Here is a 144,179-nt window from a genome sequence, read left to right as displayed (position 1 = left end):
AAACCAGTAATGAGTGGTGTTCCTCAAGGGTCCATACTGGGCCGAGTACTGTTTAATGTTTTCATCAATGACATAGATAGATGTTATAGATGGGATTGAGCATATCCTCAGCAAGTTTGTGGATGACACCAAGCTCAGTGGTGCAGTGGATTCATTAGAGGGATGGGATGCCATCTACAGGGACCTTGACAGGGTTGAGAAATGGGCCCATGTGAATCTCATTAAATTTAACAAGGTAAAGTATAAGGTCCTACACCTGGGTCAGGACAATTCTCAGTGTCTATACAGACTGGAGGATGAATAGGGTAGTCCTGGAGAGGACTTGAGGATACTGTGAATGAAAAATTGGACATTAGTCAGCAATGTGTGTTTGTATTCTGGGCTGCATAAAATGAAGCGTGGCCAACAGATCAAGGGAGGTCTTATGGAGGACTCCACGGTCATAAGACCCTGTCTGAATATAAAATATAAAAGGGACTTGTAAGAAAGATGAAAAGAGATCTTTCACCACAGTCTGTAGTGAAAGGAGAAGGAGCAATGGATTGAAAATGAAAGAAGGTAGGTTTAGATTGGACATAAGGAATAAATTTTATATGACAAGGGTGGTGAAACACTGGAAAAGGTTTTCCAGAGAAGTTGTTGATGCTCCATCCCTGGAAGTGTTCAAGGCCAGGTTGGGTGGGGTTTTGAGCAACCTGGCCTAGTTCAAGATGTTCCTGCCTATGGCAGGGGTGTAGGAACTAGATGATCTTTAAGGTGCCTTCCAACCCAAACCATTTTATGATTCTATGGTATAATAATAATAATAGTTATGGACTCTAAAATTAAAAGGTTGAGGGCAGTTTTTCTTCAGTAATTGGGGGAAAAGACCCTTAAAAATGTGTCAAAAGATATTTAGAAATGGAAGCATTGTTGTTTTGCTGGGGTTTTTTTGGCAACATATTTTCAATCCCTATAAGAAGGTGGGATCCCCTCTGTTAAAGAAATTTCTTTGCACTAGGTTTCCTGAAGCAGAGTCTCAGACATCTGATTCCAGAAAATAAAACTTAATATTTGAGTGGTGCAGAAATAGGAACAGCTTGAACTGGGTGCCTTCAGAGAGGGACTGGGAACAAGGAAATCCCTGGACCTTTATACCCTCACCAGCTGATCCTCACACACTCTTCCTGCACCTTACATGTGATTCTTGGTCCAGTGGTGAGTGTTGGGCTGTGGTCTTCTTTGTTCCTTAGTGGATTCTTTCTGTGTCCTGGCAGATGTGTTTCTTATCCGGACAGGTTGAGGTTCTGCTCACAGTCATGGCTTCTTTATCTCCTTGTTTATATTAGACTCAGGACTTCCCTTTATGTAACATCTCAAGATAAACTGGTGGGAGTTGGGAGCTTCCTGCCTAAGCCTTCAGTGACTTTACCATCACGTGCCAAGTAAACCTACTCAGACAAAAGGATACAGTGAAAAGAATTTAGTTAGCTAAAATAAATTTACAGGTCCTCTGTGCACATCCTTCCTGTGTGAGTTAGGGGTGCTCTGTTTTTAAGTGCACCCCTGCTGCTCTCACCACCTTGCTGATGCATACACTGGCTGAGAAATCACCCCATGGGCTCATGTTTCCACACTCGAAGTGTGGTCCCTGCAGTGTCACCCTGAGTACTGCTCCCTGCAGTGCTGCTACACCCCTTGCCAGAGCACAGCTGCTCCCACTGCCCCATGTCTGCTCTGTCCTGTATGGGGGAGGGTTGAGGCACTGTGGGGTGACTTCCAGCATGCTCAAGACAGGTTTGACTGCTGCTGCTTCCCTTATAGTGTCTCTGACCTTGGATTTCTCTTCAAGTTTCCTCCTTCTTTGTTTGAAAATCTCTTAGTAATTCCCTGGTTACGGTTTAATCCAGTGGATTGGTCACCTTTCTTTTTCACATGTAAAAACCTGTCTTTGGGCAGACACTCTCAAGAGAGTTTTGGTTGTTTAATTCACACCCTATTCTGTTACCCTTTTTCTACCTCAAGAACTTTGCCAGTTATGGGCTGTCTGAGCTTCCCTAGAAATGCTGTTCTATACTGCAGTGATGCCAAGGGGATTGTATAAAAAAATATTTTTCAGCCTTGTTAAAAGGTCATTTAACATTTTGGAAAGTCTTTTTCATAAGATGACCAGAACATGGATAGGCTTAATTTGAAGCAATATTTTTCAGAAGCAATATTTCAGTAATGTCTGTAAGAAATACTTTTTGGAAATTATTTGAACTTCATTTTCACTGAAGGTTGAATATAAAAAATACCTTTAATAAAGAAAATATTGTCTGTAGTGGTTGTACTTCATACAGACAATTCTTCATACCTGAAAAAGTAAATTAAAAAAAGTTTCTTATTTCACTTCTTTATAATACCAGAAGATTCAGCAATCTAGCAGTCCTAGAAATCTTCTTCAGTGATCATGAGATTTTCTGGTATGAAGAAAATCCTAATCTTTTGAGGAACTCTGAGAGCTTTTATCAATTCATTTCTGAGTTATAGGACTAATACTGAAATGTATATTCAAACCATTCAACAAGTGAAACATGTGTTGAATGATAATTCCTTCCAAGGTTGCTCTCAGTGCTGGAAAGGGATGCAATCATACTTTATTTGCCAGCATAAAGTTAATATCTTCCTCCCCTCTGAGTGATGAACCTAAAATGAGAGGGAAAGTGCTGCCATTTCTTATCCCACAGTTCTGTTGTAGAAGGGGATAAGCACCCAGAAATCCTGTATATTTCAATACAGTATAATATATTAAGTTTAATTACTGTTTAATATTATATGATTTTTCTTAGGCAGTGTTTCCTCCGGAGGTAGTTTCCCTGATTTCCTCTTTCTTCAGCAAAAGCAAATGTGCAACAGCTGTAGGGCTTTGGCTAGCATTACTAAATGAAAAATCACCTGCATTACTCTCACTCCAAATCATTTTCTAACTCTCCCTTGAATATACCAGTGCAACAGACATCAGTATTTTCAGTTCAAATTAATACCTCTTCTCATTATTCACACCTCTTTTACTCCTCCCTTTTGCATAAGCAGTCACTATTAAGTCTGTTTTGCAAATGAAAGTATCTTTTTAATGAAGTACCACTAATAGAATATGACTCGTATTTTAAAGTTAGTAGAAAATCTTTTGTTTTACACTTACTTTAGAAGTTAGTGCCTGTCACTGACTTGTGTTAGAGATTATAAGGTTCATACCATCTAATTTTTAATCATGCAGTTGTAACATACTGACACTTCTGTTGCTAATTCTCTTTCACTCTATTAGCTACATAGGGAATTAAGAACTAATTTCCAAGTCTCAATCACATCTCAGTCACACGTTTTAAGTACCCAAAGCAGATAGTGTGAATAACCCCTTCAGTTACCTGTTTCTGCTGCCACTCAAAATATCAGCTATCATAGGCTGACATTTGGCTTTAGTAGAGGGGGGGCTATGGAGGAGGCTTCTGTGAGACGTCTGACAGAGCCAATGCCAGCTGGTTCCAAGACAGACCTGCCACTGGCCAAGGCCAAGCCTATCAGCAACGGAGGTAGCACTTCTGGGATAATGTATTCAAGAGCATGGAAAAACAATATGCAATTGCAGCCAGAGGGAGGAATGAAAATATACAAGAGAAGCAGCCCTGCAGGCACCAAGGTCAGTAAAGAAGGAGAGGGAGGAGGTGCTCCAGGCACCAGAGGTTCCCCTGCAGCCCATGGAGGGGGGAGACCATGGTTAGGCAGGTTATCCCCCTGCTGCACATGGAGGTGCATGATGGAGCAGAGATCCACCTGCTGCCTATGATGAACTCCAACTCAGAGAGAGTTGATACCTGGGTGAGGCTGTCCTTATCTCGAACCACAAATGTTTAATTGTATTTTTTCTCCCCTGTCCAGATGAGGAGGGGAGGGACTTTAGTGGTACCCCGTCATTCAGCCAAGGAGAACCCACCACGATGATGATATAATACTGGTACTGTGGGAGACATAATGTAATCAGATAACTAACAGAAATCAGTTATGGATTCTGCTTTCAAAGGGCTAATCCCAAATAGACAATAATCCTTTTATTTGAAGAAAAATATTCTTTCACCTATTTTGCCCTCCATGTAAGTGCCATTGAACAAACTTTTACAAGTTGCTACATGCTAGCATCCAAGTAACTGGGCTCTGGTCATTGCCATGTCCCAAGCAAGCAAACAAACACTGTTCACTCAGGCTTAGATCTTCTGCATTAGTACACTGACAGACCACGGGAACATTTCAGGGAAATGTAATTTAGTCATATATATTTTGGGTGAAAGTGGAACAAACCTTAGATGGTTTTGGATTGGAACAACTAACACTCTCCCTGACAATTACTTGGTATATCTTAGGAGCTGCTATGGGCCAGGATCATCTTCTATATTCAGTTTGGATTTGCCAATTTGTTCCTGAGATGAAGATAGTTTAATAGAACAGACATGGGCTGTTGGCCCCAGTGCTAGAAAAAATCTGGGCATATTTAACTTACTGACAGACGAAGTACTAATTTAGATGGACTAAATCACCCTCTGGAGGTCTTATCTCTCTCATAACCTCATTATAAATGTATATGTGGAACACAGCTAAATAATATGATATTTTATGATTCTATGAATATCATAAAACCAAATAAAGAATCACATAGTAATAAGCAGAAAGATTGTGTGAAAGAAAAGAGAGAGAAAAGCTTGGTGGAAGGTCAAAGATGCAGAAGCCAGAAATGATAGAAAGGTTAGTATAGGCCACCTATAATTGTCCAATTTAGTTCAGGACTAGCCTGTATCGATATAATAAACTTACCAAAGATTGGCAACCTATATTTGCAGAAACAATTGGAGCTTGAAGTTGCATTATACTCAACACAGAGTATAATGTCTATGCCTCACCCAGGCATTCCAGAGTGAGGAATCATGAGATAAGTAGCACTCTGAAATTTAGAATTATAGAATCTTTTGGATTGGAAAAACCCTCTAAGATCATTGAGATGGACCGTTAACCTAGCACTACCATGTTCGCCACTAAATCATGTTGCCACGTTTGACATCCACACATGTTCTGAATACTTCCCAGGATGATGATTCCAGTAGCTAGCCTTGGCCCATCAATCCAGCCTGTCCAGATCCCTCTGTAGAGTTTTCATACCTTCCAGCAGATCAATACTCCTGCCCAACTTGGTGTCATCTGCAAACTTACTAAGAGTGCACTTGGTCCAGGTCATCAATAAAGATATTAAACAGGACAGGCCCCAATACTGAGCCCTGGGGAAAACCACTAGTGACTGGCTGCCAACTGGATGTGTCTCCAGTCACCACCACTCTGCATCCAGCCATCCAGCCAGTTTTTTACCCATCGAACAGTACATCCCTCTACACCATAGTAAGCCAGTTTCTCCAGGAGAATGCTGTTGGAAACAGTATCAACTGCCTTGATAAAGTCTAGTTGGACACTGAAGTCACTAACTCTTTAACATTAGTAACATTAAGGAATATTTATGGAGAACTAGCTTAACAGAAACACTTAAAAGTAGAGATTTGTTTATTTTTTTCTAGTTTTCAGATGATAAGTAATAATATAAAACCCTGTGTAGGATTTAGACTATGTCACAGAAATGTCATCACTTCCTGTATTTTTCATTTTAGTGAATGTAGGTTCCATATATAAGTCATTTTAGGTTCAGTGCTCTTCAACATCTTCATAAATGTCTTGGATGCAGAACTTGAAGGTATACTAAGTACGTTTGCCGATAGCTGCTTGGGGAGGGCTGAGCATCAATCAGCAGGCGGTGAACAACTGTATTGTACATCGTTTGTCTTCCTCAGGTTTTATTCCTCTCCTGTTCCTTTTCATTACTATTATTATTGTTGCTGTTGTTGTTATTTTTATTATCATCATTAGTGTTGTTATTATTTTTGTTTGTTTGTTTCAATTATTGAACTGTTCTTATCTCAACCCAAGACCTACCTTTTATCTGATTCTCCACCCCGACCATGGAGGGGGTGGGAAGTGAGTGAGGGGCTGCACGGTACTTATTTGCCAGCTGGGGTTAAATCACCACACATATATCCTTGTAGTCCTTTTGATAATTATTCTTTTTCCTTAGCTAACGAAAAAGATGAAAACGAAATGTTCTCAACTGTTCTGGACTGGAACATTTATGACCGAAAAGGGAAGTGAAGAACGATATCAAACTTCTGAAGTTTAATTTTAGCTTTTATGAAATTCCATCTAACACCTCTTTCCCCAGACAACAGCAATTTTGCAGGAACAAGTTCAGATATTGCTTTCTTCTTAGTGGAACAACATTCTTATGAGAACTGCTGTGCATATGAAATTTGATGTGAAGTGTTATCTTGGTTGACATTCTTAAACAGAAAAATGAAAGGGGTTTAAGGATGATGGCAAACTGTATCTTCAAACAAAAAAGATGATCTGCCTAGAACATCAGTGAAGCTTATTAGAAGAGCTTTTTGGAAAACAACACTGTCAGAAGAAGTGGATGCCAGCTGTTTTGTAAGTTAGATATTTGATAACTCCAAAGTGTGATGCCTTTAAATCCATCAGTTGTAAGTAGACTTGAACAGAGAATGGTTTTCCATGCTGAGAGAATTTTTTGCAGTTTGGAAAAAAAAGTATTTTTATTGAAAAAATGAATATGTTTCAAAGTATTGTCATGTAGCAGAAATAATAGACTTGGTATTTCGACCCATGTTTGAATCATGGCTCTTAGCGAGGCAAACTGTGTTTTTAAAGGCGAGTTTACTATATCATATACAGCATAGCTGTGTGTTACTGGTTATTCCAGTTTCTCTGTATGGTTGGTTTTAAACAGCAACAATGTCATATGTTTAGTAATGTTTTACCTGAAAAAGCTTAAGTACAGCTGATATGTTTGGGAAAAGCAGGGATGATTTATTCAAAATTTAAGAAACAATCCAACAAAGAAAATAACCCAAAACCAGAAAAACAAATCTTTTCTCCCTGAAAAAGGGCTTTTGAATGAAGTAGTTTGCTTAAGTAATAAGTGTTAGATTTTACACAAATTAACCACTTTTTGGAGTAATCTACTGATATTAGAACCGTTTTTTGTCATGTGGCTTTACCTCGTACAACGTTTAAATGAACTTTGTCTCTAAAGGCTAAATAATAATTATGAATTGAGAGCTACATCTCAGAAATGTTTACTGACTATGCACATGCTCAAACTCCTTTTGAATGCAAAGTCAAAGATCATATCAGTACCGAAACCTGTTTAAACTAACTTTATTCTAAAGAGGATATTCAAATTATTTTATGCAGCTGACAGGCAATTTAAACAATAGTTCCTTTCTGTTTTCAGCTGCTTATCTACAATATGTTAGACATCATGTTATTTCCAGCTCATTTGCCTGGCCAAACTACACAGAGAATCTTAAGGTTAATTAAGGTCACTTGTCCTTAAATGGTTTTTAAGCAGGATCAAAAATTTGTAATAGAAGGGCCAAAAAGCCTAGGAGTTGTAATCATCTGAAAGAGGAAAGTATTTGAAACAAGAAGAATTGTATACTGAAAGGGAAGGATATAACACAAAAAGATAAAAGTATTTCCAGAGGCAGAAAGAGATGGCATATGAATGTGAACTATATGGATTAAAATTATTTCACTGTGTGGAAGTCCTACAAGCAACTCTAGATACCCAGGTGATACTGTGAGCGGGTATTAGTGCTTCCATAAGTCACAATAATAAGGCATGTTAAGTTATTGAGTAGGTACCACTTGTGTAACAAGGCTGACATAAGAGGTTCACAGTGTGGCCTTCGGTATGTTGCTATATAGTTGTTGAAGATATAACTTTTATTAGATAAAGCAAAACTAGGCAGTGTTATGGAAAAAAAATAGAAAAAAAATTTAGTTGGTAGATGAAACGTACTTGAAAAGTCAAAGTGTACATCAGAAATTACCTCATAAATTACATACTTTTTTATTTATCTGAGGCCAGTTCTGTTAAATGGTTTTATCAATGATCTGGACAAGGTGATTGAGCACACCCTTAGTAAGTTATTTTGCAGTTGACACCAAGCTGGGTGGGAGTGTTGATCTGCTGGAGGGTAGGAAGGCTCTGCAGAGGGATTTGGACAGACTGGATCAATAGGCTGAGACCAACTGTATGAGGTTCAATAAGACAAAGTGCCGGGTCCTGAACTTGAGTCACAACAACCCCAAGCAACAGTACAGGCGGGGGAAAGAGTGGCTGGAAAGCTGCCCAGAGGAAAAGAACCTGGGGGTTCTGGTCAAGAAGGCCAATGGCATCCTGGCCTTTATCAGCAATAATATGACAAGCAGGACAAGGGCAATGATAGTTCCTCTGTATTTGGCACTGGTGAGGCCACAGCCTGAATTCTGTGTTCAATTTTTGAGCCCCTCACTACAAAGAAAGACACTGAGTCACTGAAGTGTGCCCAGAGAAGGGTAACAGAGCTGATGAAGTGATTGGAGTACAAGTTTTATGAAGAGCAGCTGAGGGAGCTGGGGTTGTTTAGCCTGGAGAAAAAGAGGCTCAGGAGGAACCTTATTGCTCTATATAACTCCCTGAAAGGAGGTTGAAGAAAATTTGGGTTCCGTCTCTTCCCCCAAATGATACGAAAAAAGGAAATAGCCTCAAGTTATACCAAGAAAGATTTAGATTGGATTTTAGGAAAACTCTCTTCACTGAAAGGGTTGTCAAAAATTGGAACAGGTTGCCCAGGGAGGGTGTGGAGTCACCATCCTTGGAGTATTTCAAAGATGTGTAGATGTGGCACTTAGGGACATGGTTAGTGGTGGACTTGCACTGGGTTAATGGTTGGACTCAATGATCTTGGAGATGTTTTTCAACCTAAATCCTTCTATGATTATATAATTCTTTATTGGAGAACCAAAGTTGTTGCCTAGCAACTTGCAGCAAGAACTAGGAGTGATCCACCAGCTAGCAAAGATTAACCTCTCTGGAAGATGCTGTCTACTTCACAAAACCCATCAGTCCCAGCCCAAAGTGGAGCATCGTGACTCTAACATTGAGGACATGACTGTGGAGGACCTCTAAGACCTAGTTCCCAGGATCAAATTCTCATGGCTGAAGCTGCCTGATGTACTCATGTTCTCTGATTCTGCAAGGAAAGGAGAATTGCAGCAAAGCCTTCATGCTGCAAGATCACAGAATATTCTGAGTTTGAAGGTAGAAGGATCATCAAGTCCAGCTCTTGAGTAAATGGCCTGTAGGATGATTGAACCCACAATCTCAGCATTACTGGCACTATGCTCTAACCAACTGAGCTAATCTCAGGGTTAACTAGAGACAGCCACTTTTCTGAAAGTTTGTAGTGTTATTTACATTATTAATCACCTGTCACAGTGGTAATAAGTAGGCAAAGTCCTTCACATAGATCCAGTTATTGCATAGCAGTGTGTTTAGTTTGTTCTGACCTGAAGTACAAGCACAGAGGTAGAGTATATAATTTGAATTATTACTGAGAGATAATCATATTATTATAGTATGGCCATACCTTCGAACTGTTACAGTTCAGTATGTATTGCCTCCATATTTTATTTTTTTCCTAAATAACACATTACACATAACAAAAAGGTGGTAAATATTTAGTCATTTGGTTTATTTATATTTATTCCCACTCCTCAGGAAAAAAAGTATCTTTGAAGCAATTTTTTTATGTGGATACTGTAAAAAATGTTGAAAAATAATATCTAGATTGTGGGCTATGACTATACTATCTAATGTTTGAACTTTGATGTTTGTACAAGCCTAAAGTACTTTGCATAAAACTTCCTTAATTTACGCTCTTTGTCTGATTTATAAAGTTTTGTCTTAAAGAGTATGAAATTAGGCCAGTGCTACTTATCAAATATATAATCGAATATGAATATTCTAATTGCATTTATAAGTGGATGAACTGATTATTCACAATAAGATGGCAATTATAATCAAACATTGGTTTTTACTACACAAGGGAAAGGTCTTCATAATGTTAAGTATCAATTCAAATAGAAATAATGTAATATCAAATAAATTATACTTCATGGACACTTGATGATTCACCTTTAGAAGATAATAGAAAATTCAATTATACCTGGAGAGCACTCAGAGTATATTAACTTTGAATTTTTTCAACAGTCAAGAGGAAAAATTACTTAGGCAAAGATGGGGTTTCACTCATCTAAATGTATTTAGCAAAAAAAAAAAAAAAAAAAGAGTTCTGTCTCTGAATAGGAAAAAAGAACTACTAAAAATTCCTGTCCCTGATTAAACAGTCCTTGCATTTGTAGGTTTGAAGTAGGCAACTAACCTTTAAAGGGTGTCTAAATTAATTCCTTTTTGAGGATATGCAAGAAACTTCCAAAGTTTTGGTAATACACCAGGACTTCTTCAAAGAGAAGCAGCCAGTAAACAACAAGACCATGACTAGAGAATTCTTTCTGCATTACCCACCTGGTGTTCTTATCTTAGGAAAAATGACATCACCCACTAAAGATGGTGGAAAGGGAGAGCATATGTGTCCGTGCAAGAATGCACATGAAGACCCGATTATCTTTCAGCGCTGTCACAAAGACTAAACATAAAATTTGCCAGGGTGACACTGTATGGCAACCTTTCTTGGAGAGTGATGTCCAAGGTGACCTCCTCAGGACCCTTCAGCCCTCTTGTACAACCCCCAGTGCTGAGAGCACCAGCCATAAGGAAACCAACTCTAAGGAAAAGTACTTGGAATGCTCATGTGCAAACTGGTTTCCATATAACTAAAGTATTTAAAAGCATCATTTTTGGAATCTTCATCTGTAGGTCCAGAAAAAAGGACTAATCTATCAGCAGTCTAGAGCAAGATCCTCAGACCCATACCCAAAGCTGAGCTAAAGAACTGGGCATTGATTTAATGATTGTGTGTTACATGCTACGTTTCTTTTCTGTGAATCTGTTACTGTTACCATTTCTCTACCTTTGAGAGAAAAAACCTGTTCTACCCTGGCAAGCAGAAAATTCAACAACAGATTAAAATATAATAAGAAATGAGGATACTGAAGAAACCTCTAGGTTAAGCAGGTTAAGTAGTTTGTGCTGAAGTCATTGCAACATCCCTTCTGCCTCTTTAAACTGCCTCAAGTGAGCATTTCTCTGGGCATTTTATTAACAGATTCTTCTGTCCCTTTGGGTACAATAAGGTCTTGAACAAAATATTCACCATCCATGCCATGAAGGAGCATCAGTGAATCCTCAGTCATGGAAAAACTAGAAAATGCACTGAATGGGGGAAAAAGCAGTACAATGATAAATCTACAAGATCTTACAAGGCAGTCCCCATTCCACAACCAGCCTAAAAACTCCAATATATTTGATTTCAGGAATGCAACGTAATGAAAAGATCACATTAAAACAAGAACACACTCATTTTCAGGTTTTTTGCTTGGTTTTTTGCTTGGAATACAAAATCATACTAAAAGTATTACCCTGTATTTCCATTCAGGATGCCCCAGATCCACCTTCACAGAGAATGTCTGCTGGAAAGAAGCTCTTGCCTGTGCACACATATTTTGCAGTCAGAAAAGCAGGATATTGTGCAAAGAGGGAATTTTCTGCAAAATACTGAGAAAATAAAGTACTAAAGCATACAGAGCATAGTGTGAAGAGAACTTAACATTTAAGCCCACAAGGAAGGGGAAGCCCAAGAAGTCATGAAGAATCAGACATGATAAAAGCTGTGTTAAAACAAAATTAATACACAAGGGGCAAATTAAGAAAAAAAATGTCGCGTATCTAATTCTTTATTTTTTTAGCTGTTATTGACTGATACACGAATTGATGAACTGTTGTGAGATATGCCCTTTCCTTTTTAATTGAAAAAAAGTTAGTAGACTTACCTAGTAGAAAGCAAAAAAAAGTGACATAACTTTCTCATAGTGTAAGGTAGATAGTAATTTTATAATCAAATACAATTTACTTTTAAGGATAAAATAAATATTTTTAAAACTTAGCCATTAGGTCTGTTTTACTATGGCCCTTTCATCATTTAAGATATCTCCTTCTTTTTCCAGTAAATAATAAGTATTCTTAAACAAAAGTTGAGCAAATTTTTAAGCATTTTTTGTGATTATTCCCTGATCATAGAGTAATTTGTATGAGCATGTCCTAAAATTCAGAATGGAACTCTGCTTTTATGAAAAGTTCACTGCAAGTAAGAAGACTTACTGTTTTATCCATCTATCTGTTCATCTATGTTCATGACAGGTGAATGGCATAGGAGTCTTTAATCTAGCCTAGGTCATCAGGTAAACTGTTCTTCATCACATAACAATCTGTTTATTTTCATGGACATTCAACATATTCTATGAAAAGAAAGTCTTTCTGCAGTTCAGGGAACATTTTGGGCCAAATGACCTCAACAGTTCTCATTAGTGAGAATAGAGATCAATTATCCTACAGCACAGACACAACACTTTTAAAAAGATACCTAACAGAAGGTGAAATTGTGCCCTTTTGAAGCATAATATAAAAGAGAGGCAGAGGTCTGACTTATTTTTCTCTTTTCCTTCATTAATATGTTTTTCTAATTTTTCAACTTCTTTGTTAAGTGTAGCTATTTCTGCATTTGTTTCTATGTGCATTTACCCAATAACTCCCAATGTGTTATGCCTCTGGATCTTTAAGAAGGCTATGGTACACACAGGCTACAATTTAAAATAAGTCTAGATAGACAACAGTTTGATCAGTAGAGTCTTTCTATTCCAAATTGTGTTAAATTACAGTTGTCTTAACAGTTTGAAGAATTCCCTATAGTGCTTATTTCACTGAAGAGCTTTTGGAAATAACTTTAGCCTCCTTTTATAAAATGTGCAGGTCGCTGTCTTTTCCAGCTGAATTGCCACAGCTCATGGCTTTTCTTTCACTCATACCTTTCTAGGATAATATTAACCTATTTTGAAGACTTTTGAAAAGTAGTGACAAACTGTCAAAATCACAGAAACATCTTTAGTAGATTCAAATCTGTACACAAATTTCATTAAAACAAACAGGACAAATGTCTATTTTAACTTCGATGAATTATGAGTAAAAAAAAATACATTAAAAGAAAATACTGCATATGCATACCAATCCAATTGTTTCTCCCAGGAGGAAACTAGCACTTACTATACGGCTTCCACTATGGCATCACACAAATCATAGAATCAGCCAGGTTGGAAAGAACCTCTGAGATCATCAAGTCCAACCCTTGATCCACTACCACTGTGGTTACTAGACCATGGCACTAAGTGTCATATCCAGTCTCATCTTAAAAACCTCCAGGGACAGAGAATCTACCACTTCCCTGGGCAGCCCATTCCAATACCTGATTACCCTCTCTGTAAAAAATTTCTTTGTAATATCTAACCTAAACCTTCCCGGGCACAGCTTAGAGACCATGCCCTCTTGTCTTATTGATAGTTGCTGGGAGAAGAGACCAATCCCCACCTGGCTGCAACCTCCTTTCAGGGAGTTGTAAGAGAGTGATGAGGTCTCCCCTGAGCCTCCTCTTCTCCAGGCTGAACAACACCAGCTCCCTCAGCCTCTCCTCATAGGACTTGTGCTCCAGTCCCTTCATCAGCCTTGTTACTCTTCTCTGGACCTGCTCCAGCACCTCAATATCCTTCCTGAACTGAGGGGCCCAGTTGAAGCATTTAAGTCTTGATCCAGTGCCTCATGTAGTTAAACGTTAGTAATTCAATTAATTCCATTTCTGTTATAAGAATCCATTTCACTTGACCCTAACTGTCTAACCTAGGATACAAAATTAAAATAAGTAAGAATTAAATAGGAAGGTAAGTTCTTACAACAAAAGCCATCAAAAACACGTGCTTCTTCCCTTTGACTATATTGGCAAGTTAAGCATTTTTTAAAACTTTTTTAACTTTTTCTAAAGATCTGTACTTAAATTAGTCCTACTGTATTCCACCCAACTTTTGGAGGACATTTCATGGATTTTCTAATCTTTTCTTGTATTTCTATTCTCACGTAAAAGTGTCAGATAAGTATGAAAAAAACTTCAGTTTTGTGGGACTAGGTAAGTTCCCTTTTTGCAGTTAAAGTTGAAAATGTAACATGAACAGAAGGTATAAACATTTACCATCTTCTGTAAACAAACTTGAAAACTACCTGAGTCATATGCATGTCTCCAAAAGAATTTTCAGATCATATTCATAGCTAATGGATAAACAAGAAATGGGCTAAATCCCCAAATAAAGCTCTTATGTTTCTGCAAATAATGTCAAAACTCTCATTGCCATTAACAGAATCAGGAATTCAATTCCAACTAAGAACATTGTTTATGACATCTTTATGTGAATTATCTGTGCTACATAATAATGTTGTATTAGAAAAGGAGTCAATGCCTTGTAATGTAAATTCCATTAATCCGCTGGAATAGCACAATAATTCATCTAAATAGTCTGACTAAAATTGCACTCCTCTAAAAAAATAAAATTACTTCATGGTGACATTTTACTCCTTTTAAAGTTTAATATAGTATTTTGGACTAGACAGGGATAGATTTACAATACACAAATAACAATTTTTAATACTATGAATACATATATATATAAATAAAAATCCTCCATTTTTGCTTTTAAAAACTCATAGAAATAAGTGTAATGTAATGCCTATGTAATTAATCTTTGGGGTTGGATTCTGAAATATGAAACATTTGACTTTTCTTCCTTTCTCTTCACACATAACTAAAAATATTGCTAAATTATCATTTATGTATATATCAGCAAAAGTAGTTAGTATGGACTAAATCATGCATGCAAACTTGCGCATGCATATGTAAGAAAGTAACTAATAAATCATTACATAAAAGCTCATATTGAGATTAGTAAACAAAATAGCGTGTATATGTAAGCTTTCTTCAGAAGATGCTGATGCTATTCTATGTCAAGAGAGAATAAAGTCAATAGAATAAATGTGCTGTCACTGGTTCTAAAGAGACATTCTAGAGAGTGGAAAAGGAAACAAACAAACAAAAATCTAACCAAAACAAACCAAAAAAACAAACAAAGAAAAAAAAAAAGTTGAGATTTTCCTGATTTAAAACTGAACACAAGCTTATAGTTTTGAGCTCTATCTAACAAAAACACACATGAATGTCACTGATAACAAAATAAAAAGAATGCTCGCAAATTATTAACTTCAATTTCCATTACAGTGAACATTTTCCATATAAAATAGGCTGTTTTCCAGAGAATGGCAGCTAAGGTGCATAACAGTCCTTTAAACTCTGTATATATACATCCCACATGCATCATAGATTCAATGAAAAGGTAGTTGTTTTTTATATATGACAATGTAGTTGCTTTTTATATTCTTCACTTTTCTTATTTCTACTGACACAGAAGAAGAAGAAAAGTAAGTTTTAAAAGAACTATTTTAAAAACCTATTACCAAAAAAAAAAAAAAAGGTGAAAATCAATGGTTCCCTCCATAAAAGTCATGCAGGCAAACAGAAAACTAGAATACTTTGTGAGTGACTGTACATTAGATGGCAAAAATCAATAGTTTCTGTAAAGAAGGTATCCTTAGGGATAGAAAGCTTCAAGGTATGAATAGAATAGTAGCTTCAGTGCTTGGCATCTGCAGAAGTGATAATACGGTTTCTAATCCCTGCCCAAGAGTGGGTAAAAGAATACAGTGTTTCAAAGTTTTAATGATCCAGGGTGAATTTATTATGCTATCTTTCCTGTTGAGCTGCTTGAGCCCTAGTTTACCTGAGGGATATGTTGAAAGACCAATCAAATAATTCAGAAAACCTAGCAGCTCAGCCAGCAATGTTGGAACAATGTTGGAATGATGTTTACCCTTCCTTTTGGGTCCCTTAATGTCTGCTGAAATCTCAAATACTTACCTCAGACAGCAGCTTAATATTTAGTAGTAAAGTTTTTGTAAACAGTTTTTGTAAATCTGTTTTGTGCATTAAGTTCACTTTGAGGCACAAAAAATACCAAACAAACACAGGGCTTCAGGTGGCTGGGAATAAGTGTTGACACTGCCTGATAGTGTCCTGACTCCACATCTTCATTATCCATTTCTCTTTTCCATGTTCCAGATTCCATAAAAGAAAAACTAGAATTGCAAAGTAATGGTGTGCCCCAGCTAATAATATCATATCTGCTTACAGGGAACTAGGGGGTGATAACTTTAAATATATATTCACCATCAAATTACTTGTTTGCAATTGTCTTTCATGTTGATGTCAATCCAGCATCCATACTGCATCCATGCTAGTTTGCTGTCAGACAAAATGAATCTCCAGATGACTTTGAAGACATTTCACACCAAAAATTATTCTCTAAAAATAAGCAGAAAGAAGTTCAACCTGGTGTAGGCTCTTTCTCCTCTACAATGTTATCCATTATTTCCTAAAAATACATTAATAACAGTCATTAAGAAAAGAAATGGACTTACATTAAGAAACTGCCCCAGAATATTAAATATATTCTTTGCCCCTCAAGCAATAGTGCTGTGCAGAAAGAAGGTAAGGAAGAACAGAAGGGAAGAGTAAGAAGGGAAGAAAGAGTAACAAGCAGTCAGATGAAAAAAGAAAAAAAGACAAGAAAGATTGAAAGAAAAACAGATGGAGAGCAAGAAAGATGGAAAGAAAAATGGATGGATAGAAAGACAGGCAGATGAGCAAACGGAGAGGAAGTAGGAAGGCAGGGAGGGAGGGAAGAAATGTGTTGTGTTATTTCAGACATTTTAAACTGAGGAAGTTATGCCTTTGAGTCCCAGGAATGCCATGAGGCTGAAAGGACTCCAGACCAAATGTTTGGGAGTTTGATCTTCTGACTTTAGAGATTAAACCTGAGAAATGTGTCTGGAAACCATTCTGATCTGCCAGGGATGTGTCTGTGAGGAGAGAGTGTGCCCCTTGGGTTCATTTAATTTATCAGTACAGATGTAGCTATAGTGAATATTGCATAGGGATACTTTTTAATATCCAAAACCATTTAAAGAGATTATTTCAACAAATTAACTTAAGCAAGGTTTCCCTTAGAGATGTACAGATTGCTACTCCTTATCCATAAAAGTAGCAAAGACAGAGATGACAGTCTTTGAGGGGAGTAAGTTATCTGTCCTTCAGATGTTCTAACCCCAGTGTGGGGAGACAATCTTCTACCACCAAACGTAAAGTAAACTTCTGTCAAGTCCATTAGATACACAGAGGTGATATCTGTTCAACCTGACTCTTTCATCACAATAAAATGAGAACTATTGAAGAAGATCCTTACATCTCCGAGAGGCTCCCTGCCGAGGAGGAGCTGCAGGTGTCAAGCAGCATGGTTAAGAGTTCCAAAGCTTTTTATGTTTCAACTGGTTTTTTTCTTCCATCACTGTAAGTCATTTCATACTATCCATTTCATTATGATGTTTAGCAAAAAACTCCCAGATTTGACACACTGCAAGTAAATAAATTATATATAATCTAACCATATAATAAGAAAATCCAGAAAGATCTCAGGGTTGCACTGTAAAGGTTGAATGAGTCAGATTTGTCATGTATTTGACATTTTCCTTTTTGATTTAATTCGTATAAACTTAGTGCTACAATCTAACATTTTCATATAATTTAGCATACACGATAACTCTCAGTCCTTATCTAGTGTTCTTGTCATGTCAAAAAATGTACACAAAAGAACCAGATAAGCAAATATTGATGTATACCTTCCAATTATTCTGAGGGCTGTATTGGGTGCTTCTTATGTGCAGTGCTATTTTGCAGGGGTTATCTACAACAAGCAGGCTGATCTAAAATTTAAAAAAAGAAAAAAAAGGAATTATAATTTTCACATTTATCAGGTTGAGGTATGGTTTTCATTTGGAAAGAAAATCTGACTATGTTTAAACACTACATTTACTGCCATGTCTTTCTGAGGTGCTTATTTCTCTATTTTCAAAATACATTTGGCAATATTACTGGCACTGTAATTGATTAAGTGACTGCAAGGCATGGTGAATGTTTATCATTCTTTTAGGGAGAGCTTTCAGAAGTTTTCCTGCTGTACTCCTCCCGCTGTGCTGAATAATAATTTGACTTTGCAAAATGAAGGTGATAATGATGAATCTTTTTTAAATTCCTCATGGCTGTTTATTTAAGCAAACCCCATGGTTATTTAAAATTTTAATATTGTATTGCCAGAAGAAATAGTGACATAATTAAAACACTAAATTATGTCTAACCTTGCAATGTAAAAGTTGCTAAAATTCTCACAACATGTTCAAAAAGCAAATGTTATTTCATAATATAAGGAAGCATTTTTTGTTGCATTTTCTTAACACAATTCATAAATTAGCAGTTTTGCTTTTTGTAATCATGAGTTTTAATCTCAGAAATGCAACTGTTTTCAAACATAAATTATGATACATACCAGTCAGGATACTTTAATACCATACTTTCATATGGTGAAACTTAAAGATTGGAAAAGTACAGGAAAACATAACATAGTGTGCTGGTTTAAAAGTTAACCAGCAGGGGAAATGAACTCAACTCAAAAGAGAGATTATAAATCAGAATAACAATTTAATAAAATAATACAATAAGTACAATTATACAGACAAACAATTGGTCTTAACCCACAAAACCCAAATGTATAACCCAGCACCCTGGGGCATGAACAAAATGGTGTTCCTTGGGCCCACCCCTGAGTCCAAAGTAAAGGGAGAGGGGAAAAACCTGCTGGTGGGAGAGCTGTTGCAGTCTGGTCCAAAGTGGTGATTGCAGTCCAGTTGAGGGTGGTGGTCTCAGGCTGGTTGAGAGCGGTGAGCTGCAGTCTTCCTCTGGATCCCACGAGTGGTAAAAAGGTTCCAAAACTCCAAGTTTATATATTCTCCAGTTCAGGCAGGAATGCTCAGTCCTTCCCTCAGAGCGGGAAATTCCATAAAAGGGTATGAGGATGCAAATTGGGATTAAGGGATTAAGAGGGAGGGAGTAAGGGAGAGAGGGAGAAAAGGGGGAGGGAGGGTGGGATTAAGGCACGAACAAAGGAAAGAAGGAGGGAGGGTGGGATTATGAGATTAAGGGAGGGAGGGGGAGGAAAGGGAGGGGAGGAGAGAGTGAGGGAGGGAGCGAGGGAAGGGACGGAAAGAGGGAAAGTGGGATTAAGGGTGGGATTAAGGGAGGTGGGGAGGGTGGGATTAAGATGGAGCACAACATTAATTGTTTATTCCAAAGATTTAAACACTCAGTGCAAGGGTCCATGTTTGCAGAGTCCAAGTGGAAATGACTCAGTATGCTAAAAATGAAAAGAGCATGCTGGATTGTTGTAATTCACCTAATTAAAATATTCTTTCTAAATGCATTGCATCTCCTCACACATATCAAAAGCTTCTGTTTTCTCAAACTCTCCATTTACATTTAGGAAAGCCAGAGTTCTTAAACTCTTGTGAGAGAGAAAATATGATGTGGTCTGGGCATCTCTGCCTTGGTGTGGATAACAAATTGCAACATTGTGTAAAATATCAGGTCCCATGCAAAGATGCCTTATATTTAATATATACTGCACCACCACTGCTCTATTACCCTTTGCTGCATTAAGGGCTGTATGTCTAATTCAGTTTGTACATCAGCCTGTACTGATGTGTGCCTGCATTAGGGCATCTAGGGCCTCTAATGATCCACCAGCAGCCCAGCTGTGTAGGAAAACTGGGTTGCAGGTGTTAAAGAATCGGCAGGAATTTATGTCCTAGTTGGTATATTTTCAAAAGTTTTCTGGGGATGAGTGATTTTTGGTTTACTTGCTTTCTGAAGGTTTTGTGGAGAAGTTCTGGGAAGTATAGGATTGTCTGGAAGGGTGGCACTTCCAGGCGTAAATGGGGCAAGGGCCTGCTGTGCTATGTATTTCAATTGGCATTTGGATGGGCTGCCCTTTTCCTCTGTGGCTTTAGATAAAACTGATGAAGACTTTTTTCATCAGCTTGTGTGAGGTATTTGCTGTCTTGCCTGGCAGCCTCCAGGTGATGGACAATGCAGGTTGAGAGGCTGCAGTTTACGGAAATAAGGTCTCAGAGATACTGATGTGGGAAGGGCAGCAGCAGCAGCAGCTGTGTGCTTTGGGCCAGTAATAAGAGTGACAGCAATTGCAGAGCTCTACTGAAAGCAATGAGGAGCCAGAAGTAATTCTTGTCTGGGCTGCTTGTACTGTGAATAACCAGTACTGGGGCGGGTGCAGCCTTGTGGAGGTTTGCTGGGAAGAGAGGTGGACAGGGAAGATGAGGGACAGGCACTTAGTGTTTGTTGTACTCTCTTGTATCCCATCCAGGAGGCCAAATCATATGAGCAAGAATGATCAAAAGCTTTAGAAGAAAAGGCAAATGCTATTTTCCCTTCATAGCCCAGCTGGGCCTACAGGCGGGATGGTATCAAGTCAAGGATGTTAAGAACATGAAAATAGAGAGGGTAGGGGCCAGGATGTGGTGGTATCCCCCCCCGCCCTCCTTGTCCCATCTCTAGATGTCAGGTTGAATCTTTGCCTTGGGTTATGGGGCTGTGTTCTGGCTGACTATGAGATGGACAGTGTCAGGACTCTGCTGGTGGGGGCAGCCACTCCAAAAGCTGGAGTCCATCACCTAGCTCATATTCTTCTTGGCTGAAGCAACTTCTCCCTTCAAGTTTCTTTAAGGTAATTTGGTACTTCCAGTGGGCTGGTGCCACTTACTGGGGTACTTTACTGTGCATCTTGTGAAGACAAGACTTAAGACTGAGTACTATAAACAACTACCACATAATTTGAGGGATGAAGAAATGAGACCATGGACTGAGCGTATTTCAGAAAAATTTCCTTGTTCAGTATTTTCCCATGATATTTCCAATCTAGTTTGCTCTAGTAGATGTAATCATTCTATTGCTTTTAGTCTTATGCTACAAAACATCCCAATTAATTATGTCTTAATGAAGAGTTGGGGAATAGATCTCATTTCCACAACATGGCTGTATAATTCCTTTTTGGTAAAGTTTTGATGACAGTTATAGCATTTTCCCTGCCGGCCTTAGTCCCTCAGTTGAAAGTTGTTGAGCGTAAAAGACAATACTTGGTTGCAGTGGGGTGATTCTCACAGTGGAAGACAGGTGGTCGGGCTCTTTGTGATGGACAAGGCTGGATGCTCCCACAGGAGGGTGAGTGCACTGTGTGTGTGGCTCCATGGTGGTCTCCAGCTGAAGAATGCAGGACTGGTCTCAGTAGGGACCAATCCACCTTCCCTTGGCTGTGGCTTCTTGTCTCTTCTCTTGCACAGGCATTTGTAATTGAGTCTCCATCTGAGGACTTTGATGGGTAAAAGGTCCAGCTGAAAATGAAGCATGCTTCAAATGGACAACTGGGCAATGTGCTGATGTAGGTGTGGTTGTGCAGTAGTGACATGAAGGAAGAGATGAGGATGACAAACAAGATCAAGACACCACCTTATAGCAGTACGGGAACCTTATGTAGGTTATTTCTTCATGGTGTGGGGGCTCCTTATGCCTGTGCATGGCAATTTCTGCGTTTCTTTTAATATGTGTAGGAGCAAAGCCATTTGGAGTCTGCTCGTAGAAAACACACAATACACTTGAAATATGTGCCTCAAGAGGCAGTTGACTCAGGGCTTCACAAGGGACTTGCACCTCTTTGTGGGAGAGTGAACACCAGACCATCTTCTGAGGAAGGTAGGAAGTAGGGACTATGTTATCACAACATAATTGTTACAGCAAAATGGAGCAGAGGGGTTCTGAGTCCTGCTTAGCTTAAAGGAATTTAATCTGTGGAACCTCCTTTCTGAAATAGCCACTGAGCTATGGAAAGGTCTACCATGAAGCAACTGAACTCTATTCGAAATTGGGCCACTGTTCAGCAAGGAGTGCAAGACTCTTCAGGACGAAGACTAAGAGGAGAGGTACACACCCTCCTTTTTAACAGAGGAATGTGTCTCAGAATGGAAAGTCTTGGTTCTTGTCCATGTGCTGGAAAGTGCTTCACAACACTTGCCTGAGAAGCCATTGAATAAAATGTCTCTGCAGCACTGGAAACAAGACAGAGGACTCCTTTCCCAAGAGGATATTTAAACTTTTCATTGGAAAAGATTTAAACTTGTCATTGGATATATTTTGTCAGCAATGATTTTATTACTCAGTGGCTATTAATCATGTGCCTTACTGTGGGCATTCCTATTTCAAGTCATTATCCTTGTATTTTCTGGTAAAAATGTAGTAGATCTGTAAGAGTGACTGTTCCCTGATGTTTAGAAAGCCATGGTATAATAACACTTGAAAAGCCTTGCACTAATGTAATCAATCTACTACCTGACAGCCATATTTGAAATATTGTGGGCATGTATAATGCCTCACAATAGAAAACAAAATACTGGTAGCACTACTGTGTTCTGGATCTAATCCAGTATTTGGTGAGTTTTTTGTGTGAAACTACTTAATGCTGCAAACCTTTCTTCTACTTGAAGGTCTCTTCCTTCAGACTTAGTGGCGCTTATGTGTTGCCACATAACATTTTGATGTCAGGTTTGCATCTTAGCAAAATGACAACTACATCTTTTTTTTTTTTTTTAATTATCTCTTTGATATGAAAGATAATGTTTGCCACCAATTTTACATCCAGTTTCCCATAAACTTTTTTGCTGTGTTAAGCAAAGCCCTGGGAAATGTGAGCCCATTTATTTTGAAGTTCTTTAGTGTGATACTGACTACAAAGCCAACAGCCATCTTAAGTGCATTGCTCACTTTGATCTATCATCTTCGAGAATGAAGAATTTATCTCTAAAAGACACAGTCCCATCTAGAAGGACTGTATGGGATTCAACCCTGAGTGGATATAAATGCAGACTAAATTGGGAGCAAAATGTTGACAAGTTTGCAGGAGAAACATGGAAAGAACGAACCTTTTGCAGAGGTAGGAATGTGAGTTTCCTAAGAAACTTTTAAGATCCTTGTAAATTATTATCTAGACACAGCTGAGAATAGCAGTTCCTGATGAAGTCTCCTAGTTCTTAAATATCTGAAGTGAGTGCAGTAGAGGCTTTGCAAATGACCATTCTGCAAATGGTTTCCCAAACATTTTGCTTGATGGGAAAATAAAAGCTCTTCTACATTGGTCAAACTTGTACAGTGATATCATGCATTACATTTGTACTTAGTAGCAAAGATGGTATTCTCCCCTACGTAAGCACTGTGCATAATAAAGCTTCTTTAAAGCAGGGAACGTAATTGCTTGGTGTTGACTGCACACCTACAGAACTATATGCCTAGTGCTTACATTAATAGGGAACATCTTAGGAAGAGAGAAACTAAAGCTAAACCCCAGGATTTCTAGTGCAGCCTGCAGACAGAGTAATTGAGGTCCCAGCTAATCAACAGAATTATGTCATATCCCCTGTGAATGTTTCCTGTTCATAGCAAGGAGCTTCTATTCTAACATACTAAAATCTTTTGTCCTACCACTGGAAAATTCAGTAGGGGTTTCTTGAGGGTAAATAAATTATCATGGCCTTCTTCCAGATTAGGGCTAGGCTGATGTACTGTATAATGTTGAGTAAATCAGGAGTAGCCAGGAATAGAAAGAATGCTTCATTATTTTACAACCCAGAGAAATCATTGTTGGAGGAGACAAGGAGGAGTGGGAGCGCTACGAAGCGTGGAGAAAAATCTATAACCCTTAAATGGACTTAAAAATACCGGACTTGACATGCAATATTGATTATGACACTCATCGATTACGTCTGTTGTACCCCAGTTACTCCCCAGTTTGTTGTTGTGATGTTACACTGTTCTATGTACCCCAGTTGTTGTTTTAAAATTTTGTCCACCATGTTGTCCCTTTCTTCTTCCCTCAGGTTTTCCCGCCTTTCCCCTGTTTTCCCGCTCCTCTGCCTGCCATTGGTTAAGTTTTGGTGCAGTGCAGAGGTAGCTCCTATTGGTCCTTACCCCCGGAGACATCCAAACCCCTCCTATCCTGACCTAGCTGCCCAATCACCTTACCTCCCTCGCTGCCAATCCCATGCTCCTCCCTAGCCCAAGTTCCACCCCTTATCCTACCCTATATAAGTTGTAACCCTTCTAATAAACGTTGGCATTGCTTCCCTCACCTTCAATCGTGTAAGAACCCTTATTGCAGTGCTCAACCCTTTCCTTTATCCCTGCGGGTTGCGGCAAGTGGCGCCCAACGTGGGGCACGGTTGAAGGTCCCTTGCATCAAGGGAACTCCCGTGCTTTCACCTGGGCTCAGACAGCGTCAAGAGGGACAACTGTTCCGCCAACCCTCCCTCGAGAAGCAGACGGCTACAGACCTCTTCGACGGTCGTGTGGGTCGCACACCAGACAGGTGAGCCTCGAGGGACATCCCTGACACCCACCCTTCACTTCATACCCCATATTTTATTTTTAAGAGAGGAATAACATCGGAGAGTGTCCCCGCATTACATCATGGGTCTGACACTCTCTACCTCTCAAAAGTTTGTGTATAGACGCCTCAAGGACTTTGTCATTGAACATGGCCACCCGCTCGATAAAAAATCAGCAAAGGCGTTAGCGAGGTGGCTGGACCGCCAGGGCTTTGCCATCCATGACAACATCTCCTTAGAAAAATGGCAAGCCCTAGGTTACAATCTATGGCGGGACTCTGACAGAGGCGGAAAATTAGCCAAAGAAGCGTTAATCGCTTGGAGGCTCATTCTGATGGTGCTACAGCACCAAATGATGAATGCGAACACCAGCCTCGCAAAGGACACTGTCAAGGACATGGACATTAAAACCGATTCTAACGACACACAAAATGGCGGGGAGGACACACACACGGACACCACCTTAGAAGATGGCGGGAGGGAGCGCGGAAGAAGAAAGCGTCGATCTCAAAATGGCGGCGAGGAGGGACCCCAGCGTCACCAAGAGAGAAGGGGGGAGGGTGAAGAGCGCGGGAAACCAGCGCGGGAAAAGAAGAGGCGGGCCCCCATAGCTCCACCCCGTGGCCCACCTCCCTCTCCTCCCACTCGTGGCGCGAGAAGTCCCTCCCCCGACGCGTCTTCCGACACGCCCACTTCCGCCACCCCAGTCTCCTCCCCGGACGCGTCCCCTGCACGTCACCGGCAGGAAGTAGTGGGCGGGGCCAGGGCAAAGGCCAAACCGGCCTTCCGGAAAGATGGCCGCGCCCGTAGGCCCCATGACACCAAGGCCTACCCCGCTCACCGCGACTCAGATTATGACGATGGGTGGGCGCCGCGTTCCCCGGAAAGGCAGTCCTCCGTTCCGGATATTTGGGAGGCCTTCCGGGAGGAAGCGGCGCGAGCCCAAGACGTTGAATTCCTAAGGGCATTTCCGGTCTATTACGAGGAGGGGAAACCCCCCGAGTGGAGACCGGTGTCCTATCCCATGTTAAAGGACATCAAAAAGGCAATCGTGGAATATGGGTTGGGGGCCCCATTCACTATAGGCCTCTTGGAATCCTTCTTCCTCGCATACACATTAATCCCCTATGATATTCGGGCCGTCATAGGAGGTCTTTTTACTACCGTTCAAGCCTCGGTTTTCGAGGCTGAATGGAAAAAAAGAATCGTTGCCTTTGTCAACGAAAAAATGGAGAGAAGGGGGATTCCAACCAGGCAGGCCATTGACATGCTCTATGGCGAGGGAAATTATTCCAACAGGGGGGATCAGACTCGATTAGACCCCAAATTATTGAACACCACCAAAGAATTGGCTTTAGAAGCGGTTAAGAGAGTGGCGGATGCCTATGTGCAAGCGCCCTCTTTTACCCTGATTAATCAAGGAACTAAAGAGCCTTTTGTTGATTTTATTACAAGGCTCAAAGAGGCAATTGCTCGGCAGGTCCAACAGAAAGAATCCCAAGAAATTCTATTTAATCGGCTGGTGATTGAAAAAGCAAATGAGGACTGCCAGAGAGTTTTAAAAATGCTTAAAGATCCCACCCTGTTGGAAATGATAGAGGCGTGTAAGAACGTCTATTCCAACGCCAATAAAGCAAGGGTAATGGCTGCTGCATTTTCGGGGCCCCAACACTGCTTTGAATGCGGGGAAAAAGGGCACTTTAGAAAACATTGCCCAAAATTTCGGTCGGAGCCAAACCTGCCAAATACCTTATGTCGCAGGTGTGGGAAGGGGCGCCATTGGACCGCCAATTGCAGGTCCAAAACCAACCTTAATGGTGAACCCCTTTCCCCAAAACCGTCTCCCAAGCTCCGTAAAAAAGTGACTTTTTCATCCATGCCCAATCTAAGTCACTGTCCCTGCGAGCAGTCGGGAAACGGGGAGCTGAGCGCCCGGGGGGGCGCGATGACACAAGTTGCCCCCCATTCCATCTTGCGCCAGCCACGCCCAGTTACCCCGTAACCCGACTGCCCCCAGCAGACCCTGTTCCCACCCGGGAACAGTGCAAGACCCTACCATGGATTGTCCTACATGCCATACATCCTTCAACACATTTAAGTTCCTATGAACAACTTGCAAGGGTCATACCATCTGGCCCTGTTGACCCCGATCTAACTTATTTAATAACATCGCACTTTTCAGCAGTCAGCAAGGGAATTGTAGTTGTTCCCACTCTCCTGACGGGCTTGGCAAATAACAACATTGCCGTTTGTCTAACTGTGCATCTTCCCCCCGTACAGCTGGAGGACCGCTTCCCCGTGGCGAAGATGGTCTCCACTGAAGACTTACTGTGTGTCTTGTCGGCGGATGAGGAGAAGAGGCAGGAAGCAGAAAGGGAGGTCCTATGGACCACCACTGTTAAGTCATCTCGCCCACTCCTAACATGTTTTATTTATTATCCGCAGCCCAAAAGACCACAGCGAGTCAAGGTGGAGGGCCTCCTCGACACGGGGGCGGACGTGACTATCATTGCCTCCAGAGACTGGCCACATGCGTGGCCAGCACAGACAGCCTACGTCCGTGTGAGCGGTGTGGGGGGAACGCAGCACCCCGTCAGGAGTCGGGAAGTCTTAACCATCTACGGGCCGGAGGGTAGACCAGCGTCCCTCCAACCGTATGTATTAAATATCCCAGTCACTTTGTGGGGACGGGACGCCATGGAGCAGTGGGAGCTCAAATTGGGCACCCTGACTCCAGAACCAAATTTTTAGAGGGGGTCACTGAAGTAAAGCAGCTCCCCAGACTGAGCTGGAAGACCGACACGCCAGTCTGGGTTGATCAGTGGCCCCTACAGTCAAAAAAGCTGCAAATTCTAAATGATCTGGTCAATCAGGAATTGGAAAAAGGACACTTGGAGTCTTCCACCAGTCCCTGGAACACTCCAGTGTTCGTAATTCAAAAATCCTCAGGTTCCTGGAGATTTCTCCAGGACCTGCGCAAAGTAAATGAAGTCCTGGAACCAATGGGAGCCCTCCAGCAGGGAATGCCTTCACCATCTATGCTCCCTGCTGAATGGCCCCTAGTGGTGATTGATATAAAGGACTGCTTTTTTCATATATTCCTCAATCCGGCTGATTCGGTCCGATTCGCTTTTTCAGTCCCTGCAATCAACTCTTGCGAACCTCACCGCAGGTTCCAGTGGCGAGTGCTTCCCCAGGGGATGAAAAATTCCCCAACTCTCTGCCAAATGTTCGTGGCAGAGGTGTTGAGGCCAATTCGGTCCCAATATCCGCAATCAATCATTTTCCATTACATGGATGATGTATTGATCTGCGCCAAAAATCAATTAGCGGTCGATGAAACGCTAAATTCCATAATCTCGGCACTAAAAAATAATGGATTAGAGATCTCCCCTGAAAAGGTGCAAAGGGAAGCGCCATGGAGGTATCTCGGACTCCAAATTAATGCTAAAAATATTAGACCTCAATCAGTGACGATTGACAAGAATGTCCGAACTTTAAACGACCTCCAGAAGCTACTGGGTGCGATCAATTGGATCCGACCCGTGCTGGGGATCACAACAGGAGATCTGCACCCCCTTTTCGAGCTGCTACGAGGTGACGCTGATCTGTCCTCCCCCCGTAATTTAACATCTGAAGCTCTTAACTCCCTCGCTACTGTTGAAAAGAAAATTTCCGAAAGACAATCATGCAGGAGGATGGAGGGACTGCCATCCTCCTTAGTAGTTATAAAAGAACAAAGGCAACCGTTGGCCCTTCTGGGCCAGTTCACCGGCGACTACCGAGACTTTTGCTTGTGGGAGTGGATGTTCCTCCCTCATCAATTCGGTAAGACCATCACCACTTTAATTGAAATGATTGGGAAAATAATATCAAAAGGTCGCACTAGGTGCTTAGAACTTAGTGGAGAAGAACCAAATTTCATCTACCTCCCACTAACTTCTGAACATCTAGATCAACTGCTGCAGACCTCCACTGATTTTCAAATAGCCATCGGGGGCTACCCGGGAGAGATTCGGCTACATCTCCCGGCGTGCCCATTTATACAGAGGTTAGTCCATCTTCCAATTCGACTCAAAATTATGCAATCCGAAAATCCAATTCCAAATGCAAAGACTATTTTTACCGATGGCTCGGGGAGAACCGGGAACGCCGTAATAGTGTGGAGAGAAAACAGTGATTGGCATCAAGACATCCACAAAGTTCAAGGTTCTCCTCAGATAGTGGAACTCTCAGCAGTTGTACGCGCCTTTCAAATTTTCAGTGGTGAGCCAATAAACATAGTTTCTGATTCGGCGTATGTAGTGGGTGTGGTGAAAAGAATTGAAAATTCCTATTTAAAAGACGTTACCAATCAGAGTTTATTTCAATTGCTAACCAAATTATTGTTTTTAATAGAAAATCGCGAATTCGGCTATTACATTGTCCACACCCGCTCGCACACCACTCTACCCGGTCCTGTGGCGGAGGGGAATCAACTTGCTGACCATCTAGCAGGTATGGTTGTAACCCCTAATTTATATCAACAGGCGAAACTCTCACACGAATTTTTCCACCAGAATGCGCGATCGCTGCAAAAACAATTCGGACTCAAATTGTCTCAAGCTAAAGAAATTTTGAAGGCTTGCGCTGACTGCCAAACACTTACACCGGTCGTCCCAGAGGGGACAAACCCAAGGGGTCTGTCGCCCTTGGAGATCTGGCAGTCAGACGTAACCCATGTGGCTGAATTTGGCAAACTAAAATATGTGCATGTGTCTATTGACACATTCTCCAAAATGATTGTAGCCACCGCACATCCTGGAGAGAGGAGTAGTCACGTCAAGAAACACTTCCTGTCTGCATTCGCAAGGATGGGAGTCCCAAAGCAGATTAAGACCGATAATGGGCCCTCCTATGTGTCTGCAGACACGAAGAGGTTTTTTGAACAGTGGGGGATACAACATACCACCGGGATTCCCCACAACCCCACAGGTCAGGGTATTGTGGAACGTGCGCACCAAAACGTTAAGAACATGCTCAAAAAACAGAAAGGGGGGAGTATTGGCCTCTCCCCCCAAGAAAAATTAGAGAAAGTAATGTATGTTCTTAACTTTCTCAACATGATGGAGGACACGGAAACTCGCGCAAGCAAAAGTCCTGTGGATCGCCATTTCAGAGCCACAACATCGGCTCCGACAGATCAGAAAGCCAAAGTGTTATTTCGGGACCCACTAACAGAAAAATGGACGGGCCCTTTCCCCTTAATCACCTGGGGGAAGGGCTACGCTTGCGTTGCAGGTCCTGACGGGCCAAAGTGGGTCCCCGCCCGACGAATAAAGATCTTCAGAGAACCAGCGACAGCCACCATTTAAGAAGAGACAGTTTACGACATGATGCTTCGAACACCACCTCTCCTGTGGATCCTCCTTGTGGCTGCGATCATCCATCCCGCGATTACCATCCCGCTTCAAGGATGGATGAATCAACCCCAACAAAATCTCTGGGTAACGCTGGCCAAGGCTACAGGCACCGACACCTTATGCCTAGCCTTGACCAGCGCGGGCAGCCCTTTCAAGACATGTCTGATTGGGATCCCTGTCACTCCATCCGAATGGCCCGCGTTTGTGTCACAAACGCGGGCCCAGGGATCCCTCCAACTAAACTCCCCTAACATGGCACAAGCTATATCCTCACTTACCTTCGCAGACGTCCCCTTTCAAGAAATCGATCTTTTAGGTTCACTCCCTTCCACTGCATGCATTATTTTCCATCGGTACACCCAACCTGTTCTGTTTACCCCTCTTAACGTCACTGCATATAAGCCCATCTATAAAGGGACACATTCCCCGTGGTGCAATGGCTCGGTGGCCACCACCATACCCACCGAGCACATCCCACGAAATATGAGGCTCCCCAAGGGATTTTTCCTACTGTGCGGGGATCGGGCATGGCCCGGAATTAGGGCCTACCCGGAGGGAGGTCCTTGCACAGTAGGAAAACTCGCCCTGTTTAATCCGGCTAAATTCTATTTTGAGAATCAATTGGTACACCCAAAACAAAGAGCCAAAAGGTCCCTTTCATTTTCCATGGGCGCCCCTCTTCGCTTTCCTAAACCCGCTGCTTCCAAGCCAGTCGTTGTTTCAAAGACCCTCCCTGAACCAGAACCAATTCGGATGCAAAATTCTCTCCCTGCACCACATGTGAATCTTGGAAGGCCACAGTATTGGCCAACTCCTCTGCCCTTCCCCGAGGATTGTGACTCCAATCTTCACATCTGGTCCAGAGTGAGGAACTTCTGGGCGTCTTTCCCTATCCCTGGGATAGGGACAGCGCATGCCCTCTCTCTCCTCACGCACCTTGGCTGCTGGTTGACCAAGGAGGCGAACGCTACCACCCAAGCGATAGAGGGCCTGCTCAAAGACACCCAGAAGCTGAAAGAGGTATCTTTACAAAATCGAGCCGCCATTGATTTCCTTCTCCTGGCACACGGTCACGGGTGCCAGGAATTTGAAGGCATGTGCTGCATGAATTTCTCGGACCACTCCGAATCTATACATCAAAGCATCAACCAGCTCAAAGGATTGGTCCAGGAAATTCATCAGGACAGAGGGGGCGGTCTCGATAGCCTCTTTGATTGGATTCAGTTGCCAAATTTTCCCCCCTGGACAAAGAAACTCGTTATGCTAGCTGTTCTGTTTCTTTTTGGTTCGGTGTCTGTTTGTGTTCTCTTACCCTGTTTAGTCGTGTGTCTGCGGAGAATGTTAATGAAAACCATCGAAGCCAACCTAACAACTGCCCAAAGAAATAAAGAAGGGGGAGATGTTGGAGGAGACAAGGAGGAGTGGGAGCGCTACGAAGCGTGGAGAAAAATCTATAACCCTTAAATGGACTTAAAAATACCGGACTTGACATGCAATATTGATTATGACACTCATCGATTACGTCTGTTGTACCCCAGTTACTCCCCAGTTTGTTGTTGTGATGTTACACTGTTCTATGTACCCCAGTTGTTGTTTTAAAATTTTGTCCACCATGTTGTCCCTTTCTTCTTCCCTCAGGTTTTCCCGCCTTTCCCCTGTTTTCCCGCTCCTCTGCCTGCCATTGGTTAAGTTTTGGTGCAGTGCAGAGGTAGCTCCTATTGGTTCTTACCCCCGGAGACATCCAAACCCCTCCTATCCTGACCTAGCTGCCCAATCACCTTACCTCCCTCGCTGCCAATCCCATGCTCCTCCCTAGCCCAAGTTCCACCCCTTATCCTACCCTATATAAGTTGTAACCCTTCTAATAAACGTTGGCATTGCTTCCCTCACCTTCAATCGTGTAAGAACCCTTATTGCAGTGCTCAACCCTTTCCTTTATCCCTGCGGGTTGCGGCAAATCATTACATGTGAAACTAAGATTCCTGTAACCATGCAGGTCTGTTCAAGCCACTCCTGAAATTCCTTCATGAAGGTGGAGGGGGTACCCAGCAAGAAAATTTTCCCTTGCTACTTTCTCCAAAACCTTTCTGTTTGGGAGGAAGACCATCTATGGTTTCAGGGAATGGAGTGGGCCTTACACTGAATTTTTCTTCCTTCCTTCATCTTCTCAGCATAAGATGAAACCACATTCTCTCTCCTTTGAATGACTGTTCAGGTGTAACTAATTTCCAGGGTACCTTAGTGATTCTGTATTTGGGATTTTACGATGATTCTCTTCTATTTTCTAGGGAAGGTAATGTCCAGGATATGAAGTTAGCTCTTCCTTAGTTATCACGAAGGTTAGGAAGGCACTGTCAAGGATGTGAAAGACAAATATCATACATGTAGACAAACTGGCAAGTAACATCTCCACTATGCAGTAGGATCTGAAAAATCACAGCATTCTTTATACTTTGTTTAATAGTTAAAAATGAATGAGTCTATTAAGTTGTCTAGCTGTATTTATTCATTTCAGTAAACAGACTTTTTCAGTAATTAATTCATTTTATAAGTGAACTGAAAAGGTCCAGATTTCTGCTGCCATGGGGCAGATATGAGTGTGGGTGTAAGAATTTCGGAGGCATCACGGAAGTTGAGGCAATGTATGAGAACATGAATAATGAATGCAGCAGTTGCTTAAAACTAATATTGTGCAGTCAACCACTCTTTTTTTTTCTAGCTTTCTAGCAAATACAGGAATAAAATTGTTTGCTGTCTCCTTTATGAGAATAATTGGTCCTTCCTGTAGTCCCATTGCAGTACTCATGCAGAAAACCGGTTTTTTTCTTCTGTTACTGTTCTTATGGAGCTTTTTATTGAGAAAATAAACTGTCAAGAATAGTAAAATTAGACATAACATCAGAAAACATTTTTGCAAGACCAGAATTTTACTGTGATGGAAAAAACAGTAAAGGTTGTTCTAACCTCATCTGCGCTTAAGCAAGCGGGACTGGAAAAATTCTTTCTTAAATCAGGGAAATACCTCATTATGCAGCTTGGGAATTGAACAGCTCGATGAACAGTATAAAGAAAAGTAGATTAAAAAATACTCAGGAAAATGGAGGCTAGTTAGCTCTTTCTTTTCTAGCACACCCCTCTCAGCTATGATCTCGCAACTGTTACTTAAGCTTGGTCATAGGAAAATGCCATTTCTTTTCCCAGTAAGAAACTAAAGTTTGTTTATAGCTTCTCCCCTGAGGGCTTGTGTGCTCAAGATTCCCCTATGTGCCGTTGGCTAATGAAACAAGCAGGTCGTAGGAGCATCCGATTCTTAACCTCTAAATCCCTATCCCACAGAGGTAGATAACTTATGGTTCAACTGGCAGGGTGCAGCCTTCAACAATGTTGGAACACTACTTTAATTCATGTCCCTTGAGCTATTACAGACATGCCACTACAGCCCTAAGAAACATACATGTATTATAAATAAGGTTAAATGTTATTTTAAGTAATAAACACTGAGATACAGAAGCTTCATTGCAGCTTTCTGTCTTCGCCTGTCTCTTCATATCAACTATTTTTAGTTTACAGTCATCATTATGACTGTGAACTCAAGGAACACTTGGACAATAGGTACATAAATAATTATGGATAGGTCTCCAGAGCCTTAAACATTAGCAGAGAATTCAAGTTAAATACTGTCTGGGACTATTCAATGGCTTGGAAATGTTGCTCGTGCTTATATATATTGATATAATTTAATTTCCCATGGTGAAAACCTAACCTGGACATTGGCAGTGGTGGACTGGTCTGCACAGAAACTATGAGAGTTGTAAATCAGTGTATAACCGAACACAATTCTGCAGAATGAGCTGGAGCCATCTTCTACGTTTGACTGCTTACACTTCACAACAGTGACTTCTGAGAACTTTATATAGGTTAAAATTGATTAAAGCTGTGTTATCACTCATTTAAGAGTTACCCTGCCTTGTAATAATGCTGCAGTGTTGCTGAAACCTGTTCGAGATATTAACTGCTAGAGTTGTCACAGAGAACATACTGCATATCTGCAGACATACCTGAGAGTAAAAAGAGATTTTTACTGTTTTTCCAATAGATATTTAAAATATGAGTTAAAAAAATAGCTTGTAAGGATAAAAGCTAAATGTGTATCAAGGGATACTGCGTTGCTATTGTTTGTGATAAAAAAATGGTAACAGTGAAGAAAACTTGTGTAAACTGAACCTTTTTCAGTAACTTGCTTTTTCTGCATGTGTTTTTCAAAGACAACTCTTTTATATCAAGTTGCCTCTTGAAAAAGTCTCTTAGGAAGTATTAGTCAAAGGGTGCAGAAAAGTAAGGCTTTTATGCAGAGATACAAAAATATGTTTTTAAAAAATTGAAATCTGTATTTTTGAAAGCACTAACTATGCAGACATTGATGCTGGTAAGAATGTTGCAAAATTACCATGTAGATTTTCTCTATTTGTTTTTATTTCCTTTTCAAAGTCTTTGGGAATACTTTGTTTTGATGTGTCTTTGAAGGGCTGGGTCATGCAGGACGGTGAGTAACATAGAATACTTTCACCTCCCTGGGTCACCCCTGCAAATGCAAGGGTAGGAAGAAATAGTAAAGGTTAAGAGTTCACTGAAATACAAGTGTATTGCTGCAAATCTATAAAGAGAAGAGTGAGGACAAGTTAGGCAGAGCGCTGATTTGAATGACAAGCTTTGGTGATCAGGGAAGTTGTCTGCATAGCCTTCCGTTCCATGTTGTGACACTCTGTAAAATTAAGTGGGGGCTCTGGAATACATCAAGAGCCAGAGCCAGGACTTTCTTGCTTAGTAATTAAAGATCTCATTTTAAGAGGGCAGCAAGATCTCAGGTCTTATCTAGGCTTAAAAAGGGGGAATTTAAATTCACACTAGAGACGGTGACTCCACCACCTCCCCGGGCAGGAGGAATACGCGGCACTGCGGACAGGCAGCAGAATTCCGCCTTCCAGGGTGTCCAACTTCTGCAACTTGCCGGGTATTTCAGCCACGCAGAGACGCAGTGACCTCCCAAATGGTTACCGCGAACGGGCGTTACCAGGACACTTCCCAAGGGGTCTTTATCCCCTCCGCAGGTCCCCGGACGCCTTTCCCGCACCAACCCCCGCACCAGCGCAGCCCCGCCGGCTGCTGCCCGCACGGCTCTCGGTGCCACCCGCGCTGCCCCCAGCCTGGGCCAGCCCTGCCTGGGCCCGCCGCAGCCCCCCGGGACACCCCGGGAGGGCCAGGACCGCCGGGCAGCGCCCCCGCTCCGCACCGCGGGTGCGGGCAAGGGGCAGCTCCGCGCATCGCCCCCGCCACGGAGTCCCCCGGGCCCGCCATGTCCGCGGTGCGCGGCTCTCACCAGGACGAGGAGGAGGGCGGCGAGGGCCGCGGGCAGGGACGGGGCAGGGACAGGGGCAGGGACAGGGACAGGGGCAGGGACGGGGACGGCGGCAGCGCCGGCGTTATCGCCCGCGGCGGCGCGCGGGACCCGGTCGCGCGGCGGCAGCAAGGCGGAAGCGGCCGCCTCGCCGGGATCCGCTGGCGCCCCCCCGCGGCCGGGCCCCGCCAGCGCCGCCGCCCCGAGCGCCGCCGCCAAGGCCGGTCCTCCCGCAGAGCCCGCCGGGCGGGCCGGCCGCCAGGGGGCGCCACATGCGGGGCGGCGGCGGTGCCGCCATGGCGGCCGCCTTCAAGTAAGTGCCGGGTCTGGCGGCCGCGGTCCCGCCCGCCCCGCTCCGGGGGTCCCGCCCGCGGGCGAGGATCGCGGCAGAGCCGCCTGGGTCCCGCGGCGCCGCCGGGCCCCCCCCTGTGCTACTGCGCGCGCGAGGGGAGCGGGCTCGGCGCGGCCCCCGGGATGGGGTCGGTACTGAGGGGGCTGCGGGGCCCCGACGTGTGCGGGGGGCTGCTGAGCGAGCAGGGCACCCCCTTTCTTGCCGGGAAAGTGCCCGACAAAGCGCGGAACTCGGTGTGGCCCGGAGCTACCTGGTGTCACAGAATTGCAGAGTATCCCGAGTTGGATCCACAAGGACCACCGAGTCCAAGTCTTGGACCTGCGCAGGATACCCAGGTCACACCACATGTGACTTCTCACATCTGAGAGCGTTGTTCAAATCTTCTTGGACTCTCTCAGGCTTGATGCTGTGACCACTTCCCCGGGGAAGCCTCTTCCAGAACCCATCCACCCACTGCGTGAAGAACCTTTTCCTGACATCCACCCTAAACCTCCCCTGACACAGCTGATAGAATTACAAGGAAGTTAAAACTGTAGGGAATTCAGTGGCTTCCCATTTATAACTACTAGTTTTAGAATAGTAAAATGGTTTGGGTCAGAGGGGATCTTCAAAGATCATCTGATTCCAACCTCCCTGCCGTTGGCAGAACACCTTCCACTAGAGCAGATTACTCAGAGCCTCATCCAACCTGGCCTTGTTGAACACTTCCAGGGATGGGACATCCACAGCTTCTCTGGGCAGCCTATTCTAGTGTTCTTGCTTCTGTATTTATGTCTTAAATGCACAAAACACTGTTTAGTAAGTGCTTTTACATGAATTGGAAGAGAACAGGCCTTGTGTTGGGCTTCAGAAAACCAGTAGTACAGGACCAACATATGTGGAGCCAACAGGAACTAATTCATGCTTGCCATTTGTGTGTGATATCTCTATATGTTAGTTTGCATTTGGAAAACTTGCTTTTCCCTTTTATCTTTTTTTTTTGTTTTTTTTTTCCCTCCAGAAGTACTATTTTAACAAAACTGTGAATGCTTTGTTTAAGTGTTAACACTTTTATAAAAAAAAGGTGAGGGTTTTTTTCCATTAATCATCCCTGCTTAAAATACTAATACACGAAGACTGTTAGTAGTATGTAATTAATAAGGAGCATTAATTATTTCTCACCTGAAGCCTTGCACGAAGCATATTTTGTAATTTTATATTTTCTCAAAGATTCTAAGAAAAACTGTAGCATTTAAAATTGCTTTATACCATTTTGTACATCTGAATGTGGTCCTTGAACTAACATATTTCAGACACAGTTATAACATTATGCTTTCTGCATTTCTTGAAAACCATTCTATACCCTTCTGTCAGTAAACACTTCTTTTGATTTATAACTAATATTACTGAGGTGAAAACTTAGTAGTTTTTGTTAGGTATATGTACAGGCAGGTTCCTTGTAAGGAGGAGGCATTTTGGAACTGAATGTAGGAAAACATCTTAGACAGTTCAGAGTTTCCTCCTCTTTTTGTAACCATATTGCTAAGCAGCTTTGCCAGGCATCTTGCTTCTCAAATTATATGTTGTTGTGGGTTAGTGCTTGCTTATCTTTTTTTTTTGCTATCAGTTGCCTACTCAAGAGCTTGCATGTGAACTTCTCTTTCTTTTAGAACTGTGGAACCATTGGAATATTACAAAAGATTTTTGGTGAGTAAAATGTGAGATGCTTGTATAAATAGCTTATAATGAATTTTTTTTTTCTTGCGGTTCTTCAGATCTAACATGATGGAATATTATTTTAATTTCTGACTTAAGAGTCCAGTATTGTACAGCTTCTGCCTGATGGTATTTGAATGTTGCGGTTTTTTGGGGGTTGTTTTTTGTTCACTCTCTTTAGAGCTCCACTAGGTGGGGATGGAGGAGGGGAATTGCCTACGAAACCTGAACAATGCAGACAGGTGGAAACTCTCATTTTAAGTTACCAATGGGTCCTCATTCTTGGATGATATTCTGAATCTAGCCTGTAGTACTTACCTTTGAGACAATAAATCTATTGTTACATTTTCTAAATAAATTATAATAAAGGATATAATAAATTATAATAAGGGATTTTTTTTTTGCAGGCCTACAACCACAAACTACATATCAGTTGATGAAAAACCAGCTAGAGTGTGACCAAGTTTTCCCTAGCATTTTTGAGGCTGCATATTTCTGCTAAAAAGAATATTATTTTATATCAACTCCTATAGCATAAATATTACTGTATTATTTAATAAAATATGTTTTCTAATTTGAACTTTGTAATTTTTGTTTAGAAAGAGAACTGTCGACCTGATGGAAGGGAGTTAGGTGAATTCTGGGCAACCACTGTCAACATAGGCAAGTGCTTATTTGGGATAATAATAATAATAATGGGGGAGGTATTATTAATATCAGGTTATAATAGTGACCTTAATGACTTGCTTGATTTTCTTGGTGCTTGCTTTGAAACAAGGAAGAGAAAGGATTTTTATTTACTGTTTCAGCAAGCGTGAAAGAGAATGCATGGTACAGCAATATACTTTAACATCGTTTTCAGTCCTGATCCTAGGTTGATGTGCACAGTGTAATTACTCGGGTCTGCTCCTGTCCAGGTGTATGCAGCACAAATTAGGTGGTTGTGGAATCTTGTCTCTGTCTCAGGTCAGCAGCATATGTTATAGATGTGGAAGGCAGTGTCAAGGCATATGCTGACCAGCACAAAATTGATGCCTGAGCATCTTGGGAGGGACACTGAGTCGCGGCTTCTGCTGTGTTCTAAGCTTGGTAGGCAACTGACTCAAGCAGAGGCAAAATGAGCCAGTAAAGTGCCCTTGCTGCAAAGAAGCCAGTGCTATCCTGGGCTGCATTAGGCACAGCATTGCCAGCAGGTCAAGGGAGGTGATCTTGCTCTCTGCTCAGCACTGGTGAGGCCACACCTCGAGTGTTGTGTCCAATGCGGGGCAATGTATATAAGGGGGGGTGCGGAGAAGACAAAACCGGGTTCTGTTCATTAGTGCCCAGGGACAGAACTTAAGTCAATGGGCACAAGCTATAGCACAGGATGTTCCCTCTGAATATGATGAAACACTTTTTTACTGATGGAGGGATGGAGCGCTGGCACAGGTTGGCCAGAGAAGTTGTGGAGTTTCCTTCCTTGGAGATAATCAAAAGCCATCTGGGTACAGTTCTGGGCAACCAGCTCTAGGTGGCCCTCCTTCAGTAGGGGTGTTGGACCAGATGAGGTCCGGCTGTCTCAGCCTCAGCCATTCTATGTGATTGTCCCACTCTGGATTTGAGATGTTGCTTAGACTCTGTTTAGTATAAAATGATGGGACGTTAACAGTTTGTGAAGGCAGATGTTAATAATGCTCTTTGAATGAAAAATAGATTCTATTGAACAGTACTTTTTCTCTTCAGGTTCAATTACAACTAAGATGGTTCTGCCCTGGTGAAGTTAGGAAGTACCACGGTGATTTGTGGAGTGAAAGCAGTATGGTTGGCTTTTATTTTAATTTATCTGTTAGCTTAATCTGTGCATTGGTGTTTAGAATGAATCGCCCACAGAGTTACAATAATGTGCCAGTCAGACGCAATTACAGTTTTTCACCTGAGTTACTTTCAGACATGAAACTTAATATAGGAATTTAATTACCTAATCCTACCTGTATAGTCTGAGGACATGTATTTTTATGGTGCCCATCATGTAGGGGGAAAGATGTATACAAATACAAACTCTTTGTTATTTCTAGATAAAAGATATATAATTGAGAAGTTACTGAATATGGATCAATAAGTGCACTGGGGATTAGATGGCTAGACTGGTACATGCTTTGTAGCCTCAACTTTACTGTTGGCCCTCCATGAACTATGAGCCAAGTCACTGCATGCCCCTGTACTGAATTTTTCCATAGAAAATCTAAGACAAGGACTGATTAAAAATGGCTTTTGTAAATATCATTGTAATGATAACTGGTAAGAAAATGGCTATTTATGTATAGAATAACTGGAAAATCTCGTCTTTTTTGTTTCTTCAGGAACTTGCTGCACCTACAGCAGATTCTGCTAATAAGGGATGTATTGGTGAGTGTTTCAGCATGGATCTTGCTCAGGTCTTGTACTGCTTCAACTAAGACGCTGTAATGACAGATTGTGTTGTGAAGATTTCTTAAGAGAATGGATTTGGTAAAATTATATTTTCAAATTGACATCTAGGCAGTGATACTTCGAAAATTTTAGAATTCCCTCTGCTCTGCTTGTGAGTTTTTCATGTAAAAGTACTCTTTTATGCCTGATTCCAGGCCAGGTTGGAAACAGATCTGCAGCAGGGGCAAGTGTGTATATTAAGAGGGGGAAAGTAGTTAATCTATAAGAGATTGTGGCATGAAAGGTTGGGCAAAGGCACGTTAACTCCAGTTTTGAAGTCCCAGTAGGCAAAAAATGCAACTCTTAAAAAAATAAACCCTGTTTATTTCTCAGAAAACTGTAAAAGTCGCGGGAGTACCTCCCTGCTCCTGTTCGGAGTTTCTTTGGAAATAAAATAGTTCTGTGGAACTGAGAGGTTAGACCAAATCCCTTTTTTGCAAGGCATCTCCAAAGTATGTTGTTTTCAGTGAGCTTGGGTTTTTTTCCCAAATGTTTATGCATGTTTTTGCTTCAAGTTTAAAGCATCAGTTTTTAATGGATGATGAAAAACAGATAGCATACTGGTCAAGTCAGGCAGTGGGATGAAAATATTGCTGCTTCCTGATCTACTGAAGAGTGCCTAACACTTCAAGAAGAGTTTGTGTGGGGTTGTGATAGTCATAGCAGGATTATAAATAGAATATGGTAGTTAGGATTATATGTTTTTCCATGAAATATATATTTTCTATATACAGAGTACTACAAGTTCTTTAATATCGACTCATGCATAACTTTAGTTTTGAAGGGAGTAGGGAGGCTTGATTGAAAAATGTTTGGTCTTGCCTTGCATTTGAAGTACATAAAATGGTATTAAGAGTGACTGTTGTCATATCTGTTTTTGATATCCAGTTGCCTGCTTTTTTGATACCTAGTACCAAATGTAGAGCTGCCATCCCTCTGTTCAGAGAGGTTTCGCTCTGGACCACCTGGTAAAGAGGCTCAAGCAGTGAGCCAGTTCATTGCAGATGTGATTGAAAAGTAAGAACCATCTTAGTGCATTTAAAACACAGACAACAACAGTTTTCTGTTTCCTGGCTTATTCTCTGATCTTATTTAGTTCACAGATGATAGTGAAAGAAGATCTGTGTATTGCAAATGGCAAGGTAAGTTGTATATAGAAGTGAAGAGGGGGATACTAACAAGATCTCAGTAATGAGATGTAAAAGAAGGTATCTGGGGTTATAGGTTGTTCTGTTGTTCTGCTTTTCAGTCTTCATAGCTTGGTTTGCATCTGAAGTGTAAAAATTGCAAGATAGAAATCAGTATCTGTATTAAATGTGGCCAGAATTTTCTTGCATATTGCACCATTTGCTTAGCTGCTGTGATATCTCACATGCGCAAACCTTTTTTGATAGCTTGCTTGGGTGTTATACTGTGATATCATATGTCTGGACTATGATGGAAACCTTTTGGATGCCAGTGTCTTTGCTTTGTTAGCAGCATTAAAAAATGGTAAGTCTTCCTTAGAGCAAGAAACATGTTCTGATTATTGTTGCTTGGAGAAATGCGTTAGTTTTGAACCATGATTAATAGGTAACTGGTTCACAGTCTGTTAGGACTGTTTGTTTCCTGTCATTTGAATGCTTAATTACTAAAACACAAAGTGGAAATGATGGTATGGGTGCCATAGGTGTGTAACACCTGGAGAGACTATATTCCTGGTTTTTATATGTCCAGTAGGCTTTTTGGGGAAAAAATACTTTTTGTTAAATATGACTCCAAACTATTTTAATTGCATGGTATTTTGGAAGTAGAAAATGCTTCTGTGCAAGGAGAAATGCTTCTGTTACTTTGAGGAGAAAAATCAAATACTTCCTTGAACAGGTAGTCCTAAGCTAAATACTTTGCTTGAAATCAAGAGTACCATTAACATAGCCGAAACTCTGATTGATTTTTGGTGGGTTAAAAGAACAGCTTAAATATTTCCAAGTAGTCTTGCACATCTTTAGGCCTGCTAAACCTAGCAATGTTTAATATTAGACCACTGTAATTTTTTTATCTCTTCAGTACAACTGCCATCGGTTATTATAAATGAAGAAACTGGTTTATCAGAAGTGAATTTAAAACAGAAGACTCCTTTGATTATCAGAAAGCATCCAGTTGCCACATCATTTGCTGTATTTGATGAGTAAGTTCATAACTGTTTTGTACTTACGGAAACAACTGTGTCTGTAAAAGTTTGAGTGAAAGACAGAGGATGCTACCAGTGATGCTTCTGCACTTCTAGTGATGAGTGTGCAGCCTCAGGCAGTGCTGTTTAACTTGTCTTAAATCCATGCCTCTCTTGTTGAACTGACCTGTAGTTCTGTGATATGAATGAGTATGCAGAACAAAACATATATAGCGTCTTCCTCTTACTTGAAGCAGAACTGTTCCCCAACCTAAAAGATATGCTTAAAAGTACGAGGTAGGTATTGTTTTAGGTTTTTGTAGTATCCATGAAATGAAACAATGTTACCAATGCAATTAATGTTTTAGAAGCCTATGTAAATAACTGATATAAAAGATGGTAGTTTTTGAACAGCTTATACTAATGATGTCTCCCTGAAACAACATCTCAGCCTTGGCCATATTGATCACCATAACTGGTCTACTCTGGCCTCCAATCGGGAGGCCTGGAGACACACCATCTATAACGCAGCTGTCTCCTTTGAGAACACACACAGGATCACTCTCGAGGAGAAAAGGCAACGCAGAAAGAACCGTGTCTTGCAGAATACACCACCTAAGGAGTCTTTCTATTGTGCCTTTTGCAGTCGGATATGTCTGTCACATATTGGCCTCATAAGCCACCAGCGTGCCTGCAACAAATGTGGATAGAGCCTTCCCAAATCCTTGTTCGCGAAGCCTAGACATGACTGACTGACTGACTGACTAATGATGTAGTCAACAGAGCAGGTAAGAAGTAAGTCCAGTTAGAACATAACCTCTGGATAACTGAAAATATAATTACCCAAGATGAATTATGACCAGCATTCTTAAGTCATTGTTCGTATAGGAAAATAATTGAATTATGAGATTTCAAAATAATCACATCTGATAATTTACTCCTCACCTGAAATTGTTTAGTGGGTCTTCATTAGTCCAAGTATGTTAAGGATATTTTCTGCTGCTGTTTAGAAGAAATGCAGTCATTTCTGGTGGCATCCATTTGAAAGCAGAAAATGACAAGAAGGACAGTGCTCACTGCACTATGTAAGATTTAGCTCTATTTAGAGATATCCGTGATTTATGGCACATTAATCTGTATTCACAGAAGTGATTAGCAGGGCCTTTCACTCAAATAAGCGATAGGGTGGGGAAAGCAATTAACTCAGATGTTGACCAAGTGATTACCAAAATGAACCAGAACACCATTTTATCAGTACTTTAGAGTGCCTGTGTTAATTGCTTTAATACCAGTTCTGATGGGTGTGAAGTTTGATGTAGACTGAAAGTGAGAGAGGTTGGGTAACATACCAGACAGACACACAAATCACACTTACCTACACACAGATGAAAAAATTGCCTTTGTAAGAAAGCTTTCCATGCATGTCTTGGGCTTTGTTTCCTTCACCGAAATCAACTGTTGCATCAAACAAGCTACTTAAGTCTCCCTTGAGCTCCTAAAACTAAATATCGAGGGGGTGTGTGCCTATGTTGTGTGGTTTGTTTAATTCTCATTTATTAGTTCTACAGCTGTTGACACAGCCCTCTAAATAAAATGCTTTACATACTCTGGCATTCAGAGGCATTTTTATTCTGTATAAAAGCCCTCCTTAAATAAATAAAACTTGTAGGTTACTGGATAGTGCAGCCATGGGTGAGGAGCACTGGTGCAGAATGTGGTGCAGCTCCACAGCTGGCTCCAGCTGGGGTGTTGACTTGTACATAAAAAATAAATGATGCATTGAACTCTTCACATCTCCCTGCATCACACAAAGGGCTGATGTGTCACAGTGCATGCGGTTAGACTTCAAAAAGCAGCATTTTTGAACAGCGTAGCTAAGGACTTATGTTTTTGTTACTACTGCTATTAAATGGCAATCTGAAATATTGGTGAGGTTTTAAAGTTCAGCTTTAAGTTCAAGTTTTATTTGTTGAACAAAGTTGGCTTATAGTTAGATCCTCTTTTCTTTCCATTGATTTTGCTCTATTTTTAACTTAAATGGCTCAAAAATAAGAGTAATCTCTCAAAGATATGCATCATGTGATGTATGACAAGTTTATTTTGGATGCCTTAAGGACAGTCAAACACCCTGTAAATCTGTTTTTTTAACCATTCCCAGGCTGAGTGATATTAGAGTTCTCTGACAAGAAACTGAGAACTACTTTGGTGAACTTACCATTGGAAATGAGTTTTGCATTAAGGTGGAGATTAGTGCAGCCCACACCCCGTATCAGCCTTCGTGTAACTACAAAATAAGTGACTGCAACCTTCAAATGGCAGTTTAGTGGCATTTTCCTGCAAGACACGGATGTCACAAATCTAGGAAACTTTAGGCATAAAGCTGCATTTTCAATAGACATATGCACTTGATTATGTGGAATTTCCCATATTTTTTGACTTTTTAATTTTTTTAAAATTGGTGCACTTTCCTAAGAAAACAGGTAAGCCTGGGCACTAAATCCAGCTGCAAGTATTTTGTAAGACTACAGTAAAAATTAGTGTTACGTGTATTTTGCAATAATGTTAATGAAGCAATATGTACAAACATGTCTGCATGCGTTTTGCTTTCACAAGCACAGTACTCGTTGATCCAACTGCTGAAGAAGAAGATTTAGCAACTGGAACAGTAACCATTGTCACTGATGAGGACGGCAGATTATGTTCTGTCCATAAACCAGCTACTTCCAAACTTATTACAAAGAAATCTATGGAGATGATAATGTTTAGGTCAAGAAAAGACTATGTATCTGCTTTGTTTTGTAAGATTTGGGTGCTTTATAGTAATGGAGTGCCTGTTCAAGTACTCATTAAATTACTTGCTCTTGAAAATAGTTTTTAAGATGGTGGCATGACTGAAGTTCAAAAAGAAGTCACAGCTTGACCTACATACAGTAGAGGACAGATATTGAGCATGTCTCCTGTTACAGCTCCAGTTTGTTTCCGTTATCTTTGCCTGAGGCTAGAGCTGGGAAAGCTGCATGTTCCCTATGAAAGGTGTTGCTCATGAGAATTACTGTATTAATACTCTTATTTGGAAATCACATTTAGAGATACATAACTGAAGTATAAGTAGAAAATCAAATTGTTCCCTTTAATTTTTAGGTGGAAGTCTTCTTACAGGAGCCAAGCTTCAGGACTGTATCACCAGAGCAATTACAAGACACAAAGAAGTAAAGAAGTTGATAGACAAAGTAATAAAAAGTATAATGCCCAAGTGAACAAAAGGAGAGAGCTTTTCAAAAATGGATTTGTAAAAATTGTATTTGTTACAGTGTTCACAAACCTTTTATACTAAATAAACAAATACCAATACTAGCTTTACAAAGTTCATTTTTTCTAAAATGTTTTTCACCCTATGTACAGAGCTGTTGAGTGGTAAAAAATACAAGATAAAACATTCTGTTAAAAAATTGACTTAAGGAAACCAGATCCTAGCTGCTTTATAGATGAAATTTCTAGGTTCTGTAGGGCTGGCTTCCAAAATCAGTTCATTTTTTTTAGTGTAATGTCAAAAGTTAATTTTCCCACCAGTAATAAAAAACACTGATTTAACTTTAAGCTTTCTCCTTATTAATCTGAAAAAAATCCCCTTTGAACCAATTTTTTGGGGAGGAGGCAAGTCTCATGATTTTGGAGGGGCCGGTGTGCCTCTTTTCCTTTTACTTTTTGAGTGGCTGCCTGAATGCTGTTGATGATGCAGGTGAGCTGCTTGTGCTGCTGCCGTTGCCATAGCCATTTGATGCTGCAAGAATCGCAACTGCTGCCATGAAGGAGAAGGAGGAGAAAAAGCTTGTTAGTGTTGACTATAAAGCTTTCATGTCAGGAAGAATGAGAGGAAGGTGGGGGGGAGAGGGGAAGGTAGAAAAATGAGGAAGCACCAGGTTGACCAAAGGAATACACCATGTACTGGGGCAGTGGGTACAGTCAAGCAGCACCAGTGGCACAGAAACCTGCTGAGGGCACAGCTATCATTTTATATGTGTATGTGCCCAGCCTTGTTTCTTTGCCTTCTCTCCATTGCAGTAACTTCAGTAACTCAGCAACTTCTGTGAATATTTGGGTCACATAGTACATTTTTAACATATTACCTTCTCAGTGTATGCATCGTATGTATTTTCTGTATATATTACAAAGAGGGGACCATGTGCTGAAAAAATATTAAAATATTTTCATAAAGCATCTGGATGACAGAATGGTAAAAGGAATGCTTCGTAGAGCTGTTGCTTCCACATGCTGATTGTAGCAGTGCTGCATTTGAACTTGCAGGTGCTTACATTCATGCCATTTTAAAATCTATTGGCACCTGGCAAAGCTGATTTAGATATGTGCCACAAGCACCCCTTGAATGTTTTTGTATCAGGAAGGTGGATGGCTTAAATGAATAAAAATAAATTCAGTGCTCCAAGCTGAGATAACCACAGATTATAAATCTTGCATGATGGTTTGCCAAATTCATGTTTGTTTGTTTTTTGTAATTTGTGAGACCATAGTGACATTAGTTAAAGAAGTCAAAAGGGCAAGATTTTTGATTTTGGAGCCAAGAATTGTATTTTTAGTTTTTTGGTTTGTTTGTTTGTTTTTTAAACACAGAGTGAAGTTGCTGGATTACTTGTATCTGTTGCTGCTGCTGCTGCAAGGCTTGTTGTTGCTGTTGCAAGCCAGAAGAGAGCTGGAGTCTCTGCTGAGGAAGGCTTTGCCCAGGTCTGTTCATGGCAGAGCCAAGCTGAGACAACACTGAGAAAGGAGAATGGGAAAGCAGGCAGGTCAAAGAGGTCAGGTTGAGTTTGTCAGGGTTGGGGAAGGAAGACATAGGAATACAGTGTAACACAGGAATACAGGAAAGGGGGATCCATAGAATTAGTTTCAGAGTCAAACTGGAAACAGTGCAGAATAAGGTACACATGCTATACATACTCTGTTAGAACATAGTTAGATTATGAAGTGCTTGTGGAGGCACAAAGAGGTTTCTCACAGTGGATGTTAAGCACAGAGTTAAAGAATTATTCCTCAATGAAGTCTGGCATGGAAGTTCCCTGCATTTTCTTTTTGTATTAAGTGTAGCTTATTTTCATGTGATACAATCAATTGACTGCATCTAACTGCCGAATAAAATAGAGAAGTGCATGCGTTAAAAGTCCAGTATTTCTTGTGTAATTCACATGCTGATAATCATTAAATTGTGCTGATCTAACACATGACTTCTTTAAGACCAAACTTCATTTCAGTGTGAATTTATCAATATACACATTTAACTACAAAAGGAGGCTCAGCAAGCACATACCTGTGGCTTGAGGTTGCATAAAATTCCCTACTCCAGTCAGGTTAATTACAGCAGCTTGTTGGGCAGATAATGCCTGATCTTGATTGGATGGACCTTGGTCAGACCCCTAGCAAAAATGAAAAGCTTGATCCTTATTACCAAACTTTGGTATCAATGAATAAGCAAACAAAGCCAGTGTGAAGGCAAACTTTTGAAGTGCCATTTAAAAACATTTAATGCTATGTCATCCAGTGCATGTAGATGTAGCAGTCACTACAAGTAGAACAGATGCTGATTGCCCCAAAACAGCTTTATTTTGGCAGAAATGGTACTGCACCTGTTACCCTGCAGAAGTCCCATGTAGTTGTCAACTTCCTTCCCTGCAGTTTAGCAGAGACTGCACTTTATGGTTGTAATCTTAGGACTATTTCCTATCCTACTCCCAGCCCCAGAGTCTTCAGGTGACCCTGAAACCATCCATGTGCAAAGGTCCTAATCAATCAAAGTGTGCAAAGCCTGACACTATACTTTCCCATGCTCATATTGTGCCACACACCTTAATTTCATAAAAAATACAAACCCTGCTTTTAAAATTATATTTTCAGAACAGAGTAGTTCTCAAGTAATCACTCAAATGGAGTAAGTGGAGTCTGACAGTATCTCCTGAAACCAAAGGGTGCTGAATAATGACCTCTTCTAGAACTTAAATTATGCATTGATTTAGAACATAGGGAAATAGAGCATTATATTCACAATCCAAGCAAGCTGCATGGCTTATCAGTCAGATAAAGAGCTGGTGCATTCCAGGATTTGTGATGCTTCTTTAGCATAACCATATGGTATAATGCCACTAAGATCTAAGTAAACCAGACCAAAAGATTGCACATTAAGAAGACATCATCACCTCAGTGATGACTAAGACTTATAGAATCATAGAACCACCATGTGGGGAAAACCCTAAGAATGACATGAGAATACATATATTCTGTTGGTAGCCAAGAAAATTCTTGGTCTTTTTGGGCTTAGTTTGTTTCCACTAAGCACTATACACCATAAAACATCTGAGACAGGCATCTTGTTTATGAACAGTCTACAGGAACACAAGTGAAATTATTATGACAAACTTCAGTATCCAGTAGAGACAATTTGGTAAGCAGAAGTCTTGCATGTCTGGGAAGACGAACACAAAAGCAGAGCAGCTAGTTTTCCCAAATTGCTGCATCAGTGTTGATAGATTTTTTAGTGCAGGTAGAACTAACCACTCAAAATTTGTCATTTTGATAACAGGTCTCGAGAACAAGACTTTAGACGTTTTCAATGCTTAAAGCCTTTAACACCAATTACAAGCAGCAGTAGAGCAAATGCCTTAAGATTAAAGCCAACTGATACTTCCTTTGGTGCAAAGAAAATTCTGTTGAACTACAGCAGTGAGGATTGTAAGCCAACTCACAGCAATGTAAGTAGGAAGTTTTAGTTAACTCTGCAAAAATCCTGACAGCGTTTTTTTCTCTGTTCATCTGATGTATCTACTAGTTATGATAAACGTTAACACTAAGCTGATTTTACACCACTCATACAGTAGGCTGGCTCTCTTCATGATAAGAGTTAGACAATGCTCAGCCAGTTGTTTTGTTACAGCTCTTCTATACAGAATACAAATAAAGGAGTATAACCCAGTTAGCAACAGAGCCACTGCAGTCTTTGCTGTTTGAGAAGATTTAGGAGGAAGACTTTCCTCCCCCTCTGCTACAGATCTGTTGGGTAAAGGCTCATTTACTTGTGAAGATGGGGAGAATAGGAGAAACAGTTTCATCCATGCACCCCAGACTGAGGGAGGTTCTCCCTGTTGCTGAGGACTACAGGTTGTGGGCTGCTGAGATTGCTGCTGTGGAGAAAACTCTGATAGCTGCTGCTGGAGTGGGTTAAAAATAAGTGAACCACCTGGAAGCTGCTGAAGATTAAAAACAAAAGGCATAATTCAAACTGCTGAGTTTCCCACTGTTCTAGGATGAACATAATATTGATAATGACATACTCCCTGGAGGTTTGTTTTTTGTTTTGTTTTTTAATTCCTTTAAAATCAATAAGTTTACAATTGCTGCTGTTTGTGAAAAAGTCTTATGTTCTGAAAACAAACCTGTGTGCAATTATAGAGATATGTCCACAAAAAGATATATTTTAATTATTCTAATTAAAACAGTATTGTACTGATACTGAAAATGTAAATGTTAGCCTTCAAAAGCCCTGCATATTGTTTCCACTTTCAGAACATTCCACTGGATTTTAATAGATAGTGAGATGGCCTTGATTCCTCTCCCTTACCCCAGCTTTAATTGCACTGATTTCAGCCAAATATTCTTGGTGTATACAGGTGGCAGAGCTAGCTTGAAAGGATGTACTTCAATGTGGAATCACACAAATACAAGCATTTAGATCTATAGAAGAGCTCTACTCTGGCATAATTGCTTCCTGTGCTTCCCTTTTCCATGTTTCTGGAGTATGTTACAGGAGTGGGAGAAGGAAGTGGCAAAGCTACAGCTGTTCTTTCACTGGTAATAATTTTTTGAAGCATGGTGCAACACACATGGAACACCGTAGCTGCAATTCTGCACCTGTAACTGGCAGCTGGCTTCAAGATTTGGGAACGCCAGCGAGTTCCACAAACAGTCCCCGTTCTGCTTTTAAATGCAACTCTGACATAATAAGCAATATTCTGTTCATGTTTATATTTGTATGTATGCTTAGTGGAAAGAAAGCATTTACAGACATTCTAAACTCCCTATCCCACATGAGCTTCTATTTCCATTACCAGAAGCTCTTTAAACCTATTACTGTACTTACCTGGGCATGCTGAGCTCAGCTTTTAGGCATTCTATGTGTAACCCCCGAGTGATTCTACTGTACTGTTTTGTACAGTATAATCATAATTTCAGTATAGAGAATGATTTGCAATAAGAGCTTAGGCAAATCCTGAAAATAGAACATCGTATTTTAGCATTAATCTTTTGAATCCAAATGTCAGCATTTTTAGATCATTACTGAAAATTAACTGCTTTGTTCTGAGCTAGGAATATAATTTCCACCTGGTATCTATGGATGTAGCTTTTTCACTTATTCTAAGCATTTTAAATAAGCAATTAAAATTTACAGTAAATGGTCTGACCAACTGGCTCCAAAGATCTGTGTGGGGCAGTGCAGTAAACAGGTCTCTATAGAAAGATAGGAAATTATCATTCTTATTGTGTCCAAGTATATCAATTACCTGTAGAAGATTTAAGGGCCGAAGATTTGATGTATTTTTCAAACCAAAGGGGCTGCCTGTTAAAGAGAACATCTTTTCATTAGTAGGGAGGCTTTACTCAGTTATATTTGTGAATTGCAATATACCTTTCCACTGGGACTATTTCTAAACATTTAGAAGTTGGAAAACTGGCAAGTGTAAATTTTATACTTAATACAATGCTGCATTTTCCATAATGTAAAATTCATAGTTATTCAGACTCAAAGTACAAGAGAGCTATATTGCCACTAAACACTGCACCTTGTAACCTGTAACTTGCTAATGCATTTACACAAAGGTGAATGGAGAACCCTAGCAGTTACTCTTCAGTGATTCTTATTCTGCCTTTAAAAACTTCTACTGTTTGTGCAGTAAATGTAAAAAACTCCATGGTCTCAATGAAGTAAGACACTCTCAGTTTATCAATCTTTAACAGAAAACAACCCCACACAAAATCTGAGCAGCTCTCCAGTAAGCCAGCAGCTATCAAGCAGAACCCCTGGAGGTCTCACACAGACCCATCTCAGTTCACTACTCCCATCTGTTGTGTGGGCGACAGCACAGCATGGAAAAATCTGTGACACCAAAGTGGTAAAGGTTGGTAGTGCTTGAAAGGGCAGAGTTAGACTAAAAGTGATCCTAGTGAATTGAACAAATGGTCCAAAATTCAATAACACTGAATTTAAAAGAGACAAATGAACAAGTACAAACTTGTAACTAGCTTTGTGTCTATACAGCAAGAAAGGACATGAGAAGTTACAATAAGTCACAAACATATCCAAATCATCCATATCACAAACTACAGAGCACACAAAAGAAAAGAACCTCTTCAGAGAGTTTACATTTATAAAATTCACTGTCACAAGATGCTGTAGGTTCCAGAAATATAAATGGGTTCAGAAACCAATTAGATAAATCCACAGACTAGAAATCTAGCATGGGATATTAAGCACAAAGATTCATGTGGATATTCTTCAGCTTAGAAAGTCTCAAAGCTGTAGATTGCCAGAAGAGGTACAGTTGTAGAGAAGGGATGTTTTACTTCACACTTTTGCCTCATCTTAAACTCTTTCCTCAGTATCCTCTAATGGCAACTGTCAGAGACAGAATATAAACTGGAAGGATTTTTGGCCTAAACCAGTAAAGCCATTCTTATGTTAATGTAATGCTGTTGCAAAAAAATACAGATAAAAAACAGGCAGACCTCATTTGGGGAAATGTTAACAGGAATGTTGTAAAAGAGATGAGATGCATTTATTCTGCTGTGCTCCACAGTGGTAAATCAGCCAAGCTCAGGCTTGTGTCCAGTTTTGGTTATCACATTTTAAGAAGGATGTAAGCAAATTGGACAGTCTAGAAGAGAGTGACAGGATTATGAAAGGTTTGAAAAATACGACCTATCAGAAAGAGAAGACAAATGTGGGACACGACAGCATGTTTGATATTTAGAAGGTAAAGAGAAAGGGTGAACGATCATTTTACATGCCTGAAAGGTATAGGAGAAAAAAAATAATTTGCAATTAAGGAGATGCACTGTAATTAAAAGGAAACAATTTACACAGATAATAAACTACTCCAAACAGCTACTGAGGAAGATTGGAATCTTCTTTAGTGAAGGTAAAGACAATTTAGATAAACATTGGTTCCATATGGTTTAGACAGATTTGACCGTCTTAGCATAAGGGATGGATATCTTGAAGTCTCCTATCATTCTCATTCTGTAATCATACATTAGGGTTTTTTTCTTTATTATATGTTCAGAAAAAATAAACTGAGAATTTAGATTGGGCTTTTAATATTTATACAGTCACATTTGAAGGCAATAAGGAATTATTTAATTGTTGTACTAGAAGAAAGTAGTACCAGGGACAGAATAAAATGCCTCACACATTTAAAAAGTGAGGCCTCTTTCTAGGTTCAGTCATGTCCTTTTTCTGGCAGTCATCATTATCAAAGTTGCATTTGAATTTGGAATTTCTCTCAAATTTCCTACTGAGCATACCGAACAATCCGGGTTTCGAGTGTTCCCCCAGTCTAGCTTACCAAAAATCAACTTCAAACAATCTCCAACACAGTCTATACTTTGAATGCAAAAACACATACGTTATTCCTGAGCTCCAGCCATCAAATCCACAGTCTATTCCCACAACGGCCACTTTCGTCCATCTTTCTCACAAAATGTTCCCACACTGTCCCTATCTGAAGGGTGGCTTTTCAACTGAGTCACACTGACCTGCTTGAGAGGCAGACTGCATTGCAGCGGGCAGCGCACTTGGTACCAGACCTCCTGATGGTAAAATGCCACTCAGATTTATACCCGCAGGGGCAATGGCACCAGTGTTGCACCCCAGCATAGGGTTTGAACCACTCATCAGTGACTGTGCTCCACTGTAGAAGAGGAAAGACAACACATGAAACCCAAGTGGCACGAGTGAATCTGAGTAACTACATTTTTTCCCTCTGTCTCATGGCAAGTGAATCAATTGTTTGTTGTGAATGGGATTATGGATAAAGCATCAATGCAGTTTAAAAAAAATTGTTTTGCCTAGAGCATAACATATTCTCAGCATATACAGGTTTTTTAATTCTATGGTATCAGCTAAAGAAAGTAAACCACAAGCGGTTCTTTTATTCTAGAAATACTAAAAGATCAACAGTCTTCAAAATGGTTGTACTACCATAAAAGGAACAGGTCTGCATTTTCTTTTTGCCCTATAGAAAATATCCCCAATTTACCAACAGTGATCAACTGCTAAACACCTTAGATGAATAATTCAAGTGTCTGATACTTGCACTGGCGCACACTATGTGTCTTACACTGACTATCTTAATTGCAGAATTTCATTTAGTCTAAAAAGCAGTTCATGTTATACCACACAAATTATTCTTGACAGCATTTATTATTTTCTTTAAACCACAAAGTGAGTTTTAAGGCCTGAAGAATGTTTAACCTCAGTGTTTGTTTAAATTGATCAAAACAAATCTGTTTCCATTTTTCATTTAAATTGGCCTGCATATGGTATTCTACCTCCTCTCTGATTAATAAAAGCTTTCAAAACCTCTGAGCAAAACCTCAGAAATCAACCGAGATTAAGCCTTAAGAAATATGACTCCAAAAAGATTAATGTAATAAATGTCTTTCTTAATAGATCTTTTCAATATTCCAATAGTAAGTGCCTTCTATTTGAGAAATAAAAATAGTTTCTAGTGGCTCTTCACTTTATAATTAAAAAAAGTGAGTGAACTTCTTGTATTGCAGATCCTGAAATATACCTACCCTAATGGATGGTGGACAGTCCTGGACTACTCTCCCCCTCCCACCAACCAACCCATGGCAAATTAAGAAACCATCATAATAAAAGACTTACCACACAGAGCCCACTACATTGATGAAGTTAAGTCCTGCAGGGTTTGCCATGACCTGGGTGGAGGCTGTTCCTGTAGTAATGGATGTTACCATGGTGGAAAGAGGAATGGTCATTACAGGCAGTGCCTGGCTCAGAGACATTTGCTGCTGAGCAAACGGGGTTAACAAAGTGGGCTGAGGGGTGAAGCCTGAATCTTGGGGAGTAGGGGTGGCAGAAGGGGTAATAGGAGTTGAGCTCTGAGCATCAGGAGGGTGTGGGGTCGATGAAGGGGTGTTGGTTGGAGTAGGAGTAGATGGTTTAGGAGTTCCAGACCCTGCTCATTGAGAAAAATAAAAAGTGCTAGTTTGTTATAAAAGGCCAATCCTTTTTGTATAATATGGTTAATGGAATCTTACTTAGCAGTGACAATTTGTTCTGTTTTTTAGACTGCAAGTATTCTACATGGCACGAGTGTTGCATCACACACTCATTGTTAAGGATGCAGTATAATCACAAAGAAAACCCGTTCTCCATGCTTCATTCCTTATGGCATACACTGATTTGTATCCTCCTTTAAGGCTTCCATAATTTATCATACATTAAGTCATAACTCCATTCAGGAATACTTACAAGTTCTTAGTGCCACTTTAACCTAATTAATATTTTTGTCCTAGACTGTTAAATAAATACTATATATGCACTGTCTGCACAATAGCATAGTGTTAAAAACATATGGAAAATGACAGAGCCAACAAAGAACACGTACTATTTCCATCATCACGGGGCTGATCTAAATTTCATCAGATAGTTAAACTGCCATTTGCCAAATATGGACCAACTAAAAAGCAATTATTTAAGAACCAGAGGATAATACTGCATCTTTAAAAGCTACTGTGTAATTCCTTCTGCTTGAATGTAGCATGTACAGCTGTATTTCTTGTGGATGCAGTAGCCAAAGTTTATCATTAGAAAAACATAACCCCCCAAAAGCCTGAGCTGGTTTTTTTTGTTTTCTTTTTTTTTTTTTTAAGCTTTCATGTCCTGCAGAAAGAAAGGAAATAAATGTGAATGGTGACCAGAGCCTTAACGTAACAACTGTGTGCAGCAGATTTACGCAATTCATAGCACTAACATAAAACCAGAGTCAATATATTAGAAGAAAACTTTTTATAAGTTTTCTTTTTTTTCTTTGTGCAAAACAAAAAGTTACACCTTTTGAGCTACCCAGTTTTTAAATTATTTAATGCAAAAAGCATATTATAATACTGTGCAGGATACTGAAACGTGCAGTGTACAATTATTAGTAAGAAAACTGAGAAACTGCAGATATGGTTTCCTCTTTGTATAAATCTGTTCATGAAATGGCTCAAGACACATAAGTATTTTAAAATTTTTTTATGATCTATAGCTATGATTACAATGAACCTGACAATGTTAATGAAAATACTTAAACTGGGACATCACTTTTGATTGAAATTTGCATTTTAACACCTCAGGATATGGTGCTATTATCATCAGCATCACCACCACACTTGTAATCAGCAATGATTTGTAAAACAGTGTAGGAGTGTTTTTAAAAAATCATCTTATCGTTTATTGTATTATCACCTTGGGACTGATCAGATTATATACATACATAGATACACAACTGCACCAGCTCCTATAACATTTAATAAACTAGATGCTTAAATTATGTAAAGGCAAACTGATCTAACATACTGTTTTTACATTGGAGGAAAAAAATCTACACTTTGGAATTTTATCTCATCACATCATCTACCAGCCTTTCATATATGAGGAGATCACACTAATTGCATAAAATGTATTAAAACGTATACACAGAGGGTGCATACATATATATATACAGAAAACAAACACAGTTACAATAAACAGAAATTACATACAGTGAACAAGAGACCTGCCTAAAGCTGCACAACTTATACAATTTAGGGTACACTGTACACTTAAGTTTCATCATTCCACAGGTTAAGAAGTTTATCTCAGGAAGCATTTATACAAAAGCCTAAGATTTAATGGAGAATTTAGGTCGTGACTCACTTTGTGAAGAGCTCGCAGGAGACATGGCAGCTGGAGAGAGCATGTTAACTTGATTAAGATCCATAGATTGTTTCCGAGAAAGACCAGGAGGCTTAGAAGGAGGAGGAGGAGTTGGGGATTTTAGATGGCCACTTGACTGTTGTGAACTAAAAATATTACCTGAAAAAGCATAATTGAAATATATTGTTGTTCTGTGAGTACAGATTAACTCAAATATTTGTTAGGGTACAATTTTGTAACCAATATAATCAGAAATCAAAAAAAATATGCTCTTCTCACAGATAAGACACTGGTATTTTTTTATTAAATCTTTACTAAAGGGATATCCTGTAATTTTACAACAGGCAGAACATGTAAAAAGGAGAGGCTTGAGTCAATAAATAATTACCTGAAGAACTACTTCCTGAACTTGAAGGTAATTTGATAGGAGGAGGTCGGTGTTTTACACCTTTCCCCAGCACTGAAGACTGAACAGAACCTGATATGCTTTCTGGCTGCTGGGAGGAAAGAGAAATTAACACTACCACAGCAATGATGTGAGCTTCCACACAGTTGGCAGAAAAGACAATTTCAGTTAATGTGTATTAAGATACCTCAAAACTATGACAAAATTCCCGTCATACATTTCAGATTTTTATGTATTTATTTAAAAAGCATAACCTATGACCAACTCCCTTTATCTAAAGTGTTTACGATCAAGAAGCAGCATGAAAGTGCTGGCAAAAATTTAAACTGAGCAAATTAAAGTAATTAAGGAGTTTCACTTTTATCCATAATTCTGAAATCCTTCTTAGTAATTTTCACAAATGCAAGAGTGACAAATGCACTTGAAGTAAATGAATACTTTGGTTTTACTTGAAAAATTGCATAATGTCATTCATTCTCTCTGTATATACCTGCCATTTCCAACCAAGATAGATTTAAAGAAAGGCATCAGAATTCCTGATTCTAGTAGTAGGATTTTAAACACATTCAGCAAAATCCTGAATGCACAGAAATCAAGACACATTTCCCCATTGGCTTCAGTGGGATCAAAACTTCATTAATGTTTTTAGAGGGAAAATGCTCCCTTTTTATTTGTTCTTAAAATCTACTTATCAGGCTATCTGAACATAAATTAACTTCAGCTACTTGAGTCGGTAGTTTGCAGTCACTCACAACAGACCAAAATCCATAATTCCAATAGCTGACACTGTCAAAAGACTCAAGAATGAAACATATTTACAGTTATATATAGTCTATGTATTTTTACCTATAAATTTTTACCTATAAAATTTTTACCTATGTGTATTTTTCCATAAATGAAAGTAATGTCTAAACAAACGCAAGGCCCACAAACTGCTGAAACTAGAAAACGAGGCTGTTGACATGGTGAAGGGAATATTTCAATGCTGGAGCCTAAATTAGATGTGCATGGGTTAAGAAATCAGATCATTCTGCATTGTGCAGAATCACCCTTTCTGGTAAGCTTAGCTTCCACTGATTCTCAGTAATGAGAGTCCCTCTATGTGTTTCTAATTGCTTGCTTATAAAAAAGAATCTTATGAGGAAAATTTTAAGGACTACCTTTCTCTTCTTCTACTAAAATCTGCTTTCTTGGTTTTGAAAATAAAGACTAATGCCCCATTTCAAAGGTAACAAGATCATTGAATACAGTAAACCTGAGTAACTTTGGTCCAGATTTTGGTGGGGGCTTGTACAGGCAGACAAGATGACTTCTGCAAGTACCCTCCCACCCCAAGTTATTATATGATTTTAATGCACATATACATGTGCATGTACATGCCTGTATGTGTATACACATAAACATTCATATCCCTTTCTGCAACTGCTGGCCTTGGAATGCTGCTGGTCTGGCTGACACCAAGAACTACCTCTTTCACAGCAATGTTGTAGGAGTTTAAAACTAGGTGTTTAGGGGAGGATGTCACTAAGGAAATAGCCCAACAGATACAACTCTCATTTACTACTTGAAGCCTAAATACAGCTCACTGCTAAAGTACTGAATCTGACCAACAAAGCCAGAAGCAGAATGTAAAACAAGGCAATGCCAACAGGCAGGAAAATTTGGGAATGCAAGAATTTATACTGGAAAGGTAGAAATGTGTGTGCATGCAAATATACACATTTTAAAGTTCTTGGGGGGCTTTTGTTTGCTAGTTTTTGTTTTGGGGGTTTTTGGTTTTTTTTCTTGTTTTGTTTTACGTTTTCCTCTTCAAAGTAAAGAGAAAATAATTTTAATTTCTACAGGTAAAAGAAGTTTAGCTACTCCATCTCCTTCTGTGTTTACTGACCTGCAAAATAAAACACAGAGCTGCATTTTACTATACTGTTCTGTGAAAGGTTCATCTGAACAGGGAAAAATGCTAAAACAAAACCTTGGAGCTAACTACACTATACACAGCCAAAAAACCCCCGAAACATCTAGAAGACAGCATTTGAACACTGAAAACATAAATGCTTTCCTTTAACTTTTCCAATGAATGATTGTGACCACAACACATTTAAAAATTCGTTCGCGATGACATTTTTAGGTTATTTTACTTTTAAATGTCGATAGCAAAGAGAACCCTGAGATTAGCTCAGTTGGTTAGAGCACATGCTAATAACGCCAACATCATGGGTTTGATCCTTGTATGGGCCACTCACCTAACAGCTGATGATTCTTGTGGGTCCCTTTCAAATATTCTTTGAAACAAACAAAGCAATCTATGAAATTCTAACAATTCAATAATCAAAGGCAAATAAAAAAATGTATGGCTTAATAAACTCACTTCCATTTCCTTCCCTGGAGAAAGATGACTAAGATTGACTGATCCACTTGAATTATGAAATATTTTCACAGGACATTTAGCTTCACTTTGTACTAACTCCTGATACTGATTCACTACCCTGAAACAAACAATGAAGACATAAAAAGATTAATAACTTTTAACTTCTAAAGTAGATACATATATAAAAACACATAATTGCATATATTACGGTCATATATTTTATCTATTATGTAAGCATATCTCTCTATAAAATAGATATGCACATATATAAAAAATATTTATATCTCTATGTATCTTTCTACATTATGTTCCTGGGCTCTTAGGTTTATTCCATTTTAACTTTTAATCCCGGTCTTTTTTTTTTCTAATGCAAAATACAGTGTAAGAAACACTCTTTTGGAGGAATATGGAAAACAGTAGATAGAGCAGTTCCCTTCCTGAAAGCAACTGCAGGTCTTTGGGCTGTCAGTCAATGGGGATCCCATTCCCTTCACACAGGCCCAGAATCTTTTATAAAGGTGTCTCTTCTGCTTATGCTCCCTGTGGAACAGTCAACCTCTCCTTTAACTTGAGGGCTATGTCAGATGAGGAATCTAAATGCAAGGGATGAAAAATCACTCCTCTTTGAGCATCACGACAGACATTTAATAAAGCACCAATAGCATCAGGCAAACAAATTTAAAATACCGTTCTATCGAATGAAATACTACATCTCTACTAATCTAAGACAACCAAGGTGAGGGAAAACTCTTTCACAAACATGAGCAGAATATACAAAGTGACCTTGCTGACTTGAAAAATCAAGCTGAAGTGCTGTTGTCACTTACAGGCAATCTCAATGAAAAACTGCTGGAATATTTCTATTACCTTACACCTAAACGTGATGAACTACACTTTATTTTGGTATAGCACTGATTCTGTAATATGCTGTTACTTGACTAATGCAGACCTAAGCAAGGGCCCTGAGATACACAACAGAGGAAAGGGTGCAGTGTACTTTTTTTCAGCAATTAGATTTCAGACTGACTTAAAATTACAGTGGAATTAAGAGCAGTAAAATGCCGTGTACTCAAAAAGGTGGTCCTGACCTCTTATATTGTTGCATCTTGTCCTAGTCCCTGAAACCCAGTTGCTATTCTGACAGAAGGACTTGTGCAACCAAGTGACAAGCAGGATCAGGAAACCAATCCCAGTTACAACTAGGCCCCTGTATTATTGTTTTAGTTTTCAGCCAGCCAATCCCCCAATTCTGCTTACAGAACAAACAGCAAAAGTATCAGCACAAAGGATGCAGGAGAGAATATAAGCACAGGGTTTCTTGATCAAAATTACCTATTTAAAAAAAGAACATGATTACTGATTTCTGATCAACTCATATACTCATTTCCCTGCCAGGCACATAAGATAGGGATAAGAGCTATGGCATGTACATCAGCTCGAGGTATCCTATGGAAGTATAAAAACACAACTGGCTTTGACAGAGGTTGGTTTTTAAAGGTTCTGTGTTCATAGGCACAGGTATCTAATGTGATGCATGCAGACAAACATTTGAAAAAACAGTTATTTTGCTGCCTGTTTCTCTGAATTGCTACTCCTACTCATTCTATAACTAAAATACACTGAAAAACTCTTTACTTGATTCTCTAGGAAAGCTGAATCAAGTAAGGCACAACACACAAAAGTAAGTTGTATAAATCTTAAGTCCTAGATTACACTTCAAATGACAAGTTCAAATGTACCAGTTCCATGACTGGTAATTTACTATCCAAAATATCAGGATGAAATTCCTGCAAAGTGCTCTCAGAGTTCAGGTAGCACAACAAACTGTGCTCACATATTTGATTTCCTCTATTCTTTCTTGCTCCTTAAATAAAGAAACTGCACACTATATTCTACTTCTTGTTATGATGATTAATTCCTCTTATTTCTCCTCATCTGTTCTGCATCTGTTTCCATAATCACACATTAGCAGTCATAATGGCTAAAAGGAACAAAATTCATTATTTGGCATCAAACCAAATGGCTGTACATACTATATTAAATTACCTTTCAGCATCAGTCTTCGAACCAATAAGGAACCTAAAATGTAAAATACATTTTCAGTCATGAATTGGACTAAAAGATCATATTTTTAGAATTACAAGACTTCAGACAAATGTCAGTGCTACCTTTTTTTCTGACCTGCTCAAAATAAAAGTGATAATGTATCAGTGCTACCTTTTTTTCTGACCTGTTCAAAATACAAGTGATAATGTATCCATTCAACGGACTGGGTATTATTCAGTACTTGAAATACATACTTGACTTCCTAACTACATATACAATATACACACATGGTCTAATACGGTCTCCTTTAGGAGTAAATAACCTACAGAGAAAAAGGCAGAGTATGGAAGTTTGGGATTTTATATTTTTAAAGAAATGGACGTAACTGCTACAGAATTGTAACTGTAAAAAGTACAGTTATGTATAAATCAACAACATACCAATACGCTCACACTGAAATATAACTCTTCTGAGAGTATGTCAAAAGCAGCCCTACCCATAATATTTTAGCAAATATTTAGTTTCCATTGTTTGATTTCACTTATGCAAATTCCAATTCCCTCTGATTTTCCAGCCCTCCTAAATAAATATTTCTCTTTTGCATAACACTTACAGCTTGCAAACTTATTACTGCAGTGATTTTTTTTAACACTTTTTTCCTCTTTCTCCAGCTCCCAAAATAAAAAAAAATATGTAAAAAACATTGTTTTATTTTACTGAACAACTTTTATTTTGTATGACAGTTTGCTAATGAGGAATTATCCAAGTTTTGATGAACTTCAATTGGCAATGTCTTAGCAATGAATTCCAACCTCCCCTGAGGCATCTAATACCTCTAAATCCATTTAATTCCCAGTCTTATTACACAATTCTAAGCTAGCACTGCTGGTTTAGGAAGATAAATTCTAAGTATGTATGCTGGTTTTCGCTGGGGTAGAGTTAACTTTCTCCATAGTAGCTGATATAGGGCTGTGTTTTGTGCTGAAAATAGTTTTAATAATACATGGGTGTTTTAGGTATTCCTGAGCAGTACCTACAAAGTTCCTTTTTGTCTCTCACCAGCAAGTGGGCTTGAGGTGCACAAGAAGTTGCAAAGTGATACTGCAAGGACAGCTGATCTCAAGTGACCAAAGACAGGGATATTCCACACCATATGGTGTCATCAGCATATAAAGCCAGTGGAAAAAGAAAGAAAAGGGCGAGGGGAGTACTTAGGGTGATGGCATTTGTCTTTCCAAGTAACCATTAGACGTGATGGGGCCCTGCTCTCCCTGAGACAGATGAACACGGCTGCCCATGGGAAGTGGTGAATGAATTCCTTCTTTTGCTTTGCTTGCATGTGTGGGTTTTCCTTTACGTATTCAACTGTCTTTATCTCAACCGACAAGTTTCCTCACTTTTACCCTTCCAGTTCTTTCCCCCATCCCACTGGGGAGGCAGGGGGAGGAGGGGCAGAGTGAGTGCCTGCATGGTTCTTAGTTGCCAGCTGGGGTTAAACCACAACAGTATGGAAACAAACTGTAAATAGCTGAAGTCTATGGATAAAATATTCTTAATACTCAAGATGTTTTACGATTTGGATAAAAAAATAAGAGAAGAATTACATACTAGACAATAGAAATAATTTTCATTAGCAAAACTAAAAAGTTTGCTCAGGCTCACTGCTCCTTGCCTTACTGAAGTTTATAGGTTCTACTCTGCTGCACAGGTTCCTCCACACAAGTAATCTAGTACATACAAAAAGAGCCAAGAATAGAAAATATTTGTAGAACCACAGTCAAAACCAGCATATTCAAAACAATTCAAAATTAAAAAGCTTCTTAGAAGCTTATGTTTTCTTTCATCTATTTAGCTTAAATTTCTCTGTCTAAGGGTAAATAGAATAAAGTCATGTCTTAAGCTTTCACAGCATCAGGGACATGTTAAGAACAATCAAAATTCTGAATAACACTAAAAAAGAGTGCAACAACATCTCATGGTGTCTCCACAATTTGCGTGGATTGTGTTTGTGGGAGATTGCTTTTAGCCCCAATATATTTTCAATGTAAAAGAACAGGCAAATTTAACATAAAAGTACATTAAAGATAAGATGGTTGCTTGAACGCATTTTGTTTGGTATTGTTTTTTGTTAAAAACTCTTAAATCAGATTTTAGCTCTGGAGTATTTTTATGACTGAAAATGAGAAGCAATGTTTGTATCCCTTCATCTATCAGACCACAGCACAGTTTAAAAGAGCATGTAACTTACTGTGATGGAGTTAATAGGTTGTCATTTTCCTCATCACCTTTGAGTGTCTGAATTTTACCATAGTACAAGGGATTGCCAAGAGACTGGAAAATGGTCAGCTTTGTTTTTTGAAGCTGATTACCAACTTCACATTCAAATACATAGTCATCTTTTATTTCCTAAAATGACAGAAGAAAACAACCTAGTAAGTCTTGAACAAGTGTTAGCAGAACCAGTGAGTAAAACAGACCAGCTCTATATACAACATAGTAAAAAACATTCTATAAGTAACTCTGTAAGCAAGTAAAACTCTATAGGAAGGAGTGCATAATATGAAATGGAAATGATTTGAGAGTAAGTTATCTAAAGGGATGAAGGGAAAAAGAGTTTATCATCTCTTAAAAAACACAATGATATTGCAAAAGCTAAACAATCATGTTAGACATGGAAAGGCAGATGGGGTAAACATATATAGGAACAGTTTAATATAAATTATGACAGCAAAAAATGTTCAGAGTAAAATGTTGGGAGTGAAGATTAAGTTCTGTGAGAAAGTATTACTTTTTTCCAATATGAAACTACAAAGACATCATGATACATGCTGTTAATAAAGATAGTATCTTGCCTCTAAAATTATAAAAAAATTAATCAATTATCTATGGCTGATTACATTAAATTATCACTTCCTATCAAATAAAATAATTTGTGCCAAAAATCTTAAGGTTCAACTTACATATTGCAGAAAGAGCTTTTTGTAAGAGGCATTTAATACTAACCTCTTTCAAAATTTAACATTTTGATTTTAACTGAAGCTCTTTTCCATCAGCATTGGAGTGTCTAAGTAAAGAAAGCAATTTGTTGAGCAGAGTACTGCTCCCTGTAAATTATTATGCTTTCTTTACTGCAAGCTGCTCTTCCCTGTATTTCTGGAAAACCTGAGGAAATTACAAGACTGATCACATGCTTGCTGTACTGTAGAAAATTACAAGTATCTCTGGTAATCTTCCCATGTCCATATAACACATGGAAGATTAATTAAATTGGGGCAGAGAAGATTATTCCTACATTACTTTGTTTTTGTTGAAATAAGAGGCATTTTAACTAGAGACAGTGAACTTTGGCCAAAGGCCTAAACTACTCACATGTGCTGGCCAGACAGTTGGTTGTGAGTCATCAGGCTTGATAGACTTTTCCACTTTGGCATATTTTTCCACCTTAAAGAAAATAGAGAGATCAGAAAATAAAGAATCTCCTATTTTATGCATTCAGAAAAACTAAATCAGAGAATCTTCAGAACTTGACACTTACAGTGTTACACTGTATTTGCTAGGTTAAACAACAAAAGAGTGAATGAAACATAGCTTAAGACTACAGATCGAAATAATTGTCTGCAATGTGGAATGATTAAGAAGTCAAAGTGAAAAAAGTACAAACTTATACCATCATTTCATGTGTAATGCACGTTCTTGCCAGCCCTATGATGTCCAAAGCTTGCAGACTTGTCTAGTCTACAGAGTCTTGCAGAAGACTCATTAGACTAGAGAAGACTTGTGGAAAAGGCCCTGGGGGTCCTGGTCAATGACAAGTTGAATCTGAGTCAGCAGTGCCCTGGCAGCCAGGAGGGCCAATCGTGTCCGGGGGGGCATCAGGCAAAGTATCCCCAGCCGGCTGAGGGAGGGGATTGTCCTGTTCTGCTCTGCACTGGTGTGGCCTCACCTTGAATATTGTGTGCAGTTTTGGGTGCCACAATATAAGAAGGATTTAAAGCTATTAAAGAGTGTCCAAAGAAGGGACAAGAAAAAGGTGAAAGGCCTTGAGGGGAAGCCGTATGAGGAGCAGCTGAGGTCATTTAGTCTGTTCAGTCTGGAGGAGACTGAGGGAAGACCTTATTGCAGTCTACAACTTCCTTGTGAAAAAGAGGAGGGGCAGGCCCTGATCTCTTCTCTGTGGTGACCAGTGACAGGACCTGAGAGGAGGTTTAGGCTGGATTTTAGGAAAAATTGCTTCACCCAGAGGATGGTCAGGTACTGGAACAGGTTCCCCAGGGAAGTGTTCACAGTACCAAGCCTGATGGAGTTTAAGTGTTTGGACAAGACACTTGGTGTGATTTTTGAGGTTGTTTTGTCCTGCAGGACCAGGAGTTAGACTTTTGATGATGCTTGTAGGTCCCTTCCAACTGAGGGTATTCTATGATTCTCTGAGTCCCTTCTGTACACTGGTAGTATATGTTTTGTCAGTGCCAGAAACTAAGAACACGAATGTCCCTGAGAGAAGAATGCACACAGAGTGATCAAAAGAACTCTCAACTAGAATTCTCTGTATAAAAATCAAAACTTCTCAAAATATTAATGTGCCATAGTATCATAACATATCTGAAGAGAGGAATTTCTACCAAGATGAGAAGTGACTCATTTTCAAATAATCCACAAACCTCATGTGTTTTTCTGGTTTTCGTATTATCAAACAACTTCAAATAGACATGTGCTCATTGAACCCACAGAAGAAAAACAGTAACAGCTGTACTGTTTACCTCATACAAACTATTCTGTTACAATTACAGTGTGGTTTCACTCGTGTTTATACCTTATGGTATAGAAAAGTAACTGTAAAAAGTAAAGTTATCCCATTTTTTCTTTGATACCACATACTTTTTAGTCACTTCTTCATATAATACAATGTTCAATAAAATTGCTAATAATTGCTAATGGTAACAACTGGTCTTACGTCTACTTCAGAAGGTGCAGTCAAGTAGCAAGGGTTCTGTTTCCACATATCTACGCACTGGAAAATGAAAAAGCAGGATTAATATGTTAAATATTCTAATTAAATAGTTAGAAGCATATGAAATTACTTCTCAGAACACTTACATTTCCAGCTTTAGAAATTTTGAGGTCATACTGCTGGGCTGCTTTCCTCTCCTTCCTTTTCTGTAAGTAGTCAAGTATTCTGAGCTGAGGTGGAGCTGAGTAGTGAGCGACTTCCTGCTGTCTGTTCAGAGAGGACCTTGAGTACCTTTTGAAGCACCTATGGAAAAATGACACAAGCTTGTAAAACCATCAACATTAAATTCTCCACTGCCTGTGTACAAACACAAAAATATGCAGAGAACTCCTACTTAAATTGAGACTAATAGGTTTTCAAATATTAATTTAAAATTGCTTTTCTGGGTTACACTGTACAACTCTAACTTTTTATTTCATATTTATAAAATATACTAGTATTCTGTTCATGTGTTTCAGCACTAAGAATGGGGTTTTTTTTAATGCATAATTGAATTGAACATTATCAAAAGGAGAAATTAAAAAGTTACCAAGCTTAAAATATTTGTATACTATCATATATTTCAGTTCTATCAAAAGATCTTTGTACTCCTTATGTAACTACAAACACAGTGACTGCCCTCCATTTGTTTCATGACAAACTTGTTGCTACAGTAATGCTGTTCCGGACATTCATTTAACCTTTGCCTATTTTTCTAGTGGAATATTTGCTGATCACAAAGCTTTAATTTCAAGGACAGCTCAATCAATTTCACTATTTATACCTTTAGACATTGCCACTAGTTTTACACTAGCATAGTATTTCAGTACAGTTCTAGTTTTAAATATTGCAGTAATTTTGAAAGACCATTAGTACATTTCCCTTCTACAGAGTGAATGCAACTCTTGTAGCAGAATAAATATGAACCATTTCAAGCTTTTGTGGAAAAAAGCGAATAACCACACACAAAAGTGAAATAATTTCAACTTTTCCAAGATTCTGATATGCTTACACTTCTGTTTAGCCTGAATGTCAAACATGCAAATAATTCCCTTGATTTCCTCATTCAGGATTAAGCTTATACATAGCTTTTAACAAATCAGAGACCAATATGCAACATATCAATTTATATATTTTACAATACTAAGCTGCCATCTGACTCAGCCTACACATAAATTATGCAAAAAAAAGGCAAAATCCAGTATAACAGATTATGTTGAGAAAATATATATATACACACTTTCCTTTGATATACAAAAATAAGCATACTACAGTATCTACTACTAACTGAAATACAGCACAACATTGAGCACTTTGAAATAAGATATAATTTGACTGTTCCTCACACAATCCTAATATTTCAGTAAGTATTTCATATGAGTAGCTAAATTTTCACATAAAGCATTACTACTTATATTTTTCTTTGAAAATGTTTCACACTGAAAACTACCGTTTCATTGGGCGAGTGTTCATCTTCTGCTTGTTGTACAGGAGTCTGTTTGTAGTACACGTCACTGCTATTGAAGGATCAAGACACAAAGGCTCTGCTGTAGCCAAAATAAGTTGGCTCTCAAGTAGGAGTTTGTCTTCCTGTAATATAAACAGCTATTAATAAATGTAAAAATATGAAAACTTTTACACTAATTAAGCTCTTATATACCTGTGCACATGGACATCATTTTAGAGAAAACTGAAAAAATTGTGTGTGGATAGTCAACAGAAGAAACTGTTCAACAATTAAGTATCCCTAACCATTATTATTAGTTACAGACCTTGGGTAGGGTTTCCAGTAGGAAAAAACCAAGAAATCTGCTGAAAAGCAGAGATCACGTTCTGGGTTTTTTTGTGTGTGTTTTCTTTGTTTGCTTGCTTCAAGCACAGTACAAGTGGCACTGAAATCATTTTCTGTCAGTGATTTATACTGATGTATTAGCAATCAGTGCCATAAAGATGATCTACTGGGAATTAGATTACAATTTGAATTAGATTTGAGCATGACTGTGGCTCTGAAACACAAAAAAGAACACTGAGTATACCAACCCTGTTCAGCAATTCACTACCTATAACTGTACTACTGTAGTTACTTTAGATTCTCTTTACTTTAAAAGTATCAATAGTAAAATAAAGGTGGAGGAGCAATTGTGTCATTAGATTGCCAGTGCTGTTCTGGGGCTGCACACTGATGATGAATGAAGTAGGGTAAACTAGCTAGAGTCACTCCAAGGCTGTCATTTTTCACTTCAAAAATTAAGGTCTGACTCCACAAAATCTTTAGCAAATCCTGTTGTATTCTATGGCATCTTGTGGAAAGGTGCTATTAAGTTAATTTGGCAGCTCTCTGAATCATGTACCATGCACAACTATACACACTGACAGTTTGAATTAATAAAAAAAGAGTAAGTTCTATATTTATTAAACAAATAGAAAATTTTATATAATTTTATTTTTTTCGTTTATTTATGACATCACTGTAAAGTTTTAAAATAACCTCTAACCCACCTGTGTCCATTTGTGGTTGTCACTTGTTATAGAATGCACATCACAAATTAAAGTCTGAGGAAGAAGACAAAATGGTAATTAGCTTTCAACTGAGTAATAAGATTTCTTAATATATGGTCTGTAATAGTATGCACTCTAGGAACTATGGTAACACTGAGAAATTACTTAAGCCACTTCTTACCTGCATTGTAGGACGCAAAAGAATGTGCTTGCTTTGGTATGTTGGAGATTTCATGTTACCAGACTGCCTATAGTCACGTATTTCTGCTATGACACATCCACAATGAAAAATATTAACCTAGTTGAAAGAAAAAAAACCCAACTTTTAAATAAACAAATATTTACCAATCCACCCCTGCCTCTAAATAGAAGTTTTTTATATAATATATAAAATTCAGTGAAACTATGAATAAAACTAATCATTAATTTTTTCAGACCGGTGCTCTTTACTACATGGCTAGACATACCCAAAATACAAGCTTAAAATGTAGTGTTTCATATGCCAGCAAAGTAGTTTCAAAAAATTCCCATGCCAAACATTGTCATTATGACCAAGAACAAAGGGCATTTTGCTAGAGCACAGAGCTGAAGTTGTTTCACAGCTATAACCACAGCAATCTCTCTTCTATCTCTTTCTCCTCAGTATTTTTTCCTAAAGAACAATAAAATATTTATTTGAGGCTTTAAATATTACAGTTTCAAATGCAGAAGTGTCTTGTGATTAGAATCACCTATGCAAAGCATTCAAAAAAATCAAGGTCTATCTGGGTAAAAAACATAAGTTCTTGTCGAAAACAAAACTTCCAAACCTGCGATTTTTCCAAAAGATCAACCAAAATAGGTGGTAGTTCCTCTGCATCCAAATATTCAAGCAGCTCTGCTTCCTCATAAGGCAGACGAATGGTCTCAGAATCTGAATTTAAACAAAACATATTACTTTTCTTTCGCCTTTGAAGTTCCAACTTTAACAATGAGAAATCTAAAACAAACTTGCTACAGGAAAAAGCAGGGTTGGCAGAAACCTATCCCAACAGACCATTTCTTTTTTTGCACAGTATTAATTTTCACATCCCTTTCTGTTTCTAGAGCTTTATTTTGCTCTTACGGTGCTAACAGACAGAATTTTTGCTCCCAGGTGACATACTGTATGCTCTTATTGCACATCACAGTACCAACAGCAAGGAAATACAACCAAACTGGAACACAAATGCCTTTAGACAGACCTAGATATAGGAAACAGCGAAACAATCAATCTGACAAAAGGAACTTGATATAAGAGAAACTTGGATATGCAACTCCAGAAACTAAGTGGAAATAAGAGAATGAAAGGCTATCAAAAAGACTCATATCTACAGATTTACACTGCACCTCACAGCTTTATGTAAATTTTTAATTCAAGTACAGTTGTTTGTTCTCCCTCCACCCGTCACCCCCAGAATGATCTTAGAAGTGGAACAGTTAAATGTAAGCAACAACACATGCTATTTATATAGCATTCCGAGTGTTTTTAGAAATTAAAGAGCAAAATTATTACCTGAACCATTTTTTCCCCTGAGCATAAGTGAATAACCCTCATTTCCTGGATAGAGGTTCACCACCAGACATGACAACGTCTCCTGCATAACCAGCTTCTCAAGTAAATTCACATTTCGTCTCAGCTTCTGCTTTAAAAGTAAACATTGCTCATGAACATAATACAATGAAATAATTAGTAGAAATAAAAACAATTGCTAGAATATGACTAGTATTTAGATTAACAACAAAGTATACATCTAAACAAGTCCAGTTAAATTTAATTGTACTGTATTCAGCAGAGTAAATATATTATGTATTATCACACATACTAATATACACTGATTTTTTTAAAAAACCCCACTCATTTAAATTACAAACCCTAGAACTGGAAGTTCACAGACAACAGAGTTAATGATGCTATGCTACGATGTTATAAATCTACAGTGGCCCTATTTATTTGTATAATTTCTATGAACATCATTTATCCTCTACACATTGTTTGATAAAAACAACAAAATATTTAGTACTTTCAAATATTCCTAACAGAAGCAGATATTTCTCTCCAGGATTAAAATACTTAATTACAGCATTTGGAAGCTTTAATTGCATTTTCTTGTCTGTATTTGCTGAAATCTGATCCAGCAGCTGCAGACACTATTCCCTTATTTAACTATAAGAATGATTTTTCCCATGTATAACAGATTTTTAAAATTACCTGCTATGTGTTAGAGACCTCATGTATATCCTACCAACTGAAACATTTAAAGCCCCCTTAGAACTTAAGAGAATGAATTCTAAAACTCAGATAATTTAATACTTTCTGGCTGGAGGCCAGATTTCATCTCTGAATACCAGCCCTGAGTGGAGCCATTAATTGGGAGTTAACCTGAGCTCTCTACTAACCCTGCCAAACAACTCATTTCACACACACCCAACTAAGTAGTAGTGGGCTATCTTTTTTTGAACAAATTCATCTTTCCATAGATATTGAAAAGAGGGAAAGCAGGATCATAACTTATTGGGGAACAAACTTAGAGAAAAGCACTGAAAACAAAACCTCCAAATCCCACAGCAATATAATTAAAGGAAGAGAAAAGGGAAAAAAGTATTTTCAATTTCCTGCTATGTAGTTTTAGAGTCATTGCCTAAAGTTAACTCTTCCCCATGCATCATGAATGATGGCGAATACATCTCACTGGCTTTTACAGTACAGAAATAGTGGAAACTAAGAAACAGACAAAGTAGCACCTAAATTCTTTCAAAATTAATGAGAAAAGAACTGGAGGAGTGGGGGACAATGAGGGAAAGTATGTCATAGCCACAACAGAGGTAAGAGACTGGTCATGAAAGCCATTTCTCATACAGGACGCTGGAGATGCAGCATGTTAAGCAAAACATTCTTCAGCCAGAACTCCAGCAATGAAGCTGGGCAGACTGGAGTAATAGAGGAAGAATAATTAATTAGGGAGAAAGTTAAGACTGAAAAACAATATTCAGTGTTAATTTAAAAATTGCTTCTGAGTGGACAATCTAATTACAACTTGTACCATCAAAACGGTGCAATACTGGAATACAAACTTTGACAGTTCTGTACACTAAAACCTTTAAGCTACATCCAAGTCATTGATCAAATTCTAGTTAGAACTCAGTTCAGTTTTACTTTGCCAATTAAGAAACAAATACACAATCCTATGCTTGTGGATGAAGTTTCACAGTAGCATTATCTTTCAACCTTTGTACCTCTATCTTTGAGCTTCTCATTTTCAGTTGTCACAATCCCTAACATAAGACCAAGGTAAGTATTAACTATCCACATCTTAGTTCAGTGAATAAGGGCTCTACGTACAAACTTGCCTATCATAAGCTTCCAACTCCTCAATAAAGAACTTAATTTTTTATTCAAATCTAGATCAGCAACAATCCCTTTCACCTACTCTGATGTTATAATTCGTTTCACTACTTCAATTTTATTATAGTTGGGTAAGTTTGCCCAGTGCCTTCTAGTTTAGCAAGACCTATTGCATTAAAATCCCAGAGGTTTTCCTAGATTCCAGTCTAGCAAGGCTGATCTTCTCCCTGCTGCTCAAACATTTTACTACTCACTCACTACTGATGTTTTTCAAGTCTATAATTTGCTTAAAACCTCACATCTGTGATTTGAATCAAGATCATATGCTAAATACAATCAACCATATCAGAATCACTGAAAGGAATTACAGGTGCTCAATAACTAATATCTCACGTCCATTTAGCTTCTCATTTGTTTTTATTTCCTTGGAAGCAGCAATGCAGCAGATTCCACAGCTTGTTCTTCTTGTTCCATTTGACATTCATGGTTTAGCCAAGTAACTTGTGCCTTTTTACACCTTATTTAGCATTGCTAAGTCTGCTTGAGCTTCTTTGCTAACGTTATGAAAAAATTTCACAAACTTCTGAGCTTACAAGCTGTTAGAAAAATAAATCTGACTTTACAGCAAAGCATAGAGTCAAAAATTATCCAAAAATTATTTTTTCCTACGGCAGTCATTCGAAGCAATTGATTCTGAAACAGTGATACTGACAACAATGCACGTGGCATTGACATCGGCCCTGAACTTGACCTCAACTGACTTCTGTGACACAGGATTAAGACAGAATGAACAGGTCACTCAAGCCAGTCTAGGCCTTACTGTTCATATTATATCATTCAGTTACTTTAATAGTACTGCTCTCTAATAAACCTGTTAGATAGATCTGTCCATTCCAGACCATTCTTTTGAAATTCTCTCTTTCCATATAAAGAAAAGCATCTCAAGAGTACACTAAATACAATCCTCAGCAAGCATTCTACTTTTTAACCTCTAAAAACACATTTAGGGTTACCAGGTAGTCATTGGCCTTCCCATTACCTTGTTTTTATTTCAAACTGGACTAAGATGATGCTATTAAATTACACAGTTTAGTCCACAAAACTCATAATAATTGTTTCTCCTTCAGCCTTAGCCTTAGGTAGCTACTACAGTTGGAAGAGTTTATTCTTCTTTTAACAAAGAAATTAATTGAAATAAAAAATGCATTTTCTGAACTTGCCTGTTTAGACAGCAATTAAAAGCTTCTCAGCAATTTCCACTTACCTTTATTTCGGGCTCTTTTTCACATTCTTCTGTATATAAATCATAGAGTTTTTGAAACACAGATTTTCTGCAATTAAAAAAGCTTAACATGTAACCAAAATTAAATCAAAAGAAATGCTATTTAAAAACTGAATACTGAAACTCTTAATACCTTCCACTGGATAAATATTTTCTTTTGGGAGGTCTCTGACGGGCACTTTCAATGATATACTACAAGAGAAAAGTAAACCAAAAAATAACATACATTATAAAGATATTTAATTCTATCTACCACACAACTTTAGACCATTACCAGACAGTGTTCCACATATACAGAAAGTAATTAGCAGCTATGCTACATGACTGTTCCAAAAGTGTACTGAACACAATTTGGTCTATGTTATAGTCATCAACAAGAACACAGCTCAGTTTAGTTGTCAAAAGTAGCATTTCATGGCTATGGCATTAGTTGCACACAAAGTCTTGATTCTGCATTCATGTTTTTTAATTACAGCAGTAATTAACACTACTGTACTTTGCTAAGAGATGACCAAATTTATGCATACTGGCTCAACAACATCTACAATCAAGTACTCCTCAACAAAACTAATTTCAGGAAGTTTACTTTTCCCCTTGTCTTTTGCATTTACATTTGTTTTCTCTATAGAGCTGTGCATTATAAATACAATTCACGTTCATTAAATATTCCTATTAAAAAAGAATAAGAGAGATATCATCCTACATTAAATATGATTTATATTCTAATAAAGTTTTTCCTAATCACTGTTCTTTGTCTGAAGTATTTTGATTAACAATTCAAGTTCAGAATTTCAGTGAAGAGAGGATCGCCCACAGAAACATTTCCCATTACAGGAATGGTTCAAGGTAACGTGTCATGTGTCAGCATGAAAGAACATGAATGTGAAGACACTTGCCTCTTTGTTCTAACTGGGCTACCCTTAAAAACAAACAGGATTTTACCATATATTTCTGCCAACTGTCTTGTAGAGCTCTGCCTATTTCACAGCACATAGATGCTAGTTTACAAATGGAAAACTGAAGTCCTGCATAGTCTATCACCATCATACTTGATGTCTGTAGTACAATGGGTAAGAGACAAATATATGACAACAATTGTAGCGAGAATTTTGTAAACTCAGTGTTACATGTATGGGTGATTATTTATACACATACCTATATTTACATAACATGCTTCTCCACTGCTTTTCAGACGAAATAAAAATATCACTTGTATTTTTATAACTGTGAGATGAATATATTATGTACAAGCAAGTAATTTAGCTGCTTCTTACCTCAGCACGATCCAATGCCTGTTCTAAAGCTTGTTGCTGCAAGAATCACAAAGGGGTTTTTCAAATTACGTGACTTGTTTAAACATCCTCATGCATAAAAACACCACATATGGACTTATAATTAGAAGATGTGCTCAAACATTCTTTAGCACATACTAAACAGCTGAAATCTCATGTAACTTTATCACAAGGTTTGGCTAAATTATGTAGCCTTAGAACAATGAAAGGCAATTGAAATTAAAAATAGGAATAGAAATTACACCTAATAAAAGCAGTAACAAATATTAACCGAAACACTTAGCGATGACAAGTAGATAACCTGTTCTCCTTTGTTAAGGTGGTCACCGACGCAACAGAAAGCCTAAGCCAAAGTGTCCCTCAACAGTTGTCTAGGAAGAAAACATTTTAACTTCTAGATACTGGTGCCCAAGTATTAATACATAAAATGGAAATTAAGATCTTTTGTTAAGAATGTTACTTCTGCACACAATACAATTTGAGAAGAGTTTCTTATGACATACTGTTAGGTGGCTAAGGAAAAAAAAAACAGCTTCCACTCCAGATATCCTCTAAAGTAGGCTAAGTCTGGACAACTCTACCAAAACACAGCAAAATCTGGAAAAGCTACTCTATATCCCATTGCGTAGTATACTCAATACCATTTACTTTAATGAATTTAGCTCCTCTGAAATGTCTTTCACTTCAGTATACCTGCAGCCAATATTCCTGTATTTCAAGAAGATCAAAAAGAATAATGAGTTCTTGGACAAAAATTTAACAAGTATTTCAATCCGGAATAAACAAAAAAAGAAAGTCTTCCTTGGCGCCTAACTTTCCTCCTCTGGCACTCACTTAAGCTCTGATGCCTCCTTTGCATCCTTTGTACAGGAATAACATGCAGCTGCTAAATGCACCTGATATGGTTTGAAGCTGGCTCCCTGCCAAGTCTCCAAACCTTACCACAAGAAGTGTCCCCCCCCCAAACCTCAGGGAGAAGAGGGAGAAAAAAAAACTAAGAAAACGCGAAACGAGAGAGAAACAGCTAAAGTGACATATATAAATATATATATAAATATATTTACACTTATGTTACAGTATATACAATTGAAATATATACAATTTCACAAGGGAAAGGGAAGGGGGAAGGGAAAAGGAACAAAATCAAAATAAAATAAAATATATATATATATATCTCCCGATTAGTGGCCCAATATCTAAACAACTAAAAGAGTTAGCAAAGAAATATCTCACTACTCTTCTTGGGACAAGCGAGAGTCGCTCCGGAAAGATCACCGGCAACCTCTGTCTCCCAAGGTCGGCAAGACCTTACCAGGCCTCGCTCCCCAACACAGCAGACTCAACAGCAGGGAACCTGCACCTCCAAGCTGCCGGAAGGAAAGAGAGCGAAGGCCTCTCCTCCTTTCTTCTTATAGTCCGGTTTACGTAAAAATCGTAGGGAATACTGGGTACATCTGGACCCTTCCTTGGTTACAAACTGGTCACCAAGGAAGGCCTAGCCCAAACCACCATAGCACCAGACAATGAAACTGATTCGGGGCAGGGAGGAGAGAGAGAACAGTACTAAGAACTAAAGTCTTGTAGGAGAATGCTTGGGACTTGATCCAGCCCCACGAAAGTCCAGAGAAGCAATGCAATAATTTCAGGGACAGGTGGATAATGCCCTTAGAAACATATTGTAACAAGCTCTATTATTCAGTAAAGCTTAAAAACATTTGTAATAGATATCTCTTCCCACATACATATTTGTGTTATTTCCTCAGTTTAAACCATCCCTATGAGCTGTTCGTGAAAGCAAATACCTTTACTTGAACGTCAAGAAACAGAAGGTGCGTGAGCCATGTCCAATCCAAGGTAGCACCAGTTATTTCACAGATAGGGAATATTTCATATTTTGTTATAATAGAATTCAAGGAAGAAAAACATTACACAACAACAAAGTAACGACAAAGAAATATACAACTAAACCACTCAGGCATTTTACCATTCATCTACAACACACCTAACACAAAATTTCTTACCTGTTCACGAAAAAAGCCATCTACTTAATATGCTATTTATTACTTCTTAGAATCCACCACTACAGAACATGTAAATTTTCAAGTGTCTAGGTGTCTTAATGAAAATGTCTAATACTCATGCTTTCTATTTAAGTCTAGTGGATAACTGCATGATTTCAGATATTCAGTTTCCTGACTGCTTAACATTAGGTAACAATCCAAAGCAATATTAGGACTAGTGAACAGAATACTATGTGGAAGCAGGATTTATATGCACCCAACTGTCCATCAATTGTGACTGAAAACCCACCACTAGCTTCATATGACAATTCCTATGATGCACTGGTCAGTGACTAAGTGTTTAGAAGCATTCACAAGCTATGAAGGAATGAACATACCCCTGAAAAGGAATGTCAGAGCCCAAAAGTGACATGCAAAATAATTTTTTTAAAGAAGATGTGAAACATTGATGGTATTCTCCTCATCAGCCAGACAGCTAGCAGGCTAGAGCAAAAGGATCTGAAAATATATTATCCAAATCGTAACTTACCATTGTAGTTGAGGCTACGTGACCAAACTACAAAAGAAGTACTCAGGGAGTTTGGTGCAGCAGGCAAAGAATCATATTTTATGGTCACACTTGGGGTACTGAAAAAAAAAAACCGAGAAAAAATATCACCCAGAAACTAAATGAGTATTTTATTTCAATATAAGATTTTTCGTAGCTAATTGTACTGAAATGTCATTTGCATAGTATCCTTTCCTCCAAACGTAGAAACAAAAGAGTTCCATACACTGCTAGTGTAGAGGTTCTCCTTCTAATGACTACTACTCCTCTTTATAATCATTTTGCACTAGTTACATTAAATAGCAATGAGCATGTAAGTAAGCTTACAGAGCCAAGTACTCTTCTCTATTGCAGCAGTCTGCCTAGACATCCCACATATCATATCCTCAGATGCACAGAAGGCTAAAATATTTAATGACAATCAGAGCGCTTAGCACACTCCATCAGTTCTTTTGTTTTGCTTTCGAGCAGGTGTTATTCCCAGCCAACACCTCCACTAGCGGTGTCTTCCAGCACTGTTCTGCGATGTTAGTTTAACACTGACTCACGGCAAGCGTCTGCCGGGGCGGAGAGCGACCGAGGGCAGCAGCCGACCAGGAAGGGCCGGGCCGGCCTAAGCCGAGGGCGCAGGAGGGGTCCCAGTCCCGACACCTCCCGCCGCCCCCTCCCCGGCGCGGTCGGGGGAGTGCCATACCCGGGGGACCCCCGCGCTCCGCCAAGCGCAGCTACCTGTCGGCCTGTCCCGCGGAGCCCCCGGCACATCGGCCCCGCCGCCCGCCCGACCATCCACCCCCCCGCTTCCGAGCCACTCCGGAAGGGGCGGGAGCGGCGCCATGGAGAGCGGGCGGGCAGGGCGGGGAGAGAGAGAGCGGCGGCGCTGTTTGCGGGGCGGAAGTCCGGAGGGTTCAGTGGTAAAAAGAGAGCTGGGAGAGTTCTTCGAGGCGAAGGATTAATTCCGTTATGAAGGTCAGAATAGGTTTCCGTGTGTCTCAAGGGTGCTGTAAGGATATTGGAAAGTTTTTGGTGTGTGACTCCCGGCTAGCAGCACGTCGTGGAAACTGGTTTCTTTTGAGAGCAGGGAGGATTCAGACTATCCTGAGCTGGAAGGAACCCACTGGGATCATCAAGTCAAGTTCCTGGCCCTGCACAGGACAACCCCAAAAATCACACCATGTGTCTGAGAACATTGTCCAGACACTTACTGAACTCTCTCAGGCTTGGTGCCACGACCACCTCCCTAGGGAGCCTGTTCAGTGCCTGACCACCCTCTGGGTAAAGAACCTTACTGTAAAATCCAACCTAAACCTCCTATGACACAGCTTTATGCCATCCCTTTGGATCCTGTCACTAGTCACCTGAGAGAAGTCCCTCCTCTTCCCCTCACAAGGAAGTTGTAGGGTAGGATGAGGTCTCCCCTCTGTCTCCACTTCCAGGCTGAAGAGAGCAAGTGACCTCAGCTTCTCCTCATATCGCTTCCCCTCAAGGCCCTTTACCATCTTCTTGTCCCTCCTTTGGACACTCCCTAAAAGCTTAATGCCTTTCTTACGTTGTAGCACCCAAGACTGCATGCAGGACTCGAAGTGAGGCTGCACCAGTGCAGAGAGGAGCCAGACAATCCCCTTGCTCGACTGGCTGATGCCTCCCAGGACACGGTTGGCCCTCCTGGCTGCCAGGGCACTGCTGACTCATATTCAATGTGCCATCGACCAGGACCCCCAGGTCCCTTTTTGCAGGAAACGTTGCCTTATGGGTGGTGTGATAGCAATTCAGGGTCAGAGAGGGATAACCTGGGAAAGGTACGGTGGGCACATGGCTGGGGCAGCTATGCTTAGTATAAGTTCAGTGATTGTAAAGTTTACTCAGTCTTAATGCTCTGTATTTTCATAATTCTTGTTTGAGGTACACAGGAATTATGCTATAGAATGATACTGGGAACATTTAAGCCTCTTTTCTCTGTAATAAATTATTGTGTTTTAGCATCTGCTTCTGGGCAACTTGCTAGAGCTGCTGGATGGTTCATCAGATCATTATGTAAACATTATGCCATCAATTTGAAGTGATAAAAGCTAATTTTAAAATTTAATTAAAAGCCTGCTGTTTGTAAAGTGAAAAAAAAAAGACTGCCTGGTTTTGGGGGTTGGTTTGTTTGTTTTTCCAGAATGTTCAATTTTCTGTAAAATCAGACAAAATAGATAAAGCAGAACTGCTCAGCAGATTTGATATGTTCATGTACATATTGAAAATTTGTTTGATTTATATAGTAAATAGCTAAGGGATTGGAAGCAACTTGAGAAGAAATTTACTGTGACCTCTCCCTCCAGAGAGGTTAAATAATGCCTGTATTGTTTTTGGCAGATAGTTGTCTAACAATGATCAGATCTGTCTGCAAGCAAAGTTAAATAATGTTGTTGTTGGATTTGTAACAACACATATGTTGTTACAGATTAACAAACATCACTATTGCTTGATAAAATGTCTGTATGATAAAGGATTGAAACATCATCATGTTAGAAAAACGGTTAATTTATTATTTGTATTCCTAAAAGAATAAGAACTGGGGAAAAAATATTTTATCTTCCCACAACATGAACAGGAGAGTCGAAGGATGTGGCTAAAATAAACTAGTCCCAGGATCACATGAGATGCCTTCTAAGGGCATCCATACTCTTAAGTATTTCCAAGCTCTCCTAGGCACATCTCCACTATACATGGCACATACTGTCCCTGGGTACAGCACTTACCTGACTTGTAGCATGTTACTTCCAGGCCTTTCTAGAACTTCCAGCTGAGTCATAATTTATTTGCTCACAGCAATAAGTGAATGTTCTACCCTGTGATCCAGCAGCCAGTCCTAGGGGAAAAAAACACACCTAAGACTACCTTTCAATGGCTTTGTTAACCTTGCAGTGCTGACTTGTCCTAAAAAGGAGTGACTTCAAGAAAGTTTAAACGCTGTGAGCTCCAGGTAGCTCTGGACAGAGTGAAGTGCTTCCTGGAGGACTACCCAGGTACTCTGTCCTGGTGCTGACACTGTTTTGATTTTAGCACTGTATTCTTTGTAGCCCTTCTGTGTCTCACAGCATAGCCAAAATGTTGTGAGTCATAATTGGTGATGGTGCCCAGAGTCTCTCAGAGGTTCTCAGTACATAGAATAAAAACCTCTGATGAGATCAGTGTTTTTCAGCTGTGGGCATAAACAAGTTGGACACCTAATTTCAGCAATTGAGAAGCTACTTTATTGGTTTGTTAGGAGCCCATGTTCCTGAACACCAGAGAAAAGGTAATCAGGATCCCATCCTGGTCCAGGAGCAGGTGGCAGTTCTTCCTCAACTCGTCCAGGCGCTTAATAGATGTATGGTACAGCAGTTCTGCAGCTGCATTTGATCCAGCTTTGAAGTTAGCTCACCTTTGAGCATGCAGTTGGGCTACCTTTTAACCTAAATTTTTCTAAACTTCTGCACTGTATGCCATCTGTCAGAGACTGAAGTGTTTGATGATTTATGCATTCTAGGAGACTTTTGCAGGCTTTGACTTTTTGATGGGCAAGTGGGCCCATCCCCCCTCCTCCAGCGCAGAAGATGTCAAGCCCCGAAAAGGCGGGAAGAGCCGAGCTTGCAGGCTTTTGACTGTTACACTGTACCTCTGATGGCCCATGGGAGCCCATCCCCCCCCCGCCTGTCGGGAAAAGGGCGGGAACCAGGCCAGACACAAAAACTCAGCACAGACCCAGGAGATGTTGGAGGCTCGAGGCACGGCCCGTGACACTAACCATGGATATAATAACCCATAATTTCTTGGAGTATGGGGGCTTCCCTCCTTCACCCCCAGCAGATCACTTCACCGCTTCAACTGACAGACATGGAAGCATCGCTGGACCCCGTGGGCGGTGACTATAGACATCTGTCCTCTCTCAGCTTTTCTTTCTCTTACTCTCCCTTGCTCTTATCCTGCCTTTCTCTCCCCTATGCATTTTCTTCCCCCCCCTCAAAAGGTTATCTCTGTGTCACACTGTGGTATGACAGCACCCAAAAATGTTAACTTACCTACTGATTCAAAATTGTTAAAATAAATCTTATCAATATATGTTTTCATACACCGATTATTTAGTGTCATTTCGCTTTAATCCACCCCAAAGGAATTATTGATAAAAACCTGAGTTACCCCCCTCTCCCCTTTTCCTGGGGCGGGTCGTAACACCATCTTCTTCACATTGCCCAGTAACTGTAAAAGTTGTCAGAACATGATTGTCATTGTGAAAGCCACTTTTGGGTCAATTTTGTTGTGAACTGAAGAACACTGGGAATGTGAGAGTGCTAAACTGTTAGCTGGGCTTTGTTTTGAAAGTATTAATTATAATTTTTTTTATTTCAGCTTAAGTCTGTAACTTTCTGTATTTTAACGTGATTAAAGAGTTGAACATGGCAAAATACAGGCATAAATTAAATCTCATTTCATCTCAGCTTCATCTGATGCTCAGAGCAACATTGTGGAGCTCTGGCTCACCACCAGAGTGGCAATCTGCAGGAAGTTCTTGTGTGTCTAAACTCTGTCATGTTTCCCTTGGATTAGACAGGCTACCTCTCTCTGCCCAGCAACATCCTCAGCCCCTTTGAAGGACCTACACATTAACATGTTCTTTTGCCATGGTCTAGCTTGGTGAGCATGATGCCAACTCTTAGTTGACTGTACAATCTGTTACTTCTCAGTGCCCATCTGATCAGGTCTTCTGTTGGCTCACGTTGTGTTGCTTTGGGAACAGCTCTTTGCCAGTGTGCCAAATGCCAGAAAGTCCCACAGGCATTCACTGCAGAGAAACGGTGACTTGAGTAGCTGCAGAAATTTCATAAGACCTCCTTAATAAGGCTTATTTAATAATCCCAATGTCACATTTTCTGGTCCATTCCTCTAGAAAGATTATTGTTATGTGGAAAAAATTATCACTTTACTCTCAGCTATTCACTGTTTGGCTGTAGAAAATGAAAGATTGGCACTTGAGCTGTGTTCTTAGCCTGTACCACCAGGGTTCATGTTTTGAGTGCCTTTTTACTTCACTTTGGGCTGGAATGAGGAGATCTAACCTCTCAAGAGTGTAATGCATAGCCCTGATGTGCCTGAAGACTCCCCAAAATGCCTGGTATCCAAGGCAGAAACATTTTCTCAGACCTCAGCAATAACCTGTGTTATGTTCGGTCTCCTGGAGGGTGTATGACCTTCTTCCAGAGCTGCCTCCACGTTGGGATATGTCTGGGCTGGAGAATCTGGCCAAAGGCATCTCAGTGTTGGATCTGGAAATGGGCTTTCTTCTCAAAAGAGGAACTAGGCATCTTAGATCATGGGTGATTTTGTGAATGCTCTAAACATATTGTCTCTTTATGCCCTCTTTGTCCCCTTATCAGAGACTAATTAATATATATTCCTTAGTGTGTGCAGCTGGAATAAATGATGAACGTATGGTCAACTTTCACACAATGACAGACATTATTATAGTTATGGTCTTGTGAATGCTTAGTGTTATCTGTTCTAAGTCTATTATGGTCATTCTACCATCTTCTGCTTGACTTGGCATATATTAGTCATATGTATTTTACTGAAAATTAGTCTTTTCACTGCAGATAGTTTGTCACTGGAGCTAACTAGCTAAAAATCACCTACATGACAGTAGTAAATCTAAGATCATTAAAACTAGAGGTATAAAACATCAGTGTCAATCAAAACAATTACTTTCTTTATAATTCTATTAAAAATATGCAGATTTTTGGGAGATTCTATCCATGTCCTTATCCTTCTGCAAAGATTGTAGGATTTGTGATGATGGTTTTGAGATAGGAAAGATTGGTGATGGGCATTCAAATACTGTAATACATTTCTGAATTTTGCTATACTTGCTCAGAATAGGTGACTTTTATTCTGAGTTCAGTGATTAAGTTGGGAGCACTGGATGTGCTTTCCTGGTCATTTAGCTACTGATTGTACTAGGTGAACTTCCTCACCACCATCTTCCTTTCCAAGGAATTCTGAGCATCAGGCTGAGATAATTTGAAACATTAACTTCTATATAGCCTTTTCCCTCTTAAATGACCAGAGTGGATTTCATTATGAAAACTGCCTTCCTCAGTTACTCATTCTTTTGGAAATCTTAGACTTTCCTATACCAACTCATATTTTCTTCATTTCTATCCAGTTGTCTTTGTGTTCTCTGTGCTCTCTACAATCCATGTGGAAAAGCCTGAAGACTTTGAAATAGCAAAGCTGGAGGTTTGAAACTGATCTGGGAACCCAATGACTTTTCCAGTGAAAAAAATGGAAAATCAGTCCTCAGGGCTGGTAGTCCCTCTTGTTGCTTGTCCATCTTGTCCATTCTTGAGTGTAACCCACTTAAAGAACGACCGTCAAAGGTATTGGCAAAAAGCAGGTTTTAATTTGAATTTGTGAAAGTGCAACTTTAACAGAGTTTGATGGCAAGGTTCACTCTATTGCTTATTATGTAGATGAAACATACAGAGGAAAATTGAATTGGAATCAACGTAGAATAATTTACACAGAAACTGGGGATTCAAAGATGAAGGTGCAAGGGATATAAACACAAAAGATAAGGGTGCAAAAGGGTTTAGCAGCACTTAATTATTAACTGATTTAACAATTAAAAAGTGATTAAATAGGATTTACTACAATTAAAAGCAGTGACAATTATAGATTCATAATAGCAACATTCATGTCATGATAAATTCACACAGATGCACACAAGCAAAGAGAGGTATACAGCTATATCTAAATGTGTAAAGGTACCTATTAAAAATTCCCTTCAGGTTCAGTGAAATACTCTCCTCAAATCCCTTAACATTCCTCAACAGGCATGGGTTGCACCTAGAGGAAGGCATGTGAGGGGTGGAGTATCAGCCTAGCCCTTGTCATCAGTGACAGTGTTTTCTATATTGCAGACTTGAGGGTTCACAAGTTCTGGGGTGTGTCCCACTCAGAGGGAGGTGCTGGTACAGCCCACTGCAGTCCAGGAGAGCTCAGAGGGCCTCATTTAGGACCACTGTTTATAGGGTCGCAAATTGATTGTCTTTAGTCATCCTCAAAGTTTCCATCCTCAGGTTGGTAATTGCTGAAGTTTCGAAAACATTTGGAAATTGTTTCCAAAAGTCCAGCAAGAATGGTAGTGTTCCACTTGGGCTACCATTCAGGTAGGGAATATTCCAAGACTGTCAATGGATGACTAGCTTTGTTCCCTACCTTGGTCAGGCAGTTAATGGTTCCTGTTATTGTCAGTGTCGTTTCCACCTTTTCCGTTCAAGGGCTCCTGGTATGGTCAGGGGCACTTCACTGTCCAACTGGTACTGTAAAGGGTGCTTCACTGCCCAGCTGGTTTGGTCAAGGCTTGTCAGGAACTCCTGAGATTGTAGAGCAGGCCTGAGGGCAGGCGACGAGGGAGTGTACCAACACATCTAATCACCTTACAATTTGTTCCATCTATTTTTTAATTTGCCCATCGTCTTATTTTCTTATTTGTGCAGCATATGTCATTTAAAAAGCCATCTTTTTAAGATCCCTTATTACCATTCCTCGTACACATGCAGAGCATTTGAAGACAGATGCTATCCAAGAAATAATGCAGTGAGTAATCTTGTAGTTAACTGGCTAAATGTCATTGACAGCTCTTGCTGCCAAACAGTGCTTTCTCCATCAGAACGGGAAATGGCAACAAGGAATACTGAAAGTCATTTCCCCCCATTCCTTCTGTGCTTTCATTAAGCTTTCCATTTTTTCATATATGAGTTTTTGTATTCTGTTTCTCAGGAAACTGTTAACTGAGAACAAGACCCAGTACAGGATTTCAGGCTGGGTCATTTCAAATGCATGAATACTGTGGACCCAGTTTTGCCTCTACCTTTGCTTTGCTGTGTTTGCATTATGAGGGGAAGGCGTTGGAGAGAACAGGCATTCTGCATTTCCTTTTCTGCAAGCCCTTCTAGTGTTGTACTGTCTTGTCTGCAAGATCTCACCATTTTCTATACTACTGGCCTCTCAGCACTAGAAATTTGATATTATAGAATGTTGCCGCCTTGTTGTTTACCCATTTGCCCAGATGGTTTCTGAATGTGTTAAGTGGCACAGGTCCCTCACGGCCACCTGTGGAGTCTTTCTGGTTCCCTATAGAAACAGGCTATTTATTCTTTCTTTTTGATTCTTATTTGCTCTCAAAACTCCATGTTCTGTCAGTCTCTAAATCCAGCCTTGATTCCCTGTAGTCCTCGTAGGACTTCACGCAACTTCTGCAGTCTTGTCAGTTGCCCTTAGGCCCTTGTCATCCCAGCAAACTGAATTCTGTTGTTCGACTGAGCAAGTGTTGTTGTCTGCCCATAACTCAGTGTCCCAAGCTCCTTTTTCTGATAGCAGCATCCCCCTTTTAGACCTCAGTAGGAAACATGATTTTCTTTTGTTTGAGTCAAGAACCTTATATGGTATAACAGATGAGAGGAACAGATTAGAGTCTGTGTACCCCATGCTCCTAAAGGCTAGTGTGCTTTATTACAGAAAGGGCTCTGCAGTGGAAATCCACCACTAGATGAATCAGCACTTGACTTTAGCTGACTCCAGAAAGACAATTCAAGTTTGTTGATAACTGCATTTGAGTTCTTATATATAGATGTCTTCTTAAGGTCCCTCCATTCTTCATCCCTTTCACCATGGCTTTTCTGCCTTGGGTCTTCAAAATTGGTTTGTTTTGTCATCATGGGTAGACTTTGTGAATGAAGATTTGGGGAGGGCTCTACCCACATTTGTTACAAGCTGGTGGCTAAAAAGGCCAATACGAGACAGGCACATCCGGTTGCAAAAGGCACAGCAGAAAGACTCCTTAGGTGGTATATTCTGCAAGGCACGATTCTTTCTGCATTGTCTTTTCTCCTCAAGGGTGATCCTGCGTGCGTTCTCAAAAGCATTCTCAGCGTTATAGATGGTGTGTCTCCAGACCTCCCGACTGGAGGTCAGAGTAGACCAGTTATGTTGATCAATGTGGCCAAGGCTGAGATGTTGTTTCAGGGAGTCCTTTTATCTTCTCTTTGGGGCTCCTCTCTTGCGGCAGCCGGTGGCAAGTTCACCATAAAGCAAGATCTTAGGGAGGCGGTGGTCCTTCATCCTGGAGATGTGCCCTGCCCAGTGCAGCTGTGAGAACACAGAGGCCATGGTTTGTTCTGTAATACTGACAGAACAATACTAGACAATACATTTTAGTTCTCTCAGCATTGTTTATTCACTAAATTAAGCTTTGAAATCAGTTGATCCTACTCTCACAGCCCCACAAGAGGAAGAGGGAATAACTATGCTGCTGCAAGGCTCTTTTGGGAGATGAGCTATGGCAGAAATGTTTGCAATGACTCTTCTTTCCCTTCTGATACTGAGGGAAAATAAATCCATTCCTTTGGAAAGGCGCTTTCCTGCACATGCAACCCCAGGTACCTTCTTGGGACAAAAGCTCTCAGTTTCTTACCTCCCCTTTCTTGCCTACCTGTTGTCCTGAGTGGACAAAGCCCTCGGCAACCTGGTCTACCTGCATAGCTGATCTTGCTGTGAACAGGCAGATGGGCTCTTCAGGACCTGAATTAACTGAAAAAGAACAGTGAGCTCAGTTATCTATAAAAAGGTCAGTCAAAGATTGACTATAAATCTCTGATACCTATAATTAGAGCAATTTTTTCCCAGAATTTCTTAGACAAGTACCAACTTTTACAATATATGTTTCAGTTTGCTCATTGTGTTGAACAATAAAAATACAAGCCAGAAAAGGCAGTGCAAGAATTTTCAGATCTAAGTGTTGTGATGGGACTGCGAGCTTTTTAGCTTTAAAAATTTCTCTGTGTGTGAGAAGTCAGTCTCATTGGTAATCTATAGAAATCGGATTATTCTTTAACAAACTTTCGTTAGTAATATCTGTCTGTAAGTGGATCTGCATGATTAGTACATTTGATGCATTTATGGGAACAGAATACCAGAGTTCTGTAGCCATAGGTGATACACTTGTCCCAATACAAAATTGCAAGGCTGTTTTTTATTTTCTTGTGTTGTTTCAAAATTAAATGGCATGCAGGCCTGTGAATCTGAGTCAGATTCATATGCTCAGGCTGAGACAGTGATTCAAGTATGATCCCTCTCATTTGAGTACAAAAAAAAAAAAAAAGACAGGACAGCATGCTATGAGTAGAAAGTGCTCAAGTCAGATAGACTGTGGGCATGTGATGAAAATAAGGGCAAAGAGACATGAACTCCTGCATTCTAACTCAGTTGTGCCACTGACTTTCTGTGTGGGCTGTTATAAATCCCTGTGATTAACATTTCCTACCCTGGGTATGTACAGCTTCTGCCTATTTTTAAGGTCAGATACACCTTGTCAAGTACAACCATCCACCCTTTTGTAGGTAGATATTTCTAATTTGACTGCTTAAATGGAATTTTACTGTTGGTGAATAGAGATGAACAGCATTCTTATTCAATTTATTTTGTTCACTGAACATTTGTTTTTCCTTCCTGAATGCAGGCAGAGAAAGTTACAGAGAAACCTGCTGATTTATTCGCAGGCAGTAGAGGTCAAGAAAACATGAAATATCGTGGAATAAATGTTTTGAAGTGACTTGGGGTAGGTTTCAGTGTGTAATTAAGACACATAAAATAACTATAAGTGAGGTGGGAGCTTAAGTCTTTGTTACACTCCACAAAGCCTAGAAATCAATTCAGCTCACTCTAAAGTAGGTATTTTGGGTAGGCTGCAGTTGCTTGAAGACTTCTTGGCTGCATTGAAGAGTTCCTCTGACTATGGGAGCATTAGCACTATAGACAACTAAAATTATGTCTCCTCAAACTGAACCTTTATCCCTCAGTTTTGAGATGCTTAGCAGAGATGCCTTAAAAACAGTCTTGGTTTTCAGAATTTTCTGAGTTATATTTAGTGATTTAGTCATCTTTGTTGGGTTTCTGGATGGATTATTAAAGAAGTTGATTTATGATTACAGATTATCTATGATTTCTATCAGACAAATATAACACTTGAAGCTACTCAGTTACAGTCATGTATTATTTTCAATTTTCTCTTCTGATGGAAGTTGCAGTGAAGGTGCCTATAGCTGCACTACCTCATCTACATTGCAGGACACTGTGAAACCTTAGGAAGATGATCAGGGGATTCACATCACAGATGTATGGGACACCTGGAGACAATCTCTATTCCACAACTTCTTCAACATCTCCATCTTGTTCCACCCTGAACTTATTTGCATCTCTAACACTTTACTTTCCAGTCCTGCATAAAAGACTGTCTCACTCCTACCAGAAGCTAATAGACATGAAGGAGGAGCAAGATGGGCAACCTGACCCAGAATGTTTAATTACCATCCCTTCTTCATTGCTTCCCAGTTGTTTGAACTTGACAGCTCCTACTGGACAAAGCACAAACTGTTCAATAGGAGATGAAGTGGGTAAAGACTTGCTTGGATTTCTGTACACAGAGAATATCAGAGAATGAATTTAGGAGCTAACAATCCTTTTCAGGATAGCAAATAAAGCAAGAATTTAATAGCAGATGCTAAATCTGAAATGTCATGGGCCACAGAGAGTAAGCCAGATGCTGAGGTTATAGGACTGATTTTTGGATGGAGTTTTTCTGTTTTCTTGAGAAAGGGAGGGAGAAGGAGGTAAGAACTGAGGAGATGGACAATGGTCAGGGTAGATCAACTCCCTGATGATCTGGAGGCAGGCACGCAGAGTTAGCTTGGGCCAGAGTAGGTCACACAGTCCAGGTTGCACTTGACATATATGAAGGCTACTCTGCCCGGTCTTTTTCTTGCCCTGTGCTTACATAGAACACATTATGAAAATACCAAAGCGTGCTTATAATAATTAATGTCTCATGATGTTAAGTCAATCTGTTGTTTGTGTTTGGAATTGGGATAGCTGTCATACTTTTTCCAAGAGCTAGGGAACCTGTGGTTTGAGAAGTTTGGCACTGTAGGCACTTCAAGGAGAACTTAGGGCAATACAGATACAGCCAAAAATTCAGGTATGAGTCTGTGATGCCAAACTTACATAGCTTATTAGCATATAAAGGGCGGCTTACATTTAGAATATTTCAAGGAAGAGAATTTGTCCAGTGCCAGTTGATCCAACATGACTGATCATAGCAGTCAACTTGTTTTTACTGAACAGTGAGGCTGTCATGGCAAAGCACAGTGGTACAATAAAACAAGGCCCTCTAATTAAGTCAGTGATGTCTGGATGCAAGAATCTCAGTGTAACAAAGTTTAGGAGTCTCTGGAATCCCTAGAAATTTTTGTCAAATTATTCTTAATTTGTTAAAATATAATATGTATGTTTCTATTATGAACAAAATTGATGTGGATAGTGAGTCAATCTGTAATAAGGATAGAAATATGATGTTTTCTTCTCCTTAGAAGATTAAAAAGTGTGTCTTTTATTGTGCTGCTACTGTAATGAATAAACAAAGAAATGTACTATTTCTACATAATTAATTTTTGGATGGGCTGTTTTGACTGAGTGTTCCAGAATTCATAAGAAACAGGCTTGTTGGCCTCGTCTTGCAGTACTCAGAATCTGGAAAACATATTTGCATTTTGAACTTGTACAGATGATATGAAAGTGCAGCACATTTGTCACTCTTTGGAAGAGGTATCTTTGTTTAATTTTTTTTATTATTATTTTTTATTCCAATAATTACGTCCTTGTTATGTTCTGTCTGTCTAGTTTGGTGTGATTCCCATTTGCTTAGTTCACATCGAATCAGAATAACATTAGTTACACTAATGTAGGTACATAATATGACTAAGAGAATCAACTGTATGAATGCTTTCATAAGGATTTATGTGCTGGAGAGTGTAGGATACGTAGGAAGGAGCATAGCAGAGTAACTGTGGCTATCCTATTCAGACTGTCCCTACATTATTTACCCTGTATTGGGAATTTGAAGTAGGCAGCCCTCATTCCTGTCACTTTGTGTCCTTCTTTGGCCTTCTAGATGAAGGCATCTGAATTTAATGTTGTCTCTTGTGTATTTTCTGCAGTCTTCATGTAGAAGCCTCCCATATTTAATTGGAAAATCATTGCAGTAATCTTTTCAGAGTTCTGGATTTAATTTTCACTGTAGGACAAAAATAACAGGAAACCTAAGATTCTCACTCTACTGAATGTGTCAGTGGTTCATAAGCCTTTGCAGGAATCAGGTATCCTTAGATGATAGAAAAATTGGAATGTACTTATCCCTAACCTGATTTACTTGTTTTTCTGAAGGAAGTGATAGATATCTCTTGGTCTAAAGGTAAGTTTACCAAAAAAAGATAAGTTAACCAAACTATGCAGATAGCTAAGAGACTAATAATAGGGTTTACTTAATACAGAGCTCCCAACGGGAATGAGCAGTCATCTGCTGAATGTCAAAACACCTCATCAATCAGAGGGACGTTGGCATAAGGCAAACATAGTACTGCTGTTAGCCTGTAATTAATTTTCAGTTGTTTAATGAAACAGTTAGTCCTTGACTGATTGCATGGCTTTGCTGCAACTTCTACATTTTCCAGCCTTAAATGAAATTGTTTATGAGACTAGATTAGTGTGTTATCCTCCCTGCAATGCTGTTTCACTGAACCACTAGAGGTCAGAGCTGTACTGCTAAAGTACATGGTTAAAAATCATCTAGGAAGAAATACCTTAAGATATTGCCAGAAGTGATAATCTTGTCTGAGACTTCTAAATTGTGGAAATTTAGAATATGTTCTATAATTCAGTTAATATTAAATAATCCGTTGTATTTAATGCTGGTGAAGTAGGACAATTTGGCAGGTATATGGTTAGTGACAAAAAATATCTAATCTCTTTTTAATTCATATATCTCTAAATTTCTATTACATTGCTGTTGCAGTTTTAGTTCCAGCTTTGTGATTCCATTTTATACACTGGTTATTTAAATGTCTACTTAAAGAAGATCAGAGACAGGTATAAAGAGTATTTCTTAGTTCTGTAGAACAAGGGTTAATTCCAGTCATGTCACCTTCTCAGCAATGTTTTGAAGGAATGGGTTACAATGGTAATGGTTTGTAATCCAAAGGATGGGCAATGTCTTTGAAATAACATTTCACACACAGTCCAGGGACTTTTCCACATTACTTGTTGATTTCATAAGAACTGATTTCATCTTGTTATGAATAGCTAAAACACAGCACATGATCAGTACTTTTTTAATATTTTATTCTGCTCTTTAATAGTGTCCCTTTTGTAAAATCCATGCATGCTAAAACAGGTTGACATGTGACATCTGACATGTGTGGCTCTGCAGCAGTGAAGCTGCAAAACCACAGACTGAAGGGACCATGGGAGAGCCAGAAGACTGAATCTGAAACTGAAAGCAAGAGGTTTGAAAGGTCTGATAGTGTTTGTTTTTAACATTTTTCATAGGGTGAAACCCTCCCTCCTCCCCTAAATTTTTGAAAAAGTCAATAATTTAAAATGTCACATATGCAGTTATGTATTTATCCAGAAAAACTAAGATCTTTTTTCCCATGATAATTGGCTTCATTATTCTTCCAGAAATCTTGCACTTACAGAACTTGATTGAATTCGAGCAATGGAAGTCGTTGTTATGTTTCCAAGCACTCTGATAACGATATTTGCAGGAGAATGCAATGTGATGGGTTTGTACATTTGTCAATACTCTCTAGCAAAGGAAATCCCTTTGGCTATGTACTGGGATTTGTTTTCAATTTGTCTTAGTGAACCATAGTTGGGAAAAGTAATGTGGAGTCTTTTAAAATTTTCACAATATTGTAAGATGGTGCAGAACAAACATATCTATCTCTGTCAGCATGAAGGGTGATATATATTGTGATTATTTGCTACCATAAACTTTATTCAACTTCTGCTGTAGCACACTGACAGTCCAGGATAATTTCATTTGTTTTTTGTCAAGCCTGGCTGAGCTACCCTATGTCTCAATATGAACAAACTGCCATTTTGAAGCCTCAGTTGTTTTAAGTCTTTTGACGCTTACATTTTATTTGTCCCATGATGCTGTCTTTCAGGACATCCAATTAAAGAAGAGTTACTTATTCAGTACATCTTTGTCCTACTACTTATGCCAAAATAAATATCAAGAATTGCTTCTAAATACTAGTCATGTGTAGACGATGTAGCTGATAGCCTCAGCAATCTCATACACCTTCCTGCATGTTATAAGCTTTCTTAAACTAATTGGTTACACAGTATTTGTCAAGAGTTGGGGTAATGAGGCTCTAAAGAGTGAAGAACGACAATCTTTTTCTCTGTTGGGATGGGCTGGTGGATTATGATGGTCTCATGCTGGATATCCAGAGGCAGTTCTCTACGGAGAATTTCAAAGGTGTCCTGCTCTAAGAGGAAATTCTTAAATGTTGTCATCCCACTTGTAGCACAATGTAGTCTTGCCAAATGGATGTTAGTCTTTCAGGCCTTAGACCTTTCCTCTCTTAAGGGGTAATGAGAAGCAGACTTCGACCCTCCTTATTGCAATTGTCCTTGGCAAGGAATTCTGGACCTTAATAGCACTTTTCTTTATTGCATTGCCAAGTCCCAGAATGAGGCACAGTATATGTGTATTGTGGATCCTTTGCTGACTAACATCTATGTTGGTCCCAACCAAGAAGGCAAGCCTTAGAAACCATGGAAGTGTGTCTGATGTGGATGAAAGTAATAAAAAAATCAAAGCAGTAGGAGCTTCAGGAATATGAACATCCAGAGGCAGCATGTTAAGACACATTGTGCTCAGTAACTGCCCATGTGAGAGCATCTATGGGCTGAGGTTATTCACTCTGTGTGGCCTATATGACATGCTAGAGAGATGTGTGGGTAACTTCCAAGCTCTGAGAGATAGATCCTGTGCACAGGTCTCTGCCACCTAATTGGCATCTGGCCCAAGGTCACTCTGGTTTGGAAGGTGGTGAGTTTACTATCCTGCTATGCCACCTTGCTGAAGGGCCAGAGCAAGTGCTTTGGCATGTCCATTTTTCTAGTGGAAACATATTGTAATCATATTAGACAGAGCTAAATACCTAAGGATGTTTCATGAGTGCCAACTGTGGTGGTTTCACTCACCTGCCCCCCCCCCGCCGGGGCTGGAAATGGTTAATCCCAAGTAAGTTTCAGATGTAGGACCACTGGAGAGCTGTGTTTCGCCCCTGTGAAATTAACATATCACAACAGCGGGAAGGGAAGCTGTTGGCATAGTTGGAAAATCGGGCAGCCATGTAAGTGCCGAGGGGAGTCCCCCCCAAGTTTGGGGGAGCCCCTGGGCCCCCCTGCCCTGGCCCAGCCAGGACTGCGGGAGTTTTTCACCGTTTCCCCCCCACTGCCAGTGGGGGCAGCGGCACAGCCCCGAGAGGCCAGCCGGGGCTGGAGCTGGGCCCCCGGCGGGCAGGCATGGCACTGGAGCAAGAGAGAAACTCCTCAGGAGTTTTCCAGCCGGCGTCACCGCGGCGTGGTGAGGAGCTGGCTGGGCCCTGCAGCAGCCACAGAGTAGCCTGGGACAGGCTGGAGCGGCAGCCGTGCTGCTGGTGCGGCGGCGATGGCCTGGGGCCCTCTGGCCCTGGCCCGGACTGAGCCCCTGTGAAGAAGCGGCGACAGCAGTGCGCAGACAGCACAGAGCAGAGCGGGCCTAGAATATGGCACAGAGCTAAACCGAGCAGGTTTTTCTGGGAAGAGACTCTAATGAAATGTCGGGGTATATAAAAGGCTGTGCAAAACCTAGAAAACTCCTGCGACCTGGGGGGGAAGAACAGATCCAGCATAAAGGAGTCCTTGAACCTTATGCCCCGGGAGGAACCCCACGGGACAGGAAAAAAGTCTCAAAAGCTTTAATTCCTTGACTGTGGCAAAGACCTGGTGAGACGAGAGTTCCCTCGAAACCCAGGAGGAGCAGCTCGACAGAGGCTGAGCAGTCGGTGGGAGTGCAGCCCGAACCCCAAAACCCTGATCGAGGGAGGGAGACTTTAACTATTGCCCTGAAAACTTCTCCTGAACTGATGTGAGAGGATCCAGGGGTGGTAGAAATTGTATTAATGCTCTGTATTTATTTATTCTTTAGGTTTCTTTAGTTATAGTTTTCATACTTAAAATTGTTGTATATATATCTGTATATAATATTTGTTGTGTTAGTGATTTTAATATAATTCCCTTCCCCCATACTGAGTTGTGTCTGTCTGAAAATTTCTCTCACTCCTGAACAAATTGTGGAGAAGCTTGGAAATTGAATTTTTTGGGGTCAAACCTACTACACCAGCATATTGACTGGGAAATCGTATATGCTACACTGTTGAAACTTTTGTGAATAGCAGTGTTGCTAATCATAGCTTTTCCCGCCTTTCTCTGCAGCAGGATTATTGCCCAGGAATTCCTTTGAAGGTAGAGCCATAGTAACAAAACTAAGGTGATATCGGTCCTTGCTCTCAAAAGATAATCAAATTAGATCCACATTTTTCATTCCTTTCTCTGGAGTTTTTCCTCACTTTCTTCCATGTTCTTTTCTCCTATCTGGTTTGAAGAACCTTTTCTTATTAATGAGCAATGGCCCAATTTGAATAGAGCTACCAGAAATAGTTCGAATTTTCTCCACTCTTCCCTTGCACTGTCTTATGCTAAAAACAGACATTTTTCTAAACATCCTAAAGCTGTGGGTAAGGGATTCTCTGGAATAGCAAGAACAATGTCTTTAATTATCCAGGCAAGGACTTAAATGTGCATCATATACATCTTTTCTAATCACAATAATCATTGTGTAACCACTAATGGTGGAAAGAGGGACACTTCATTCTCCTTTATGGAGAGATTGATTCCTCTGCGTATGCTCTGAGCATGCCTCAAAGTCTGAGCTCTTAAGGTAATAGGCCTAGGACTGGAGGAACACTGTACCTGGTTTATGCATGAAATAGGTGCTTAGTTTTCGGAGCTGTCAGGAGTACATTTCTTCTGAGAACTACCAGGTGCAGCATTCTAGGCATCAGGTGAGCTCTAGTGTCAGAAACTTGGCCAGCTGCACAGTTTCTGTGCAGGTTGAACAGATACCAAATGGTGATTTTGCTGAGCTTCACTTCCAGTTAACACACCTGAAATGGCATTTGGGACTCATCTACGGTGAGACTCAGGCACTTAAAGGAAATCCGGATTATGTTATTTATACTAATTTTAACTGTAGTAAAATTAATAATGGATCAATAAAGTAGCTGACAGCAAGGTCCTTCATTTTTTTCTCAAGCTCAGAAAGACTGCCATTATGTTATAATTCTCTTCGCATGCCTCAAAATTTAGAAATTCTCAATATTTCTCTGTTTTAAGTCAATTTAAAATGGTATTCAGTATAAATATTATTCTTTTTTTTATAAAGAAGTAGTTCTGAAAAGAAGTCAGATTAAAAATTGCTAAACTGACAGAGCATGGAAAAAATCACCTGGTGAGAAGGCCAAGTGTCCTTATGATGTAACTATGTCTTACATATCAGATCATAATTTTATTTGAGAATATATGTTTCTTTCCATCTGTTGGCAGCTTCTGCTTTTCAGCTTTATGAGCCTCAAGTGTGTCGGTTAAGAAGAACATTGACTCAAAGCCATTTTCTTTTTGTTTCTTTTCAGATAGAGTCGAGTCACTGTATCTGCTTTTTGTGTAGAAAATCCAGAAAGCTCTCCTATGGGAATGTGCTTCCTTTTCATTTCAGATTTTTATTTTCTTTCTTTGATGTATTATTTGTGTACAGTATGCTATAAATAATAAAACCAAAACTTTGAACTGATACTGAAATCTAGAGTATTTGTGTCTTTCTTACAAGAACACAGCAAATGTGTTCCATATGTTAATGAAAAGTTGGCTTGTGATTCCTGTTTATATGTTAACATAAATGTCTTATCAAAACAAAGAGCTACTCCTCATGATTTTAAGGACTTTTTTGCTATAGATTTCGTTTCAGTCCTGGAAGAGTGTGTAGCCAGGTAGGCTAACTGAAGAGACCACTAGCCCAAAGCCCGCTGCCTTAAAAGAAGCATAGTGCGCCTTTCACTAACCTGGGTCTCTCCACAATTTGAGATCCTTTTTTGTTTTGCTGCAACTGTTAATTACTATGTCCAGGACAAACTGCTGCCTTGGGAACAATACACTTTTTGACTTTACAGATCATACATGTTCATATGTTTTCAACACAGTGGTGCTTTTAGTTATTGTCTAAGCTCTTGGTGTGTCGTGGCTTCTGGTGTGTGTAAGGGCGAGAAATGGACATTTCTTGCTTTAGACTTGTTCCACAACTGTGGAAAGGTGGACTTGATACCTGAAGACATCCGATCTGTTGCTATATTTCTATACATTTGTAATCTCTATGGAATTCCAGACAGGATATGTTATTTCTGTTGAAAATTCTTACGCATATTTGAAGATATGATTCAAGTATTTGTATCTCCAAGAACCCAAGATGGGAATCATGCCCAGATTATAGTCACCTAAGATTCTGTGTCTCAAAAGAAGTTTCCACATTTACATGAGGTGCCTTAGATGCTGATATAGTAGAGATCAATATAGGGAATAGAGTGGGATTCAGTTCCATGAATTAACCCAACAGTCTTAAAAGATTATTCAGCTGATCATCTATAGGTGTCTCTTTTAGGATAGACTGGATCTCTCTATAAGCTCAGTTGATTATGTAGATGGAAGGAAGATTTTGTTTCCTAAGCATATGAGTTTAATGTCCTTTTTGGTGGTCAGGGTACACTCCTGGAATTCAGCTGCTGCTCCACATTTTTCCCCCAAGTCCTATGACATAGCTTCTGGCTCTGTGCAGAGGTTTTGCATTGTCCATGACAATGGAAATCCCTCTTAAGGCTACTGAATCCCACTCTAGGTCTGGTGATATCAAAATATCATTTTCAAAGTCTGACACTGATCCACACTTTGTCCTTCACTGTTCTGCTAATCATGTCTCTGTTAATCTACCTCAGATTTTTGTCTTATGCACAAAGCGTTATGCACTGGTCCTGCATGTATGTTTTAAACTTTATGTCATATAAGTAATCCAGTCCTGGTTTTAAGTTCACAGTACTACTCAGCCAGTTAAACATACTGATAAAGTTTTTAATTAGAAGTTTGAATAAAAAATTGTATAATTCTCTTTACAAAATGCCTTATGAATAGTATAACATAATTTTTCAAGTATTACTGTATTTCAGTTATTTGTGAAGCAATTCTTAATTGTGGTTTTGTGATCCTTCTAAATTAATGACATTGATGTAATTGTTATTTGTTTTAAAGAAGAGTTTTACCATAAATTTAATAATGTGAGTTATAAATACTGGATGTCCTTTCTCTTGACTTCATAACCTCATCTTTCAAGCAGCTCCAATGTTATTCTGATACACACGGCAACTATCCAGTTCTGCAGATGCTATGAACAGGCTTAATTAAAAAACCTTACTCTTCTCCTCAGCAAAGAGTATTCTGAATGGCTAGACAAAAAATCAGATTTTGAAGTTGATCCAGCTGTAAGGTGGAGAATCCTCTGGCATTGACTTTTGCTATTTCTGTCTGAAACTAATGCCTTCTACAATAACTGAGTTATATATCATTTTGTACAGCTACCAATATCAAACTCAGCATTTACCATATCACACATGAAAAAGTATACAACATTTCATGGCACTAAAGGAGTGAGAATTCACAGTGAGGAATATATAGGAATGCCTCAAAAGAAGTTTATCTAGGTATTGGGTTGCCTTCTTGAACTTTGGAGACTTACAAGGAGTGGTTAGAGTATGTGGGGTTTAGGTTCATGTTTCTCTATAAAAAAGAGAAAACTTTAGATTCAGGTTTTGTTTTAACATTTTGCTGAAGCTTTAGTTCAGTACTGATTGACACATACCAGATAACACTCAAATTATGCCACAGTCTAAGATGTCATAGGAAGACTCCTGGCACAGCAGGAAGGCTGAGGGAGACACTGCTCTTGTGGTCACAAGAAATAAAGGTTTATTCACTAGCTGTGGGACTTTACAAGCTATATACTCCTAATCTTCAATGCTTTCCTGTCCTACTCTGGTGGGTTGACCTTGGCTAGCTACAAGATGCCTATCAAGCTCCTTGGTCACTCCCTTTCCATCAACAGGATGAGGAAAAAAACGCAATGAAAAGCTTGTTGGTGGCCTGAGAACAGGAAAATCACTTACCAACTTCCGTCATGGGCAAGACAGACTCAACTTGGCAAAATTAATTTAATGTATTGATGATTAAACAGAGCAGGATAATGAGAAATAAGAACAAATCTAAAAATACCTTCTCCCCACCCCTCCCTTTTCCCCAGGCTCAACTTCACTCCCAACTTCTCTACCTTCTTCCTCCCCAAGCTCTTCCCCCGTTCAGCCTGGGGTCCTTACCCATAGGCTACAGTCCTGCATGACCTTCTCCTATGTGAGTCACCCCATGGTCTGCAATTTGTCACAAAACGCTCCAGTGTGGGGGTCCCTTCCACCAAGTGGAAGAGTTCTTCAGGAAGGAACTGCTTCAGTGTGGGTCCCTCACGTACTCATAAGTCCCACCAGAAACCCTGCTTCAGTGTGGGCTCCTCTCCACAGACTGCAGCTCCTGCAAGGAGCTTGCACCTGTGTGGGACGTCCATGGGCTGCATGGAAGGAAGGTTTCTCTTAGTAAATATTTACAAGAAGAAAGTTAGTTTTATTAGTTGTATGTATGACTGCAGCCTTAAAGAATCCTGTGTTTCTGTCATGGCTACTCTGTGTCACTAGAAGAGTTATTTTCTGGTGGCCAGTACATAGTCAACAAGTGGCTGCTCAGTCTGTTATGGTTACTTTTATAGAAGTTCTAAGGATTCACAGCTGGATGGAAGTCAATGGAAGCTGTCTTTGTAGCCTCACGTAAGGCGTAAGGCGCAGTACAGCCAGGAGACAGATACAATTTCAGTTACAATAAATAACCATGACAAATTACCCAAAATGTACAGTTTTGTCTTCAGAGCAGTGTTGAACAGCCTACAATGAATAATATGTAAAAGTGAACACAGAGTAAACAAAACATGAAACAATTTGGTCACTGCCTAGTCCTGTGTAACAAAAGTGTTGCATAGAAAAGGACTGTTTTTATTAGCTGAAAATATTCTATTTTTACAGCTGAGTGGTACTGAAACAACTGCACTGAAATACAAGGTAAAAGAAATATGATTGCTGCAACTGATTGATGACACATAAAATACAGAGTTGAATTAACCAGTAAGCTTTACCTCTTAATTTCAATGTTTCAGAGTTGTTCTAATTATCCAAAGAAAAAACAGTTGAAAATGTACCCAGTAAGACATACTTGTTTCATGTTTCCAGTCGTTATTTTAGAAAAAATCCCACTCTTTTCAGTCAGTCTCACTTTGAGAGAAAGGGCAACCTCTGTAAACCTGGAGAAAGTTACCCAAGCACTTAAATGGAAAGCTCAAAATTGCATGAAAGAATGGGAGAAGTTTCAATAAAAACCAAGTTATGTCATTCCCTCATTATATGTCTGACTTGTCACTGATAGATTTTCCTTTCCTGCAGCCCCCCTGCCTGCCCAGCACAGTGCAAATAACATGTGCCTTGCATAGCAGATACAGTAGATATACTTTGGACAGATAAATGTTAAAACCATACCACTTGGAATATAGTCTAGTTAGGGTTTCCAGCTAGAGTTATCTTGCAAACCCAGCAAGAGGTGGACTAAATGGTTTAGGGTTCTTTTTTCACAACTACTCTTTCCTTGTTCCTTTTTCTCTTAAAATGAAATCGAACAACATTTAAGATCTTTGCTATTTTCATTATTTTTTTCCTTTTCTACTTCTCCGTAAGTTTTTAAAATCTTCATTGGAAAAAATGGTAAAATGACAAAAAAAAAAAGGGGGAAGAAAAAGAAAATATGTGGAAAACTTCTGAACTTTACTTACTCATTTCTATTCAGTCATATAAAGAGGAAAAGGCACTTCCAGTAATTAAGTTTCATACTTTCTGAAGACCTTTTGGTAGAGAGGTTGAGTAAGAGAATGACTTTACACAATCTCTTACTATACAAAAAGAGAAAAAATAAGTATTTCTAGTTAGTCAAAGGGATGAAAGAAGTTCTGTGTAGCTGTTAGTAATGGCGGTCTAGATGCAAACTCTGGCTCAGCATGCCTCTGGACTGGTGATTGTGGGGGACGAAGAAAATATTATTAAAAGATGTCTCTATACTTACATTTTCCTTCTCTTTTCCTTAAATCAAATGCTAGTGAGCACCATTTAATCAAATGAACCTGGTTTTGTAGCTGCAAAGACAATTCTTATGTTCTTAAGTTCCCACGTTATCCTCACTTTTTGAGTATTTTATGTAATAACACCTGCTTTAACTAACATTACACTTTTCAAATCCGCACAGATTGCCATATGAATGAAGCGTTGTTCTCCATTTTAGATTTCCCACTTTGAGAGTCAGATGTTTTAGAGCCTGGAGAGATGCATAGCAGTCAATACAGTCAATAAACTCTGTGTCTCTGACTCAGATTCATCTGTGCCTTACATATTTCCTGCTGAGTCACTATATGACCTTTTCACCAACTTTTAGTCTTGTCATTTTTGAGCGGGAAATTATTTTGGCTGCAGGCCATACTTTTCATGTATTTCTATGTATTGCATACAATGAAGAAACTTGATGTAAAAAGCTGGGAAAAACAGCCACGGGATGATCATAAGAAAGTCTTTTTTTGAACGAATCAGGGCATTCATTTATAAATGAAGGCAAAACTGTCAACTAGTGTTCTTTCCATTGACTGAGCATATGTTGTTGTAGCTGCTGGAATTTGGTCTGCAAGTTGTCATTTGGACAGAGGCAATCCCCATGCTGGTCACACTGATTTACAGAGAAGATATTGAGCTGTTAGTTCTGTACTTGTAACTCTACTACGCCCGTACCTCCAAGACTAAGAAATCTGAAAATCTGGATGTAGTTGAGATGAACGTGTAGTTGAGATTAAAAACTTTATATAACAAATATGGATTATACTCAGAAAGAAAGTGTTTCTTTTGGTGGTTTTCCTCTGCTTCCATCTTCTTCACAGTTGCATGTCTAAAATGGTCTGCTGGCATAACTCAGCTTAGTTAAATGGAGAAATGAAATCAGTCCAGATAAACTTGTAAGAACAGATATTTTAATGTTCATGTGGATGACTCAGCATACTTTTACACGGCTAAAATAATCGTTAAAGGCTAATAATTAATAAAAATTAAATAGGTTTAAAACTGGGCCCTAGTTGTCTATTGATTGAAGTGTGCTTGGTCTCTTGTGATGAGAGAAATGTTGCAGGATTACAGAACAATGCATCATTCCCTCTTCCTTTCCCTTCCAGGCTTTCCACTTCATTACCTGGATTCTTCTGCTCTCTTTTTTTTTTTTTTTTTTTTTTTTTTTTGTCATTCAAGGAAAAGTTTTAACAAATGAAAAGGCTTTGTATCCTTAGTAAAGCATTCGAAAATTGGGGCTTGTATTAATATATGGCAGCCTGTTTCTGAGAATCCTCTATCCTGCAGTCTTTCAGCAGGCCTTTTTCTGTTTGCACTGCTTCTGCAGATTATCTAGGTGGCTGCTGAACTGTCTGAGTCTATCAGGTCTCCAAACTCTAAAGGCCTTAAATTAATGTTACTACTTTGGCTTTGAGGCAGAGAAAAATAGAGAGGTAGGGAAGCTGTCTGCTGGAGGTGGCATATCAATGCTTGGTTTTGTCATGAAGTAAGCTGGAGACAGCAAAGTCCATAGGTGCTTACACAGGTTGAGAACACGGCCAAATATTGTAATGAATCAGTGATTTCTGTATCCAGAAAGTTATTTCATACCTTCTATAGCTTTCTTCACTTATGTGAATGCAAATATTTATATTTATGGAAGATAAGTGTTAACATTTCTGGTGGGATTGTTTTAAGCTCACTTTTGCCTGTTCATTGAACAAGAATGAACTTTGGATACAAAGTTTTCAAAACCTGGAGATGCTTAGTTTCCTGTGTCCCATGGATTAGACCGTGTATGTGTAACAGATTTGCACATGTGCAGCTCAAGGATTTCTGGACATAGAACAGTTGGTAGGTCATTGCTTGGAGCAGTAGAATGGCAGGGTATTGCTGTGTAACACTGAAAGCAAAGACTGAGAAGTAACCTAATGGCCACAGACAAAGGTCTATTTCTCCTTTGAGTCATAGCCCCAGGGATTCCAACATTAACTATGTTGCTTTAATCCAGTCTGTGAAGCTAAGCAGCTGTTTCTCATGACTGATTCCTAGTACTTCTTTAATAGTATTTTATTTTTTGTGCCACGGTGATTCAGTTACAGGAGAAGCTTAGCAAGGTTCATTGGCATCCTCATCCCTTTTCTGTGATTACTAGAATGAAGTAATTGACATATGGGAGCATTTAGAAGATTGTATTAGACAAGCTAGACTGAAAGCAACAGACAGATGTCCAATGAGTTAAATATGCAAATCTTGAATGTAAATGATGAATTAATGAACAGATGAAAAATGACAATGAAAAAACGATGGGAATATGATCTCATTCCTTCTGGGAGAGTTTTTGTGAATCACAAAGACAGCATGTTTCTTGTTTAGTATAATTCTGAATAACTGGCACATTCTTTGCTATTATCGTGCTATATACAGATGTGTTTTTCTGTGTCTAGGTGGAACTTTTAGGCAGGTACTTTCTAATTATTTGTCAGTCACATTCGCTTTTATTTGGACACAGTACTGGGTAGATGCCAGTAACAGGAGTCTTGGTTTATACTCTCAGTAAATTTAAAATTCTAATAATTGCTATGAAGGTGCCTGATCAAAGTAACAAAAACAAAATTCTACCTTTTATTTTCTGCGTATATTTTCATCACTGAGAACTGCATGAAGATACATAAGAATTGATATTGAACCACTGGAGATTTTAGGGTTTTGCTGGGACACAGCTGAGCTGATCAGATTTGGTATGAAATGCATTTAATTGCAACAGAAGGGATTAATTTCTGTCTAGTAGACAGCCTGAGGTACTTTTTTAAAACATCGTCTAAGCCAGTGGAGAGAAGTAGACTGAGGTCATGGCCAGAGGCATGCTAGCTTAAAGTTCATCCCACTGCTCCTTCTGTGTCTCTTTTAGCAGCTGCTGGAATGAGCAGGGTCAGGGTCCAGCATACTATCTGTCTTCCCAGAGGGATGCAGGAGAATGGGGAATGTGGAAACATCCCTTTTGGTCATAGTTCAGGTTTCTGTTACACAAAGGTGCCCATTTAACCACAGCTGACAATGCACATTTCTGTCAAGGTGCTTTTTGCCTGGGTGGCCCACAGTATATACCTGTGCCTGACCCTGTACATCCCCAGGTGTAGGACTTTAAAGTTCATCTTATTGAACAAAAAGTTATTAAAATGTTTTCAACATTTAGAAAAAAATCTTTTGAACTGTTGTAACCACAGGGATATTCCTCCGTGAGATACAGGGCTTTCTTTACTCAGTTAGGTTTCTTCCTGGTGCTCTTGTTTAGTTTGTCTTTGGTTTTTTTGTACAGTTTTCTGAGGAAAAGGCAAAATAGCATTAAGCTGAGAGGGTAGTTACCTTGTGGTCAACACCGATAGGCAGCTGAGCCCCACACAGCTGCTCAGTCACTTCCCCCCCAGCAAGATGGTGGAGAGAATCAGAAGGGTAGAAGTGAAGAAGCTTGTGGGTTGAGATAAAGGCAGTTTAATAGGGAAGCAAAAGCTGCGCACACAAGGAAAGCAAAACAAGGAATTCATTCGCCACTTCGCATGGGCAAGGAGGTGTTCAGCCATCTCCCTGAGAGCAGGGCTCCATCACAAATAAGAGTGACTTGGGAAGACAAATTCCATCACTCCAAACATCCACCCTTTCTCTTTCTTCCCCCAACTTTGTATGCTGAGCATGACACCATATGGTATGGAATATCCATTTCGCCAGCTGGGGTCAACTGTCCTGGCTGTGTTCCCTCCCAGCTTCTTGTGCACCCGCAGCCGACCCTCTGATGGGGTGAGGTGAGGAGCAGAAAAGACTTTGACTCTATATAAGCACTGCTGTTTTCAACACAAATCCAAAACATTGCACCATCCCAGCTACTGTGATGAAAATTAACATAATCCAGTCAAAGTTGATAAAAGTATACTCAGTAATAAGAAAGAATGCACATCACTTCTTCATATTATCTACAATTCTGATCAGAGCAGGACTTTGTTTTCCATCAACTGATATTTGAATACACCATATGTTCTAGGAGGAGCTGAGATGTCACTCTAAAAATTTGAGTTCAAAGTAGTTTCTAACTGTTGTGAGTCTCCAGGAAAACCACCTTTGCTCACTTTCTCATCAGTCTATTCTGCCTTAGGCCTCAATTCATGAGAAAAAGAGAAGAATGCCTTCCCTCTCCTTTCACTCCTCTCATATGAGGGCAGCTGAATTTGTTACTTATCATCTGACAAAGTGGCAAAATTGCAGTGTTATGATTTAAAGTGTCCCTAGCTTTCATCTGCTTTACATTTCTTTTATTGGAGCAGTTCAGAGAATGATTTGTTAGCGGTTGAGCACATTTTATTTCCTTCCACTGGAGACAAGGTAGTGAAAGTTTCATCAACAGCCCTGTTTTGTTGTGTCTCCATTCAGGATTCAAAGTACTTTAATCTTAATTTAGCTTCTCATCTTAATTTAGCTCTTCAGGGCAGGGGTTTTGACTCATAGTGCATTTTAGTGTGTCATTCACCATAAGAGGCCCTTCATGTTGCCTGAGACTTCCAGTCACTATGATAATACAAATCATAACAAACTAGTGAACATCTGCAAGCAGTTATGAAAATGCAATATGTAGCTGGGTAGATAAGAGATTTCATTAACCTATTTTTAGAACAAGCAAAAGGGTTTGAGAGTGTCCCTGCTCTGTGAAGCTGAATCATATGTGAGTACTTTTACTGTCAAAATTTGAACTGGGTTTATGCCCCAATGGTGGCATATCTTCCAAACACTCAACTTCCACTTGTGGACAAAGTGGAATGATGTGGTTTTGGATATGGCCTATTGTAGACAATGTCACCCTGTTTTGGTCATTCCCAGAAGACCTATTGGGAGGTGCTAATCTACTTTTGTGGGAAAAGTGGTGCTAAAGAGGCAGAGAATACAGCTGCATATATGTGTATTGAGCATTGGGAGCTATATAACAGGTGTGGGCATTGATATGAACAGGGGCTTTGATTTATGCACTTTCTTTACCAGATTGCTTTCATTGTGTGAGCAAAGGCTGTATGTATGCTGTGATCTGCTTTTTCTGATAGTCTGTGTGCTTCTGTTTGAAGGATTTATGTTTATTCTCTCAGCGGAGAAGAAAATATTAGTTTTGTAAAAAGGGACATTTGTAGCAAGTAATTATTCTCAGATTCTGAGTATTTCCAGGTTAAGTAAGTTGTAACTTGTGGCTCATAGACATATATTGACTTTATTATGACAGACAAGTGTGAAGCATACTACAAAATATTCATCTGTGGGTTGATGGCTTCTTAGACATTTCCAAATTAATGTGAATCATCCTTACTATTTATTTATTTTCATGCAGGAGGAAACATAATTAACTCCCTTATTTCAACTGTTTTCTATTATAGCTAAAAAGCTTTGCTTAGTTGTGGTGGCAAGACATCAGTCTGACTCCATGACTAATTCAGGCAATAGAGCAGGGCAGAGGTGGGGAAGGAAAGTGGGAGTGCACTACTTACATGAGGTCATTGTTAGTTAGGTGTCAGAATCAATCCAGATTCCATTTCTTCTGAACTGAAACCCATATTTTCCAGTAAAACATGAAGCTGTGACTAAGAAGTTTGATTCCTAATTGTGAAGTTATTCCTATTGTTTGTCTCCTTTGATATTACATAAACTTCTTTGGGGCCTAGCCAGATAATAACAATGAATCCAAAAGCAGTTAACTTTTTACTAAGGCATCTGGAGTACCACTGCTTAAGACATTTAAAACACCCTTAAGATAGTCTATTAGAAAGCCTTAGAAGATATACAGAATCTGTAATAGTAAAATTTTATATTCACTTAAAATAAAACTTTGATTTATTTACTAACTCGTAATAAAGTTTTAAACAATATTTTATGGGGTGAGTAAATGCAAAAAGGGGAAACATAGAATCTGTTTTGTGCTAGAATTTGAGTAAGTCTTAATGCGGGTTGCCACATTTCAGCTTCCTTGAAAATGAAGGCATGTATGTAATTCCCAGTGTATGGGTTTAAATATTTTGCCATGAGGTCAAAGATAGTCAGAAGCAGGAGCTTTGATGTCCTGTCCCATCCTTCAGGCATAGGCATCACTGTGAACAGGAGCTTTGATATATGCACTTCCTTTACCAGATTGCTTTCATCGTGTGAGCAAAGGTTATGTATATGCTGTGATCTGCTTTTTCTGACAGTCTACTAGTATGTGCTTCTGTTTAAAAGATTTATGTTTATTCTCTCAACAGAGAAGAAAATAATAGTTTCATATAAATTTAGAGGACATTTATAGCAAGTAGTTTGTCTCTTTTATCCCTACTATATTCAGTGTACTCCTATGTAAGTTTTTAGCTTTGGTATAAAGAACTTACTTCCCTATTTCTTTGCATAGCCATATGCACTGTGTGTGTTCATTTGAGGGAAAGAGCCTGTATTGCCATATTTACCTTATATCACTATTACAACTATTTCCAGCTCAGCATACTATATCTCATTTGTACATTAAATTCCCTCTGGGTACTTTCTTCCTAGTTTATCTGCTCTGGACCTATGAAAGTTATGATAAATTAATTCTGTTAAAAGCCAGTTTTCCAACAGAAAATCTTCAAACCCAAATTTAGGCTAGCTTCCTATTATCCAGGGCCTGTACATTCTCCACTAAGTCTAACCTGAAAAGTATCATCTGTAGCTCCTTAAATTACACATGGTTCAGAATTAAGGCAAGAATTCATGGAGATAGTTTTCAGTTTCCACAGTCATAAAAGATTTGTAAGGGGAGAAGGAGGGTAAAAAGCAGACAAGCAATAAAAGTCCAATAAAAATGCTAAAGACATTTGCAAACCTGACATTTATCTACAGCTATTGGCTAAGAATGATCGTGAATGGTGCCAGGGACAAATATAAAACAAGTTCATTGCTTGCATATGAATCTTTAGAGGCCATGCGTTAAGCTAACGTGCTACTGATAACTTATCACATTTTATGTCTAGACATCCAAGCTAATGTGAATAAGAATACTTTCATGTGATTTTTGCCTCTGGTGCTTTTCCGCCATAACAGCACTCTTTTTCTGTTTCTGTGCTGCTAAGGAAAATAATTGAAACTTGGTGTCAAAAAGACAGACAGACAGGTACACACACACACACATGCACTCCCCTCCCTCCCCCTTACTTTTTCATGATGTAGTGTGGAGTATGGGGCCACATTACATCATGAATGTGATGTAATGGGCCTTGAAATTATTTATTTCAATTTGAAAGTAGTAATTTCTTCCTTAGAATAGGTGATAAACTGTATATATCTAGACTGGTTCTTGAGAAGCTTAGAAAATTTAGCTCCTGTTTTGCATCTGCAGTAGTCCACCTGGATTATAGATGGGTTACCAGACAAGAAAGACAATTCTCCTGGTTGTACACTGGATTTTTACACTATTGCAGAAATGCTCACTTAGACAAAGTTCTATAGCAGGAGGAAGGATCTTGAATTTATGGTGATTTAGCTACTCTAGCAAATGGGTTTACTTTAATTTTGATAAAAACTCCTTCAAAAGCTCTTCTATTAGTAAGGATCCCCTGCCAAAAGATTAAAAAGTCACAAGACTGGGAATTGTCTAAAAATCACTATGGAAACATATCTAATTATATAAGTTCTAGCCATCTGACAACACTTATAACATCCTTTGTTTTTCATTAGATTTATAGAGTAGCTGCCTAAATGCCATTTACTTGTCTGTGTAATATTTGTTTTATATTTTACCCCATCAGCAATTTGGGTCATGGAATTGGTTCCATGTTATTGTAATTAAAATTAGGATAGGTTTTCCTGACAGTGAGCAGTGGATAGATACCCATGATGGGTCTCACAGAAGCTTTCAACAGTATTGACAATGAGGTATATTGCCTAAAGGAGAAAAAATATCCAGGGTAGCATACTGAAACAATTACTTTAAGGATGTACCTTCTGAGTAGTGAAAATGTATCTCTAACATTTTGTCTTTTAATATTTTCTGGCCTGTTAGGGTGCAGTGGTTGCCAGGCTGCTCTGCAAGGAAAATAGAGCCCATAGCAAAGTGAGAGACCCTCGAACTGCATGTACCTGTCCCATGGTATCCAAACAAGAGGAGCACAGCAGGTCTGGAGGGTAATCAGGGACACCAATGATCCTGATTTCTAGACCAGATTGTGGTCTGAAACCAAGCTGGGAAGGCATGTCAGCAGATGAGCATAGCACAAGGCCAGGGACAGACATCCCCACAGTGCTACTCAGACAGGGACTGTGGGCCAGGATTGAGGCCAAAAGCAAATCCCAAGTTAGGGAGAGGTCCCCAGTGAGGCAACTCTGCTACCTTTCTCACACAGTTCTTCCCCCACAGCTGCACCCAAGGTTCAGCCATGCTGTGCTAGAACTGGTCTTGAACAGCCAAAGTGTTGGTGACTGGAAGAGGCCGCAGAACCTGTTGATGCACTCTCCAGGTTGAAGCTGAGGAAGACCAAATCAGGGATGAACAGGAGGCCAAGACCACTGAAAGAATCACAGTAACTGCCTTTAAAAGTCTGATGATATATAGCCTCAGTTGGTCAATTTATTCTGTAGTGTACAAATAGCCATGATTTCTGCTGCCATGTTAAGAGAGGTCATCCTACCAACTATAACAGGTAAAAGTGCAGATAGGAATGAAGATAAAAGATGAATCCATGAAAAGATAGAAGACTCAACTCTTAATGTTGAAAAAGATGTAATTAGAGGAATTTAATAACAATCTCTAAAAGAATGTTAAAGAGAAGGTGAATAAAGAATGATTCTTAAAAACTTGGCACAACTAATTAAAGAGTTTTTTTTTCTTTTAAAGAGAGAGTTGCTGATAAACTGAGGCTAAAATAAACAGAAAGAATGAATGGCTTTTACAGAATGAATGGTTATATCATGAAACACTTGTGGTAGCAGAAGTCTAAGTCAGAAGTAGTCAAAAATAGATCAGCTTCTTTGTGGAATATAAATCCACAGATGACAAGTAAACTTCATAATCTGGATGTGACTTTTTGTTCAGGGACACCCTAAACCATTGGCTGTCAGCAACTGGAAAGATGTACCAGAGGAAAAAATATCTCTGCATCAGGCATATTTGTTACATAAAGTAATTATGTTAAGATAGTTAATCATGCCTTCATCATATTTGTGTTCACTACAGTAATGTAACTTAGCTGGGCATGAGTCCTTTAACTCTCAGGATGTTGGAAATGTAGTTTACTACTGCATGTCTTCTCAGTTTTACCTGTGCTAACATCAAACGTCCTTCAGACAAACTCTGGCTTCCTATGGCTCTTTGAATCAGTTTCAAGAGCTCAGACTTGCTGTCTCAGGCCAGAGATATCTAAAAGCTGCCCAAAATCTCTTGACTGATGATTTTCATCCCTGAACAATGCAATACTCATGAAGTTTTCCTGGCAAAGTCTAAGAATTTGGAAAGAAGTCACTAGGGAACTAAGAATCATTACAAATATCAGCATACTTTTTTCTTTTAATCTGGCTTTTTCTAAGATAAAATATATATGACTCTGTATTTTAAACCTTAACCTAGTACAGTGTGGAAATACTTCAGAAAACTCAAACCTCAAACCAAATAAAACCTGAATTGTAATAGAACAAAGTTACCCTGTTTCTGTCTCTTTTGCTCTCTTCTGCTTCTGGGGAACTGATGAGAAAAATACACAAGAGCATGTAATCTTATGCTCCCTTTTCTATCCAAATGAAAGTAGCTCAGATTGCATTATAATAATCGCAGAGGAGAATAAATATAAAACAAGATGGATATCCCACTTTATGACAGAACAAGTCCTATTATACCATGTTCAATCAGTGAAACAGACTAATAGCTTTCTTCCCTTCCCTTCTACACAAGAACATGCAGGGAGATTTGGAAGTCCACTGTAGACACAAAATGCAAATGCAGTAGTTCTTTATGCCATTTAACTTTCATTTATGGTAACTCATGACCTGTCATTACATTTTTACAATTTTTTCATGAGTATAGAGCTTGAGATTTTGTATTGTGAAATAAATATAGTAAACTCCTGTTCTACTCTTCCATTCCTCTCTATAGAAGTAATGGTCTTAATATTATCTGCCCAGATAGTCAAGTAAAATGACTTGACATGATGTCAAATGATTCTACTCTGAGAATATAAGTATATAGTCCACTGCTGGAACATGAAAAGAAAAGCATCAATCTGCGTCATTTTGGCTTCCTCTGAGGATACATTTTCCTTAAATTTGACTCCTTCTAGCACTAAACACCTGATGTCTCTTGGAGACAGAACTGGAGCCTGCAGAATCCCATGAACTAGCTGCAGAATTCTTAAGTTCCCCTTACCATCATAATTTCTAACCATGCTACATGAACCTGAATTAATGCAGCTGGCACAGTTGTTTGCATTTGTGCTAGGAAAAAAGTACTTACATACATTCAGTATGCAGTCAATGCACTTGGCCCAGTAAGCATGAACCATGTGATGCTATTTTATAATAACTTTCTCAGAAGATATTCACAATAATTGTCAGTTGGAGCTAATTTAAGAGTTTATGCTGGAGTACTGTGGCAGTGTCTTTCCTGTTTCTTCATTACCATCTCTCAAATGAAGTCCTGTGATCATTAGTGATTTTTGTCACACACTTTCTTATGATGGAGTCTCACCATAAAACAGTGAACCAAACTGTATATTCAGATGTGAATCCACCACAGGTGTAATATGTCTTTTGTTCCCATTTGAACTTTCTCCAGTTCTCATATTGCTGTGCTGGCAACTCAGAGTCTCCTAATAGTTATGTGCCGCCATCATAGTGTCTTTCATTCTCCTTCTACATTAGAAAGAAGGAATGGGTCTATGGAGCTGATGTAAAATGTTTACTTGTCTCTTGCTTCAGCTTATGCTCACATAGTATTACTCTTGGTTTGGGGAAGCAAATAGAAACTCAGTTCCTTTATGTGGACTGATGTGGGGATGTTAGATGTGGGCATTCACATCGCATCTCTTCGCTGCTGGATGGGAATAATGAAATGTAGAGGATTTGGGTCTCCAAATGCTTAATTACGAATCTGCTGAGGCTGGTGGGCTGTGAGACACTGAAATGGTTTATGGGTTAAACATTATTTAAATCACTGAAGGACTTTTGTCCACTGTAGCAAACTGTGCAAAGAAGCAACTGCTCACCAAAGCCCCGCCCGTCTCTGAATATGCCTACGAATTTGGACTGTGATGGAAACTTGAGATGATATGAAGGTGGTACTATTGTCCAATTATCCCAGGAGAAGAATGTACCCACAAGTGTGAGTGACTGAAATGCTAATGGCTCAAACAATCAAGGTCCAAGATGATGATGTAAAAAGTAACCACCCAGCTGTTGAAGGTGTGCACACCTGCCCCCCCAGGCTGCAAGCTGGGTAAGATGGAGAAAGAGGAAAATCCTATGAGGTGAGGCAATGTTTCTTTGTCCTTACACAAATGACTTTGCTGTGATAACTCCCCTCTGGGGAAGCATTGAGACTGAAGATATTCATTTCTGCTAATGGGCCATAATGAACACTGTATGCAGCGGTAGCATCTTAGAAGGTGTCAAAGACTCATGAAATGTCCTGTGATCCAGTATTACTGTCATTCACTGTAAAACTCCCTGCCCCACGGGAGGTACCGTGGGAGTTTCCACCTAACCTAAGCCTAATAAAAGCCACACTTGGGCTTCTTCCCTCACAGCATGTACTTCCCTCACAGCACGGTCTTCTTTCTTCATCACATGGGACTTTCCTTACCACCCTTGTCATGGAGTTCATTCACCACACAATTTCTTCCCTCACCACACACAAAGTTCTTACCTCACCACGTGAACTTCACTCACCATATTGGCTTTTTCCCTCACCACCCTGGGCTTCCCTCGACAGATCCGGGCTACAACCATCACTTTGACAAGACTGGGGCTCTCACCGCTGAGAAGTCCATAAGAAGAGGATCAACAGGATGCTGTTGGAATCTATGGAGTAGTGATATTTTTTCTATTTAATCTACATCTCTGTTACTCTCTTTCTCTTCCTCCTCTCTCTTTTTCCTATCTCTTTCTATCTTTCTCTACATCACATTTACTGTTAAATAAAAATTTGTAATATTGACTTCAGTATGTGGTCTCATTTTTACCTTAATTTGGGCAGAGGCATCTCTCTAATAATTTAAAGAACCTGATCATAACATGGACCAATTTTGATTTGGGTCTAATATTGAGCATTCTTGCCATCAGGTATTTGGACTTGGATTCAACTCTATGCTTTATATTGATATTTAGATCATGTTCCATTGATACTGTTTACTCCTTGGCTTTAATTTTCTCATCTTCAAGTAGCCAATAAAAGTTTTAATGTTGTGTGTCAACAAGATGCAATTTTGAAACATCAGTTTTACCTGGAGAATTCTGTTGTTTACTTCTCTCTATGTGTTTCAGGTAGAAAGCATTTCTACTAAAAAGTTGTCACTAATAAGGTACAGGAAATGATATGCATTTTATAGGCTTTTGAACTCCTGTTTGATGTTGAAAAAAGCTGAGACACAGTTAATTAAACTTAAAATAACCAGCACACTATTGTAAATATCTGCAGTGTAACCTTATGTTGGAATTCAGTCATTTCAAATTTTAGTTAAAAGGTATAGATATTTTGCCTGGGTATTACATACTCCCAAGGCATAAATAATCAACAGCAAGGACTGAACTGAAGACCTCATGTTCCGAAAGTATAAAAGAAATTTAGATGCCTGGATCAGGCAAAAAAACCCTAATGTTAACTGTCTGTAACCTCACTGCACACTTTGTGCCAGACTCACCGTGGTCTGATTAGTTACATTTGATTGAACAGATCTAGTGCAGGTAATTCACGACTAAGACATTTTTTGATCTCCTTACTTCAGAGGAGTAGCAGAAAGCATTTATGCTTGATTTTTGAATTCAGACCTATCAATGCACACAACTCTGAAAAATGATAAGTCTGTCTTGTTGCAGAATTTGAATTTTACTCATCATAGGTGCTGTGCTTTACACATCTCTCACCACATTTAAGCTGGGCTTTGATGCTTAGCCATTTTGACTGGAAGTGAGCAAATGTGTTGCTGGCTGCTTTGCTCTTTGTGTGTGTAGAGCTGAATATGAAGAACTGGTGTCCCTTAACTTTGTTGGTCTACAGAGCCACTGAGATATCAATAGATATTCATGGACTTAGTGAATGAAAGAAAGAAAAAGTATATGTGTTACACTTGTGCATATTAGTTGTGGTAAAGTGCGGGAGAAAATTTTTACTGGTGAGTTTGAGGTATGTTTGTTGGTGGAACCAAGAATAAGCTATGGAAGACCATCAAGTTAGAGGAGATAAACTACTTCTGCACTCTCTGTCTATTTTCCAAACATTTTTATTGCTTATTAATATAATAAGTAATTAAATTATACAGACAGCTAACTTGGGGGTTCACTGCCAAATACTCTTTATTCAAATGAGACAACAGCTTATATATGGGGTAACACGTCACACCATGTGACCTTAATCACCATGGGTATCTCACTTCCCATGTGATTGAGTACTTAGGAAACTACATCTCCCAGGGTGCTGTTTGGCACCCTTCCTGAAACATGACTCCTACACATTTTAGCTAGTCTTTCAAAAAAACAAAGGGGACATTTCTCCTTCCTCCATTTACACAGCTCTGAGGGACTTAATTACCATTTCTGGTAATGTGTTAGAGTTCTTAATGTATGCTGTCTGAACTCCAGCTGCCTTTCCTTAGGCACATGGGTCATCCATATCTTCCTTTCATACCTGCTAGCTCTGTGTCTTCAATACTCTAAGTAATTGAAAATGACACAGGATACTAGTGTTCAGACAACTGAATCAGCTTGAGTAGCCTTTTTCCTGCATCTCAGAAATGGGATTTGTTAACCTGGATCCTTGCCACACCAGCTGCCCCCATAGTCCCGGCCTCTCAGTCATGTATCTTCAGCAGCTGGTGGAGGCTGAATGGCATCTGTCCAGGGGCAGGCACATAGGTTTCCGCTGCAAGAAAAACAGGGCATGTGGGAGGATGAGATGTGTAGGTGGGACATACCCGCTTGGATAAGAAGCTGGGATATAGGCCTGAGAATTGGGATGTATACCTGTCTATGGGGGCTGGACATGGTCTAGACTATGTCTAGACATGATCTAACAAAAAGTACTAGGTTTTTGGCCAGGAGAAGCTTGAACACTTGTTGAGCAGGAGAGATGCTGGATCACTCATCCAGCTGTTTCAGGACAAATTAATAATGGAAAATTCTCAAGTATGGTAGTTTTCACATCTCTGTGGGTGATCTGGCGCTCTTACCACTGCTAGAGGTAGGTAGCTTTGATCTGGGTTTGTGGACATGAAATGAACTCTTATGATTTGTCATGTAATATATAATTGCTGAATTTGGTAAGAAAACTATAGTTCTGAAAATTTTATAGAAAAAAGTGGTTATACGCCTAGCAAAAGAGCATGGTCGTGCATATGTAAGAATGTTTCTATTCAGAAACACATTTTTCAAAACAAAAATAAACTATTCCTCCTCATGCTTCTCAACCCACCAGTTCTAGGTTATGTTCAAGTTTCAGATGATGCAACTCAATTGCTTTGTGAGCAAAAGTTGTGGCTGAAAAAGAGACCACCGTCTTTTGCTTCAATTCAACAAACCAATTAAACATTCATGAAGAACATCTGTTATTGATACAAAGAATCTTAAAACTCCGTATCAGCAACAGACTTGATGGCTTCCAGGAGAAAGATATTACCATGAGAGATTTGTTTGCCAATGCACAGAGAGAAACCTGTGATTTAAAAGATACACAAAAGGGCAGAACCTAATCCAAAATTCTGTTGCTGACACTCAGAAAAGTTTTCCATACATATTACCTCCCGGCTAAGTGTCCCTGTTGCTAGCCTCTGGTCACAATCCCCCTTACTTGCTCTCCTTCTGGTCTGATGCTCTTGTATAACTGATCACACAGCAAACTGACATGGCTGGCACAGATCATCTCTCCTGAGTGACCTGCCATCCTGAATCCCAAGGCTGTCTTGAGGAGGGTGTGGGTTTGAACCTATTCTGACTAGAGGAAGCCAGTTCATTTCAAGTACTCTTGGAGCTTTGCAGAAAGTAGGAGATGTGGCCAGCAAGTCCTTAGTCCCTCAAGGGAAAGAGAGATAGTCTGGATCCAAAATGGATTTAGGTATCAGTTTCTATGACTATAGAATAAGAAAGCAGGATCTCCCTCCAGAGATCTTCAGAAGCTGTTGCTTCTCTCCCTGATGTTTCAGTACAACTGGGTGCTAATATTAGGAGGTCTAATTAATTTCCCCGAGGTAACTACTGAACAGCAAGTGATCTGAATGTGTAAGTGTGAGAAACTGACACTGTTAAGAGTTAATGACTTAACACGTTCTTAGGTGTGAAGACACCAGGATGCTTTTTTGAAGCCCACTTCACCTGGAGGAGGAGGTGAGCTTTTGGGTGTGTAATGCCTAACCTCTGATCTAATAGACAGAGGGATGAATGGTGGGCACTGAGGGAGATAAGAGACAGAGTCCTGTGGAGACAGGATGGGGCCTCTTGTCATGCTGTCATGTCTTGGAATGTGCCATAAACCATTACAGACTCACAAAATACCCCCAGACTAATTTTCTGAAGGCCTTCCACCAGAGTTAAACACCCCCCCATCTCAAGGGAGGTGCCAAGGCTTTGATCATTGATCATTTAGTATTGTTTCACTCTAATCTTCTCCAAGGGATGTACTAACAAGAGCCTGGGTTACCCTCGTCCCCTGGGATGGATAGGAACATAAAATGGACAGTGAAGATGTGCAGTGTGAATTACTCCCAAGATTAATAAAGGCCTTTAAAAGAAACTCTTTCCAAATAGCTGTCTTTGATGGGGTACACGCAGACCAGAATTAGTAAATTTGCACAGTTCTTCCATGTTTCATCTGGACTGAGAAACTCTTCATATTTCAGCTTCAGTTGTCTCCTCACACTTGCAATGGCACATTCTGCCTAATGCAGAAACAATAATTTAAACTAATTATAGCCTAATCTATCTTTCCTTTTTCTGTTTCCTTTTATTTAATTTGGCTACCATTTTGCACAGGCTGTTTTCAGACCATTGCAGATTTTGCAAGACTGGATTTGATTGGTAGAGGTACAAAAGGAGATATTTCCTTTAATAATTTTTGATCACAAAACTATTTCCTTTGCTGTGGTATCTTTGCCCTTCCCAGCTGGGACTGGGGAGCAGGGGGTCCTGTGGCAGGGCTGATGCAGGGTGAGAACTCTGTGCAGAGGTGTGACTTGACTTAGTGGATTTTTTCTGCAGCGAAATGAGTGAAAAGGCTGGTTTTTTTTGCTCACAGACTTTGGAAAGGCTACACATCAAAAATATGAGAAAATTCAAGCTCTGAAGTGTCAATTGATTTTTGGAAATCACTGAAATATTTTATTTCTGGGTTTTTTATTGGGGAGAGAAGGGGTTTTGGCAGACTGCAAAATTTTTTTCTGGAATCTCACCTGCTCTCGTAGCATCTAATCCAAGAACCACAGAAAGCAATTGGAAAATGCTACTACAGTTTTGTCAGGCTTCAGAATGGGCCTTTTGCAGTCAGCTGGAAATGTCTGTACACAACATCAGTGACTGGGTTCAGCACCAGCAGCACATGGAGGAGAGGGTCACAGAAATGAAATCTGACCTCAAGTCTGGGTCCAGAAGCCTTGTGCTACTTGACTTTGGACATGGAGTAAAGCAGAGGAAGCCCTTCAGTGTAGGGAAAGATAGTAGTGGTTTACTGCTCCAGAGAGGTACTCTGAGGATGAACAGAGGGACAAGTCTATCTATGAGCAAGGCTGTGAGCCTGTCAACATTCTGGAGGGAGCAGGAGTCTATAACCCCATCTACGGACACAGGGAAATCAGCCCTTGTGAATTAAACTTGTAGTACAGAGGCTTAAGTAAGATTTTACCCTTTCACATATTTCCAAATGCGGTTGTTGTAAGCAAACTTATATTTTCTATACAGCTAATATATCTAATTTCACTAGAAACTTCTTGTAAAGACTTAGTCTAGAGGCAGCTTTGCAAGACTGTCTCCAGTATATTAATGTATACCTGTTTTGTTAATATGTAACAATTGATTACAAAATTAAAAAAATTCCTCTTATTTCTCATCAACACACACTTAATGTACTTTTCCCTAGATTTGGGGTTTCTTTGTTTGCTTGGTTTAATTTTTAGATGGTGTAATAGTAATGAATGGCAATTTCCGCTCTCAATAATTATCCTCTGAAATTACTGGTGTGAAAAACCTCCACAATCTAACAAACTCAACCCAAACACCAAAGTGTTTTACCCAGTACCTTATGAATTGAGTTGCCAAGACTGAATATGTTTCTCTCCTTCAACTGCATTCCTTTAAAAGAACAAGTCAGCACAAGGTGGTGCTAAATAGCACACCATTAATCTTTTTCCTGTATATAGACCTGAAAGGAACTTTGGGAAAAGGCTTTGGGTCTTTTTTAACTGCCTGATAAAGGATTTTTTCTTTGTTAATTTATTTACTTCTGTCTATCATGACTTGGAGAATTTTCTCAATAAAGCCTGCCTACTTCAACTGTCAAGGATGTCTGAGAGGTGTGGGCCCTCAGTCTTTGAATAAATGCATAACTTCATCTTAGACTTTCCTTACAGGAAAGCGTAGCTATTATCTACTTATTTTTAAGTGGATGGTGGTATTTTTTATCTCCGTTCCACAACTTTTTGGAGTTTGTGAATTGTTTCTGAGAAAATCCATACAGCATGTGTGCTATGGGCTTAAATTACAGGCTTCTGTATTTATTTGGACAAATTTCTAAGGAGAGGTTAAAAATGCAAAATGCATGGAGAAAACTAATCATGGATGGGGGGACTTGAATGCCCAAGCAGATTCAGGACTGGAAGCTCTAGGGGCAGTGGGTGCCTCTTCACCCAGGAACTGCTCTGTTCTCTGTGCTGCTGCTCTGCCTGAAGTGGGGAGATGCAGTGTTGGATGGGCTGCTGGCCTCTTTGCTTCACCTGTAAGCAGAAGCGCTAAGTAGGTATTTTGTTTTCTTGGCATCATATTGCACCTCCTGTGAAAATACTCCTGAGATGCAATTTGAAAGGTATGGACATCTTTAAAAAAATTTTTTCTAGGGGAAGGCAAAACTGGTCTCTCTAAAAAAAACTTGAAAAAGCTAATTGTGTTTTTGCTAGTAAACACAAAGCAGTTCAGCTGCAGTCAACTAGCCAGAGTACTGTACTTGCTGACAATGTTTCTTGAAGAATCTTGACTCCACAGATATTTGGCAGCACTTTTATATAGTATCTACAACTCAGAGATATTCTTTCACATTTTTTGCCCTTTAAAACAATGTTTTATGGATAGAAAATGACTCTAGGAAATCCTGGAATATTATTTCCTTTCTAAAACAAGAAAAGATTGAAGTGGGTCTTATTTCTTTCCCATCATGTAAATCCCAGTGTCAGAGAGAGCTTCCTAAGGAACCTAGAGGGAGCAGCTATTGTACATAGGCAGCTGAACTATCCCTCTTTCTTTGAGTATGATTTGATGGGCCCACCTGCTTATCACAAAACTGATATAGAGCACCAAGTTCAAGATAGTGTGAAAGCTTGTCTTTTGTGGAGTCATCTGAGATGTTTGATCATGTATGACATATCACATTGACCTGACAATAGGATAACACTGGACATTAGGAATCACTGTTTTATGGAGAGGGTGGTCAAACACTGGAACAGGCCTAGAGAGATGGTCGATGCCCCAGGCCTCTCAGTGTTTAAGAGGCATTTGAACAATGCCCTTAACAATGTTTTAACTTTTGGTCAGCCATAAAGTTGTCAGGCAGTTGGACTAGATGATTGTTGGAGGTCCCTTCCAACTGAAATATTCCATTCCATTCCATTCCATTCCGTATAAAGAATGCCAACTTTCTTTCATAAATTGTTTGGACAGGAATTAAACTAATGAATGAGAGGAGGTTGCCTCTATTCTCTTTTATATAGACATATATTAGTTAATATATACATTAATACATACTAATATTGCCAGAATTGAGGATTTGAAATCCAAGCTGAGTATGTCTCTAGTTCTTATAACCTAATTTTCCATCAGTGACACCAGATCTCTGAAACACATTCGTAATTGTAGTAACATATTTTCTGTTGGAAGCAAAGTGCAAATCAAGACTTGTTCTTCCTGCATGCCATTGACACTCAATTTTATTAAGAAACATGCATTTGATCAAGTGTTAATGCCTTATCAATTGACTCCTTACCAGGCTTACCAATGCTGTTGTATGTTAACATGCTAAATCATGTTTTGTAACTAATTATTCATAGACATTTTTGTCAGAAGATGAGTCTGGACAACTCATCAAGATCTGAAACATCCAAATTTATGATGAAGTTCTTTAGGTGGTTGTGGTATGAGCTGTTGGAACAAAATTTGGCAGGCACCAAGAGATTAGACGTTTATGTAGTGGGAACATTGAATTAGTTTTGGATAAGTACCTGGACTTCAGAATATAGTTCAAAAACTGTCTGGAGTGAGCAAGACATTCTTTCTCCAGATAGGTTATCCCACAAATTTTTACTGGATAGATGGGTCAGAAGTCTGCTCTGATATGGCAATCCTTTTCTTTGTATGTTTTAAGCATCAAGTGCAGAACAGACCTGGAAGCACAAAGTGGCATTTCCAAGGGTGATCTCTGATACTCCTCATCTGTGTTTTTAGTCTCAGCCAGGAGACTGAATTGCAGCACACAGAGCAGCCAAGAGTGACTTTTTTGTTACCAAAGGAAGTGATTAGAAAATAAAATAGTTGGGGAGGGCTTTTTTTGTTTGTTTGTTTTTCTTTTGTTTTTCTTTTTTTGTTTGTTTGTTTGTTTGTTTTGTTTTTGTTTGTTTGTTTTGGTTTTGTTTTGTTTTGTTTTGTTTTTTTTTAATGGGAAGAGCATGAATTGATATACCAATAATCTTCCTTTTTCTTATGGTTTGTCCAGTTTTTCAGATGTGAGTCTGTGGATTCTGCAGCTTTGCAAATCCTGGACTGGTGAGTTTTCATCTGTACTCCAACTCTGAGCTCAGTTTATTTATCGCCCATTTTGACCAATTGCTTTCTTGTTTACCTAAGCCTCAGGTAGGCAAGAAGACCTGCTTTGAGTGCATTCAGCCCGAAATAATTAACCTGATGGACAAAGTAGGTACATTTCCATTCAGGAAGGCAAGAGGGAACATGTGAGGGACCAGCACAGTTCCTTAGTTAGAGGGCGTGTTTCTAGGAGCTGTTTCCTGAGGCAGCTTTGCAGACTAACTGAATTGGCACTGAAAGCAATTAAAAAAAAACAAGACAAAATAAATTAAAACCTCAGAGAACTAACAGCTTTATAGATTATGATCCTCCAGCTATCAGGAGAGGCTCAACAGACAAAAGTAGATGGTGAAGTAGAAATCAAACTATTTGCTGATCTCATTGCTCCTGTCAATACTATTACACTGCTACTTGCTTGTGCCAGTGGGGGAGAGAAGTTTGTATTGCTGAACACCACAGCAGGGTGAAAACCTTTAGAGTGCTTTGTATAAATGGAGAACAAGTTAACTTTGTTCCCTAACCTGATTCTTCAAAAGAACTAGTGAAAGATTTTCCTTGATGTTGTAACTACTCACACTCAGCGTGGCTGAGCTGTTAGTGTCTTTCCTCTGCTTTGTGTCGTGTAATTGTAGGTCTGCATACAAAGGTGTGAGGCTTTGGCATCTACATTGCCCCATGTGATTGAAGTGCTGAAAGAAGAGACATTTTACTCATTTTGTAATAACACTGCCTTCAATGAGTGCTATAAATCACTTGGTCACCATGCTGATTTTCCTTTGGCCTTCTGGTGTTGTCCCTCCTGCAGTCTGGAATGAATGATACTATGAAGCACCGTTTGTTTCTGGGAAAGTCTTGTTGGCATTTGCAGCTTCAGCTCCTCTGGAGGATACAGCCTATGCATGTACAGAGAGGCCTAGTGCTTCCCTTGCTGGAAAATTGTCAGTACTCTCTGGAGTGGTAGTAGCTTAAGTTACTGGTGACTGCATCTTTCAGGCTTCCAGCCTCTTATTCCACTCAGACATAAGAGCTTGACATTTTGATTGTTTGCTTAATGAAAATATTCTTTTACCTATTGCTTGGTCATTCTGGTTTTTTAATACAAATGAAAAGAAAAATATATATTTTGGAAACCAGAGATCTCAAATATGTAGGAACATTGTTTTCCATCCAACAACGTGACACTGAGCAATTAAAAAAATTTCCCCAATGTAGCATTGACTGTGGTACAATAAGCAGAATATTAACAAAGATTAAACATAAATCCAGGCCATAATGTTTGATTCAGATCCCAATTTGAACAACTTCCACAATTAAAGGTGCTTACAGCTGAGTCTTGGGTCCAGTCTGATGTAAAGAGATGGTCATTTGTGCGTAAGCTTAGTTTTCCACAACTACTGTTTTGCAAATGGGCTTTGGATTGGGCCCATTTCCTTGACATGGACTTTGAATATGATTGTATATTCTGGCATACTGCTACTCTGCAGTGTACTTTGGTGTCCACTGGATCTTGGGAAGCTATTCTGGGTGACTGTGCAGCTCAGTTCTGTCCATACCAAGCAGGGCTGCAGACACTGCTCTGCTCAGTGTTTCCCTCTGATATCTCAGGGGAGAAATGGGCTGAGCTTCTCAGCACTGAATTTATAACTGGTGCAGCTCCATGTTGTGGACCCCTCACTGGCGTCTCCAGGGTCAGCTGACCCACAGAGAAACCTCTGGAAGCGCGACGTCTTCAGGAGCCACAGGGACTGGTGCAGTGCAATGAGTAACGGTATGTAATGTATGTGCAAGGGGCCTCTGGAAAATACCTGAGAACAGCAGAGATAACAGCAAGAACTCTGCATTTATCTCTGAGATGGGAAGAATTGCTCATTCAGTTCAGTATCCAGTCCTAGCAGAGCCAACATCTGAGAAAGATATATGCAAGGTCAGACAGATAGCTAAGGGCAAAACCTGCCCTTCAGATGGTTCTTCCTCCTCCTAGCTGTTTCATTAGTTTTTGAGCTCAGGTAAGAATAATATATGTCTTTAACCTTTTCAAAAAGAGCTTTGGATATTCTCATTATCTGTAGGAATGTCTAATTCTACTTTTATTGCTGTCCAATGCTTGAATGCATCTCACAGCAGCAACCCACGTCTTAATGCTATATCATATAAAAAGCACCTCTGTAAAATGTATTCCTTTTCAGTTTCACTGCTCGTGCCTTTTTTTCTTGTATAGAAGGCTTCTTCACATCAGAGGTCTTTCAGAATTTATCTCTTAGAAAGAGACCAGTTTCGCACAAAGCTCCTGATTCTCATTGGACAACTATGCAATTTGGAAGCACTAGGTTCCAAAAAAGTGCATTATGGATTTCTGTTACAGCTACAAGGAGAAGAAAGAAAATACAGGGAGTTGCACCAAGTCCCTTTTAAATAATGCATATTCTGTTGACTTGGGAAGATCTTTGATTTTGTTTTCGTTTTCTGTGATTTTGAATTTGTTTACCTGAACAATTTAGGTGAAGAGAAGGAGGTTTTACTTTTGATATAGACAAAACTTTTACAGGCTTTGAGCCTGTCAGAGTTTTTTAAAAATAGGTGGGAAACTGGCACTCCTTTACAGTAGCTATTGGGTATTATTGGTCCTGCCTCTGTCCTCTTGGGCTCCATACTGGTGTATATGAGTGTGCTAACACAACCAGAAAAACTCACAAGAACTGTCACAAGAGTACCTACTCAGTATAACAAGACACTGGTTTCTATTTCCCATCAGAGGAGTGGCTTTTCTCTTTTTTTTTCATACAAAATATTTCTCTCATTCTTTGAGGAAGATTGCATTCTCCAAATTCCTCAAGAATCCCTTGAAGCGGCCGTGCTTCTGCCTGGTAGGAGTCATCTTCACAGGAGTTTCCGCAGTTGTTTGGCAAAGAGGATGGTACACATATAGAAACCTACTCAGGTTTCCTGAACTCCACAAAAAGTTTCTTCATTGACCATGGCAGATTCTGGAAGTGATTTATATAGTCTGATGAACTTTTCAGAATGCAAGAAAATCCATTAGTAAGTTTTTCAAGAGTTTGTTAAACTGTTACATTAAGACTAATTTAGTTGACAGCATGGTGCCATCAGAAAGCAAAAATTTCCCTGAAGTAAGGATGCAAAAGAGGGCACAAATCTAACACAGAAGATTGGAGTAATAGGGTATAGTGGCAGATTCAGTTTCTAGCAGACAAAATACTGTGGAAAACTGGGAAAGTGCTTCAAAAATTTTATGTGCTATTTTGAACTTTTGTGGTTAGTTTATTATAGAATTAATATACTTCAGTGAAACTCATCTGATTTAGACCAGCTGGAGATGTGGTCCACCATATGCTGTTGGGGAAAAGCAGGAATGCATTTGAGGGAATCTGGTAAAAGTTTTCAAGTTGTTCTTGTTGCAAGTGTGAGCAAATGTCTGTGACTGAACAAAGTGAGCAAACCACCTTCATCTATGGCCCATATGTATTTAATGCATGACATTCACCACATACAAACCTAAAAAGCTTGTGGAGGATTTCTGTTGAACTTAAAAGTACATACCTCTTACAGTACCTCTGAAGCATTTGTATTCTGCCTGTACAAGCGCAGTTGACTGAAGGATAAAATTGTTCTGGAACACTGTGAAATGAGGAAAAAGTCACACCAATCCTGTCAAAACTCAGAAGTTTAATGTCGCAGTTGAATGAGTGTGAATTTAGTTCATTGAGTTTAAACTAAAGGCCAGGTGGGGTTTTCTGCTGACAGGGGTTAAAGGGCAGATTGGCAATATGATGCATTTCCACCTCATGCTTCACTAATGAAAACCATTATGAATTCATACGAAACCATAAGAAAAACCATATGAATCAAATCACTTTAATAGTTAAATTTTGTCTTTGTGATGTATATCACCTATTATTTCTTCTCTTAGTATTACACTGTATAGGGGAAATAATACTTGCTCCAATACTAGGAAAATACAGACAGGTATGTCATAGGCTATTTCTTTTCTATCCTCTAACATCCTTCTTTTCCCATGCCTCAGGAGTCTTACCTCTGCAATTTTCCTTTATTATGTTTCCGTCTCTTCCAATGAGCATTGATTTCTACCACTGTATCTTCCCAAATTCATTCCCATCACAATATCCTCCCAAGTTCTTTTGTTACAGAGTTTGGTCTTCACTGCTGAATGCCACTAGTGTGTCTCAGCTATTCAGCAAGCTACCAATAGCAGGTGAATAGAAGGAGGAGTTCCAAGGAAAGGCATGGGTTTGTGCTATAATCTGTATATAAGACTGCAGTGGATGTTGATTGAGACAGTGCCAAAGAACATCCTTTCTGTGCCTCACACAAAACCCTAGTTTTTTAGTGTGCCATGACAAACTTGAGACTGCAATATAAAACCCAAGAAGTCATAAGAATGAATTGAACATCTCTCAAGGACACAACAGGCAAAGGCAGTTAGAAATGACAGAATTTATAGGTAATTGAATTCCAGATGTGAACAAATGAGTTGCCAAATAACGTGTTTTATGTCAATATCAAAACTTCTAAGATAAACTAAATGGCTTTGTTTGTAAATCCTTGTTTCTTTATTTATTTAAAATTATAGAAATAGTCCTGGTAGCAGTGCAAGGATTCTTTAAATAATTTATTATATGAAATGAAATGTGGTTTGTGATTTATTCTTCTGGCTGCCCTCTATAGACAGCCTTGCCTAAATTCTGTAGAGCTGAAGGCAGTGGATACTGGCATGAGGCCATGGAACATTAGGTAATGTAGCTAAACAGCAATGCAGGAGTTATAAGTCCTGGAGATCTTGGAGAAAAAGAAAAGTAGCTGGAGAGAAAAGCCGAAATAGCTGATAATAACTTGATAAGCCTAATGCCAAATTAATGTGTGGATTGGCCTGACCAACAGCAGGAAAGGGAACTCTGTTTATCTGGTCACACACACAACTGTGATTATGCATTACGTGATTATGTGTAAATGAAGGTATTTTCGAGAAGAGCTGGTAAGTTGAAACCGATTGTGTGAGTCTTTCTAGCACAGCTGACCTGATCAGCCATGAAAATAAAGAGGAAAGACCTCCTATATTTTCCCTAATCTCACATAATTTTTAGGTAATTAAAAATCAGTCCATAATAGAGGGCTCTCATAATTACTGTCTTTCCCTGACATTTCCTGGAATGTCCCTCACTTTCGTTAGACTTTAGCTCTTATCAAAACCACTACCATCTCTTTTCTCCCATCGCAAGAAGCACAGTTCCACCACCTTTATCTCGTGGAATTATTTAAAAACAGGCTACCTCTGAAAACATCTGGCTGTATTTTAGTATGCTGTTTGTCAAACTTGCATACTCTTAGGCAAATACAGAATTATGACTAAACCATACCAAAAAATAAGGAAAACAAGCGTGCACTTAGAGGGAATAAAGGAAATAAGTAAAACCATATTTCATTGGAAACTCATAATTTTTCCATGAAAAGTCATTATGTACAGATATGTTTGGTTTTATATGCATGCCCTTGTGCTCCATATAGGTTTGATTTAGGGAAAGAAGAGAGGGAGAATGGACAACATATTCTCTCTTTCACCTCTGCTGCTCTGATGATCTCAGTTTCAGTGATTGAGTCATTCCTAATTTGTAGACAGCAGATGCAGGCTCTGGGGTTCTCTGGTTTATCAGTTTCCAAGAACTTTAAAAAAATTTTTTAAAAGTTCAAAGACCAATGTTTTGGAATTACCTCTGGGATACATTATATTCTAAAGGAGATAATAATTTCAATGTCCCTTGAGGTTTGGTGCTCAGTGCTGTTTTACTCTGGATAAACTGTAGTGTAGGCAGGAAAAAAGGAAGGTGTCAGTATTTAGTTCTTCTCTTATTTAAAGAAGTGATTTCCAAGGGATCCAAATTCTCTTCATGCTCTATTGCAGACAGGTTAAAAGATAATCCTTCCCTGTTGTTGAGTCTGTCTATGATTTGGACACATTTACTCATATTGCAAATGCTGCTGTCACTGAAAGTGTTCTGCTGTGAACATAGTATGGGCTTCATGTAGGTGTTTACATACTCTCAGAGCAATAAAGAATCTATCCTGCTTCTTGGTTGTGACAGCTGGTTCCAATTTTTGCAGTGTGTTCATTGTTTTCAATGAACAGTACATTGCATTAACTAGGCATGTCATATCTCCAGATTTCTGAGGACCTGCCAAACAGAGGACCTGCCTCAACAGAGTGGGGTTTGAGATACAAACACTGGTCAGGCTTTCTATCACGAGTGGTTATTTTTCAGTAGTTGCTCTGAACTTCTCTGAGAGTAGATGAAGATGTAGGCATAGATGAATTTTGACCATTTTTGAGGTGACTTCACTTTTAATTGCTTTTTCATTTTTACATTGCAGATTTTATTAAATAAAGGCATGATGAATGCACAGATTAAAAAAATATTTGGTAGCTAAAGATCTATCCAGTTTTCACCACAAGGTTTTTTTGTTGGTTTGGTTTGGCTTGGCTTGATTTTCTTTCCCTTTCACCTATATTCATAACCATTACGTTAAAGAATATTCCTGCTGTCCATTAAACCATGTCTGACCTGTAGTTAAAGTGTGCTCTCTGCAGTTTCCTTTTGTTGAAGTCAAGCCTAGAGCTAGATTCAACTTCTCTCCAGCATCCTTTCAATTAGATCATGAACAGCACATGTCATTGCTGGAGACTAAGCAGAGGCATAGTTCACACCCACACTCATCGCTTGGACAACCTTGCAGATCTTACTTGGGGAATGTATCCAAGGTTCTTATCACCACACGGAGAGCTGAAGGGAGAACAGGAAGAGAAGCATCTGTTTCTCTCCTGTTAGAGCATTGGCTCTAGGGTTAGGCATGGCAGGAGAGCTTGAGAGCTTAATAGCACTTCCAGATGCTGAAGGTCCAAGTCTTAAAGCTAATGGCCCATGCATGCCCATTCTTTCCTGCTTATGGGAGAAGACAGGCTAGAATAAGTGCTCTGTAATAATCTGGGAAATGGGAAGAGGGGAAAGAAGTACCTAGAGAAACGAGTCAACTTGTTGTCCCACTTAGTGTGTCGTTAGACTGCTAGCTTTAATATTGCCCTAATAATGTTCAGAATAAAAATTTATCATTTCCCTGGGTCATGGCATCATTTGCTGATCACATCCAAGAGCCTGTTAACATTGGCCTCCTCACCTTTATCCAAGCAATATTTTTATCTTTGCTGTTTCCTTGAATTCCAGAAGGTGGTAAGTGCAAATATGGACAAATATCCAAAATAATTACAAAAGACATATGCAATAGGAAATCAACCGCTAAAGTTGAAACTAAATACCAGGTAACTAACCAGGGAAAAAGTAATACTCAGGAGTGGGATATCCCAGTTCTAGATATTATCTATAGAAATCTTCAGCAATTAGAGTAGCTGCAAAGATTATCTGTCGGATGATTATGGCTTCATACGTACTTAGATGTTCTTTTAATAACCTTCTCTTGAAGGATGAAGCCAATGTTTTTTATTTCATTCCTAATTTTTAAACCAGAAATTCCTTAATGATTCAACAGAATCATGTGAATCTTGCTCAGCACCATGGTCTGCAGATGGCCAGTTGAAGGCTAAACTGAGGCTATTTTAAGGCTCATCACTGCACGTTGTTCTTCCATCTCTGTTATCATTAAAATATAAATAAATATACTAATTGAATCAACTAAAGTGCTACAGCAGGTTTACAAGGTGTTTGATGGAATAAACTTATATGTATGTGGGGAAGATCATCAGCATCGTTCTCAGATAAGTCGATCATACAAGACATCATAAGAGATGTGGATCTCAAATATTTTGGGGAACAACTATGAGATGACTACCAGCCTTTGTATGAAGTGTCAGGCAGCTCCTTCATGTAGGTCTGTTTTTGCTACCACTGTAAACAACTGATTTTGACCACGATATTACTAAGGGAAAGATGGGCTGTTTTACCATGCTTAATGGTTAATTTATCCTCTGATTTTATCACAATTTTATAATCACAGAACACTGAGGAGAGCTATTTTAACCCCTCATAAGTCAGCAAAATGTGCAGCTCTGTGGCATAGGGCATGTTCTGTCTTGGCTCTTTACCATGAGCTTTCAAAAGCTTTTGCATTCAAATTTGTTTTCTTTACAAGTTTTAGGGCCCACTCAAGTTATTCCCTTCTCAGTCAAGGACTCAGTCAGAATAACATTGTTTCTTTATAATAATCTCAAAACAGAACAAGTTTTATTTTAAATCTGCAGTGTTCCTCATACAGCTCTATTTTTCTCTACTTCACTGCGTTCAAATACCCTAGAGATGTGTTAATTGACATTTTTTCTAATGAGAAAGAACCTAACCTTTCTTATAAGAATTCTGCCAAAACTCTTGTGCAATATACTGGCTTTAATTCACAATAATCTGAAAAATAGGATGTATTTTTAATGATAATTTATTAGATGTATAAGTTTCCACTTTACATTTTTGTATGGTGAGAATATGTATGCTTTCGTTTGCATTTGTTTCACAGACCAGTCACATCACTCTAATATATTACACAGCACCTCAGATCCTCATCTGAACAACACTGCTCTCAAGCAATGGTTTCCAATCCACAAAATGTGGGCAATGAGCCCAACATTACTCATTGTAGCTTTATTCCTATAGATTTTTATTTCTTTAACATGACATGAGATCAAAGTGGCACATGGCCTCTGAAAGCAGCAGAGACTCTTAGTCATACTTTTATATACCTCTCATAGTTTACATATACTTTCCTATCTACTCTGGAATATTGATCATATTTTCCAGGAAAACTTTTTATCTACTCAGATACAATCTAAAGAAAGGGTATACCTTAAATGGCATTCTGCACAAAAAGATCACTGTTTTTTAGGACCTTCCTATGACCTCTTCGATTCATCAAGCATGAAAAAATTTCCTATCAATAAAAGTACAAAAATTCAAATATTCAAACATTATTGCTTCAGTTGAAAGCATTTTTTAAAAAAGTGTATATAATGTATATACACATATATATTATACATATATGTATTTTCAAAGTGTCTCTCTCTATATTTTAACATTTATGGTCTATACTATATGGTAGATTATATAAATTTATTTCCTACAGTGATCATGGGTACACATATAAATCCTGTGGGGTCTTTTGCTTGGCCATGATTTCTGGAGAAATCATCTTATTTAAATTTTCTTTCCGTGCTTGCTTTTCCTGTTGTTGCCATCTGAGGCTACAGGGTTATTTTATGTTGTATACAATTGAGAGCTTCCAAATTCTAAGGAGATGTCAAGCTCTTGCTTAAATATGTTGGCTCCAGCCCTAGTACTACCTTTAGACAAGAACAAAAGTTAAACATATTTTAGTTCAGTGACACTATTATACTATTGCGCATTTATTTATTCTAGTTTGTTATTTGCTCCCTCATATAATTCTCATATTTCTTTAGCAAGGCAAGATGGATACTTTAAGTCCCACATTTTATTTCTATAACTTCTCCTGCTTTTGTACTGGTAGATATTATGTGTGTGATATATATATATGCTGTGGTTCTTTTTCATTTTGGTTTGGTTTGGTGGTTCGTGTTGTGGTGTTTTGTTTTGTTGGGTTTTTTTCCTGTTTGTTTGTGTTATTTGGCACTAGGAAAGATTTTCCACTTATTTCTTTGTCCGTGTCACTCTCATCGTGATGACAGTGTAAAATTCTTACAAGCAGTGTAATCTGTTATTATTCCTTCTGTTTTCACAGAGTCTGGTTTCTGTTATGTTTCACAGCATGTAAAACTCTGGGGTTTTTTCTGCATTCTAATTTTGAGGTCTGTGTACTCTTCCGTCTCCAGTCTCTTTTCTTTTAGCATGCTGGATTATTTGTCATGTGCCCAGTACTTCAGCATAAAACTCCCTTTCATTACCAATGGAGAAGAGTGAGAGGGGACCTCACCAATTACTCTAAGCTTCTGAAGGGAAGGTGTCACGAGGATGGAGCTGGGCTCTTCTTGCTTGTGCCAAGAAATATTTCAAGAGGCAATGGGCAGAAACTGATGCACAGGAAGTTCCATCTGAATATGAGGAAGAACTTCTTTACCGTGTGGGTGACTGAGCACTGGAACGGATTGCCCAGAGAGGTTGTGGAATTTCCCTCACTGGAGATATTCAAGAACCGTCTGAACACAATCTTGTGCCATGTGGTCTAGGATGATCATGGTTGAGAAGGGAGACTGGACCAGATGCTCCACTACAATCCCTTCCAACCTGACTCATCCTGTGATTCTGTGATTTTATGTCTCCCTTAGGTTGGCGTCTCTAATTTGCTGCCTGGTTGGCAGGTAAAGGCTTTCCTTTCCCAGTTATTATTTTCATAGATGACAAGTGTCCAGGCTGACCAGTAAGACATTTGTTCAGTATTCATTTTTATTGAGAAAATTTATATTTTTTAGTTTTACCTCTAGATCCATAGGCCATTTCCAAATCCCAGGGATCCTGCTGGAGTCTGGCTACACTCGGATCTGCCTTTTGACTTTCTGTCTGACCCCACAACATAGGAATATTCAAGTCCCACAATGGTGCAGGTCAGCTGGCTTTAGCAGGATCAACTTACAGGTACAGTTTCTCTAGATACACCAGAAAAACAGCAAAAACATGTCTCTGGTTGTTGTACTGTTTACAGAGTCTTTCCATGGGCAGTTTAGGCTTTTTTGACTGTTTCAGGTGTATGCTTGCAATAGGGTATGGGAAGTCTTTCTGGAACTGACACTGATGAAATTTGGGTCTTCCTTCCTCCTGACCTCCTTTTTACTTTTTCAACTATGATGAATGAATCAGGGTCTGCAGGTGTTAATCCAGGCACAGACTTTTATTGCATTGCTGCCAGAGGATGTTTTCAAAAGGAAAACCGAACACACCAGCCTTTAGGAGTTTTCTTCTTGCTCTCATTTTCTTTCCTTTATTTATGTTCAAATGTCACAGCATAAACAAATGCCATATGTCAGAACTGCTTGGTTTCTTGCCAGCTTTCAGGCAACAGATTAGGAAAAACTATAGAGAAATAAGCCTCTTTCTTAGAAAGCTAGCATAAATCTGTCCTGAGTTGTTGTGTCCTGTCATGTGTAACCTATCTGTTACACACCTCTTAGTGGGTTCAGGAGATTAGTGTGTTAAAATAGTTGTATCCAGAAATGAAATTGTGATTATATTCTGTTGGCTACAAAGTGTGATTAAAAAGTCTTCAGAGCTTTCCCTCTGTTAGTGGAAATAAAGTGTTACCAAGAATAGAGAGGGAAAAAAGTTTCTTTAGGTCACATGCTCGCCATCAAAAGGGGAAGGAGTCAGAGACTCCAAAGAAAGCCTTACAAGTTTTGTAGTTGTCTTCCTGACTCTTCAGTTAGAGCTACTTAACGGCTGCTGGGGTGGGCGGCTATAAAACCATGAAAAAATTAGTGGGAAAAAAAATTATCCTACCTTTTTCCCAGGAAGACTTTCTGATGTTCTAGAGTGCTCAATTTAACCTCCAATAGCACTTGAATGTATGTCAGAGCCAATGAAGTCTTATGGTTTAGGCTAAAATCCAGATTTTTGGATGAACTAGTGACTATTTCCTTCTGCACCTGCTGCAACTTCTGTCATGATGCTGAGGGGGGCAGAAAGAGGCAGCATTTTCTTGAGCTGCCACAATGTAAACCTGTTCAGCTGAGCTGTTTGAGCACTTAGGCTCCTCTCCTCTGCATTCATAGCTCCTGCAGTAGGTACATAGGAACTTCAGCCCTACTTCTCCCTGCTTCTCCTTCCCCATCCCACCCTGTAGGACAGCAGGACAGAGCCAGAAGTGTTGCTGAAGTCATGTGAGACTTTTCCATATGTAGACGAGGAGAAAAGGACAAGGAAAAAAGTCTTCTAACTTAAGTATTAAAGACAAGAAATTTTCAAGATGTGGCTGTGTGAAAAGTCAAGGCAATCCAAGAGAATATGAATTTGGGGATGGTAAGAAAAGATAGTATGATATGTTCTATCTAACTTGAGTTACAAACTTGTGGTTGTATTTTAGCACTTAGCCAAGCAGTCATAAATGCCTGCATTAAGTATTTATTGATGTAGAGAGGTAGATAAGATTGAAAACCTCCTGAAGATCTCATCGACCTGACACAGCTGCCTAACAGGATGTGTCCCTGAGAGGCTCTATGACTGTTCTCTCTCCCTTTGTGTACTCTAAGGACTGTCCCTTGCTCTGTTTGGTTTCTATGAGGTAGGTGAGCATCAGGTGTCTCTGGTTATTCTGATGGGAAGACCATTGCACATCAAGGAATTCCATGTAACACTGAACCTGTGTAGGTGCAGGTCTGCGCTCTGTCTTTTAGTATTTAAATCTTTATAGTTAGCTCTAATAAAAAAGTATTTTAAATGATACTTTGCAGAGTCGAGTGACTTTCTTACCAGGATAATAATGGACTAGCACCTCCTGGTGTAAAAGCAGTGCCCCTTAGGAACAAAAAAATGGCAAGCACCTTAAAACAATGGACTGTGTCTGAGGAAAAAAAGATTAATCCAATTTTGTAATAGGCTTCAGATAGGCTTCAGATAGGAGACTTTTCAGCCATCTTCAGTTACAGGGTCAAGAATAAAGTTAAAATGACTTTTATTTCGCAACAGCAAATTACCTCTCTGTTCTCTATTAGAAAGAACAGCACAGAGCATAGCACAGTAACTGTATTATAATATAGCTTTGATAATAAGTTCTAGAGTGCTGTTAACCCTTTGATTTTTCACTGCTTTCTCTCACTGTAGTAGTTTTACGATGTGTTACATTATTTTTTTGCCGTTGGAGAATGAATAGTTTGTTCCTAGTCTAAGGTCCAAGGAAACCCATCCTGGAGACATTTGTTAATGTATCAAGAACCTACTGAAGTATTTCAATTTTTTTTCCAGATTGACTCTTATTACATTAAAAGCACATTTTCATCTTCCCTTTGATAGAAAACATTCTCTTCTGATTCAGACAGAGCACTACAACACAGAGTCCATAATCTATTATAACCAGCAATGTTAAAAATGCTTAATCAATGGACTCACGTTTGCTATAAAGTTCAGATAAGGTGGATCATCTCCTGCTCGGGAAAAAACAGTCTGGGGATTGTTTGTCTGACTCATTTCCATGCCTCCTTATTTGCATGATGCCACAGTTTTAAATCACAGTTTCTCTCCCACTAGCATACTCTGCTCACAAAAGGCATTCAGCAGTTTGCTGTTAATTGTGGTTTCCAGAGTATTTATACTTAAATAACAAAATTACTGGTAGTGTTATGGGAGAAAATCCAGCAGCTTGTTTCCACAGCTGGTTCAAAACCTCACAGACATTTATACCCAATGAATGAAGCTGTCACAGACTAACAGTCTTTGTATCCTTTCTGCTTTCTGTCACTTTGTTAGTTTTACTGGTTTTGCAGTCAAGGGTCAGCTGTATCACTCTCCCATTTGTACACCTGTGGAGGGAGACACTTGGTGACTTTTCCCAACAGTATGAGATTTCATCTCATGCTAGGCAAATTGAATAAGTCTTTTGAAAGTCTCAGTTTTATTCTGCTCATTTTATTTCTCATATTTCATCTTTGTTAGGATTATTCCTCTGTGGGTAGCTACTGGATATTTTTCTTTATAAATATGATCACATGGAATAGGTGCTTTTTTTTCTTTGAGAGTATCCACAACTGATATATTGCTGATATATGGCTGTGTTATGTTGTATTTAAACAAGCTTTGGAAATGGACCTGCAAATATGTGCTCTTATCTGTAAATAGTACTTAGGGATATGTTTATCTTAAGCACACGATTTTTCCCATTGAAGCAGTGTAAGTTCATAAGTGCTTTATTAGGTCAAAGTCCTTGCAGCAATACTACAATTCCTTTGATATTAGGGCAAAAGAGTGCTAATGAAAAATTGTGCTGAATTCTTAATATCTACTATCCCCAAAAGGATGGAAATAAGTTTCTCATTTTTGGCAATGTATTTCCAAGGAGACGTTAGGTGAGTTATTAATATTTTTGGAAGCTGGATGTCAAGTTTAAAGTATTGGTGACAAGTGGGAGTGAAATCTTTAATAGTTCTTCAAGATATGTCATGCTATGAGTAATCTTCGCTTTCACAGAGTAAGAAAGATTTCCTTAGAAATTACGGTTGCTCAGAGGATGTTTTTCTTTGACCTGTTGTAATTAGCTCTGTGGAAATGTGTTTGATAACTTGGAAAGTTTTATGACAGAGAGCACTCAGCAGCTTACTGCTCCTTGTTTAGTGATAGTGTGTATAAACCCACAAATAAAGAGAATAAATTTGCCATGCAAAAAGTAAAGGCAGCAGTTGTGACAGAATGTGTTTTAATACTTAGGAATGTCAGCAATAGTAGAGAGGATCAACTATGAGATATCTCTTACCTATCTTGAGGCATATGAACCCACTTTTTCATACTCTGCTCTGCATTTTGCCCCATAAGATCTTACAAGAGGGCTGGCAATTACAAATAGGGTTTTCTGGTAATGCTATTTATGCCTTCTTGTTGTCAGCTATGAAATGCAGAAAGCAGGTGATGTGTCATCATGCCGTGGGAAAACAGCAGGGAGCTGGAGGTGCGTGGGGCTCAATCAGCGTTACCCTCCTGACTAAGCCCAGCAGATATTTCAAGGTCAAGTTGTGCAACCACAGGGAATTGAACAGAAGGTCCACAGTGTCAGGGGTTAGCCAGGAAAGGCCTGTCAGAGTAGAATGCCTTCTGTTCCTGGACTCTGTTCTGGGATGAGGAGGAAAGAAAAGACAAGGTACCGCTAGCTGCTGGGTCGTGGCAGTGACAAGGCAAGCTGCTGGGTACTGCTGGTTGCCAGTGTGAAAGGGTGTTCAGAAACACTGGTGAGGAACTAAACCTTCAGTGTATGGCTCTATCAAGTCACAGCTGCATCAATAAATAGAGCCTTTCTGAGTATTTTGAGAAAATATGGGCCACCAGTAATTGTGTTATATAAAATCTTGTCTATTTTTCACATGTAACTAATTTATACCACTTCAGAACAAAACATGCTATAAATGGTTTTCAGTTAGCTGACTATGAAAACATGTGTGGGACAAATAAGATCTACTGAACTTTTGAGTTAAAAAAAATCAAAGGATGCAAGAGGAAAAAAAGAGATAGAAAAGGAAAAAGAAAGCACAAGGGCAAAAGATTAAATTTAACTTTTATTCCAAATGTCTTTGCTAAGATATGTTCTAATTTTCTAACTTTCGGTTCTTATTTTATGATACTTTCCAGAGTCCTGAGGGAGTTGGCTGATGTATTTGCCAAGCCACTCTCCATGATATTTGTAAACTCATTGCAGGTAGGTGAAGTTCCAGGTGACTGGAAAAAGGGAAGCATTTTACCCATCTTTAAAAAGGGTAGAAAGGAAGACTGGGAACTACTGACCTGTGAGCCTCGACTCTGTGCCTGCGAAGATCATGGAACAGATCCTCCTGCAAGCTCTGCTAAGGCACATGGAGGACAGGGAGGTGATTCAAGACAGCCAGCATGGCTTCACCAAAGGCAAGTCCTGCCTGACCAACCCAGTGGCCTTTACAATGGAGTGACTATGTCAGTGGACATGGAAGGGCTACAGATGTCATCTCTCTGGCCTTGTGTAAGGCCTTTGACATGCTCCCCTGTAACATCCTTCTCTTTCATTTGGAGGGCTATGAATTTGATGGGTGAATTGTTCATTGGATTAGGAATTGGTTGGATGATCACATCCAGAGGGTAGTGATTCAACAGCTCATAGTCCTGATGGATATCAGTGGCAAGTGGTATCCATCAGGGATCTGTACTGGGACAGGTGTTATTTAATATCTTTATTAATGGCATAGACAAAGGAATTGAGTGCAGCCTCAGTAAATTTGCAGATGACACCAAGCTGAGGGGTGCACACCTGAAGGACAGGATGCCATCAAGAAAGACCTGGACAAACTTGAACAGTAGGCCCATGGGAATCTCATGCAATTTAACAAGACCAAGACCAAGATCCTGCACCTGGGTCGGGCAACCCCTGTTATGAATAGAGTCTGGGAGAGGAACAGATTGAGAGCAGTTCTGCCAAGAAGGACTTGGGGGTACTGATGGATGAGAGGCTGGATATGAGCCAATAATGTGTGCTTGTAGCCCAGGAAGCCAATCATATCCTGGGCTGCATCAAAAAAAAATGTGATCAGCAGGTTGAGGAAGGTGATCCTGCCCTCGTGAGACCCCAGCTGGAGTACTGCATCATCCAGGTCTGGAATTCTCAGTACAAGAAAGACATGGACCTGTTGGAGTGGGTCCAGAGGACAGCCACTAAGATGATTAGAGGAATAGAGCACTTCTCCTATGAGGAAATGCTGGCAGAATTAGGATCATTCAGCCTGGAGACGAGAAGGCTTCGGGGAGACCTTATTACAGCCTTGAAAGGAGCCTACACAAAAGATGAAGAGGGACTATCTACAGGATGACAGGACAAGGGGGAATGGCTTCAAACTGAGAGTAGGTTTAGATGAGATATTAGGAATAAATTCTTTACTGTGAGGGTGGTGAGACGCTGGAACAGGTTGCCGAGAGAAGTTGTGGCTGCCCCATACCCAGAAGTGTTCAAGACCAGGTTGCATGGAACTTTGAGGAACCTGATCTAATGGAAGGTGCCTCTGGCCATGGTGGGGGGTTGGAACTAGATCCTCCAACACAAACTGTTCTATGATTCTGTGACTACAGATTCAGCAGCTCACACAGGGGCCTTTTAGGGTGCTCCAGGGTAAAGAGTTAAAGGAGGACATCTGAAAGGGACTGTCAGATACAACACATGTCCTTTTGTAGAAGGATCTGTAAGCCAGCGAGATATTCTGTGTCTTCTTAAATGGCCTTACAGCCCCAGCTGTGCTCTGACCCTAGCAGAAGTGGAGGTGTGTGGCTCACATATAAAGACCCAGTCTTTGGTGTTTTAATTCTACTCTGGATATTGACAAGAGAGGATCCTTGCAGGAGCAGATGAGTTGTTGCAGCAATCAAGTATTGAGCTCAGTTTTGAAGCTGGTTGGACTTAAAGGGACATACTCCAGCAGGTGGATTTCTGTAGGATTGCTTTGTGTGTAATTTTTCATAGCGAAGGGCATCAGATTATGTCACAACCCTAGTTTTAAAACAGTAAACACAAAGGCAATAAAAAGATTGTGTTGACTAAACCAAATGTCTGAGCAAAGCTCCTGTGTGCAGATTTTTTGCTTTTGAAGAACCACCTTTTAGACCCTAGTACTCCAGCATAAATCCATACAAAGATTTGCTGAGATTGAGTGCACAGAGGAAATAAAGGGTAACCTGACTTCAGTTTCCAACCTCTAAGAATGTGCCCAAATTTCAGGCTGCAGAGTTGCCTCCTCTAGAATGCCACCAGCCCTCCTATAAGTCTGCCCCTACAATGTGTCCATGCTGCAGCTCACCTGCACATATCAGGTATAACCCATTTGTCCTGTAGGTCAGCTGCTGCTAGATGCCCTGGAGACACAGCATGTTACATGGTATGGTCAGGGTCCTGGCATCCCCCTGGCTGTCCTGTGTGAAGATCCCTGGGGAGAGGTGATCTAAAAGTTGGGGTTCCTTCCCCAGACCTGTGCGGGGAGCAGGCTGTGGGGTTGGTGAATCGTCCTGCTGCTGGCACACCGCTCTTTGTTACTGCCTGATGTTTTTCTACTCCAACCCATGGCTTCTGCCCTTCTCATGGGATTGGAGGATTTTGGGAAGCAGCCTGCCGTTGCAAAAGCAACCAACAGGGCTCACAACTCATTCTCTCAGCGGGCTGAGCACTAATGTAAATAATATTAACACAATAATAATAAAATATACTATAATATTTTTGTTTGGATACTATTCTATTACACTACATTTTTATATATGTATAAATGTACCATAATAGAAGATTATAAAACAAAAAATATGCATATAAATATAAATATATATATTTATATGTATATATAAAATTATTGTTTCATTGAGGCAGATGTTTTCACATGACAGTTGTTGATATGAAGTTATTTAATTGACAGGGATTGTCTCCTGGCAATATTTCTGGGGATAACAAGGACTCTTACTTACCGTGGGTTTTAATAGCTCTCTATTGTCATGTGGTGGTCAGGGCCAGTGTAAGACAAACAAGTGATTTTTTTCCTTTGGGAAGGATTTCTATTCCTTTACAGAATTCGTATTGTTCCACTTCCTAATGGTTGTATTATGGAGGTTGTGAGCAGAATGTAAATTTCTTCCCCCACATCTCCACCAAGAAACAAAATAAGAGAATATGGGGAAGAAAATCTCAAGTGTGTTGCTTGAGTATTTTCATGGTTTTGTTTATCCTGTTGGCTTAAACTGTGGTAATTTTGTTGGATTTTTTGTTTTGGATTTTTTTTTTTTAAGTGCCTACAGGAGTTCATGGCCATAAATCATGAGAAAGCATACACAGTATCTTTTGGCTCACAGACTGATGCTTCATGAAAGGCTGATTCATGGTTGTGGTATGGAGTAGGTCAGGTCTTTCCCAACAAAGCATAAACTGCCCGTTACTGGAAATCTTAAATTTTAAGAAGATCTTGAATACCTCAGATGTGGTTTTGTGCTGTACCTGTCTAAAGATCAGCATGTAACAAATGCCACCCTTTAAAAAGTTCCTTCTCATGGGAGTGGGATCTTAAAATTTGGGATGTATAGTATTCATAATAAAGTGAATAAGAAGTGGTAATTATTTGTTCTGATGCTGAGATTATTCTTATTCCTTTCTGAATTTCCTTTTCTCACAGGTTCTTTGTGTTGCTGGAGCTGGGGAGGTTGGATGAGTGTCTCATCTGTGTGAGTGATTTCCTTCTGTCACACCTGCTGACCTTTTCCTCAGTTTGCATCCCGAACAACTCTGGGTCCCTCTCACTGTTGTGAGGTGATGCTTACGGCAGAGTTTCATGATGAAGGAGTACAGACGAAGGAGGAGCTGGAACATGGATGTGTTTTAGCTCTCCAATACAGTTTGGAGTAGAGAATGTAAGGGATAAATGATCCATGAGTGCAGGGAAAAACATCTCTAACTGCTCTATAATCTATAGAGAGGGGAAAGGAGTGCTCTCACCATAACCCTGTATTACACTGAGGGAGATGGATCAGGGTGTTCCAGAGAGGTCCAAGAAGTGCATGGTGCTTCTTCCAACAACTAAATCCTATTGCCCAACACTACTACAAGCCACCAGACTGTATGGATGAAGTGAGTATCTATCCTACTATCTTACATCCTTATTTCCACTACTTGCCTTTTTTTTTTTCTTTAAAAAAGCTTTTGAAAAATTTAGATCTTCATTGCTTAGGAAAACAAGCTCTCTTGTTATCCTTGTACTGACTCTTTCACTAGTGATCTTTTTGCCATGAAGATGTGGAATTTGTTAATATAATTATTTTCCCCCTGAAATACATTGACTGAGTCCACTTGTTGAGACATATGCTGACACTGGGTAGAGCAGCTTAGAAATGAAGTATATAGGAGGCCTGCGAAGTGCATGGTTACGTAGCTGTGTATGTGGCTGGCAGATGTGATAACACAGAGGTAACTGGGCTGTAGACATGAAAATTGTCACTGTGAGCAAAGATGAAGCCTGAAAATAAACAATCCATTTGTTTTTAGAGTATTGTCCAAGGCTCCAGTACTCTTCTTTTGCTCTCCATTGTACTAAGGCTGAATACTGTCAGAGAATAAACACAAGGGTCTCCTTTCCAGTTTGCAGGGTGGATGCAAGGACTCTTGCATCTGCTGAATACCAGCCAACACTGAGTATGTTTAAACTTCCTAATTACATTGGAGTTCATCAGAGGTCTGCTTATCTGGTCCCTGTGGCTTTGGGATCCGTGTTCGTGCCTGTTTCTTCAACTTGGCTTCTACCCTGAGCCCAGCCTTGCCTCAGGCCTTTCTCTGTTGAGGCCCAGCAACAAATCCGACTAATTAGATATGGTCTGCATGTCTTGATCTGAATAAGATGTTATACTCGTGGCATTGCCTGATAAGTCTGACGTGATCATGCCTGGCATGGCCACGTCTCATGTTTGCGTCTCTTTGCTCTTTCTGGTGCCTGAGCATCTCCAGAGCAATGTCTCACAAAGTGCAGCCTTACCTGGTCTCATCTTCATGGACTTCAGAGCTGTGTTTTCTACCTTCCATACCTGCACTCAAGCCATAAAGCTCTGGGCTCTTCTTGGTGAGTAGAGGTAAATAGCAGCACATGGGTTTGTGGAAGAATTCTTCCCATGCCCCAGTATAGGAAGTGTTGCAATAAAATTGTGATTCCTTGGTGGAGAAAGGGAATAAGAACGTGCTTGGAGCACTGAACTAGGAAGGATGTTTTATATTTTAGTCTTCTAAGCCTAAGTTCTTTTACACTTTTTTACACATTTTATCTTATCATAGCGTGCAAAATGCACTTTAGAGGAAGGGAGGAAGGGAGTACAGTTCAGGACTCTCTTTTTCCCTCCCTGCCCAGTAAAGTGTAAGACAACACTTGCTCCCTCTGATGAATAGATAGGCTTCATAATAATTTTTTATTCCTATAATTTTACAAAAAATAAAGTATTTTCTCTGTAAAATTTCTCAGATCACCTGTCAGTGTAACACCAAATCAGTTTAACAAGAGTGTTGTGTATTGTATTTCTGGTATTGTTTACCCATTTTGTACTTAAAAATTAATCAATTTAATTATTTAGAAGTGCTAAGAAATGTGAAATGGATAACTAGACAAAATTTAGCCCTTAGCCACTGTGTGGCAGTGGAAATAACCTGAATATTTGGACTGGATTGCCTTACTGACTTCCTATAGGCAGTAGCTTTTCCTGGGTTCACTAAAAGTATTTCACTTCCCGACAGAATTCCTCATGTCAAGACAAGAACTCAGCTCTTGTTATAAAGATGTGGTTTTGGGTACTCTACACTATACCATAGACAAAGGCACAGAGATGCTGAAATTCACATTGCTGGGACTCGCTCCTTGTCTAGAAGCAGGTCACCTGGGTCAGCACAATGTTGCAGCCAAGATGATAAATGTTTGTGGAAGCCCTTATTAGCTCATGTACAAAACTCTGTCAGTGTTGCCCTGCTGCTCTGGGATCTGGGATATTATCTCCATTATGTCCTGGTAGTGTTTCATGGACACTTATACTCTTCCAGTGCTAATTTCAGCATCACCATGCTGTCTTGTACAATGTGAAGATGCCTGACAATGTGAGATGCTCCAAAGAGAGTACAAACACCACAGGTCTATCTAGTGGAGTTGTCAGGCAACAACAGAACAGAGGTCACTCCCCACTGCTACCTACCTGGGTAATAGCATAGGCTGATCCATTAAAGGAAAAAAACATCTAGATTCAGATATAACAGCAAGCTAATTCCTACAAACCATTCCTATGTTGAGATGTAATCTCTGGTACGGTGAGTGATTTAATTTTGCAATGTTCCATTTTACTGTGCCTAATATGCACAACACTTGGCACTCATTGCTCAACAACTCTACGTTAGAAAATGTCATCCATGTCTGTTTTCTCACTAGTCTCCTTGTGTTCTGCCTGAAGACTGCAGAGTTAGAATCCAGCAGGCGTTTCTTGATGGCCAGACACAGAGACTCCAAAAATCAGCTAATATTTGAGTCAGATTCTGATCTTTGTTCTTCTGATGTGAACTTGGAATAACTCTCAGTTTCAGTGATAGATCCAGACTTGCACTTTCAGTGACAGAAAGTTTCTTGGGCTGGATTTCTGGCTGAGAAAAATGGGTGTGCCTTCCTTGGACATAAAGAGCTATGGAGTTTGATGTAGATGAAATTATGAATTTACTGAAATTATACTGTTTTTACATTAGTGTGTCTGAAAAAAAAAATAAGTGGTGTGTTTGTTTTTATTATTTGATTTGAAAGTCACAGCTCTGGAGTAAATTCCCATCGGGGTGACAGCCACTGAGCAGCTTTTACTGCACTGTTTGTAATGTGGCTGGCTGAGTAGCCAAGAAAACATGGAGCTCCAGATAGGATGCAAGATCCACTTGAGAAACCAGGAAAAAACCTCTTCTGACATCTGTATTTCTTCAAGCAATGTCAGATATTCCTGAGCTACAAGCATTGTGCCTCTGTCCCAGACTGCAATGAAAGAGAGTGTGGGACTGTTTTTTCTTTTTCCCAGGTATCTCCTGTTCTTATGAACAAACAGTGGTTTCCCAGTGTACATGTACATCTTCACATAATAAGAAAAGAAACTTGGTCTGTACTTTCCATTGCTGAAGGTATTGCTGTTATCTTCACACATACAAAAGGAAATGTGTTTTACATCCTTCTCCATGTGTAAGACATATTAGCCCAAGAAAAGAGAGCTGTGCATTTGGAGGGCTTTTTTTTTCCCTGACTCTGTTTGACATTAGGCAAGTCAATCAGAACTTAATTTTCAAACAGTAACTTGATGCTTCTTATGGTTACTAATATCAACAGGTACAGTGATCCTTGCTATCCATCGAGTATTCTCCACCATCTTGATGTGTAAAGGAAAACTTTACTAATGGCTAATGGTGGTCATGAAGGAGTGAAACATTTGCATCAGTTAATGTCTGCTGACAAAGGATGTGCGATAGGATTAACAGAGAAGAACCATCTCTGAAAGTAGCAGACTAATAAATTATTCTATTTTTGAGATATTTTTTGTAATTTCAAATAATTTATAACGTTTATAAATTCTGTCTCTCTCTTGTGTTGCTAAGGACTTCACTTTACATTTGAGAAATCCATACAAGTCAGGGGATGGGAGGCTGGAGAGCAGCCTTGTGGAAAGGCTCCTGGAGGTTCTGGTCGATGGCACGTTGAATATGAATCAGCAGTGCCCTGGCATCCGGGAGGGCCAACCGTGTCCTGGGGGGCATCAGGCAAAGCATCAATGTTGTAACAAGTAATGATCAGTGATTACTGAGCTATGTCTCCTTACTGGAATGAATAAGGAATATGCACATAAAGTAACAAAGTGCTGGATGAGAGTAGTTAAATGAGCACAGATGTTGCCATACTGAAAGAAAAGTGTGTGTGGGGGGGAATCACATTAAAGGACAGTGATTCCCTAAAGATGCACACAAAGACAGCATGACCAGATGAGGATTTACACAGGAAGGAGCAGGCAGCATTTTCATTCTGGTGAGAGATGCCACATACAGCAAGAGCAAGCATCTTGCAGACCAGCTCTGCTCAAAGGAGCATCAGCATCCAGCCTTGTTAACAGGTTTCTTGTCATGATTAAAGAGTGCCTCTAAAAGCAGCTGTATAGAAAGAATTTCAGACAAAGCTCAGAAACATTAGAGGTCCAAATCGCCACATTTGTTTTTTTCTATTTACCACCACTCACCCAAGAGGACACAAAGGACACACCAGCTGCTCCTGGAGGCATTTTCACAGCATCACAACTCAAGCTGAGTCAACTGTGATGGTGTATGCTCTGCCACGTATTATCTGCCAAATCCAAGAGGGTTTTATGCTAACCTCTGTTGTTTCTCACTCAGAGCTGCAGATCAACATATGCTGTCTCACATTTTAAGTAATGTGGTTGATCATATTCCTTAGAAATAATTGATTTCACTAATGATTCTTGTTCTCGTTGATATAAGAATTCATTTATTTGGTCATTTTTCAATGATTTACTAGGTAGAAATCAGATTATTACTTTTCTTCTTTAGGTGAGTTACTTTTCCTGTTGGTATAATTTTGGATGGCTCAGTATAAAGGTAGATTTTACAGCTGTGCATTCAGCAGTGGTTTTTGTAAGGCATTAGAAACAATGGAAGGCATTTGTAACAATGGAAAGGCAGTTGCTACCTCCCTAAGTGAAATAAAAAGAAAATAAAGGAAAGAAAGAAAATTTTGCAGTACATTTGCTATTCAGTTGCTGCTGAAGTGGGTGTCAACCTGTCAGTTTCACAGGGTAATTTGTAT

General features: G+C 39.4%; 2 protein-coding genes and 2 long non-coding RNA genes across 19 annotated transcripts; 3 read left to right on the top strand and 1 right to left on the bottom strand.

Annotated features, from left to right (window-relative positions):
• The first annotated feature begins 35,457 nt into the window (after window positions 1–35,457).
• Window positions 35,458–37,949, top strand: LOC135409815 (uncharacterized). Its single transcript, XR_010428371.1, has 3 exons — window positions 35,458–35,501; window positions 37,190–37,226; window positions 37,643–37,949. It is a non-coding gene; the product is annotated as an uncharacterized LOC135409815 (long non-coding RNA).
• A 697-nt stretch (window positions 37,950–38,646) lies between these two features.
• On the top strand, window positions 38,647–45,186 carry LOC135406864 (exosome complex component RRP43-like). The gene is made up of 9 exons (XM_064641377.1): window positions 38,647–38,719; window positions 38,975–39,030; window positions 39,575–39,620; window positions 40,595–40,700; window positions 40,780–40,825; window positions 41,078–41,174; window positions 41,730–41,850; window positions 44,446–44,549; window positions 44,974–45,186. The coding sequence occupies exons 1-9, from the start codon at window positions 38,647–38,649 to the stop codon at window positions 45,087–45,089; spliced, it is 765 nt and encodes a 254-aa protein (XP_064497447.1). The 3' UTR covers window positions 45,090–45,186.
• Window positions 45,115–77,491, bottom strand: SUPT20H (SPT20 homolog, SAGA complex component). 16 transcript variants are annotated; one of them, XM_064645847.1, is made up of 25 exons: window positions 77,358–77,491; window positions 76,611–76,708; window positions 74,043–74,078; window positions 72,902–72,960; window positions 72,751–72,817; window positions 69,657–69,783; window positions 68,932–69,035; window positions 68,304–68,420; window positions 68,123–68,176; window positions 67,074–67,213; window positions 65,731–65,887; window positions 65,588–65,644; window positions 64,006–64,077; window positions 62,885–63,042; window positions 60,637–60,669; window positions 58,591–58,708; window positions 56,205–56,313; window positions 55,817–55,975; window positions 53,780–54,092; window positions 52,645–52,799; window positions 50,394–50,449; window positions 48,960–49,079; window positions 47,153–47,258; window positions 46,481–46,605; window positions 45,115–45,628 (listed from the first exon to the last, which is right to left on the bottom strand). In XM_064645847.1, exons 2-25 carry the CDS (start codon window positions 76,611–76,613, stop codon window positions 45,494–45,496), a joined length of 2,580 nt encoding a protein of 859 aa, XP_064501917.1. In that variant the 5' UTR covers window positions 76,614–76,708; window positions 77,358–77,491; the 3' UTR covers window positions 45,115–45,493. The 16 variants fall into 16 exon arrangements, 14 of the variants coding, with proteins under 14 accessions (XP_064501917.1, XP_064501904.1, XP_064501906.1 ...); XM_064645834.1 differs by lacking the exon at window positions 48,960–49,079 and having other exon boundaries at window positions 45,115–45,631; window positions 69,657–69,804; XM_064645836.1 differs by lacking the exon at window positions 48,960–49,079 and having other exon boundaries at window positions 69,657–69,804.
• LOC135409814 (uncharacterized) lies at window positions 77,489–79,264 on the top strand. The gene is made up of 2 exons (XR_010428370.1): window positions 77,489–77,594; window positions 78,182–79,264. It is a non-coding gene; the product is annotated as an uncharacterized LOC135409814 (long non-coding RNA).
• The last annotated feature ends 64,915 nt before the right edge of the window (window positions 79,265–144,179 follow it).

This window comes from Pseudopipra pipra, chromosome 2, assembly GCF_036250125.1.
Source record: "Pseudopipra pipra isolate bDixPip1 chromosome 2, bDixPip1.hap1, whole genome shotgun sequence".
Taxonomy (NCBI): domain Eukaryota; kingdom Metazoa; phylum Chordata; class Aves; order Passeriformes; family Pipridae; genus Pseudopipra; species Pseudopipra pipra.
The sequence above is the reverse complement of the archived record's forward strand: the minus strand, read 5'-3'. Positions and strand labels throughout refer to the sequence as shown.

Bases quoted from the DNA above. Each gene is read 5' to 3' on its own strand.
- LOC135406864 (XM_064641377.1), top strand. From the start codon at position 38,647: ATGGAGCGCTGGCACAGGTTGGCCAGAGAAGTTGTGGAGTTTCCTTCC. The intron at 38,720-38,974 runs GTACAGTTCTGG...ATTACAACTAAG, and splicing joins GATAATCAAAAGCCATCTGG to ATGGTTCTGCCCTGGTGAAG. The intron at 39,621-40,594 runs GTGAGTGTTTCA...TTTGATACCTAG, and splicing joins TGCTAATAAGGGATGTATTG to TACCAAATGTAGAGCTGCCA.
- SUPT20H (XM_064645847.1), bottom strand. The intron at 67,214-68,122 runs GTGGGTTAGAGG...TTTATATTACAG, and splicing joins ACAACCACAAATGGACACAG to GAAGACAAACTCCTACTTGA. The intron at 49,080-50,393 runs GTAATTGATATA...AATCTTCAGCAG, and splicing joins GGCCCTTAAATCTTCTACAG to CTTCCAGGTGGTTCACTTAT.